The sequence below is a fragment of the Lepisosteus platostomus genome, chromosome 18 (genome assembly GCF_059453375.1).
Source record: "Lepisosteus platostomus isolate fLepPlt1 chromosome 18, fLepPlt1.hap1, whole genome shotgun sequence".
Classification (NCBI taxonomy): Eukaryota; Metazoa; Chordata; class Actinopteri; order Semionotiformes; family Lepisosteidae; genus Lepisosteus; species Lepisosteus platostomus.
This window is the reverse complement of record NC_142628.1, coordinates 19,213,078-19,357,256: the sequence shown is the minus strand read 5'-3', so window position 1 is coordinate 19,357,256 and position 144,179 is coordinate 19,213,078. Positions and strand designations below refer to the sequence as shown.

At 40.6% G+C, this 144,179-nt stretch overlaps 6 long non-coding RNA genes across 7 annotated transcripts; 2 read left to right on the top strand and 4 right to left on the bottom strand.

Moving 5' to 3' along the window:
* The first annotated feature begins 63,392 nt into the window (after positions 1-63,392).
* Positions 63,393-94,136, top strand: LOC148645856 (uncharacterized). The gene is made up of 2 exons (XR_015928177.1): positions 63,393-63,589; positions 93,739-94,136. It is a non-coding gene; the product is annotated as an uncharacterized LOC148645856 (long non-coding RNA).
* On the bottom strand, positions 78,717-80,330 carry LOC148645860 (uncharacterized). Its single transcript, XR_015928155.1, has 5 exons — positions 80,241-80,330; positions 80,041-80,102; positions 79,577-79,673; positions 79,204-79,365; positions 78,717-79,092 (listed from the first exon to the last, which is right to left on the bottom strand). It is a non-coding gene; the product is annotated as an uncharacterized LOC148645860 (long non-coding RNA).
* On the top strand, positions 79,272-90,944 carry LOC148645858 (uncharacterized). 2 transcript variants are annotated; one of them, XR_015928156.1, is made up of 5 exons: positions 79,272-79,340; positions 83,014-83,485; positions 84,998-85,108; positions 88,841-89,312; positions 90,833-90,944. It is a non-coding gene; the product is annotated as an uncharacterized LOC148645858 (long non-coding RNA). The 2 variants fall into 2 exon arrangements; XR_015928157.1 differs by lacking the exon at positions 90,833-90,944 and having other exon boundaries at positions 88,841-89,955.
* LOC148645859 (uncharacterized) lies at positions 84,327-87,678 on the bottom strand. The gene is made up of 6 exons (XR_015928154.1): positions 87,587-87,678; positions 87,229-87,290; positions 86,071-86,170; positions 85,871-85,932; positions 85,363-85,459; positions 84,327-85,133 (listed from the first exon to the last, which is right to left on the bottom strand). It is a non-coding gene; the product is annotated as an uncharacterized LOC148645859 (long non-coding RNA).
* LOC148645857 (uncharacterized) lies at positions 90,410-92,030 on the bottom strand. Its single transcript, XR_015928158.1, has 3 exons — positions 91,888-92,030; positions 90,807-91,749; positions 90,410-90,695 (listed from the first exon to the last, which is right to left on the bottom strand). It is a non-coding gene; the product is annotated as an uncharacterized LOC148645857 (long non-coding RNA).
* A 17,294-nt stretch (positions 94,137-111,430) lies between the features above and the next one.
* On the bottom strand, positions 111,431-136,670 carry LOC148645855 (uncharacterized). Its single transcript, XR_015928188.1, has 8 exons — positions 136,303-136,670; positions 114,305-114,352; positions 113,947-114,008; positions 112,789-112,888; positions 112,589-112,650; positions 112,131-112,221; positions 111,742-111,903; positions 111,431-111,630 (listed from the first exon to the last, which is right to left on the bottom strand). It is a non-coding gene; the product is annotated as an uncharacterized LOC148645855 (long non-coding RNA).
* Positions 136,671-144,179: the final 7,509 nt, after the last annotated feature.

Below are 144,179 nucleotides of genomic sequence, written 5' to 3'. Positions count from 1 at the left end.
TCTGCAGAGATAAAGGTAAGTATTTTTTTCTCTTTAGCTCGGTCACTCCAAGAAATATAATGAACATAAATATATTTGCCAATCTTTTCATAGTAATCCAAACAACTCTGCGTGTATCTGACATTTGTAATATTTATCTACCGCAGTATAACTCTTCTGGCAAGGCGATTGGTATTGTACCTTGAAAGAAAACTGATTGGAAATGTCATGTACTCTATGGTTTCTATTGATGTCAAGTGGCAAATGTTGACTGGTGATGTTATGTGAATCTTAGGAAATGGTCATTTTTCAATCGAGTCTATGTTTCTCAGAATTTGAGACAGAGAGGTCAATCTCTGCAATCCGAGCTGAGGGCATTTCTTGGAATGGAAAGGTAAGAGCAACGTGTTCTTTGTTATTCTCTTAAGACTCTTCGCCAGATTTTACGATGAAAAATGTAAATAATAATAACAAACATTATTTTATATAGTGCCTTGAAAGGTGGCTTCTTTACAGAATGACAAAACCAACTACAATAAATAACACACAAGATATGCATGATGACAATACACAGTTAAAGGAGACAGTAGATGGTCATGGTCAGTGTATTCTGAAGGTAGTTTTCCAATTTTTTGGAACGGGGTAAAAGAGGTCACCTCTACTAGAATCTTTGTCCTAACCAAAAATGTAACAAAGTATAATAATAATATTAAAAATAATAATAATAAACTTTATTTATAGAGCACCTTTCATACAAATAGTGCTTTGGTGCTTTAAAAACCAAGCGTAAAAGTAAAATATTAAAATTGAGAGATATACTTTCAGTTGTCAAGGAAAATACAGCAATACAGTAAAGCAACATACATGTCAACTAAATAAATAAAAATTAGGAAAGTCGTAATAAAATAAGAACAATTAAAGAGAACTAAAAAAAGAAACAGAAATAGAAAGAACAAAGAACCACTTTAACTAAAAGCAACATTTTCAAATGTTTTTTAAAACAATGTACCGAGCTTGACTGCCTAATAAAAAGTGGAAGTGAGTTTCATAATTTAGAAGCATAAAAACAAAAAGCAGCCTCTCCACTCTTTCTGCATTTCACATGTGGTATTTGCAGTAGGCCAGTATGTGCAGATCTCAGGTCACGTATAGGAACATAGGAAGACAGACATTCAGGAAGGTACAGACGTGCTACGTCGCTTAAAGCTTAAAAATCAAGTAAAATAACTTTCAAATTTATCCTAGATAATACAGGTGAAAAGTGAAGTTTTTTCAAAATAGGAATGATATTCTCTTTCTTGTATTGGTTAGGATCTGTGCTACTGCATTTCGAACAAGTAGTAAGGGATTTATTGTTTTCTTGGGAAGCCCACAAAACAGAGCATTATAATCATATCCACATCAATGTGAGCAATGGAGAAGTCAAATTAACGTGTCTAAATATCATCTAGTTCTATCCCAGGGAAGAGGGCTGTTGCCTACACAGACGACAAGACACAAAACACTCAACTGTGCAAAACACGCATAAGGACATCAGTCAGGAGGAACAAGGTAAAGTGTTTTTTCTTCTTCACCATGGTCATGTAGTTTCACTCCAAGCACTGTCATATGAAATAACTGTGGAAACGACCTCCCCAACATTTTGGGTTGTTGCATTTTGCTTCAATGAATTTTAACCTTTTCTTTTAGACATTAAGAGGAAGGACACATTCACCCTTGGTAGAGATTCAGTTGTTCTATGAGATGTCAAGGTGAGAATTAACCACTTCAGGGATAAGTCAATCCACATAACTGAAAAGGGGGCAATGAACAGGATATGGGGATTTTGCTAGTTATAAAGTACAATAATCATCATTACATGATCTAAGACTACTGAAGTATAAGCTGTGTCCCTGACTGATTAATTAGCAAATTCATCTTTGTAGAGTGCAGCTACTATCTATTCAGTGGCATTTCCTTAAAACAACTGTATTCCCACATTCGGAATATGGAGTGAGATCATGTAGAGAATGTTGGACTTGTAATAACTAATTGAAGGATAATAATAATCAACGAAAGTGCTTAAAAGTATCAACAAATGCCTTCAAAGTACTTGACACGTACTTTGCTTTCAAAAGTGAAACATAATTAATGCTTACGTAAGATTTCTCTTGACTTCTCAGGAGTATACTAACTCCAAGGACAAGTAACATCACAAACCATTATTTAAGTGCTGATGTTGGAGCTGCAATACTACTACCAAGACAAAAAATGATACAGGTAACACTGCTTTCAGATTTCTAAGAATTGCTAAAATAGTATGTTTACAGAGCATTCAGAGTTGAGAATATGACAAGTTCCTACCATCTCAAACACTGCCAATCTAGAACAAAAAGAAAGTACTTGAACGCCTGCAGTAATCGAACACAAACCAGAACATATCAGTGCATGACAAGGAAATGTAGTCACAAAATGATTCTACCCTTTCAAGTCCCAAAAAGGACCGAGGAACTTACCGGAGGCGATACCTGGATTTCAAACAGAGTACAATGTAGCCACTGTAGGGGAGAAGATCACAGAGAGCTCTTCTCAGATTGCTCAGAGTCAGCCCCAGCACCCTGTCCTGACTGAAGCAGACAAAGTGGTCAAACAGGTAGGTAGAAATGAGTAAGGAACAGAGAGTATGGTTATTCTTGCATTGTTTTGTTCGTCTGTCAAAGAAAAGAGTGCTTCTGACTTTTGTCAATGTTCATCTTTATTTTAGGAGAAGAACAAACGGTGGTATCACACTTTGCTCAAGTGTATGATACCATGTGTATACAGCAGACATCACCAAAGGAACAGGAGACACCTGAGTAGAGAACAAGAATATGAAAAGACTGATGAAAAAAAGCACCGGGAGAAATCCATTGAATATGCACAATCTCGTCCAGTATTTCAATGAAAAGTTTCAGTGTTGTTTTTAGTGTCGTCGTATTGCATACATTTAAAACAATGTGTCTTGTTAAATGAACAATTTCATTTACTTTAGTAAAAAGTGTTGTTTACTGTAGTCCTAGCATGGATGCAATTGTTAGAAAAAACTTGAATGAAAAACTGAATGTTTCATACAATATGGGTTTGTGTTAACCCACACACCTAAGTGAAATGTTTGATTACGTTTACAAGACATAACACATAGTTCAGTTGAGTGTGAAAGGGAACAACAGAGAAAGTCACAAACAAAACATTTGTGAAGGACTTGATGAATGTTTTTTCTTTAGAAATGACAAAAAATAAAGAATTTTTCAACAAGATGTCTTTCTATAGCGAGTTTCATTTGAGATAGTCTTTTCTTAGAAGTGCAAGAGTGGTATTCCCTACAACTTATTCCCCAATTTGATCATTCTCAGAAATTAGGAGACGGAAACCACACCTACTGTAATATTAGACCTTGTAACAAGGCAACTAGGTTTCAATGGCTTAAAAGGTGCAGAAAGAGGCTCATGTATAATGACCTCCAGTGTCCCACAGGTTTCCCAAATCATTTCTTAGAGTATGGAAAAAGAGGAAATAAAGTGTCTACAGAAAGCGTATACCCCCTTGAACTTTGTTCAGTTTGTTGCGCCAGTGCCAGAGTTTCATGCAATTAAATGAGGACCTCTTTCTCACACCACATATGTTATACTTTCAAAGGGAAAAAAGGAAATATTACAATTGTATACATTTTCACCCACATGTTAATATTTGGTAGAAGCCCTTTTCACAGCAATTTCAGCTGTGAGTCTGTTGGTAATGGGCTCCACCACCTCTGAACCAACAAGATTTGATAATATTTGAGAATTTCAGAAGTCTGTCTGGTTTAGCTGAAGAATCAGCTAAGGTAAGTTTCAGGAAGAGCATCTGATTTCTTTCAATAAAGCAGAACAGAGAAAAAACACACAATACAAAATCATGAGAATTTGTATCCATATGACACTTTGACTCGAATACTTTTATCAGACCTACACAGAGTATATACTGTACACACTTTTTCAGCCCAGGTTTATACATTTGATACATTTGGAACTGCCATTTGTAGGTGTTTTTGTGTCTTAGCTCAACACTGTGAAACCTGTAGTTACAAACATGGAGGATGAAGACATGAAGACATATATTGTACCTCTGACCGGCCTACCTTCCAAGAGGTGAAAGATGAAACTTTTCCTTTATCGTCAACTCAGTGAATGTCTTTAAACTTTCGAAAACTGTAACAAAGAATAAGTTAAAAAACTTATTTTCATTGGACCCACAGAAAAGTCAAAGTTGTCCATAGAAATGCCCGTCTAAATCAGAAATCTACAGCACAAAGGCAGTGGCCTTTCGGGACATAAAAATGAAATCAGACTTTACTCAGACGATTTGCCCTTGGTCACGGACATCTTGCTATCAGTCACTACAAAGATCTTTTCTCTAGTGCCATGGCTTGCCTGACTTGCTTCTTCTGCTGGATGGCTTCTGGTCGCTGGTCAGGATCGACAGCCAGCATGTCCTGGAGCAGTGTCCTTAGCTCCGTGCTTATGGCTCTATTTACTTTCAGGGGGATGTGGAACTGCAGCCAGGGGTTCTCATCCAGGGCCTCTCCAACAGGCCCTGACAGACATATGCTCCTGTATCGGAAACACACTTTAGTTCAATTCTAAAATATTTCTCATAGGACTGAAGGAACCTTTGCCTGTTAAGAGTTAACAATTAGGTCCTCAAGAACTGTTTTACAGTTTTCTCAACTCCTGGCTGGCCAAGGTCTCTTTAAGGTCTCTTAAGTGGAGGTGTAACTCATGTATCCTACATGTGATTTAGCAACATGAAAGGGAATAGCTTCTTATCGGATTATGGTCTTGGTTAACTGCCTAAGGCTGACCTAAGTGCCTAACTTTCTGACTTTCTTTATACCTTATATGTTAAGAAGCTTCTTCTGACCAATCAGAAATGTAGGCTTTATGTATGAACATTTTGCTCATCAAAGTGACTGAGAGACAAGGTTAACAGAAATTAGCCACGGCAGTAAATGACAGCATATTTTTGGGTTCTTAAATGGTCTCTACCTGGCACACCTGCAGTGCAAACTGACACACACTGTTTAGAGAAACAGCTACTCTATTACTAATATTAATGAAACATTTCTGATTCTATGGAACAAAAACAAACAGTAAAACTAAAACACAGATCTCTTAGCTTCCTATTTCATGAACCAGATGACTGAATGACCAAGCCTAACTAGTAGCCAGAACCCCAGTTAACCCTCCGTAACACAAACACAAAGTTTAACCACACGACAGGAACTCTTTCAAACTGAGTGAAAATCATAAATGGATCCATAACTTTACATCAATTTACTATGTTGTGCCAATACCTGCATTTACATTTAGAACAAATGATGTCATAGAACCAGCATCACACCAGTTCCAGGTGTCTCCAAGGAGACAACAGAACTTCAGTTGTGTTTGCTAAAATACACACTTTGAAACATACTGTAACACTTAGTTAACATGTCTGGTTTAGTTGAAGAATTGGCTAAGGTAAGTTTCAGGGTTAATGGTGGGATGGCACCTGTGCTTTTTTCCCCCAACCGCTAGAATATGATTCGCACCAAACCTAAAAGAAATACTGCACAGTTCAGGAACTTCATCAACCTAGCAACTGTAAAATAAGCTTACAAACAACTGAATTGAAATGCCAAAAAGTTCAGAGAAAGGCACAAACTATGTTTACTTGGGGTTTACAAAATTAAAGCTAACTAAAACTGTAATGATAAACAATCATGCTGCCAATGGACAGAGAAATATCATGCTTTTTGAATAATGTATTATTGGTTACATAGGAACCCAGTATAAGGGAATCCCTTGCGATCCTGTCTGCAGAGATAAAGGTAAGTATTGTTTTCTCTTTAGCTCTGTCACTCCAAGAAATATAATGAACATAAATATATTTGCCAATCTTTTCATAGTAATCCAAACAACTCTGCGTGTATCTGACATTTGTAATATTTATCTACCGCAGTATAACTCTTCTGGCAAGGCTATTGGTATTGTACCTTGAAAGAAAACTGATTGGAAATGTCATGTACTCTATGGTTTCTATTGATGTCAAGTGGCAAATGTTGACTGGTGATGTTATGTGAATCTTAGGAAATGGTCATTTTTCAATCGAGTCTATGTTTCTCAGAATTTGAGACAGAGAGGTCAATCTCTGCAATCCGAGCTGAGGGCATTTCTTGGAATGGAAAGGTAAGAGCAACTTGTTCTTTGATATTCTCTTAAGACTCTTCGCCAGATTTAACGATGAAAAATGTAAATAATAATAACAAACATTATTTTATATAGTGCCTTGAAAGGTGGCTTCTTTACAGAATGACAAAACCAACTACAATAAATAACACACAAGATATGCATGATGACAATACACAGTTAAAGGAGACAGTAGATGGTCATTGTCAGTGTATTCTGAAGGTAGTTTTCCAATTTTTTGGAACGGGGTAAAAGAGGCCACCTCTACTAGAATCTTTGTCCTAACCAAAAATGTAATAAAGTATAATAATAATATTAAAAATAATAATAATAAACTTTATCTATAGAGCACCTTTCATACAAATAGTGCTTTGGTGCTTTAAAAACCAAGCGTAAAAATAAAATATTAAAATTGAGAGATATACTTTCAGTTGTAAAGGAAAATACAGCAATCCAGTAAAGCAACATACATGTCAATTAAATAAATAAAAATTAGGAAAGTCGTAATAAAATAAGAACAATTAAAGAGAATTAAAAAAAGAAACAGAAATAGAAAGAACAAAGAACCACTTTAACTAAAAGCAACATTTTCAAATGTTTTTTAAAACAATGTACCGAGCTTGACTGCCTAATAAAAAGTGGAAGTGAGTTTCATAATTTAGAAGCATAAAAACAAAAAGCAGCCTCTCCACTCTTTCTGCATTTCACATGTGGTATTTGCAGTAGGCCAGTATGTGCAGATCTCAGGTCACGTATAGGAACATAGGAAGACAGACATTCAGGAAGGTACAGACATGCTAGGTCGCTTAAAGCTTAAAAATCAAGTAAAATAACTTTCAAATTTATCCTAGATAATACAGGTGAAAAGTGAAGTTTTTTCAAAATAGGAATGATATTCTCTTTCTTGTATTGGTTAGGATCTGTGCTACTGCATTTCGAACAAGTAGTAAGGGATTTATTGTTTTCTTGGGAAGCCCACAAAACAGAGCATTATAATCATATCCACATCAATGTGAGCAATGGAGAAGTCAAATTAACGTGTCTAAATATCATCTAGTTCTATCCCAGGGAAGAGGGCTGTTGCCTACACAGACGACAAGACACAAAACACTCAACTGTGCAAAACACGCATAAGGACATCAGTCAGGAGGAACAAGGTAAAGTGTTTTTTCTTCTTCACCATGGTCATGTAGTTTCACTCCAAGCACTGTCATATGAAATAACTGTGGAAACGACCTCCCCAACATTTTGGGTTGTTGCATTTTGCTTCAATGAATTTTAACCTTTTCTTTTAGACATTAAGAGGAAGGACACATTCACCCTTGGTAGAGATTCAGTTGTTCTATGAGATGTCAAGGTGAGAATTAACCACTTCAGGGATAAGTCAATCCACATAACTGAAAAGGGGGCAATGAACAGGATATGGGGATTTTGCTAGTTATAAAGTACAATAATCATCATTACATGATCTAAGACTACTGAAGTATAAGCTGTGACCCTGACTGATTAATTAGCAAATTCATCTTTGTAGAGTGCAGCTACTATCTATTCAGTGGCATTTCCTTAAAACAACTGTATTCCCACATTCGGAATATGGAGTGAGATCATGTAGAGAATGTTGGACTTGTAATAACTAATTGAAGGATAATAATAATCAACGAAAGTGCTTAAAAGTATCAACAAATGCCTTCAAAGTACTTGACACGTACTTTGCTTTCAAAAGTGAAACATAATTAATGCTTACGTAAGATTTCTCTTGACTTCTCAGGAGTATACTAACTCCAAGGACAAGTAACATCACAAACCATTATTTAAGTGCTGATGTTGGAGCTGCAATACTACTACCAAGACAAAAAATGATACAGGTAACACTGCTTTCAGATTTCTAAGAATTGCTAAAATAGTATGTTTACAGAGCATTCAGAGTTGAGAATATGACAAGTTCCTACCATCTCAAACACTGCCAATCTAGAACAAAAAGAAAGTACTTGAACGCCTGCAGTAATCGAACACAAACCAGAACATATCAGTGCATGACAAGGAAATGTAGTCACAAAATGATTCTGCCCTTTCAAGTCCCAAAAAGGACCGAGGAACTTACCGGAGGCGATACCTGGATTTCAAACAGAGTACAATGTAGCCACTGTAGGGGAGAAGATCACAGAGAGCTCTTCTCAGATTGCTCAGAGTCAGCCCCAGCACCCTGTCCTGACTGAAGCAGACAAAGTGGTCAAACAGGTAGGTAGAAATGAGTAAGGAACAGAGAGTATGGTTATTCTTGCATTGTTTTGTTCGTCTGTCAAAGAAAAGAGTGCTTCTGACTTTTGTCAATGTTCATCTTTATTTTAGGAGAAGAACAAACGGTGGTATCACACTTTGCTCAAGTGTATGATACCATGTGTATACAGCAGACATCACCAAAGGAACAGGAGACACCTGAGTAGAGAACAAGAATATGAAAAGACTGATGAAAAAAAGCACCGGGAGAAATCCATTGAATATGCACAATCTCGTCCAGTATTTCAATGAAAAGTTTCAGTGTTGTTTTTAGTGTCGTCGTATTGCATACATTTAAAACAATGTGTCTTGTTAAATGAACAATTTCATTTACTTTAGTTAAAAGTGTTGTTTACTGTAGTCCTAGCATGGATGCAATTGTTAGAAAAAACTTGAATGAAAAACTGAATGTTTCATACAATATGGGTTTGTGTTAACCCACACACCTAAGTGAAATGTTTGATTACGTTTACAAGACATAACACATAGTTCAGTTGAGTGTGAAAGGGAACAACAGAGAAAGTCACAAACAAAACATTTGTGAAGGACTTGATGAATGTTTTTTCTTTAGAAATGACAAAAAATAAAGAATTTTTCAACAAGATGTCTTTCTATAGCGAGTTTCATTTGAGATAGTCTTTTCTTAGAAGTGCAAGAGTGGTATTCCCTACAACTTATTCCCCAATTTGATCATTCTCAGAAATTAGGAGACGGAAACCACACCTACTGTAATATTAGACCTTGTAACAAGGCAACTAGGTTTCAATGGCTTAAAAGGTGCAGAAAGAGGCTCATGTATAATGACCTCCAGTGTCCCACAGGTTTCCCAAATCATTTCTTAGAGTATGGAAAAAGAGGAAATAAAGTGTCTACAGAAAGCGTATACCCCCTTGAACTTTGTTCAGTTTGTTGCGCCAGTGCCAGAGTTTCATGCAATTAAATGAGGACCTCTTTCTCACACCACATATGTTATACTTTCAAAGGGAAAAAAGGAAATATTACAATTGTATACATTTTCACCCACATGTTAATATTTGGTAGAAGCCCTTTTCACAGCAATTTCAGCTGTGAGTCTGTTGGTAATGGGCTCCACCACCTCTGAACCAACAAGATTTGATAATATTTGAGAATTTCAGAAGTCTGTCTGGTTTAGCTGAAGAATCAGCTAAGGTAAGTTTCAGGAAGAGCATCTGATTTCTTTCAATAAAGCAGAACAGAGAAAAAACACACAATACAAGATCATGAGAATTTGTATCCATATGACACTTTGACTCGAATACTTTTATCAGACCTACACAGAGTATATACTGTACACACTTTTTCAGCCCAGGTTTATACATTTGATACATTTGGAACTGCCATTTGTAGGTGTTTTTGTGTCTTAGCTCAACACTGTGAAACCTGTAGTTACAAACATGGAGGATGAAGACATATATTGTACCTCTGACCGGCCTACCTTCCAAGAGGTGAAAGATGAAACTTTTCCTTTATCGTCAACTCAGTGAATGTCTTTAAACTTTCGAAAACTGTAACAAAGAATAAGTTAAAAAACTTATTTTCATTGGACCCACAGAAAAGTCAAAGTTGTCCATAGAAATGCCCGTCTAAATCAGAAATCTACAGCACAAAGGCAGTGGCCTTTCGGGACATAAAAATGAAATCAGACTTTACTCAGACGATTTGCCCTTGGTCACGGACATCTTGCTATCAGTCACTACAAAGATGTTTTCTCTTGTGCCATGGCTCTATTTACTTTCAGGGGGATGTGGAACTGCAGCCAGGGGTTCTCATCCAGGGCCTCTCCAACAGGCCCTGACAGACATATGCTCCTGTATCGGAAACACACTTTAGTTCAATTCTAAAATATTTCTCATAGGACTGAAGGAACCTTTGCCTGTTAAGAGTTAACAATTAGGTCCTCAAGAACTGTTTTACGGTTTTCTACACTCCTGGCTGGCCAAGGTCTCTTTAAGGTCTCTTAAGTGGAGGTGTAACTCATGTATCCTACATGTGATTTAGCAACATGAAAGGGAATAGCTTCTTATCGGATTATGGGCTTGGTTAACTGCCTAAGGCTGACCTAAGTGCCTAACTTTCTGACTTTGTTTATACCTTATATGTTAAGAAGCTTCTTCTGACCAATCAGAAATGTATGCTTTATGTATGAACATTTTGCTCATCAAAGTGAGTGAGAGACAAGGTTAACAGAAATTAGCCACGGCAGTAAATGACAGCATATTTTTGGGTTCTTAAATGGTCTCTACCTGGCACACCTGCAGTGCAAACTGACACACACTGTTTAGAGAAACAGCTACTCTATTACTAATATTAATGAAACATTTCTTATTCTATGGAACAAAAACAAACAGTAAAACTAAAACACAGATCTCTTAGCTTCCTATTTCATGAACCAGATGACTGAATGACCAAGCCTAACTAGTAGCCAGAACCCCAGTTAACCCTCCGTAACACAAAGTTTAACTACACGACAGGAACTCTTTCAAACTGAGTGAAAATCATAAATGGATCCATAACTTTACACCAATTTACTATGTTGTGCCAATACCTGCATTTACATTTAGAACGAATGATGTCATAGAACCAGCATCACACCAGTTCCAGGTGTCTCCAAGGAGACAACAGAACTTCAGTTGTGTTTGCTAAAATACACACTTTGAAACATACTGTAACACTTAGTTAACATGTCTGGTTTAGTTGAAGAATCGGCTAAGGTAAGTTTCAGGGTTAAATGGTGGGATGGCACCTGTGCTTTTTTCCCCCAACCACTAGAATATGATTCGCACCAAACCCAAAAGAAATACTGCACAGTTCAGGAACTTCATCAACCTAGCAACTGTAAAATAAGCTTACAAACAACTGAATTGAAAAGCCAAAAAGTTCAGAGAAAGGCACAAACTATGTTTACTTGGGGTTTACAAAATTAAAGCTAACTAAAATTGTAATGATAAACAATCATGCTGCCAATGGACAGAGAAATATCATGTTTTTTGAATAATGTATTATTTGTTATATAGGAACCCAGTATAAGGGAATCCCTTGCGATCCTGTCTGCAGAGATAAAGGTAAGTATTTTTTTCTCTTTAGCTCGGTCACTCCAAGAAATATAATGAACATAAATATATTTGCCAATCTTTTCATAGTAATCCAAACAACTCTGCGTGTATCTGACATTTGTAATATTTATCTACCGCAGTATAACTCTTCTGGCAAGGCGATTGGTATTGTACCTTGAAAGAAAACTGATTGGAAATGTCATGTACTCTATGGTTTCTATTGATGTCAAGTGGCAAATGTTGACTGGTGATGTTATGTGAATCTTAGGAAATGGTCATTTTTCAATCGAGTCTATGTTTCTCAGAATTTGAGACAGAGAGGTCAATCTCTGCAATCCGAGCTGAGGGCATTTCTTGGAATGGAAAGGTAAGAGCAACGTGTTCTTTGTTATTCTCTTAAGACTCTTCGCCAGATTTTACGATGAAAAATGTAAATAATAATAACAAACATTATTTTATATAGTGCCTTGAAAGGTGGCTTCTTTACAGAATGACAAAACCAACTACAATAAATAATACACAAGATATGCATGATGACAATACACAGTTAAAGGAGACAGTAGATGGTCATGGTCAGTGTATTCTGAAGGTAGTTTTCCAATTTTTTGGAACGGGGTAAAAGAGGTCACCTCTACTAGAATCTTTGTCCTAACCAAAAATGTAACAAAGTATAATAATAATATTAAAAATAATAATAATAAACTTTATTTATAGAGCACCTTTCATACAAATAGTGCTTTGGTGCTTTAAAAACCAAGCGTAAAAGTAAAATATTAAAATTGAGAGATATACTTTCAGTTGTCAAGGAAAATACAGCAATACAGTAAAGCAACATACATGTCAACTAAATAAATAAAAATTAGGAAAGTCGTAATAAAATAAGAACAATTAAAGAGAACTAAAAAAAGAAACAGAAATAGAAAGAACAAAGAACCACTTTAACTAAAAGCAACATTTTCAAATGTTTTTTAAAACAATGTACCGAGCTTGACTGCCTAATAAAAAGTGGAAGTGAGTTTCATAATTTAGAAGCATAAAAACAAAAAGCAGCCTCTCCACTCTTTCTGCATTTCACATGTGGTATTTGCAGTAGGCCAGTATGTGCAGATCTCAGGTCACGTATAGGAACATAGGAAGACAGACATTCAGGAAGGTACAGACGTGCTACGTCGCTTAAAGCTTAAAAATCAAGTAAAATAACTTTCAAATTTATCCTAGATAATACAGGTGAAAAGTGAAGTTTTTTCAAAATAGGAATGATATTCTCTTTCTTGTATTGGTTAGGATCTGTGCTACTGCATTTCGAACAAGTAGTAAGGGATTTATTGTTTTCTTGGGAAGCCCACAAAACAGAGCATTATAATCATATCCACATCAATGTGAGCAATGGAGAAGTCAAATTAACGTGTCTAAATATCATCTAGTTCTATCCCAGGGAAGAGGGCTGTTGCCTACACAGACGACAAGACACAAAACACTCAACTGTGCAAAACACGCATAAGGACATCAATCAGGAGGAACAAGGTAAAGTGTTTTTTCTTCTTCACCATGGTCATGTAGTTTCACTCCAAGCACTGTCATATGAAATAACTGTGGAAACGACCTCCCCAACATTTTGGGTTGTTGCATTTTGCTTCAATGAATTTTAACCTTTTCTTTTAGACATTAAGAGGAAGGACACATTCACCCTTGGTAGAGATTCAGTTGTTCTATGAGATGTCAAGGTGAGAATTAACCACTTCAGGGATAAGTCAATCCACATAACTGAAAAGGGGGCAATGAACAGGATATGGGGATTTTGCTAGTTATAAAGTACAATAATCATCATTACATGATCTAAGACTACTGAAGTATAAGCTGTGTCCCTGACTGATTAATTAGCAAATTCATCTTTGTAGAGTGCAGCTACTATCTATTCAGTGGCATTTCCTTAAAACAACTGTATTCCCACATTCGGAATATGGAGTGAGATCATGTAGAGAATGTTGGACTTGTAATAACTAATTGAAGGATAATAATAATCAACGAAAGTGCTTAAAAGTATCAACAAATGCCTTCAAAGTACTTGACACGTACTTTGCTTTCAAAAGTGAAACATAATTAATGCTTACGTAAGATTTCTCTTGACTTCTCAGGAGTATACTAATTCCAAGGACAAGTAACATCACAAACCATTATTTAAGTGCTGATGTTGGAGCTGCAATACTACTACCAAGACAAAAAATGATACAGGTAACACTGCTTTCAGATTTCTAAGAATTGCTAAAATAGTATGTTTACAGAGCATTCAGAGTTGAGAATATGACAAGTTCCTACCATCTCAAACACTGCCAATCTAGAACAAAAAGAAAGTACTTGAACGCCTGCAGTAATCGAACACAAACCAGAACATATCAGTGCATGACAAGGAAATGTAGTCACAAAATGATTCTACCCTTTCAAGTCCCAAAAAGGACCGAGGAACTTACCGGAGGCGATACCTGGATTTCAAACAGAGTACAATGTAGCCACTGTAGGGGAGAAGATCACAGAGAGCTCTTCTCAGATTGCTCAGAGTCAGCCCCAGCACCCTGTCCTGACTGAAGCAGACAAAGTGGTCAAACAGGTAGGTAGAAATGAGTAAGGAACAGAGAGTATGGTTATTCTTGCATTGTTTTGTTCGTCTGTCAAAGAAAAGAGTGCTTCTGACTTTTGTCAATGTTCATCTTTATTTTAGGAGAAGAACAAACGGTGGTATCACACTTTGCTCAAGTGTATGATACCATGTGTATACAGCAGACATCACCAAAGGAACAGGAGACACCTGAGTAGAGAACAAGAATATGAAAAGACTGATGAAAAAAAGCACCGGGAGAAATCCATTGAATATGCACAATCTCGTCCAGTATTTCAATGAAAAGTTTCAGTGTTGTTTTTAGTGTCGTCGTATTGCATACATTTAAAACAATGTGTCTTGTTAAATGAACAATTTCATTTACTTTAGTAAAAAGTGTTGTTTACTGTAGTCCTAGCATGGATGCAATTGTTAGAAAAAACTTGAATGAAAAACTGAATGTTTCATACAATATGGGTTTGTGTTAACCCACACACCTAAGTGAAATGTTTGATTACGTTTACAAGACATAACACATAGTTCAGTTGAGTGTGAAAGGGAACAACAGAGAAAGTCACAAACAAAACATTTGTGAAGGACTTGATGAATGTTTTTTCTTTAGAAATGACAAAAAATAAAGAATTTTTCAACAAGATGTCTTTCTATAGCGAGTTTCATTTGAGATAGTCTTTTCTTAGAAGTGCAAGAGTGGTATTCCCTACAACTTATTCCCCAATTTGATCATTCTCAGAAATTAGGAGACGGAAACCACACCTACTGTAATATTAGACCTTGTAACAAGGCAACTAGGTTTCAATGGCTTAAAAGGTGCAGAAAGAGGCTCATGTATAATGACCTCCAGTGTCCCACAGGTTTCCCAAATCATTTCTTAGAGTATGGAAAAAGAGGAAATAAAGTGTCTACAGAAAGCGTATACCCCCTTGAACTTTGTTCAGTTTGTTGCGCCAGTGCCAGAGTTTCATGCAATTAAATGAGGACCTCTTTCTCACACCACATATGTTATACTTTCAAAGGGAAAAAAGGAAATATTACAATTGTATACATTTTCACCCACATGTTAATATTTGGTAGAAGCCCTTTTCACAGCAATTTCAGCTGTGAGTCTGTTGGTAATGGGCTCCACCACCTCTGAACCAACAAGATTTGATAATATTTGAGAATTTCAGAAGTCTGTCTGGTTTAGCTGAAGAATCAGCTAAGGTAAGTTTCAGGAAGAGCATCTGATTTCTTTCAATAAAGCAGAACAGAGAAAAAACACACAATACAAGATCATGAGAATTTGTATCCATATGACACTTTGACTCGAATACTTTTATCAGACCTACACAGAGTATATACTGTACACACTTTTTCAGCCCAGGTTTATACATTTGATACATTTGGAACTGCCATTTGTAGGTGTTTTTGTGTCTTAGCTCAACACTGTGAAACCTGTAGTTACAAACATGGAGGATGAAGACATATATTGTACCTCTGACCGGCCTACCTTCCAAGAGGTGAAAGATGAAACTTTTCCTTTATCGTCAACTCAGTGAATGTCTTTAAACTTTCGAAAACTGTAACAAAGAATAAGTTAAAAAACTTATTTTCATTGGACCCACAGAAAAGTCAAAGTTGTCCATAGAAATGCCCGTCTAAATCAGAAATCTACAGCACAAAGGCAGTGGCCTTTCGGGACATAAAAATGAAATCAGACTTTACTCAGACGATTTGCCCTTGGTCACGGACATCTTGCTATCAGTCACTACAAAGATGTTTTCTCTTGTGCCATGGCTCTATTTACTTTCAGGGGGATGTGGAACTGCAGCCAGGGGTTCTCATCCAGGGCCTCTCCAACAGGCCCTGACAGACATATGCTCCTGTATCGGAAACACACTTTAGTTCAATTCTAAAATATTTCTCATAGGACTGAAGGAACCTTTGCCTGTTAAGAGTTAACAATTAGGTCCTCAAGAACTGTTTTACGGTTTTCTACACTCCTGGCTGGCCAAGGTCTCTTTAAGGTCTCTTAAGTGGAGGTGTAACTCATGTATCCTACATGTGATTTAGCAACATGAAAGGGAATAGCTTCTTATCGGATTATGGGCTTGGTTAACTGCCTAAGGCTGACCTAAGTGCCTAACTTTCTGACTTTGTTTATACCTTATATGTTAAGAAGCTTCTTCTGACCAATCAGAAATGTATGCTTTATGTATGAACATTTTGCTCATCAAAGTGAGTGAGAGACAAGGTTAACAGAAATTAGCCACGGCAGTAAATGACAGCATATTTTTGGGTTCTTAAATGGTCTCTACCTGGCACACCTGCAGTGCAAACTGACACACACTGTTTAGAGAAACAGCTACTCTATTACTAATATTAATGAAACATTTCTTATTCTATGGAACAAAAACAAACAGTAAAACTAAAACACAGATCTCTTAGCTTCCTATTTCATGAACCAGATGACTGAATGACCAAGCCTAACTAGTAGCCAGAACCCCAGTTAACCCTCCGTAACACAAAGTTTAACTACACGACAGGAACTCTTTCAAACTGAGTGAAAATCATAAATGGATCCATAACTTTACACCAATTTACTATGTTGTGCCAATACCTGCATTTACATTTAGAACGAATGATGTCATAGAACCAGCATCACACCAGTTCCAGGTGTCTCCAAGGAGACAAAAGAACTTCAGTTGTGTTTGCTAAAATACACACTTTGAAACATACTGTAACACTTAGTTAACATGTCTGGTTTAGTTGAAGAATCGGCTAAGGTAAGTTTCAGGGTTAAATGGTGGGATGGCACCTGTGCTTTTTTCCCCCAACCACTAGAATATGATTCGCACCAAACCCAAAAGAAATACTGCACAGTTCAGGAACTTCATCAACCTAGCAACTGTAAAATAAGCTTACAAACAACTGAATTGAAAAGCCAAAAAGTTCAGAGAAAGGCACAAACTATGTTTACTTGGGGTTTACAAAATTAAAGCTAACTAAAATTGTAATGATAAACAATCATGCTGCCAATGGACAGAGAAATATCATGTTTTTTGAATAATGTATTATTTGTTATATAGGAACCCAGTATAAGGGAATCCCTTGCGATCCTGTCTGCAGAGATAAAGGTAAGTATTTTTTTCTCTTTAGCTCGGTCACTCCAAGAAATATAATGAACATAAATATATTTGCCAATCTTTTCATAGTAATCCAAACAACTCTGCGTGTATCTGACATTTGTAATATTTATCTACCGCAGTATAACTCTTCTGGCAAGGCGATTGGTATTGTACCTTGAAAGAAAACTGATTGGAAATGTCATGTACTCTATGGTTTCTATTGATGTCAAGTGGCAAATGTTGACTGGTGATGTTATGTGAATCTTAGGAAATGGTCATTTTTCAATCGAGTCTATGTTTCTCAGAATTTGAGACAGAGAGGTCAATCTCTGCAATCCGAGCTGAGGGCATTTCTTGGAATGGAAAGGTAAGAGCAACGTGTTCTTTGTTATTCTCTTAAGACTCTTCGCCAGATTTTACGATGAAAAATGTAAATAATAATAACAAACATTATTTTATATAGTGCCTTGAAAGGTGGCTTCTTTACAGAATGACAAAACCAACTACAATAAATAACACACAAGATATGCATGATGACAATACACAGTTAAAGGAGACAGTAGATGGTCATGGTCAGTGTATTCTGAAGGTAGTTTTCCAATTTTTTGGAACGGGGTAAAAGAGGTCACCTCTACTAGAATCTTTGTCCTAACCAAAAATGTAACAAAGTATAATAATAATATTAAAAATAATAATAATAAACTTTATTTATAGAGCACCTTTCATACAAATAGTGCTTTGGTGCTTTAAAAACCAAGCGTAAAAGTAAAATATTAAAATTGAGAGATATACTTTCAGTTGTCAAGGAAAATACAGCAATACAGTAAAGCAACATACATGTCAACTAAATAAATAAAAATTAGGAAAGTCGTAATAAAATAAGAACAATTAAAGAGAACTAAAAAAAGAAACAGAAATAGAAAGAACAAAGAACCACTTTAACTAAAAGCAACATTTTCAAATGTTTTTTAAAACAATGTACCGAGCTTGACTGCCTAATAAAAAGTGGAAGTGAGTTTCATAATTTAGAAGCATAAAAACAAAAAGCAGCCTCTCCACTCTTTCTGCATTTCACATGTGGTATTTGCAGTAGGCCAGTATGTGCAGATCTCAGGTCACGTATAGGAACATAGGAAGACAGACATTCAGGAAGGTACAGACGTGCTACGTCGCTTAAAGCTTAAAAATCAAGTAAAATAACTTTCAAATTTATCCTAGATAATACAGGTGAAAAGTGAAGTTTTTTCAAAATAGGAATGATATTCTCTTTCTTGTATTGGTTAGGATCTGTGCTACTGCATTTCGAACAAGTAGTAAGGGATTTATTGTTTTCTTGGGAAGCCCACAAAACAGAGCATTATAATCATATCCACATCAATGTGAGCAATGGAGAAGTCAAATTAACGTGTCTAAATATCATCTAGTTCTATCCCAGGGAAGAGGGCTGTTGCCTACACAGACGACAAGACACAAAACACTCAACTGTGCAAAACACGCATAAGGACATCAGTCAGGAGGAACAAGGTAAAGTGTTTTTTCTTCTTCACCATGGTCATGTAGTTTCACTCCAAGCACTGTCATATGAAATAACTGTGGAAACGACCTCCCCAACATTTTGGGTTGTTGCATTTTGCTTCAATGAATTTTAACCTTTTCTTTTAGACATTAAGAGGAAGGACACATTCACCCTTGGTAGAGATTCAGTTGTTCTATGAGATGTCAAGGTGAGAATTAACCACTTCAGGGATAAGTCAATCCACATAACTGAAAAGGGGGCAATGAACAGGATATGGGGATTTTGCTAGTTATAAAGTACAATAATCATCATTACATGATCTAAGACTACTGAAGTATAAGCTGTGTCCCTGACTGATTAATTAGCAAATTCATCTTTGTAGAGTGCAGCTACTATCTATTCAGTGGCATTTCCTTAAAACAACTGTATTCCCACATTCGGAATATGGAGTGAGATCATGTAGAGAATGTTGGACTTGTAATAACTAATTGAAGGATAATAATAATCAACGAAAGTGCTTAAAAGTATCAACAAATGCCTTCAAAGTACTTGACACGTACTTTGCTTTCAAAAGTGAAACATAATTAATGCTTACGTAAGATTTCTCTTGACTTCTCAGGAGTATACTAACTCCAAGGACAAGTAACATCACAAACCATTATTTAAGTGCTGATGTTGGAGCTGCAATACTACTACCAAGACAAAAAATGATACAGGTAACACTGCTTTCAGATTTCTAAGAATTGCTAAAATAGTATGTTTACAGAGCATTCAGAGTTGAGAATATGACAAGTTCCTACCATCTCAAACACTGCCAATCTAGAACAAAAAGAAAGTACTTGAACGCCTGCAGTAATCGAACACAAACCAGAACATATCAGTGCATGACAAGGAAATGTAGTCACAAAATGATTCTACCCTTTCAAGTCCCAAAAAGGACCGAGGAACTTACCGGAGGCGATACCTGGATTTCAAACAGAGTACAATGTAGCCACTGTAGGGGAGAAGATCACAGAGAGCTCTTCTCAGATTGCTCAGAGTCAGCCCCAGCACCCTGTCCTGACTGAAGCAGACAAAGTGGTCAAACAGGTAGGTAGAAATGAGTAAGGAACAGAGAGTATGGTTATTCTTGCATTGTTTTGTTCGTCTGTCAAAGAAAAGAGTGCTTCTGACTTTTGTCAATGTTCATCTTTATTTTAGGAGAAGAACAAACGGTGGTATCACACTTTGCTCAAGTGTATGATACCATGTGTATACAGCAGACATCACCAAAGGAACAGGAGACACCTGAGTAGAGAACAAGAATATGAAAAGACTGATGAAAAAAAGCACCGGGAGAAATCCATTGAATATGCACAATCTCGTCCAGTATTTCAATGAAAAGTTTCAGTGTTGTTTTTAGTGTCGTCGTATTGCATACATTTAAAACAATGTGTCTTGTTAAATGAACAATTTCATTTACTTTAGTAAAAAGTGTTGTTTACTGTAGTCCTAGCATGGATGCAATTGTTAGAAAAAACTTGAATGAAAAACTGAATGTTTCATACAATATGGGTTTGTGTTAACCCACACACCTAAGTGAAATGTTTGATTACGTTTACAAGACATAACACATAGTTCAGTTGAGTGTGAAAGGGAACAACAGAGAAAGTCACAAACAAAACATTTGTGAAGGACTTGATGAATGTTTTTTCTTTAGAAATGACAAAAAATAAAGAATTTTTCAACAAGATGTCTTTCTATAGCGAGTTTCATTTGAGATAGTCTTTTCTTAGAAGTGCAAGAGTGGTATTCCCTACAACTTATTCCCCAATTTGATCATTCTCAGAAATTAGGAGACGGAAACCACACCTACTGTAATATTAGACCTTGTAACAAGGCAACTAGGTTTCAATGGCTTAAAAGGTGCAGAAAGAGGCTCATGTATAATGACCTCCAGTGTCCCACAGGTTTCCCAAATCATTTCTTAGAGTATGGAAAAAGAGGAAATAAAGTGTCTACAGAAAGCGTATACCCCCTTGAACTTTGTTCAGTTTGTTGCGCCAGTGCCAGAGTTTCATGCAATTAAATGAGGACCTCTTTCTCACACCACATATGTTATACTTTCAAAGGGAAAAAAGGAAATATTACAATTGTATACATTTTCACCCACATGTTAATATTTGGTAGAAGCCCTTTTCACAGCAATTTCAGCTGTGAGTCTGTTGGTAATGGGCTCCACCACCTCTGAACCAACAAGATTTGATAATATTTGAGAATTTCAGAAGTCTGTCTGGTTTAGCTGAAGAATCAGCTAAGGTAAGTTTCAGGAAGAGCATCTGATTTCTTTCAATAAAGCAGAACAGAGAAAAAACACACAATACAAGATCATGAGAATTTGTATCCATATGACACTTTGACTCGAATACTTTTATCAGACCTACACAGAGTATATACTGTACACACTTTTTCAGCCCAGGTTTATACATTTGATACATTTGGAACTGCCATTTGTAGGTGTTTTTGTGTCTTAGCTCAACACTGTGAAACCTGTAGTTACAAACATGGAGGATGAAGACATATATTGTACCTCTGACCGGCCTACCTTCCAAGAGGTGAAAGATGAAACTTTTCCTTTATCGTCAACTCAGTGAATGTCTTTAAACTTTCGAAAACTGTAACAAAGAATAAGTTAAAAAACTTATTTTCATTGGACCCACAGAAAAGTCAAAGTTGTCCATAGAAATGCCCGTCTAAATCAGAAATCTACAGCACAAAGGCAGTGGCCTTTCGGGACATAAAAATGAAATCAGACTTTACTCAGACGATTTGCCCTTGGTCACGGACATCTTGCTATCAGTCACTACAAAGATGTTTTCTCTTGTGCCATGGCTCTATTTACTTTCAGGGGGATGTGGAACTGCAGCCAGGGGTTCTCATCCAGGGCCTCTCCAACAGGCCCTGACAGACATATGCTCCTGTATCGGAAACACACTTTAGTTCAATTCTAAAATATTTCTCATAGGACTGAAGGAACCTTTGCCTGTTAAGAGTTAACAATTAGGTCCTCAAGAACTGTTTTACGGTTTTCTACACTCCTGGCTGGCCAAGGTCTCTTTAAGGTCTCTTAAGTGGAGGTGTAACTCATGTATCCTACATGTGATTTAGCAACATGAAAGGGAATAGCTTCTTATCGGATTATGGGCTTGGTTAACTGCCTAAGGCTGACCTAAGTGCCTAACTTTCTGACTTTGTTTATACCTTATATGTTAAGAAGCTTCTTCTGACCAATCAGAAATGTATGCTTTATGTATGAACATTTTGCTCATCAAAGTGAGTGAGAGACAAGGTTAACAGAAATTAGCCACGGCAGTAAATGACAGCATATTTTTGGGTTCTTAAATGGTCTCTACCTGGCACACCTGCAGTGCAAACTGACACACACTGTTTAGAGAAACAGCTACTCTATTACTAATATTAATGAAACATTTCTTATTCTATGGAACAAAAACAAACAGTAAAACTAAAACACAGATCTCTTAGCTTCCTATTTCATGAACCAGATGACTGAATGACCAAGCCTAACTAGTAGCCAGAACCCCAGTTAACCCTCCGTAACACAAAGTTTAACTACACGACAGGAACTCTTTCAAACTGAGTGAAAATCATAAATGGATCCATAACTTTACACCAATTTACTATGTTGTGCCAATACCTGCATTTACATTTAGAACGAATGATGTCATAGAACCAGCATCACACCAGTTCCAGGTGTCTCCAAGGAGACAAAAGAACTTCAGTTGTGTTTGCTAAAATACACACTTTGAAACATACTGTAACACTTAGTTAACATGTCTGGTTTAGTTGAAGAATCGGCTAAGGTAAGTTTCAGGGTTAAATGGTGGGATGGCACCTGTGCTTTTTTCCCCCAACCACTAGAATATGATTCGCACCAAACCCAAAAGAAATACTGCACAGTTCAGGAACTTCATCAACCTAGCAACTGTAAAATAAGCTTACAAACAACTGAATTGAAAAGCCAAAAAGTTCAGAGAAAGGCACAAACTATGTTTACTTGGGGTTTACAAAATTAAAGCTAACTAAAATTGTAATGATAAACAATCATGCTGCCAATGGACAGAGAAATATCATGTTTTTTGAATAATGTATTATTTGTTATATAGGAACCCAGTATAAGGGAATCCCTTGCGATCCTGTCTGCAGAGATAAAGGTAAGTATTTTTTTCTCTTTAGCTCGGTCACTCCAAGAAATATAATGAACATAAATATATTTGCCAATCTTTTCATAGTAATCCAAACAACTCTGCGTGTATCTGACATTTGTAATATTTATCTACCGCAGTATAACTCTTCTGGCAAGGCGATTGGTATTGTACCTTGAAAGAAAACTGATTGGAAATGTCATGTACTCTATGGTTTCTATTGATGTCAAGTGGCAAATGTTGACTGGTGATGTTATGTGAATCTTAGGAAATGGTCATTTTTCAATCGAGTCTATGTTTCTCAGAATTTGAGACAGAGAGGTCAATCTCTGCAATCCGAGCTGAGGGCATTTCTTGGAATGGAAAGGTAAGAGCAACGTGTTCTTTGTTATTCTCTTAAGACTCTTCGCCAGATTTTACGATGAAAAATGTAAATAATAATAACAAACATTATTTTATATAGTGCCTTGAAAGGTGGCTTCTTTACAGAATGACAAAACCAACTACAATAAATAACACACAAGATATGCATGATGACAATACACAGTTAAAGGAGACAGTAGATGGTCATGGTCAGTGTATTCTGAAGGTAGTTTTCCAATTTTTTGGAACGGGGTAAAAGAGGTCACCTCTACTAGAATCTTTGTCCTAACCAAAAATGTAACAAAGTATAATAATAATATTAAAAATAATAATAATAAACTTTATTTATAGAGCACCTTTCATACAAATAGTGCTTTGGTGCTTTAAAAACCAAGCGTAAAAGTAAAATATTAAAATTGAGAGATATACTTTCAGTTGTCAAGGAAAATACAGCAATACAGTAAAGCAACATACATGTCAACTAAATAAATAAAAATTAGGAAAGTCGTAATAAAATAAGAACAATTAAAGAGAACTAAAAAAAGAAACAGAAATAGAAAGAACAAAGAACCACTTTAACTAAAAGCAACATTTTCAAATGTTTTTTAAAACAATGTACCGAGCTTGACTGCCTAATAAAAAGTGGAAGTGAGTTTCATAATTTAGAAGCATAAAAACAAAAAGCAGCCTCTCCACTCTTTCTGCATTTCACATGTGGTATTTGCAGTAGGCCAGTATGTGCAGATCTCAGGTCACGTATAGGAACATAGGAAGACAGACATTCAGGAAGGTACAGACGTGCTACGTCGCTTAAAGCTTAAAAATCAAGTAAAATAACTTTCAAATTTATCCTAGATAATACAGGTGAAAAGTGAAGTTTTTTCAAAATAGGAATGATATTCTCTTTCTTGTATTGGTTAGGATCTGTGCTACTGCATTTCGAACAAGTAGTAAGGGATTTATTGTTTTCTTGGGAAGCCCACAAAACAGAGCATTATAATCATATCCACATCAATGTGAGCAATGGAGAAGTCAAATTAACGTGTCTAAATATCATCTAGTTCTATCCCAGGGAAGAGGGCTGTTGCCTACACAGACGACAAGACACAAAACACTCAACTGTGCAAAACACGCATAAGGACATCAGTCAGGAGGAACAAGGTAAAGTGTTTTTTCTTCTTCACCATGGTCATGTAGTTTCACTCCAAGCACTGTCATATGAAATAACTGTGGAAACGACCTCCCCAACATTTTGGGTTGTTGCATTTTGCTTCAATGAATTTTAACCTTTTCTTTTAGACATTAAGAGGAAGGACACATTCACCCTTGGTAGAGATTCAGTTGTTCTATGAGATGTCAAGGTGAGAATTAACCACTTCAGGGATAAGTCAATCCACATAACTGAAAAGGGGGCAATGAACAGGATATGGGGATTTTGCTAGTTATAAAGTACAATAATCATCATTACATGATCTAAGACTACTGAAGTATAAGCTGTGTCCCTGACTGATTAATTAGCAAATTCATCTTTGTAGAGTGCAGCTACTATCTATTCAGTGGCATTTCCTTAAAACAACTGTATTCCCACATTCGGAATATGGAGTGAGATCATGTAGAGAATGTTGGACTTGTAATAACTAATTGAAGGATAATAATAATCAACGAAAGTGCTTAAAAGTATCAACAAATGCCTTCAAAGTACTTGACACGTACTTTGCTTTCAAAAGTGAAACATAATTAATGCTTACGTAAGATTTCTCTTGACTTCTCAGGAGTATACTAACTCCAAGGACAAGTAACATCACAAACCATTATTTAAGTGCTGATGTTGGAGCTGCAATACTACTACCAAGACAAAAAATGATACAGGTAACACTGCTTTCAGATTTCTAAGAATTGCTAAAATAGTATGTTTACAGAGCATTCAGAGTTGAGAATATGACAAGTTCCTACCATCTCAAACACTGCCAATCTAGAACAAAAAGAAAGTACTTGAACGCCTGCAGTAATCGAACACAAACCAGAACATATCAGTGCATGACAAGGAAATGTAGTCACAAAATGATTCTACCCTTTCAAGTCCCAAAAAGGACCGAGGAACTTACCGGAGGCGATACCTGGATTTCAAACAGAGTACAATGTAGCCACTGTAGGGGAGAAGATCACAGAGAGCTCTTCTCAGATTGCTCAGAGTCAGCCCCAGCACCCTGTCCTGACTGAAGCAGACAAAGTGGTCAAACAGGTAGGTAGAAATGAGTAAGGAACAGAGAGTATGGTTATTCTTGCATTGTTTTGTTCGTCTGTCAAAGAAAAGAGTGCTTCTGACTTTTGTCAATGTTCATCTTTATTTTAGGAGAAGAACAAACGGTGGTATCACACTTTGCTCAAGTGTATGATACCATGTGTATACAGCAGACATCACCAAAGGAACAGGAGACACCTGAGTAGAGAACAAGAATATGAAAAGACTGATGAAAAAAAGCACCGGGAGAAATCCATTGAATATGCACAATCTCGTCCAGTATTTCAATGAAAAGTTTCAGTGTTGTTTTTAGTGTCGTCGTATTGCATACATTTAAAACAATGTGTCTTGTTAAATGAACAATTTCATTTACTTTAGTAAAAAGTGTTGTTTACTGTAGTCCTAGCATGGATGCAATTGTTAGAAAAAACTTGAATGAAAAACTGAATGTTTCATACAATATGGGTTTGTGTTAACCCACACACCTAAGTGAAATGTTTGATTACGTTTACAAGACATAACACATAGTTCAGTTGAGTGTGAAAGGGAACAACAGAGAAAGTCACAAACAAAACATTTGTGAAGGACTTGATGAATGTTTTTTCTTTAGAAATGACAAAAAATAAAGAATTTTTCAACAAGATGTCTTTCTATAGCGAGTTTCATTTGAGATAGTCTTTTCTTAGAAGTGCAAGAGTGGTATTCCCTACAACTTATTCCCCAATTTGATCATTCTCAGAAATTAGGAGACGGAAACCACACCTACTGTAATATTAGACCTTGTAACAAGGCAACTAGGTTTCAATGGCTTAAAAGGTGCAGAAAGAGGCTCATGTATAATGACCTCCAGTGTCCCACAGGTTTCCCAAATCATTTCTTAGAGTATGGAAAAAGAGGAAATAAAGTGTCTACAGAAAGCGTATACCCCCTTGAACTTTGTTCAGTTTGTTGCGCCAGTGCCAGAGTTTCATGCAATTAAATGAGGACCTCTTTCTCACACCACATATGTTATACTTTCAAAGGGAAAAAAGGAAATATTACAATTGTATACATTTTCACCCACATGTTAATATTTGGTAGAAGCCCTTTTCACAGCAATTTCAGCTGTGAGTCTGTTGGTAATGGGCTCCACCACCTCTGAACCAACAAGATTTGATAATATTTGAGAATTTCAGAAGTCTGTCTGGTTTAGCTGAAGAATCAGCTAAGGTAAGTTTCAGGAAGAGCATCTGATTTCTTTCAATAAAGCAGAACAGAGAAAAAACACACAATACAAGATCATGAGAATTTGTATCCATATGACACTTTGACTCGAATACTTTTATCAGACCTACACAGAGTATATACTGTACACACTTTTTCAGCCCAGGTTTATACATTTGATACATTTGGAACTGCCATTTGTAGGTGTTTTTGTGTCTTAGCTCAACACTGTGAAACCTGTAGTTACAAACATGGAGGATGAAGACATATATTGTACCTCTGACCGGCCTACCTTCCAAGAGGTGAAAGATGAAACTTTTCCTTTATCGTCAACTCAGTGAATGTCTTTAAACTTTCGAAAACTGTAACAAAGAATAAGTTAAAAAACTTATTTTCATTGGACCCACAGAAAAGTCAAAGTTGTCCATAGAAATGCCCGTCTAAATCAGAAATCTACAGCACAAAGGCAGTGGCCTTTCGGGACATAAAAATGAAATCAGACTTTACTCAGACGATTTGCCCTTGGTCACGGACATCTTGCTATCAGTCACTACAAAGATGTTTTCTCTTGTGCCATGGCTCTATTTACTTTCAGGGGGATGTGGAACTGCAGCCAGGGGTTCTCATCCAGGGCCTCTCCAACAGGCCCTGACAGACATATGCTCCTGTATCGGAAACACACTTTAGTTCAATTCTAAAATATTTCTCATAGGACTGAAGGAACCTTTGCCTGTTAAGAGTTAACAATTAGGTCCTCAAGAACTGTTTTACGGTTTTCTACACTCCTGGCTGGCCAAGGTCTCTTTAAGGTCTCTTAAGTGGAGGTGTAACTCATGTATCCTACATGTGATTTAGCAACATGAAAGGGAATAGCTTCTTATCGGATTATGGGCTTGGTTAACTGCCTAAGGCTGACCTAAGTGCCTAACTTTCTGACTTTGTTTATACCTTATATGTTAAGAAGCTTCTTCTGACCAATCAGAAATGTATGCTTTATGTATGAACATTTTGCTCATCAAAGTGAGTGAGAGACAAGGTTAACAGAAATTAGCCACGGCAGTAAATGACAGCATATTTTTGGGTTCTTAAATGGTCTCTACCTGGCACACCTGCAGTGCAAACTGACACACACTGTTTAGAGAAACAGCTACTCTATTACTAATATTAATGAAACATTTCTTATTCTATGGAACAAAAACAAACAGTAAAACTAAAACACAGATCTCTTAGCTTCCTATTTCATGAACCAGATGACTGAATGACCAAGCCTAACTAGTAGCCAGAACCCCAGTTAACCCTCCGTAACACAAAGTTTAACTACACGACAGGAACTCTTTCAAACTGAGTGAAAATCATAAATGGATCCATAACTTTACACCAATTTACTATGTTGTGCCAATACCTGCATTTACATTTAGAACGAATGATGTCATAGAACCAGCATCACACCAGTTCCAGGTGTCTCCAAGGAGACAAAAGAACTTCAGTTGTGTTTGCTAAAATACACACTTTGAAACATACTGTAACACTTAGTTAACATGTCTGGTTTAGTTGAAGAATCAGCTAAGGTAAGTTTCAGGGTTTAATGGTGGGATGGCACCTGTGCTTTTTTCCCCCAACCACTAGAATATGATTCGCACCAAACCCAAAAGAAATACTGCACAGTTCAGGAACTTCATCAACCTAGCAACTGTAAAATAAGCTTACAAACAACTGAATTGAAAAGCCAAAAAGTTCAGAGAAAGGCACAAACTATGTTTACTTGGGGTTTACAAAATTAAAGCTAACTAAAACTGTAATGATAAACAATCATGCTGCCAATGGACAGAGAAATATCATGTTTTTTGAATAATGTATTATTTGTTATATAGGAACCCAGTATAAGGGAATCCCTTGCGATCCTGTCTGCAGAGATAAAGGTAAGTATTTTTTTCTCTTTAGCTCGGTCACTCCAAGAAATATAATGAACATAAATATATTTGCCAATCTTTTCATAGTAATCCAAACAACTCTGCGTGTATCTGACATTTGTAATATTTATCTACCGCAGTATAACTCTTCTGGCAAGGCGATTGGTATTGTACCTTGAAAGAAAACTGATTGGAAATGTCATGTACTCTATGGTTTCTATTGATGTCAAGTGGCAAATGTTGACTGGTGATGTTATGTGAATCTTAGGAAATGGTCATTTTTCAATCGAGTCTATGTTTCTCAGAATTTGAGACAGAGAGGTCAATCTCTGCAATCCGAGCTGAGGGCATTTCTTGGAATGGAAAGGTAAGAGCATCGTGTTCTTTGTTATTCTCTTAAGACTCTTCGCCAGATTTTACGATGAAAAATGTAAATAATAATAACAAACATTATTTTATATAGTGCCTTGAAAGGTGGCTTCTTTACAGAATGACAAAACCAACTACAATAAATAATACACAAGATATGCATGATGACAATACACAGTTAAAGGAGACAGTAGATGGTCATGGTCAGTGTATTCTGAAGGTAGTTTTCCAATTTTTTGGAACGGGGTAAAAGAGGTCACCTCTACTAGAATCTTTGTCCTAACCAAAAATGTAACAAAGTGTAATAATAATATTAAAAATAATAATAATAAACTTTATCTATAGAGCACCTTTCATACAAATAGTGCTTTGGTGCTTTAAAAACCAAGCGTAAAAGTAAAATATTAAAATTGAGAGATATACTTTCAGTTGTCAAGGAAAATACAGCAATACAGTAAAGCAACATACATGTCAACTAAATAAATAAAAATTAGGAAAGTCGTAATAAAATAAGAACAATTAAAGAGAACTAAAAAAAGAAACAGAAATAGAAAGAACAAAGAACCACTTTAACTAAAAGCAACATTTTCAAATGTTTTTTAAAACAATGTACCGAGCTTGACTGCCTAATAAAAAGTGGAAGTGAGTTTCATAATTTAGAAGCATAAAAACAAAAAGCAGCCTCTCCACTCTTTCTGCATTTCACATGTGGTATTTGCAGTAGGCCAGTATGTGCAGATCTCAGGTCACGTATAGGAACATAGGAAGACAGACATTCAGGAAGGTACAGACGTGCTACGTCGCTTAAAGCTTAAAAATCAAGTAAAATAACTTTCAAATTTATCCTAGATAATACAGGTGAAAAGTGAAGTTTTTTCAAAATAGGAATGATATTCTCTTTCTTGTATTGGTTAGGATCTGTGCTACTGCATTTCGAACAAGTAGTAAGGGATTTATTGTTTTCTTGGGAAGCCCACAAAACAGAGCATTATAATCATATCCACATCAATGTGAGCAATGGAGAAGTCAAATTAACGTGTCTAAATATCATCTAGTTCTATCCCAGGGAAGAGGGCTGTTGCCTACACAGACGACAAGACACAAAACACTCAACTGTGCAAAACACGCATAAGGACATCAGTCAGGAGGAACAAGGTAAAGTGTTTTTTCTTCTTCACCATGGTCATGTAGTTTCACTCCAAGCACTGTCATATGAAATAACTGTGGAAACGACCTCCCCAACATTTTGGGTTGTTGCATTTTGCTTCAATGAATTTTAACCTTTTCTTTTAGACATTAAGAGGAAGGACACATTCACCCTTGGTAGAGATTCAGTTGTTCTATGAGATGTCAAGGTGAGAATTAACCACTTCAGGCATAAGTCAATCCACATAACTGAAAAGGGGGCAATGAACAGGATATGGGGATTTTGCTAGTTATAAAGTACAATAATCATCATTACATGATCTAAGACTACTGAAGTATAAGCTGTGTCCCTGACTGATTAATTAGCAAATTCATCTTTGTAGAGTGCAGCTACTATCTATTCAGTGGCATTTCCTTAAAACAACTGTATTCCCACATTCGGAATATGGAGTGAGATCATGTAGAGAATGTTGGACTTGTAATAACTAATTGAAGGATAATAATAATCAACGAAAGTGCTTAAAAGTATCAACAAATGCCTTCAAAGTACTTGACACGTACTTTGCTTTCAAAAGTGAAACATAATTAATGCTTACGTAAGATTTCTCTTGACTTCTCAGGAGTATACTAACTCCAAGGACAAGTAACATCACAAACCATTATTTAAGTGCTGATGTTGGAGCTGCAATACTACTACCAAGACAAAAAATGATACAGGTAACACTGCTTTCAGATTTCTAAGAATTGCTAAAATAGTATGTTTACAGAGCATTCAGAGTTGAGAATATGACAAGTTCCTACCATCTCAAACACTGCCAATCTAGAACAAAAAGAAAGTACTTGAACGCCTGCAGTAATCGAACACAAACCAGAACATATCAGTGCATGACAAGGAAATGTAGTCACAAAATGATTCTGCCCTTTCAAGTCCCAAAAAGGACCGAGGAACTTACCGGAGGCGATACCTGGATTTCAAACAGAGTACAATGTAGCCACTGTAGGGGAGAAGATCACAGAGAGCTCTTCTCAGATTGCTCAGAGTCAGCCCCAGCACCCTGTCCTGACTGAAGCAGACAAAGTGGTCAAACAGGTAGGTAGAAATGAGTAAGGAACAGAGAGTATGGTTATTCTTGCATTGTTTTGTTCGTCTGTCAAAGAAAAGAGTGCTTCTGACTTTTGTCAATGTTCATCTTTATTTTAGGAGAAGAACAAACGGTGGTATCACACTTTGCTCAAGTGTATGATACCATGTGTGTACAGCAGACTTCACCAAAGGAACAGGAGACACCTGAGTAGAGAACAAGAACATGAAAAGACTGATGAAAAAAAGCACCAGGAGAAATCCATTGAATATGCACAATCTCGTCCAGTATTTCAATGAAAAGTTTCAGTGTTGTTTTTAGTGTCGTCGTATTGCATACATTTAAAACAATGTGTCTTGTTTAATGAACAATTTCATTTACTTTAGTAAAAAGTGTTGTTTACTGTAGTCCTAGCATGGATGCAATTGTTAGAACAAACTTGAATGAAAAACTGAATGTTTCATACAATATGGGTTTGTGTTAACCCACACACCTAAGTGAAATGTTTGATTATGTTTACAAGACATAACACATAGTTCAGTTGAGTGTGAAAGGGAACAACAGAGAAAGTCACAAACAAAACATTTGTGAAGGACTTGATGAATGTTTTTTCTATAGAAATGACAAAAAATAAAGAATTTTTCAACAAGATGTCTTTCTATAGCGAGTTTCATTTGAGATAGTCTTTTCTTAGAAGTGCAAGAGTGGTATTCCCTACAACTTATTCCCCAATTTGATCATTCTCAGAAATTAGGAGACGGAAACCACACCTACTGTAATATTAGACCTTGTAACAAGGCAACTAGGTTTCAATGGCTTAAAAGGTGCAGAAAGAGGCTCATGTATAATGACCTCCAGTGTCCCACAGGTTTCCCAAATCATTTCTTAGAGTATGGAAAAAGAGGAAATAAAGTGTCTACAGAAAGCGTATACCCCCTTGAACTTTGTTCAGTTTGTTGCGCCAGTGCCAGAGTTTCATGCAATTAAATGAGGACCTCTTTCTCACACCACATATGTTATACTTTCAATGGGAAAAAAGGAAATATTACAATTGTATACATTTTCACCCACATGTTAATATTTGGTAGAAGCCCTTTTCACAGCAATTTCAGCTGTGAGTCTGTTGGTAATGGGCTCCACCACCTCTGCACCAACAAGATTTGATAATATTTGAGAATTTCAGAAGTCTGTCTGGTTTAGCTGAAGAATCAGCTAAGGTAAGTTTCAGGAAGAGCATCTGATTTCTTTCAATAAAGCAGAACAGAGAAAAAACACACAATACAAAATCATGAGAATTTGTATCCATATGACACTTTGACTCAAATACTTTTATCAGACCTACACAGAGTATATACTGTACACACTTTTTCAGCCCAGGTTTATACATTTGATACATTTGGAACTGCCATTTGTAGGTGTTTTTGTGTCTTAGCTCAACACTGTGAAACCTGTAGTTACAAACATGGAGGATGAAGACATGAAGACATATATTGTACCTCTGACCGGCCTACCTTCCAAGAGGTGAAAGATGAAACTTTTCCTTTATCGTCAACTCAGTGAATGTCTTTAAACTTTCGAAAACTGTAACAAAGAATAAGTTAAAAAACTTATTTTCATTGGACCCACAGAAAAGTCAAAGTTGTCCATAGAAATGCCCGTCTAAATCAGAAATCTACAGCACAAAGGCAGTGGCCTTTCGGGACATAAAAATGAAATCAGACTTTACTCAGACGAATTGCCCTTGGTCACGGACATCTTGCTATCAGTCACTACAAATATGTTTTCTCTCGTGCCATGGCTTGCCTGACCTGCTTCTTCTGCTGGATGGCTTCTGGTCGCTGGTCAGGATCGACAGCCAGCATGTCCTGGAGCAGTGTCCTTAGCTCAGTGCTTATGGCTCTATTTACTTTCAGGGGGATGTGGAACTGCAGCCAGGGGTTCTCATGCAGGGCCTCTCCAACAGGCCCTGACAGACATATGCTCCTGTATCGGAAACACACTTTAGTTCAATTCTAAAATATTTCTCATAGGACTGAAGGAACCTTTGCCTGTTAAGAGTTAACAATTAGGTCCTCAAGAACTGTTTTACGGTTTTCTACACTCCTGGCTGGCCAAGGTCTCTTTAAGGTCTCTTAAGTGGAGGTGTAACTCATGTATCCTACATGTGATTTAGCAACATGAAAGGGAATAGCTTCTTATCGGATTATGGTCTTGGTTAACTGCCTAAGGCTGACCTAAGTGCCTAACTTTCTGACTTTCTTTATACCTTATATGTTAAGAAGCTTCTTCTGACCAATCAGAAATGTATGCTTTATGTATGAACATTTTGCTCATCAAAGTGAGTGAGAGACAAGGTTAACAGAAAGTAGCCAGAACCCCAGTTAACCCTCCGTAACACAAAGTTTAACCACACGACAGGAACTCTTTCAAACTGAGTGAAAATCATAAATGGATCCATAACTTTACATCAATTTACTATGTTGTGCCAATACCTGCATTTACATTTAGAATGAATGATGTCATAGAACCAGCATCACACCAGTTCCAGGTGTCTCCAAGGAGACAACAGAACTTCAGTTGTGTTTGCTAAAATACACACTTTGAAACATACTGTAACACTTAGTTAACATGTCTGGTTTAGTTGAAGAATCGGCTAAGGTAAGTTTCAGGGTTAAATGGTGGGATGGCACCTGTGCTTTTTTCCCCCAACCACTAGAATATGATTCGCACCAAACCCAAAAGAAATACTGCACAGTTCAGGAACTTCATCAACCTAGCAACTGTAAAATAAGCTTACAAACAACTGAATTGAAAAGCCAAAAAGTTCAGAGAAAGGCACAAACTATGTTTACTTGGGGTTTACAAAATTAAAGCTAACTAAAATTGTAATGATAAACAATCATGCTGCCAATGGACAGAGAAATATCATGTTTTTTGAATAATGTATTATTTGTTATATAGGAACCCAGTATAAGGGAATCCCTTGCGATCCTGTCTGCAGAGATAAAGGTAAGTATTTTTTTCTCTTTAGCTCGGTCACTCCAAGAAATATAATGAACATAAATATATTTGCCAATCTTTTCATAGTAATCCAAACAACTCTGCGTGCATCTGACATTTGTAATATTTATCTACCGCAGTATAACTCTTCTGGCAAGGCGATTGGTATTGTACCTTGAAAGAAAACTGATTGGAAATGTCATGTACTCTATGGTTTCTATTGATGTCAAGTGGCAAATGTTGACTGGTGATGTTATGTGAATCTTAGGAAATGGTCATTTTTCAATCGAGTCAATGTTTCTCAGAATTTGAGACAGAGAGGTCAATCTCTGCAATCCGAGCTGAGGGTATTTCTTGGAATGGAAAGGTAAGAGCAACGTGTTCTTTGATATTCTCTTAAGACTCTTCGCCAGATTTTACGATGAAAAATGTAAATAATAATAACAAACATTATTTTATATAGTGCCTTGAAAGGTGGCTTCTTTACAGAATGACAAAACCAACTACAATAAATAATACACAAGATATGCATGATGACAATACACAGTTAGAGGAGACAGTAGATGGTCATTGTCAGTGTATCCTGAAGGTAGTTTTCCAATTTTTTGGAACAGGGTAAAAGAGGCCACCTCTACTAGAATCTTTGTCCTAACCAAAAATGTAACAAAGTATAATAATAATATTAAAAATAATAATAATAATAAACTTTATTTATAGAGCACCTTTCATACAAATAGTGCTTTGGTGCTTTAAAAAGCAAGCGTAAAAATAAAATATTAAAATTGAGAGATATACTTTCAGTTGTCAAGGAAAATACAGCAATACAGTAAAGCAACATACATGTCAATTAAATAAATAAAAATTAGGAAAGTCGTAATAAAATAAGAACAATTAAAGAGAACTAAAAAAAGAAACAGAAATAGAAAGAACAAAGAACCACTTTAACTAAAAGCAACATTTTCAAATGCTTTTTAAAACAATGTACCGAGCTTGACTGCCTAATAAAAAGTGGAAGTGAGTTTCATAATTTAGAAGCATAAAAACAAAAAGCAGCCTCTCCACTCTTTCTGCATTTCACATGTGGTATTTGCAGTAGGCCAGTATGTGCAGATCTCAGGTCACGTATAGGAACATATGAAGACAGACATTCAGTAAGGTACAGACGTGCTAGGTCGCTTAAAGCTTTAAAAACAAGTAAAAGAACTTTCAAATTTATCCTAGATAATACAGGTGACCAGTGAAGTTTTTTCAAAACAGGAATGATATTCTCTTTCTTGTATTTGTTAGGATCTGTGCTACTGCATTTCGAACAAGTAGTAAGGGATTTATTGTTTTCTTGGGAAGCCCACAAAACAGAGCATTATAATCATATCCACATCAATGTGAGCAATGGAGAAGTCAAATTAACGTGTCTAAATATCATCTAGTTCTATCCCAGGGAAGAGGGCTGTTGCCTACACAGACGACAAGACACAAAACGCTCAACTGTGCAAAACATGCATAAGGACATCAGTCAGGAGGAACAAGGTAAAGTGTTTTTACTTCTTCACCATGGTCATGTAGTTTCACTCCAAGCACTGTCTTATGAAATAACTGTGGAAACGACCTCCCCAACATTTTGGGTTGTTGCATTTTGCTTCAATGAATTTTAACCTTTTCTTTTAGACATTAAGAGGAAGGACACATTCACCCTTGGTAGAGATTCAGTTGTTCTACGAGATGTCAAGGTGAGAATTAACCACTTCAGGCATAAGTCAATCCACATGACCGGAAATGGGGCAATGAACAGGATATGGGGATTTTGCTAGTTATAAAGTACAATAATCATCATTAAATGATCTAAGACTACTGAAGTATAAGCTGTGTCCCTGACTGATTAATTAGCAAATTCATCTTTGTAGAATGCAGCTACTATCTATTCAGTGGCATTTCCTTAAAACAACTGTATTCCCACATTCTGAATATGGAGTGAGAACATGTAGAGAATGATGGACTTGGAATAACTAATTGAAGGCTAATAATAATCAACGAAAGTGCTTAAAAGTATCAACAAATGCCTTATAAGTACTTGACACGTACTTTGCTTTCAAAAGTGAAACATAATTAATGCTTACGTAAGATTTCTCTTGACTTCTCAGGAGTATACTAACTCCAAGGACCAGTAACATCACAAACCATTATTTAAGTGCTGATGTTGGAGCTGCAATACTACTACCAAGACAAAAAATGATACAGGTAACACTGCTTTCAGATTTCTAAGAATTGCTAAAATAGTATGTTTACAGAGCATTCAGAGTCTCATAGAGAAAATAAGTTGAGAATATGACAAGTTCCTACCATCTCAAACACTGCCAGTCTAGAACAAAAAGAAAGTACTTGAACGCCTGCAGTCACAAAATGATTCTACCCTTTCAAGTCCCAAAAAGGACCGAGGAACTTACCGGAGGCGATACCTGGATTTCAAACAGAGTACAATGTAGCCACTGTAGGGGAGAAGATCACAGAGAGCTCTTCTCAGATTGCTCAGAGTCAGCCCCAGCACCCTGTCCTGACTGAAGCAGACAAAGTGGTCAAACAGGTAGGTAGAAATGAGTAAGGAACAGAGAGTATGGTTATTCTTGCATTGTTTTGTTCGTCTGTCAAAGAAAAGAGTGCTTCTGACTTTTGTCAATGTTCATCTTTATTTTAGGAGAAGAACAAACGGTGGTATCACACTTTGCTCAAGTGTATGATACCATGTGTGTACAGCAGACATCACCAAAGGAACAGGAGACACCTGAGTAGAGAACAAGAATATGAAAAGACTGATGAAAAAAGGCACCAGGAGAAATCCATTGAATATGCACAATCTCGTCCAGTATTTCAATGAAAAGTTTCAGTGTTGTTTTTAGTGTCGTCGTATTGCATACATTTTAAACAATGTGTCTTGTTTAATGAACAATTTCATTTACTTTAGTAAAAAGTGTTGTTTACTGTAGTCCTAGCATGGATGCAATTGTTAGAAAAAACGTGAATGAAAAACTGAATGTTTCATATAATATGGGTTTGTGTTAACCCACACACCTAAGTGAAATGTTTGATTACGTTTACAAGACATAACACATAGTTCAGTTGAGTGTGAAAGGGAAGAACAGAGAAAGTCACAAACAAAACATTTGTGAAGGACTTGATGAATGTTTTTTCTTTAGAAATGACAAAAAATAAAGAATTTTTCAACAAGATGTCTTTCTATAGAGAGTTTCATTTGAGATAGTCTTTTCTTAGAAGTGCAAGAGTGGTATTCCCTACAACTTATTCCCCAATTTGATCATTCTCAGAAATTAGGAGACGGAAACCACACCTACTGTAATATTAGACCTTGTAACAAGGCAACTAGGTTTCAATGGCTTAAAAGGTGCAGAAAGAGGCTCATGTATAATGACCTCCAGTGTCCCACAGGTTTCCCAAATCATTTCTTAGAGTATGGAAAAAGAGGAAATAAAGTGTCTACAGAAAGCGTATACCCCCTTGAACTTTGTTCAGTTTGTTGCGCCAGTGCCAGAGTTTCATGCAATTAAATGAGGACCTCTTTCTCACACCACATATGTTATACTTTCAATGGGAAAAAAGAACAATTGTATTTACAATTGTATACATTTTAAAGCCATGTGTTCATATTTGGTAGAAGCCCTAAAAACACCTAAAAAACACCTAACAACGGGTGCAGGACCGAATTAGGGCAATACCCACTATTGATAAACATATAGAAAACAATATTAAAGTACTGGCTTTAATATTAGCCAGACACAGCTGGATGAGCTCTACCAGCCAGGACAGGAGGCTCTACTGTACACAGAGAGGGGAGGGAGGGGGGAACAAGCTGCCCAGCCGTGTGGAATGCTACAGAACCCTAAACAGACAAAACATACTACCCGAATATTTGACCAAGATATCCAGACACAGCTGGATGAGCTCCACCAGTCAGGACAGGCTAATAAGATACACTCCACAGACATTCACAACAGTGACATATCATAAACACTTGAATTACTTATCTAGTCTCTCGAAACAAAATTTCGAGAAAAAACACATTGCCCAACGTTAGAAAGCACCTTGCATTACATTGCTTGAAAAACAATTTTATTTCGAAGGAATTATGGATCGGGAATTCTTCGAGGAAGTCGTGGTCACACAGCATGCCGCCCCATATATCAGGGAGCACAATGGATCAAGGCACAGTCTCTTTCAAGACAACGATCCGAAACACACAGCAGCAAGGGCGAGGCTTATAGCAGAACGAGTGAACTGGGTGAAAACTCCAGCCGAATCTCCAGATTTAAATCCAATAAGGATGGTATGGCATTAGCTGAAAGACTATGTTTGGAAAACTCCTAAACCAAGCACAAAGCAAGAACTGATACTGATACAATGTCTGTTGATACTGATACTGTATGAGTAGGGCTGTTTCACCACTCCTTTTTTTTTGTTGCATTCAGCAGTACTTCTTATGGTAGTACTTAAGTACAGTACAGTAGGTTCTTACATTAGTACTTCTCACGTTAAAAAAGCTAGGTGTTAGCATAAACTATTAGTAAATAAAAAATATTAAACTTAGCACTGTAATAAATTATGCTAATATTAAATTCGATTCTGCTCTGAGAATGTAGGGGGAAGGAAAAATGCCAGTGGTCTTTTCACTGATGAACTTGTGCCTGATGAACACCACTGCGTCACACCACACAGCTGCGAGTGCACCTCACTGTGCCCGGCCACCACTGCATCATACAACTGCCAGCGCACCTCACCGTACCAGGCCACCACTGCGTCACACAGCTGCAAGCACACCTCACCGTGCCAGGCCACCACGGCATCACAACACACAGCTGCCAGCGCACCTCACCGTACCCTGCCACAGCTGCGTCATACAGCTGCCAGCGCACCTCACCGTGCCAGGCCACCACTGCGTCACACAGCTGCCAGCGCAGCTCACCATGCCAGGCCACCACGGCGCCACACCACACAGCCGCCAGCGCACCTCATGTGCCAGGCCACCACTGCGTCACACAGCTGAAAGCGCACCTCACCGTGCCAAGCCACCACTGCGTCACACAGCTGCCAGCACACCTCACAGTACCAGGCCACAACTGCGTCACACAGCTGCCAGCACACCTCACCGAGCACGGCCACAGCTGCGTCACACAGCTGCCAGCGCACCTCACCGTGCCAGGCCACCACTACAGATGCAGCCATTCAAAATGGGTGAGGTATTTCGCGGCATACCCCGGTGGGCGTGTCACAGTATCACGCAGTATCACGCGGTATCACGTGTGTCACGTGTGTCACGTGACTAACTATCCGGCGTCGCCTTGTAAAACCGCCAGGGGGAGCTTAACCTCTCATGTACAGCATTTGAGCCTTTAATTTGGAACTGTGTATTACAGCATGTTAATCATCAGTCATTAAAATGTTGGTATATATTATGAAAGCAAGATTGCTCAGTTGGACAGAAGTACACAACCTACCTTTATCAGAAATATTTATGCATCAAAGCCTTTACTGAAGATATTACTAATAGTTTTAATAATGGATGACTTTGGACAAGCTGTATACTCAAAGTATAATTTCTTTAGCACATTTGTACAAGCACTTGGAATCTGTCCAAGCCATACTTTGTCAGGCATTTTGTTTTACTTCAACGGGGCATAAAAACTTCCTTGCTTTTAACAGGGCGTTTCATAATTTCTAGCTACGAAAATGATTTAAAATGCGACACCTATCATTCAACTAGAGCTTAAAATATCACAAGGAAAAATACACACCGGTATTCCATTTCTCCCTAAACATTGTAAGCTTCGAAGTCTTTAACTAACGTGAAACCGGAGTCAACAAGCATACTTTTAGAATTTGATTAAAAGGGAATATAATATGGAATCGCATATCTCAATAATTTAATAACGGTATGATTATATCCGTGTACTGCGGCAGAGCTATGTAGGGCTGTTTCGCCTGCCTGATCATGTGAGCTCTCTTGTAGCCTACTGGTCTAGGTGCGTGACCACCAGCTGGTAGGTTGGGTGTTCGAATCCAGCTGGTACTGGACTTTTCATTTTTATTTATTTATTTTTTAATCGCGTAACATAAACATATTACCGTATGCAAACTGTACTGTATACAGTATGTATATGTATATTTAATGTCTTAACTGTGCCCGTTTAATTGAATTTAAAAAAAATATTTAACACGAACATTAAGCTGCTTACATCTTCCGCCTGAGAACAGTCACCCGTTGCTACCCAACGCAGAATGGTGATTGGCTGACACCATCTGACACCCCTCTGATTGGAGAAAAAAGACGTGCTGGTGTGCTATACCAGGAAGAGGATTTCTTTCCATTCAAAACGTGTATTTTAAAAGTTTAAGAAGTAAAAACCTTACAGCGTACACAGATTTCTAAACTGATCAGGATCGTTATCTTTGTCTTATGCATAATAATGTTCACCGCTCTGTCCAGCAAATTAATAATAAACTTTATTTTATATAGCGTTTTAAACGAATAAGAAATTAGATTGCTCATAAACCTAATCACTTGCTTTTTCTTTTTATTTAGGCTCAGATTTCAACTATAGATCGTATTATTAATAACCATAATAACAACCAACCAACAAAAACAACCATATAAACATAATGGTGGTGCTGGACCTTCCAGTTTTATTTATTTATTTTTTAATCGCGTAACATAAACATATTACCGTATGCAAACTGTACTGTATACAATATGTATATGTATATTTAATGTCTTAACTGTGCCCGTTTAAGTATTGAATATTCATATCTAATTTTACCACTGAAGGGAAATCTTAACATAAACATACAGTATATGGCTGGTCTCGGTACTTTAAAGAAAAAAATACGCACCAGTATTCCATTTCTCCCTAAACATTGTAAGCTTCGAATGAAACCACTAAATAAAGACATAAATATAGAAATCTTAAGATTTGTTTTATTTAATGTTGGTAGCAGGATGAACTGTCAGAGTGTATATTTTGTCGCAAAGTTGCTACAAGATGTTAACAGTGAAAAAGGTATTTAGAAATGAGTTATTTCAAGATGAAAAAGAAAACATACACGAAACATGGTTTCATTACGACCAGAATCGTTCTTGAGATATTTTTAACTTGATTTACAGTATTTGAGAGGTATGTCTTAACACCGATACTACAGTGCTTAAGTACTGCTCACGTATATGTTTCTAGGTTTATATTATGCATTTCATACGGTCAAATTACTTTTGAGCAACTAATAAGAAGCGCGAAACGGTATGCGTTTTACTTTCGTTTTGTGCTGGGACCCGTGGATTGATTAGAGATATCAAGTACATACAAGTCATTTTTTAAATGTTGTAGTTCGTCTTGAAAAAATGTTACGAGTACATCATCTATCAACAATTACACAGGTTCTGTTTCCATATTGCGGATTTTGGTTAGGTACAGTATTATCAAATCCACTGGCGCTGTGTGTTACTTTACTGAGTCCCAATCTGTGATTGAAACCTGTAAAACCGGTTTAATTCGTCACAGCCAGCACTCTTCAGGTGTGAGGGTCTTCTGCTCAGAATGAAACGCTAAAATGTTTGTGTATATTCTAATGGTAGTGGGGGCAGGGTGTGTGGGAACAGGTTTGTTCTTCACACCTGAAACATTTTCTCTGAAAGGATTTTCTTCGAAGTTTAACCGATCTTGTTACAGCATGTTACAGTTTACTATTATTAACCATATTAATTTTAAGTGCTTAATGTAAAATCTTGTAAAAATATATTTTCATTGTTCAAATATACATTAATATACATTAAGTCTGACTATCATATAATAAGTTAAATACAAAACTAAAGAAAAAATAGGGTTAAATATAATTCAAAATATTTTGCTAACAATGTTAACTGTTTATGAATAATAAAATGTATTAACTAAGGAGTAGGATGGCACAGTTGTTAGTATGTTTTTTGTTTTGTTTCTTTTTCATAAATACAACAGTAGTACCTGATGTCTCAGTGGCTTTCAAAATTAAATTATGCATGCAAACCTGTGAACTAGAAAGATAACTAAGATTTTAATACTAATTAAATGACCGCGGGCACTTCCCACCCCCCCCCCCTACATTCTCAGAGTAGAACAGACTAACCTTCTAATGAAAGACGGTCCACCCCCCACGGACAGGAAAAGTGCCCACAGGCACTTAAACTTAATATGGTCAGTAACGGTAAACAGTAACATGGTAAGAAGGAGCACGTACAAACGTTTTTGAAATAACCACATGTAAGACTCTGATCCTAAAAATGTTTAGGGAGAAAGTGGAATACTGGTGTGCTTCCAGAAGAATCAGTATGGCTCAGAGATTAAATAAAACTTCACAGACATTAACGAAGAGCATAACGCGTGTACTGTATACACTGCAAGTACAACCCAACTCTCTGCAGGAGTGCTGGCTGTGACGAATTGAACCGGTTTCACGGGTATTTTCAAAGTAGGAGGCGAGATTTCCAGCGAAAGACACCCCCCCCCCCCCCCCCTCAAAAACCCAGTAAATACAGTACTTACTAGTTAAAGGCTAGGCTCTCGACTACGGCGAAAGGAACCCTTCTTTCATTAGAAGACAATGAACATATTTTAGCCCTGAATGAATTAATAGCAAACATGGTTTACATAAAAGACATTTTTCCAAGAAAGTTTAGCCTTTGTCACTAATGAAACCACTAAATAAAGACATAAATAGAAAAATCTTAAGATTTTTAAAATACATGACTTTGCTAAAATTTATTTGAAAATAAAAACAATTACAACCGCCAGGGGAGAGAGAGAACAGGGGAGGGATGTTGGTTTTGCATAAGGGGCGGGGCTATGGAAAGTAGGTATGTTTGGGAATGTGTAGTTACATGTTCTGGCTGTTTGTGAATTATCGTTGTTGAGTATGGAGTGTTGAGGTATTGATTTTGTGTAATGCTTTATGTTGAAAATTGAGGTGGATTTTGTTTATGATAAACAGGATAAACTGGGATGGGAGGAAGGTTTGGTTTTGCATAAGGGGCGGGATTATGATAATTGGATGACTTTGCGAGTGTAAAATGGTTTGATTATTTGATTTTGTATTGTGGTTGTTATCTATGTTTTTGGTTGGTATTATGTTTATATGGTTGTTTTTGTTGGTTGGTTGTTATTATGGTTATTAATAATACGATCTATAGTTGAAATCTGAGCCTAAATAAAAAGAAAAAGCAAGTGATTAGGTTTATGAGCAATCTAATTACTTATTCGTTTAAAAAGCTATATAAAATAAAGTTTATTATTAATTTGCTGGACAGAGCGGTGAACATTATTATGCATGAGACAAAGATAACGATCCTGATCAGTTTAGAAATCTGTGTACGCTGTAAGGTTTTTACTTCTTAAACTTTTAAAATACACGTTTTGAATGGAAAGAATCCTCTTCCTGGTATAGCACACCAGCACGTCTTTTTTCTCCAATCAGAGGGGTGTCAGATGGTGTCAGCCAATCACCATTCTGCGTTGGGTAGCAACGGGTGACTGTTCTCAGGCGGAAGATGTAAGCAGCTTAATGTTCGTGTTAAATATGTTTTTTAAATTCAATTAAACGGGCACAGTTAAGACATTAAATATACATATACATACTGTATACAGTACAGTTTGCATACGGTAATATGTTTATGTTACGCGATTAAAAAATAAATAAATAAAAATGAAAAGTCCAGTACCAGCTGGATTCGAACACCCAACCTACCAGCTGGTGGTCACGCACCTAGACCAGTAGGCTACAAGGGAGCTCACATGATCAGGCAGGCGAAACAGCCCTACATAGCTCTGCCGCAGTACATGGATATAATCATACCGTTATTAAATTATTGAGATACGCGATTCCATATTATATTCCCTTTTAATCAAATTCTAAAAGTATGCTTGTTGACTCCGGTATCACGTTAGTTAAAGACTTCGAAGCTTACAATGTTTAGGGAGAAATGGAATACTGGTGCGTATTTTTTTCTTTAAAGTACCAAGACCAGCCATATACTGTATGTTTACGTTCCAAAATTAATATCGTTTATGGCCTTCACACGCGTTACAGTATGCTCCTATTCTTTTTATGCTCAGCTACTAAGATTTCCCTTCAGTGGTAAAATTCAATATCTACAACGGGCACAGTAAAGACGTTTACAGTACAGTAAGTCTTTCTACGACAGACCAACGGACCACGAGTGCCCCTGTCGGTCAACCAATCACGCACCGCGGTATCGCGTGTCATCTTACCTGCGGTATCTGTACTGCGGTGTCTTTACCGCGCACTTTGAATGGCTGCATCTGTACGTCACACATCTGCCAACGCACCTCACCGTACCCAGCCACCACTGCGTCACACAGCTGCCAGCGCACCTCACCATACCAGGCCACCACTGCGTCACACAGCTGCCAGCACACCTCACCGTGCCCGGCCACCACTTCATCATACAACTGCCAGCACACCTGACCGTGCACGGCCACCACTGCGTCACACAGCTGCCAACACACCTCACCGAGCACAGCCACAGCTGCATCACGCAGCTACCAGCGCACCTCACCGTATTCTGCCACAGCTGCGTCACACAGCTGCCAGCGCACCTCACCGTGCCAGACCACCACTACGTCACACATCTGCCAACGCACCTCACCGTACCCAGCCACCACTGCGTCACAGAGCTGCCAGCGCACCTCACCGTGCCCAGCCACCACTGTGTCACACAGCTGCCAACGCACCTCACTGTGCCAGGCCACCACTGCGTCACACAGCTGCCAGCACACCTCACAGTGCCAGGCCACCACTGCGTCAAACCACACAGGTGCCAGTGCACCTCACTGTGCCTAGCAGCCACTGCATCACACAGCTGAAAGCACAACTCACCGTGCCAGGACACCACTGTGTCACACCACACAGCTGCCAGCACACCTCACCATGCCAGGCACCCACAGAGTCACACCACACATCTGCCAGCACACCTCACCGTGCCGGGCCACCACTGCGTCACACCACACAGCTGCCAGTGCACCTCAGCGTGCCAGGCCGCCACTGAGTCACACCACACAGCCACCAGTGCACCTCAGCGTGCCAGGCCACCACTGCGTCACACCACACTGCCACCAGCGCACGTCACCATGCCAGGCCACCACTGAGTCACGCCACACAGCCACCAGCACACCTCACCGTGCCAGGCCAGCACTGAGTCACGCCACACAGCCACCAGTCCACCTCACCGTGCCAGGCCACCACTGCGTCACACATTTGCCAACGCACCTCACCGTGCCAGGCCACCACTACGTCAAACCACACAGCCGCCAGTGCACCTCAAAGTGCCCAGCCACCACTGCGTCACACAGCTGCCAGCGCACCTCACCATAACAGGCCACCACTACGCCAAACCACACAGCCGCCAGTGCACCTCACCGTGCCAGGCCACCACTGAGTCACACCAAACAGCCGCCAGGTCACCTCACTGTGCCAGGCCACCACTGCGTCACACAGCTGAAAGCGCACCTCACCGTGCCAAGCCACCACTGCATCACACAGCTGCCAGCACACCTCACCGTACCAGGCCACAACTGTGTCACACAGATGCCAGCACACCTCACCGAGCCCGGCCACAGCTGCATCACACAGCTGCCAGCGCACCTCACCGTACCCTGCCACAGCTGCGTCATACAGCTGCCAGCGCACCTCACCGTGCCAGGCCACCACTGCGTCACACCACACAGCTGCCAGCGCACCTCACCGTGCCAGGCCACCACTGCGTCACATAGCTGCCAGCGCACCTCACCGTGCCAGGCCACCACTGCGTCACACCACACAGCTGCCAGCGCACCTCACCGTGCCAGGCCACCACTGCGTCACATAGCTGCCAGCGCACCTCACTGTGCCAGGCCACCACTGCGTCACATAGCTGCCAGCGCACCTCACCGTGCCAGGCCACCACTGCGTCACACAACACTGCCACCAGCGCACGTCACCGTGCCAGGCCACCACTGAGTCACGCCACACAGCCACCAGCACACCTCACCGTGCCAGGCCAGCACTGAGTCACGCCACACAGCCACCAGTGCACCTCACCGTGCCAGGCCACCACTGCGTCACACATTTGCCAACGCACCTCACCATGCCAGGCCACCACTACGTCAAACCACACAGCCACCAGTGCAGCTCACCGTGCCCAGCCACCACTGGGTCACACAGCTGCCAGCGCACCTCACCATAACAGGCCACCACTACGTCAAACCACACAGCCGCCAGTGCACCTCACCGTGCCCAGCCACCACTGCGTCACACAGCTGCCAGCGCACCTCACCATAACAGGCCACCACTACGTCAAACCACACAGCCGCCAGTGCACCTCACCGTGCCAGGCCAGCACTGAGTCACGCCACACAGCCACCAGCGCACCTCACCGTGCCAGACCACCACTGCGTCACACATCTGCCAACGCACTTCACCGTGCCAGGCCACCACTACGTCAAACCACACAGCCGCCAGTGCACCTCAAAGTGCCCAGCCACCACTGCGTCACACAGCTGCCAGCGCACCTCACCATAACAGGCCACCACTACATCAAACCACACAGCCGCCAGTGCACCTCACCGTACCAGGCCACCACTGAGTCACACCAAACAGCCGCCAGCGCACCTCACTGTGCCAGGCCACCACTGCGTCACACAGCTGAAAGCGCACCTCACCATGCCAAGCCACCACTGCATCACACAGCTGCCAGCACACCTCACCGTACCAGGCCACAACTGTGTCACACAGATGCCAGCACACCTCACCGAGCCCGGCCACAGCTGCATCACACAGCTGCCAGCGCACCTCACCGTACCCTGCCACAGCTGCGTCATACAGCTGCCAGCGCACCTCACCGTGCCAGGCCACCACTGCGTCACACCACACAGCTGCCAGCGCACCTCACCGTTCCAGGCCACCACTGCGTCACATAGCTGCCAGCGCACCTCACTGTGCCAGGTCACCACTGCGTCACACAGCTGAAATCGCACCTCACTGTGCCAAGCCACAACTGCGTCACACAGCTGCCAGTAGACCTCACCGTGCCCGGCCACCACTGCATCACACAGCTCCCAGCGCACCTCACCATACCAGGCCACCACTACGTCAAACCACACAGGTGCCAGTGCACCTCACTGTGCCCAGCAGCCACTGCATCACACAGCTGAAAGCACAACTCACCGTGACAGGACACCACTGTGTCACACCACACAGCTGCCAGTGCACCTCACCGTGCCAGGCCACCACTGCATCACACCACACAGCTACCAGTGCACCTCAGCGTGTCAGGCCGCCAATGCGTTACACCACACAGCTGCCAGCGTACCTCACCATGCCAGGCCAGCACTGAGTCACACCACACAGCTGCCAGCGCACCTCACCATGCCAGGCCACCACTGTGTCACACCACACAGCTGCCAGTGCACCTCACCGTGCAAGGCCACCACTGCATCACACACCTGCCAGAACACCTGAGCGTGCAAGGCCACCACTGCGTCACACAGCTGCCAGCGCACCTCACCGTGCCAGGCCACCACTGCATCACACCACACAGCTGCCAGCGCACCTCACCGTGCCAGGCCACCACTGCGTCAGACCACACACAGCTGAAAGCGCACCTCATCGTGCCAAGCCACCACGGCGTCACAACACACAGCTGCCAGCGCACCTCACCGTGCCAGGCCACCACTGCGTCACACAGCTGCCAGCGCACCTCACCATGCCAGGCCACCACTGCGTCACACCACACAGCTCCCAGCGCACCTCAAAGTACCCGGCCACCAGTGCGTCACACCACACAGCTGCCAGCGTAGCTCACCATGCCAGGCCAGCACTGAGTCACACCATAGAGCTGCCAGCGCACCTCACCGTGCCAGGCCACCACTGCGTCACACCACACAGCCGCCAGCGCACCTCACTGTGCCAGGCCACCACTGCGTCACACAGCTGAAAGCGCACCTCACCGTGCCAAGCCACCACTGCGTCACACAGCTGCCAGCACACCTCACCGTACCAGGCCACAACTCCGTCACACAGCTGCCAGCGCACCTAACTGAACCCTGCCACAGCTGCGTCAAACATCTACCAGCGCACCTCACCATGCCCAGCCACCACTGCATCACACAGCTGCAAGCGCACCTCAAAGTTCCCGGCCACTACTGAATCACACCACACAGGTGGCAGCGCACCGTATCAGACCACCACTGCGTCACACAGGTGCCAGCACACCTCACCGTGCCAGGCCACCACTACGTCACACATCTGCCAACGCACCTCACCGTGCCCAGCCACCACTGCGTCACACAGATGCCAGCACACCTCACCGTGCCCGGCCACCACTTCATCATACAACTGCCAGTACACCTGACCGTGCAAGGCCACCACTGCGTCACACAGCTGCCAGCGCACCTCACCGTGACAGGCCACCACTGCGTCACACAGCTGCCAGCGCACCTCACCGTGCCAGGCCACCACTGCGTCACACAGCTGCCAGCACACCTCACCGTGCCAGGCCACCACTGCGTCACACAAGCTGCCAGCACACCTCACCGTGCCAGGCCACCACTGCGTCACACAAGCTGCCAGCACACCTCACCGTGTCAGGCCACCACTGCGTCACACCACACAGCCACCAGCGCACCTCACCGTGCCAGGCCACCACTGTCTCACACCACACAGATGCCAGTGCACCTCACCGTGCCAGGCCACCACTTCATCATAGAATTGCCAGCGCACCTCAAAGTACCCGGCCACCAATGCGTCACACCACACAGCTGCCAGCGTACCTCACCATGCCAGGCCAGCACTGAGTCACACCACACAGCTGCCAGCGCACCTCACCATGCCAGGCCACCACTGTGTCACACCACACAGCTGCCAGTGCACCTCACCGTGCAAGGCCACCACTGCATCACACACCTGCCAGAACACCTGACCGTGCAAGGCCACCACTGCGTCACACAGCTGAAAGCACAACTCACCGTGCCAGGACACCACTGTGTCACACCACACAGCTGCCAGTGCACCTCAGCGTGACAGGCCGACACTGCGTCACACCACACAGCCACTAGCGAACCTCGCCGTGCCAGGCCACCACTGTGTCACACCACACAGATGCCAGTGCACCTCACCGTGCCAGGCCACCACTTCATCATAGAATTGCCAGCGCACCTCAAAGTACCTGGCCACCAATGCGTCACATCATACAGCTGCCAGCGTACCTCACCATGCCAGGCCAGCACTGAGTCACACCACACAGCTGCCAGCGCACCTCACCATGCCAGGCCACCACTGTGTCACACCACACAGCTGCCAGTGCACCTCACCGTGCAAGGCCACCACTGCATCACACACCTGCCAGAACACCTGACCGTGCAAGGCCACCACTGCGTCACACAGCTGCCAGCGCACCTCACCGTGCCAGGCCACCACTGCGTCAGACCACACACAGCTGAAAGCGCACCTCACCGTGCCAAGCCACCACTGCGTCAAACAACTGCCAGCACACCTCACCGTGCCAGGCCAGCACTGAGTCACACCACACAGCTGCCAGCGCACCTCACCATGCCAGGCCACCACTGTGTCACACCACAGAGCTGCCAGTGCACCTCACCGTGCAAGGCCACCACTGCGTCACACCACACAGCTGCCAGCGCACCTCACCGTGCCAGGCCACCACTGCGTCAGACCACACACAGCTGAAAGCGCACCTCACCGTGCCAAGCCACCACTGCGTCAAACAGCTGCCAGCGCACCTCACTGTGCCAGGTCACCACTGCGTCACACAGCTGAAATCGCACCTCACTGTGCCAAGCCACAACTGCGTCACACAGCTGCCAGTAGACCTCACCGTGCCCGGCCACCACTGCATCACACAGCTGCCAGCGCACCTCACCATGCCAGGCCACCACTGTGTCACACCACACAGCTGCCAGTGCACCTCACCGTGCAAGGCCACCACTGCGTCACACCACACAGCTGCCAGCGCACCTCACCGTGCCAGGCCACCACTGCGTCAGACCACACACAGCTGAGAGCCCACCTCAGCGTGCCAAGCCACCACTGCGTCAAACAGCTGCCAGCACACCTCACCGTGCCAGGCCACCACTGCATCACACAGCTGCCAGCATACCTCACCGTACCAGGCCACCACTGCGTCACACAGCTGCCAGCGCACCTCACCATGCCAGCCACCACTGCGTCACACCACACAGCCGCCAGCGCACCTCAACGTGCCAGGCCACCACTGCCTCCCAGAGCTGCCAGCACACCTCATGCCTTGTTATGTGAAACTTTAATTCTCTTTTTAGGATTTTTTGAACATGGTCTTTTTTTCCCCCAATCAGAGGCTCACCACAATTCACGCTCAACCACATCACAGATCTACTACACACACCTCAGGATGGTGACGTCACTGCCTTTCAAATGGAAACATTTTGACACCACGCTCAACAATCTTAGGAAGATCACAAAACAAGCCTGCTAGCCTGGATTTTACCTAAAAAAAACGCCCGAGAAAGTGAAGTACTGTAGCATTAACTAGCAAAGGTGTATTGCAGACATAGGCATAGTACGTAATACAGGCTTTATGAACTCTAATAATATTATTTCGGCTGTGAATCCGTCTTCAGCTGTGAGGGTCTTCAGCTCATAATGAAACACTTGGAGTTTGCAATGTACGGCGCTCTGAACGAGTTCAACTTTAATGCAGAAAAAATGGATTTCCCAGAAGTTATACTGATTCTTATGGAAGCCCGTTTCCGTCAGGGAGTAGAAAAAATGCGCCCTGGTATTCTCTGGGATGCAGTGCAGTTAAAACTGTTCACTGTTACTGACCATACTGCCTGCCTGCGGGCACTTTTCCTTTCCGTGGGGGAGGGTGGACTGTCTTTCATTAGAAGGTTAGCCTATTCTACTCGGAGAATGTAGAGGGGGTGGAAAGTGCCCGCGGTCATTTAATTAGTATTACAATTCGCACTGATTCCCCTGCGAAGATATGGACATAAGAATATTCGTGCGTGGTCAAAAAATGCCATAAAAACGACAAAATGAAGGCTGTGAAAACATTCACAATGTGCTGTATACACAAAGCACGTGGTCTCACAACTCGAGGAGGTTTCGTGAAAACTTTATATCGTCACACAAAATAAAGTTTTTTTGTTTACAAAGACGATTACAAAGAATGTGGACCAGGGTAATACTTTGAGTTTACAGCTTGTCCAAGGTCATTCATTATTAATACTATTAGGGATATCTTCGGTAAAGACTGACAGCAGGAACATTCCTGTTCTTTACTCAGCAGCTTATTAAAAACAGGGTGTTCAAAACGTTTTTTTTACCCAGAAGAGTGACACAGCTTCGCATTGTGAATCTGTTATTCCGTATTTACAAAGAAAGTGGAATACAGTAATACTACCTGCTATATAGATACATATTTTTAGATATTCAGATCCTTAAATTAATATCATTATTCATTTCTTTAGATACGTGATTCCATACTATATTCCCTATTACAATACCAATAATTCCAGTCCTGAAATCTGATTGGCTGACACACATTCGAAGAACATACTGTAACACTTAGTTAACATGTCTGGTTTAGTTGAAGAATCGGCTAAGGTAAGTTTCAGGGTTTAATGGTGGGATGGCACCTGTGCTTTTTTCCCCCAACCGCTAGAATATGATTCGCACAAAACCCAAAAGAAATACTGCACAGTTCAAGAACCTAGCAACTGTAAAATAAGCTTAAAAACAACTGAACTGAAATGCAAAAAAGTTCAGAGAAAGGCACAAAATATGTTTACTTGGGGTTTAAAAAATTAAAACTAACTAAAACATTCCAAACAGAAGCCGGCCTGCCTTCTTTTCTTTGTACCTGATAAAGATGAGGATGGCTTTAAAGATACAGCTAAACTTTTGCAGAACCATTCAAGCGCATTGTTACTGTTTGCTGTAGAAGCCAAAAATATGAGAATCTCAAAATCTAAAAATCTCATGGCGTCAGAATGTACAACTTTAAAAAAATAAATAATAATAATAATAAACATTAATTTATATAGCGCCTTGAAAGGTGGCGTCTTAATAGAATGACAAAACCAACAACAATAAATAATACACAAGATATGCATGATGACAATACACAGTTAGAGGAGACAGTAGATGGCGGTAATAAACACAGTGAGAGCAGAAGGATAAAGAACAGGGGTGAGTTTCCCAAAAACAACTAATCTTAGAGACTTTCAAGCAACTTTACGATGTACGTATGTACGTATGTACGTATGTAAACAATCGATTGACAATTCTTTCATTATATGGTGTCGGTTTTGGTCCTTCAGTGGGATGAAATAAAGTTGTGAAAAGGAATATGAAGTAAACTTGACATCATAGTTTAAGCAAAAGCATATAGATAGGCACAAAAAGGGACCTTATTGTTTCTAAGAGCAAAGAAAAGAAATGACTGACATGCCGTAAAAGAAAACCAAGATTAACTGCGTGGACAGTGTATGCGTCCCGCACGACGTCCTTGATTTAAAGCAATATTTTTTGGCACGCTGCCATAGTTAAGAATCAATATTTCATGAGAAAAAACTGTTATTTATAGTTATTGGGTGTACTGGAACTCAATGGAAACATTAACTACTAAGCTTGGCATGTGTCACTCAACAAATACAGGACCTATAATCAAATTTAAAAACAAGTAGATCTAAGCTTTACCGTCAACAATCACGACAGAACATCAAACGGTGTTGAACTACGCGGTATCGACCGCGGGTTTGGGTACGGAATGGAGCAGGCGTGGGACTCAGGACTGGGGCTGAACAACACATTTATTAACTCGAATCGGGAAAGGTACACACACAGGGACAGGGGTTACAGCGCTGCACCTTCACTAACACACACACACACCTGAAGGGAAGAGACTGTATCCCAGCCTCCGTCCCGCTATACAGTCCGGTAGAACCCAGGTGCTGTTCTCAGCCCGCCTTGGCTGCGCATGACTAAAGCGCCCTGCGTGGCGCTACATTATAAATACATGTTAGGCCCAATGATTTCACTAAAATAATGCATTGCTGCACTTCATACTGAAAATAATATCATCTAGTCAAGTCTAAAAATGAATATGAAATATACCCAGGATGACTCATAAATTCATCACTGTATAAATAAATGTTCTTTTTTCGAATTTCCTCTGACACAGTACAACACAATATCAAAGTCCTTCATATAAACTCTTAGTGTCCTGTATTCCCAGAGGATGCCCCTGCCGTGAAGTGACTGTGCTCTGTCTGGCGATCTCTGGCGCTCAGGGTGGGCAGGAGGAGGCCAGTTTAAGAAGCACTTAGTGATGAACGAGCGGGTCGGGGAGCACGTAGATGACGAAGGATTTAACGTGCTACTTCAGTTACGATGGGTTTTGGGAAACACTCGTCAATTAACGATCGAGCTTAAGAGCGAGTTTACGATGTTCTTAGCGCTACGATGCTTTCGGGAAACAGAATCATAATATCTAGAAGGATTACCATATATAAAAATAGAAAGAATGATATATGATATATACAAGTAATTATATCATATCATATATTATTAACACCATACCCACCATCTATGTACATTCACATGACCACACATATCAGATCAATATCAAATCAATCACAATGATTAGAATGCGCGCAGAAATCGCCCCTTTCTCTTCCCATCTTTCAGCACATTATACGTCCTCTCCACGATACAAGCCGATACCCGTTATCTTACTCTACAATGCACCTTTTCCCGTGTTGTACGTTAACATTTGGTTCATAAAATCGACACACCTGAAATACTAAATAAGAAAGAAAACAATTATAACACAACGGATGACAGAGCCTCTAGAACAGAAAACCCGTTGGCGTCACACACGCTGAATGTCTCTCTCTCTCCTGCTCAGCAAAACACAACATGTGGGTCAACACCGTGTGAGGCATTAAACATCACCTTCGTGCATTACCGCGATTCATCTGGCACACAACTGTACCACTACAGAAATAATATATATATATAATGTCGCCACACGAATCTGTAATGAAAATAAAATTAAAAATGCCGCTGGCGTCTCACCCGACTGGCGGCCACAGCGCGTCTGAGGGCTCCCCAGAGAAACGAGCCGCCTGTGACCCCAGGGGCACCTTCACAAACCCCAAGGGCTGTCGCAAAGCCAACTCCATACAGAAAAACGGAACTCATCTGGGGGAAGTTCACAAAATAAAATAATAAAATAAAGGATGACATCATATAACCACGGCTCAACGCAGCTGGCTACACGTGTGAGAAGGTGCAGTACTTGAAGTGCGCTGGGCAAACTTCCGAGGTCAAATTCTTCAGCACGGTTGTACCTTTAAAGCGGAGACGGCACCGAAATTTTTTGGCGCGCCTTCTCTTTAAAGCCCTGGCCAAATATGAAGACAGTACGTACAGTTATAATTCAAACGGAATTAAAAACTACACATCCCAGTTACCATGGTGGTGCTTGTGATCATTGCGTTTAACCAACGAAACAGGGCGAAAAATCAGTCACATGACTTTGGGGCAGAGTTTCGAAAGCTTAACCTATCAGCAACAAAGCGAAATTTACACGATAGGCTACCTCAAACTGTCAGTTACACGACTGTGTATGTCGCTTAAGCCACTCCTATTTGGCATTTTAGTTATGGAGGCGAGAAGACGCCCCCCCCCCCTCTCTGGGTGCCTGATTTGCCGCCATCTTTAACCGCTTCGTGTCCAAATCGCAGTAGCTACGCGTACGAAATAAAGTTCATCCCAGCTACAAAACATATATATTTTTGTAGTAAGAGGGAGCAAAACATCAGTATTTACTGCTATTAATTAGTGTACGATTTATAGTTGAAATCTGAGCCTAAATATAAAGTTAAAATCTCGACAAAGCAATGTAGGAAATACAGAGAAAATAAATCCTTTCTGACATCTAAAATCAGTTTCGATCAAGGTCTCTAAAACGAACAAGAAAAAGAGGATTTTCGGAGGGCAATTACGCTGTATTTATATAGAATAAGTGATTTATGAGCAATCTAATTTCTTGTTCGTTTAAAACAGTGAAATGTCAGCTGCAAAATATCACACCAGAAACAGCAATCTCTCTGCCTGTCATAGACGTTCAGGAAAGGCTGAATGAAGTCATGGTGATCAATAATAACAGTTGTAGGACAAGAAACAAAAGATAGTGAAAACTTAAGATTTTTAAGGCTAAAACTCAAATTCATTCTACAAATTAAGGCACATGAAAATTCACGACGTTAAAGTGCTAGAGGTGGAAAAAAATACAAAAATGCACATGAGCAAAAAGTTTTAGAAATGGAGCAAACAGAATAAAAGCCATGCCTATAGTGCAGAAGAGGGATGCAGGAACACTTGCTTAGATATGCAACAACATTATTTTATTAAACCTTTACAATTTCTTGCATTAGTAATTATCTTTTCGCATACCCCAGCTTGCTCTCCATGAGATACACAGACACACAGATGAAAGAGATAGGGAGAGAGCCTGTGGTCAGAGTACAGGGTCAGCCATTGTACAGCGCCCCTGGAGCAGTTGGGGTTAAGGGCCTTGCTCAGCAGCCCAACGGAGTAGGATTCTTCTGCTGGGTGCGGGATTTATTGTTAAATTATTACTTTAAATGAATACTTTGAGTTACTGAAACAGCCCGCTAATAAAATTGTCGCAATTTTGATCTCGTTTGGAAGAGAGAATCAAAAATGAGACATAATGATGGTTTCCGGCTTAGACCTTTAAAGGTACCCCCATCACGGAAGAATTTGACCTCGGAATGTTTACCCAGCGTAATATTGTATTTCATTTCACTTTGACCGATTGTCTTTAAATCAATTGTTGTCAGAATATCCCCACCTCCAAACAAGAACAAAATTGCAACGATTTTATTAACTGGCTGTTTCAGTAACTTAAAGTACATATTTAAAGTAATAATTTAACAAGACATGTAAATGTTTTAAGATATGTATATGTTGTGAATGTCTGTAGATTGTATTTTATGATTTAAATACTTTTATTTTTTCACAATCTGGCAATGCCAGACAGAATTCAAATGGCCTTGCAGATCAGAAAATCAAGGAACAAAACAATTATTGCGCCCAGCTCCTCAATGGGATAGCTTTAACTTGCTAATGCGTTGGTGTAACAGTCCGGGTGTGGCAAGCTTCTAATGTCTCCAGACTTCGCGAAAGGAACCCGTCTTTCATAGGCACTCTTTCCCCTAGTTTAACAGTCTGTCCAGAAACAAAACATTCCTGTTAAACAAGAGGAATGTAAAACAAATTGTACAAAAGTAAAAAACAATTACTTTTTGACAATGAAAACTGGTGTGTATCTTTCTCTTTGCTGGCGCGCGGGCGCGGTGGGGTGCTGTACCACCCGCACAGAACATTAAAGTGTCCCTTTCCATTCAATGGGTGTCTGAGTTGCTGTGTCCTATCTTCTGACAGTCGCTGTTGTGAATGTCTGCAGAGTGTATCTTATTTTTAGCATTGTAGCGCTTTCGCCCTGGGGGGCGGCTGAAGAACACCCGGCTGGGGTGCGCGGTGAGGGGCAGGACAGGAGTGGTCAGGGCGGGGTTTAGGTAGGCCGCTGACTATTGCAGCTGCCACACAGTGAAAGGGGCATACGGGCTGGGGAGATCGCCCGTTTTCCATGTAAATAGTTCCCTGGTTCCGCACCCCTCTCTCTCTCCCTCTCCAGATACAGCTGTATGAGCTCCACCAGTCAGGACAGGAGGCTCTGCTGTACACAGAGAGGGGCGGGAGGGGGGAACAAGCTACCCAGCCATGGGGTTGAAGCAGATACCCTGGATCCTCTCGAGACACAGCTGAATGAGCTCCACCAGTCATGAGAGAATGGTCTACTGTACACAGAGGGGGGCATACACACGTTATTTCACGTTAGTTAAAGACTTCGATGCTTAATATTGTTTAGGGAGAAATGGAATACTGGTGTGTATTTTTGTACCGAGACCAGCCATATACAGTTTACATACTTTAATACTGTATGTTTATGTTCCAAAATTAATATCGTTTATGGCCTTCACACGCATTATGCTCCTATTCTTTTTATGCTCAGCTACTAAGATTTCCCTTCAGTGGTAAAATTCCATATAAATATTTAATACTTAAACGGGCACAGTAAAGACATTAAATATACATATACATACTGTATACAGTACAGTTTGCATACAGTAATATGTTTATGTTCCTAAATCAATATCTCTTATGAGCATGCAAAAGGCATGGTGAATTGGAGATTCTCAAAAATGACTGTACTTTGCATGATTGGAAACAAATGCGTGATTGGATCAACGAAATGCTGTGGTGTTACTTTTACAAAGACGGTCAATGAAAAAAAGAATGTGGACCAGGGCAATACTTTGAGTTTACAGCTTGTCCAAGGTCATTCATTAGAACATGTGGTATTATGCGGTACTATGCGAGAATACACGGTATTAATATGGTAACTTGTGTTACACCGCGATAAGCACACCGCAAAATAATGCGGTATCGCCCGCTTGTTTTGAATGGCTGCATCTGTATATCCCTGCTAGTGATGATGACCATCGTCACCTCACCCTCGCAATACACCGGCTGAAAGAACTTAAGAACAGGGTAAATCAAGAACAGGGCATTGGCAATGAGTTCCCCTTCTTTTCATGGTTAAAATCATTTTTTGGGTCTTGGGGACTGTTTTTCTTAAAGCTATTCATGCCTGTTGTAGTGGTTTTGCTGTTGTGCTGTTGTCTGACTAGGGTGACCCCTATGAGGACTCTGTGGTATGAACACATTTAAGGATAAAAAGGAGGGAATGTAATGAAAAGTTACTGAGAAAAAGTGTTTTATTCTATGTTGTTTACGGACAGAGCTGTGCTGCAGAAGCAGCTGGATACTTAGAACAAAGTGTGATAGCACCCAACTTGTCAAGGGCACAGGATGTTTTAATACTGTTTATCTCGGCTGCTTGAAGAAGGGAGTGTGAGAAACCATTTGAATAACTGCTCTTCTTTGCTTAAAGCAAAAACCGATAAGGAATGGAAAATGACTGCTTTGCCTGTCCTTGAAGTGTTGCATCAGCTTAAAAAAAGATATAAAACAAGGGGTCTCCCTGCTTGCTTTTGAATCAGCTTTCACTTCTCTGCGCAGACAGGTGATGGCTTTTTCCCATATTGCAAAATGAATAAAGACCTTACTGAGTGAATGAGAATACCTCTCCTGGCTAAATCCCTTACAACTTGTCCGAAATGCAGTAGCAGAGATCCTAACAAATACAAGAAAGAGAATATCACTCCTGTTTTGAAAAACCTTCACTGGTCACCTTTATTAACGAGGATAAATTTGAAAGTTCTTTTACTTGTTTTTAAAGCTCTAAACGGCCTAGCGCCTATGTACCTTACTGAATGTCTGTCTTCATATGTTCCTATACGTGACCTGAGATCTGCACATACTGGCCTACTGCAAATACCACATGTGAAATACAGAAAGAGTGGAGAGGCTGCTTTTTGTTTTTATGCTTCTAAATTATGAAACTCACTACCACTTTTTACTAGGCAGTCAAGCTCGGTACATTGTTTTAAAAAACATTTTAAAACAATGAAAATATTTGAAAATATATATTTTTTAAATTTAGCTTTTAGTTAAAGTGGTTCTTTGTTCTTTCTATTTAGGTTTCTTTTTGTAGCCTCTTACTCCCAGTGACACATTTAGCCAATGTCCGCCTGGAATTTCCTCCTCTTAAACAATTTGTTATATCGCTCTAGCAGAACATAGCAGGAGCCTGATTCAGGTCTTAAATTGAAGCTAACCCCCGTGGCTTTGAGTGTGAACAGTCAAATGTCTTATATTTCTTAATGTGTCTACTCAGCAGACAAACATATGAACCCCCCCCACCCCCAAAAAAAGCAGGCGAAAATGTTTTTTGGTCTTCAGAGGTCAGATTTTTCAACAGATTTTGAAAACCTTGTTCTAGGTGACTACTAGCTTGGATAAAATCTGGGACAAATTGATCAATTAGAAAAAAATTATACATCATGTCTTGTGAAGACTGGACCTGGAATGAAATTTCACGCCTATAATAAAAAAACATAAAAATATTGAAAATAATAAGAATAAAAAAGCATTGCAATTGCTATAAAAACCTTTAGACACTGCTAAAGAGCCTTTATCTGTTGTTATGCAATGAAAAAAATCTCAGAGTTGCCTTCTGGTGCGAAAAAAAGGAGCACTGATAAGAAACTGATCAAAAAACTGATTGATTACCCCTTCTGAGTCAATGATTGACAGCTACTGTAAATATCCTAAGGCTTCTAGAGGAAGTCTTACCCCCTAAGGGCTCTGAATGGCTGAAAATACAATGAATGACGGTGCTTTTTACCAATCAGATCGCCTTGTTTCTGGCGGTTTTGATTCTGACATTTAGTACAAAGTCAATGACATTTAATAGCCTCCAGGTCTGGGTTACTGTGGATATATGCGATATATATTTTTTTCGCTGGTTTTGATTGCGTTATCAATGCATATTGGAAGTTTGGAAGTGCATCATCGGATAAAAAGTGACTTTGTGATCGATTGTCTTGGGTTTTTTTAAAGCTCCGGTTGTCCTTTTTCGATTGATAACATGGTTTTGTTGGTCAAAAACGATGTAAAATGCCGAAGGAATCAAAGGTGGATCTTGATTTCCACCGCAGCCGTGCGTGACCACGCTGAGGAGAGCACACGTGTGATGTGGACCTTCTCATGCAATTTCCAAAAGTGGTTTTGTGAAAAACAATTTTGACACTTTTTGATTAATAAAAGGTTTTCTGTAAAGGTTTTGTATTTTTGGTGATATAAAATAATGAAGTGAAATGGTACTTTTGCGGCAGGTTTTTCCAGAAAAGGGGACACCGGCAGCCTAAGAGGCTGATTAGTTCTCTTTTATTTTTCTTATTGTATTACGAGTTTCCTCATGTGTATTTATTTAATTGACATTTATGTTGCTTTACTGTATTGCTGTGTTTTCCTTTACAACTGAAAGTATATCTCTTAATTTTAATATTGTAGCGTTTTGCAGATTCTTTCTCAGAATTAAAGAACAGTGGAGACGCGATTAACCAAGCACTGGCTTTATTTTACAACCACACCAAAAAACCAAACACAGGATCTACACACACATGAGGAGACTGACGAACACGTACACACATTTAGGGTGGTAATTACCTAACAACACACTCTACTTTTACAGGACTACACAGGGCACTAGAATTACTAGGACATTATTTACACAGGTAGGGTCAGCCGCTGGTCATCGTGCTGACCCTCAGACTCTTCCCGGCTAACACTCCCAGCATGCCCAGCGGTACTACGAGCACCTAGGGGCGCTTCCTCCTCACCACCAGGCGAGGGCGTTACACTGCCCCCACCTGAAGCGTCTGGCGTCTCGCCGACGTCGAACACCCCCCTCAGGCTGTACTCGTATTCGGCCAACTGCTGCGGAACCCTGCGTGAGCGGCCGCTGCGCCGCGGTGACGGCTGGCGATCCACGGACGCCCCACTATCGGCCGGCTCCGGCTCCGGCCCCGGCTGCTCCTCTGGAGCCTCCCCACACGGCTCCTCCTCCCGGGCCCGGTAGGGGGCCAGGCGGTCTCGGTGCAGGACCACCACTCTCCCCCGTGTTCGCAACCGGACACGGTAGCAGACCTCGCCCACCACCCCGAGTACCTCAGCGGGCCCCTCCCACGACGGCGCCAGCTTAGGACTGAGGCCTTTGCGGCGCCGCGGGTTGTACACCCAAACCGAGTCCCCGGGCTGGAAGGCAGGCCCCCTGCAGCGCAGGTCGTAGTACCGCTTCTGCCGGACCCCCGCCTGTGTCAGGTGGGTCCGTGCAAAGCTGTGCACCCGCTGCATCCGCTGCCGCAGGTCCCACTCGTAGTCCGGTCCAGCCGGCGGTGCCGACCCGTCTCCGGGCGGCGGGCCGAAGACCAGGTCCACCGGTGTTCGCATTTCCCGGCCCAGCATGAGCGAGGCCGGGGTGCACCCGGTGGATTCCTGGACCGCGGTCCTGTACGCCCAGAGCGCAAGGGGGAGGTGGCGGTCCCAGTCCCGTTGGTGCCCGGACACCAGGGTGGCCAGCTGGGTGGCGAGCGTCCGATTAAACCGCTCTACCAACCCGTCGCTCTGGGGATGCAGCGGGGTGGTCCGCGTCTTAGTAATCCCCAGGCGCTGGCACACCCTGGCGAAGACCTGGGACTCGAAGTTACGCCCCTGGTCACTGTGTAACTCCTCCGGCACCCCCAGCCTGGCAAACATCCCCTCCAGCAGTGCATCGGCCACCGTGGGGGCACTCTGGTCCGGGAGGGCGTAGGCCTCCGGCCACTTCGTAAAGTAATCCATAGCCACCAAGACGTAGCGGTTCCCGGCCTCGGTGCGCGGAAACGGGCCCAAAACGTCCACTCCCACCCGCTCCATAGGAGCCCCCACCTGGTGTTGTTGGAGGGGGGCCCGAGAGCGCTCGGGGGGACCCTTCTGCGCCACGCACACCGCACACGTTCGGCAGTACCGATCCACGTCCCGGTGGCAAAGACCCCAATAAAAATGGCCTCGGAGACGCTGCAGGGTTTTTTTACCGCCGAAGTGCCCCACACCCGGTTGGCCGTGCACCGCTCGGAGCACCGCCCCGCGGAGCGACCGAGGCACCACTAGCTGCCACCGTACCTCGCCACTGGAGGGTACCCGCCACCCCCGGCGCAGCACCCCGTCCTTTACCTCCAAGGCCTCCCACAGGGCGCAGAGGGCCTTGACGGACTTCGGGTGCGGGGCGAGCTCCTCTCGTGTAGGCCGCACTCCTGCTGCCCTCCAGCGGAGCACCGGGCCCACGTCAGGATCAGCTGCCTGACGCTGCGCCAGGTCTGGCAGGCCCACCCCCAGCGGCCCCTCCCGGGCCGTGGCCGCGGCGCTCACCCCCGCCACGGTGCGGACAGCCTCCTCACGCTGCTCCCGCCGGGCGCAGTGATGGCAGTCCGCGGCCTCGCAGGGGCGCCGCGAGAGAGCGTCGGCATTGAGATGGCGAGACCCCGCACGGTGCACGACAGTGAAGTCGTACTCCTGCAGGATCTCTATCCATCGCGCCATCTGTCCCTCTGGCTCCTTAAAGTGGAGCAGCCAGGTGAGGGACGCATGGTCGGTCCTCAACCGGAACCGGGTCCCGAACAGGTACGGCCTGAAATGGTGGACCGCCGCCATCACCGCCAGCAGCTCGCGACGGGTCACGCAGTAGTTCCGCTCAGGCCTAGTCAGAGCCCGACTGTAGTAAGCCACTACGCGCTCCCCATCCGGCCCCTCCTGCGCCAACACCGCCCCCACCCCCGAGTCACTCGCGTCGGTGTCGAGAATATACGGCAACCGCGGGTCGGGGTAGGCCAGCACGGGGGCCCCCACCAGAGCTTCGCGCAACCGGCCAAAGGCAGTCTCACAGCCCGAGTCCCAGTCAAAACGGCGGCCCTTGTCGGTGAGGCGGTGCAGCGGGGCGGCGATGCTGGCAAAGTCCCGGACGAACCTCCGATAGTACGAGGCCAACCCCAGAAAGCTGCGGAGCTCCACGACGGTGCGTGGAGTCGGCCAGCCCCTCACTGCAGCGACCTTACCTGGGTCCGTAGCCACCCCTCGCGGTCCAACAACATGTCCCAGGAAGGTCACCTCCCGCCGCAGGAGCTCGCACTTGCGGGGGTTGAGCCTCAGGCCAGCACGGCGGATGCAGGCCAGCACCGCCTGGAGGTTCGTCAAGGCCTGGTCGAAACTCCGTGCATGAACCAGCAGATCGTCCAGATATAACACGCACTGGTTCCGCGGGACCGATGCCAGCACCCTCTCCATCAGCCTCTCGAACGTCGCCGGGGCATTGCACAGGCCAAAAGGCATGACAGTAAACTGCCAGAGGCCCTGGCCGATGGAAAAGGCCGTCTTCGGGCGAGCATCGGGAGCAAGCGGTACCTGCCGTGGTTATATGATGTCATCTTTTATTTTATTATTTTATTTTGTGAACTTCCCCCAGATGAGTTCCGTTTTTCTGTATGGAGTTGGCTTTGCGACAGCCCTTGGGGTTTGTTGGTGGCGGGGCGCCAGTGAAGGTGCCCCTGGGGTCACAGGCGGCTCGTTTCTCTGGGGAGCCCTCAGACGCGCTGTGGCCGCCAGTCGGGTGAGACGCCAGCGGCATTTTTTATAATTTATTTTTATTACAGATTCGAGTGGCGACATTATATATATTATTTCTGTAGTAGTACAGTTGTGTGCCAGATGAATCGCGGTAATGCACGAAGGTGATGTTTAATGCCTCACACGGTGTTGACCCACATGTTGTGTTTTGCTGAGCAGGAGAGAGAGAGACATTCAGCGTGTGTGACGCCAACGGGTTTTCTGTTCTAGAGGCTCTGTCATCCGTTGTGTTATAATTGTTTTCTTTCTTATTTAGTATTTCAGGTGTGTCGATTTTATGAACCAAATGTTAACATACAACACGGGAAAAGGTGCATTGTAGAGTAAGATAACGGATATCGGCTTGTATCGTGGAGAGGACGTATAATGTGCTGAAAGATGGGAAGAGAAAGGGGCGATTTCTGCGCGCATTCTAATCATTGTGATTGATTTGATATTGATCTGATATGTGTGGTCATGTGAATGTACATAGATGGTGGGTATGGTGTTAATAATATATGATATGATATAATTACTTGTATATATCATATATCATTCTTTCTATTTTTATATATGGTAATCCTTCTAGATATTATGATTCTGTTTCCCGAAAGCATCGTAGCGCTAAGAACATCGTAAACTCGCTCTTAAGCTCGATCGTTAATTGACGAGTGTTTCCCAAAACCCATCGTAACTGAAGTAGCACGTTAAATCCTTCGTCATCTACGTGCTCCCCGACCCGCTCGTTCATCACTAAGTGCTTCTTAAACTGGCCTCCTCCTGCCCACCCTGAGCGCCAGAGATCGCCAGACAGAGCACAGTCACTTCACGGCAGGGGCATCCTCTGGGAATACAGGACACTAAGAGTTTATATGAAGGACTTTGATATTGTGTTGTACTGTGTCAGAGGAAATTCGAAAAAAGAACATTTATTTATACAGTGATGAATTTATGAGTCATCTTGGGTATATTTCATATTCATTTTTATACTTGACTAGATGATATTATTTTCAGTATGAAATGCAGCAATGCATTATTTAAGTGAAATCATTGGGCCTAACATGTATTTATAATGTAGCGCCACGCAGGGCGCTTTAGTCATGCGCAGCCAAGGCGGGCTGAGAACAGCACCTGGGTTCTACCGGACTGTATAGCGGGACGGAGGCTGGGATACAGTCTCTTCCCTTCAGGTGTGTGTGTGTGTGTTAGTGAAGGTGCAGCGCTGTAACCCCTGTCCCTGTGTGTGTACCTTTCCCGATTCGAGTTAATAAATGTGTTGTTCAGCCCCAGTCCTGAGTCCCACGCCTGCTCCATTCCGTACCCAAACCCGCGGTCGATACCGCGTAGTTCAACACCGTTTGATGTTCTGTCGTGATTGTTGACGGTAAAGCTTAGATCTACTTGTTTTTAAATTTGATTATAGGTCCTGTATTTGTTGAGTGACACATGCCAAGCTTAGTAGTTAATGTTTCCATTGAGTTCCATTATACCCAATAACTATAAATAACAGTTTTTTCTCATGAAATATTGTGATTCTTAACTATGGCAGTGCGCCAAAAAATATTGCTTTAAATCAAGGACGTCGTGCGGGACGCATACACTGTCCACGCAGTTAATCTTGGTTTTCTTTTACGGCATGTCAGTCATTTCTTTTCTTTGCTCTTAGAAACAATAAGGTCCCTTTTTGTGCCTATCTATACGCTTTTGCTTAAATTATGATGTCAAGATTACTTCATATTCCTTTTCACAACTTTATTTCATCCCACTGAAGGACCAAAACCGACACCATATAATGAAAGAATTGTCAATCGATTGTTTACATACGTACATACAGTACGTACATCGTAAAGTTGCTTGAAAGTCTCTAAGATTAGTTGTTTTCGGGAAACTCACCCCTGTTCTTTATCCTTCTGCTCTCACTGTGTTTATTACCGCCATCTACTGTCTCCTCTAACTGTGTATTGTCATCATGCATATCTTGTGTATTATTTATTGTTGTTGGTTTTGTCATTCTATTAAGAAGCCACCTTTCAAGGCGCTATATAAATTAATGTTTATTATTATTATTATTTATTTTTTTAAAGTTGTACATTCTGATGCCATGAGATTTTTAGATTTTGAGATTCTCATATTTTTGGCTTCTACAACAAACAGTAACAATGCGCTTGAATGGTTCTGCAAAAGTTTAGCTGTATCTTTAAAGCCATCCTCATCTTTATCAGGTACAAAGAAAAGAAGGTAGGCCGGCTTCTGTTTGGAATGTTTTAGTTAGTTTTAATTTTTTAAACCCCAAGTAAACATATTTTGTGCCTTTCTCTGAACTTTTTTGCATTTCAGTTCAGTTGTTTTTAAGCTTATTTTACAGTTGCTAGGTTCCTGAACTGTGCAGTATTTCTTTTGGGTTTTGTGCAAATCATATTCTAACGGTTGGGGGGAAAAAGCACAGGTGCCATCCCACCATTAAACCCTGAAACTTACCTTAGCCGATTCTTCAACTAAACCAGACATGTTAACTAAGTGTTACAGTATGTTCTTCGAATGTGTGTCAGCCAATCAGATTTCAGGACTGGAATTATTGGTTTTGTAATAGGGAATATAGTATGGAATCACGTATCTAAAGAAATGAATATCTAAAAATATGTATCTATATAGCAGGTAGTATTACTGTATTCCACTTTCTTTGTAAATACGGAATAACAGATTCACAACGCGAAGCTGTGTCACTCTTCTGGGTAAAAAAAACGTTTTGAACACCCTGTTTTTAATAAGCTGCCGAGTAAAGAACAGGAATGTTCCTGCTGTCAGTCTTTACCGAAGATATCCCTAATAGTATTAATAATGAATGACCTTGGACAAGCTGTAAACTCAAAAGTGTTACCCTGGTCCACATTCTTTGTAATCGTCTTTGTAAACAAAAAAACTTTATTTTGTGTGACGATATAAAGTTTTCACGAAACCTCCTCGAGTTGTGAGAACACGTGCTTTGTGTATACAGCACATTGTGAATGTTTTCACAGCCTTCACTTTGTCGTTTTTATGTCATTTTTTGACCACGCACGAATATTCTTATGTCCATATCTTCGCAAGGGAATCAGTGCGAATTGTAATACTAATTAAATGACCGCGGGCACTTTCCACCCCCTCTACATTCTCCGAGTAGAATAGGCTAACCTTCTAATGAAAGACAGTCATCCCTCCACGGACAGGAAAAGTGCTCGCAGGCAGGCAGTATGGTCAGTAACAGTGAACAGTTTTAACTGCACTGCATCCTAGAGAATACCAGGGCGCATTTTTTCTACTCCCTGGCGGAAACGGGCTTCCATAAGAATCAGTATAGCTTCTGGGAAATCCATTTTTCCTGCATTAAAGTTGAAGTCGTTCAGAGCGCCGTACATTGCAAACTCCAAGCGTTTCATTATGAGCTGAAGACCCTCACAGCTGAAGAAGGATTCACAGCCGAAACGTGGCAGGCTGACGCGGCTGACACTCCTCCATACTCAAGTGAAAAATGAATAACGCCAATGTAAACGTTTTATTTACAATTTGTTGATAATAAAAATGTTAAGTTCTCTAAAGCTTTCTCAGTCGAGTAATGATAATTTACCTAGGGAGCTGTGTAAGCATGTGTAGGCAGCAAAAGATCAGCTAAACTGGGAAGAAAACACTTTCAGAAAAAATGTTTCAGGTTTGCAGAACACAGATCCCCAATGCAATTTCAACCAAACCTGTCCCCACACACCCTGTCCCCACTGCGATTAGAATATACACAAAGCACTGAAATCTTTTGAGTAGATGATCAGGTGTTTCGCAGACGTAGGCATAGTACGTACAGATGCAGCCATTCAAAATGGGTGGGGTATTTCGCGGCATACCCTGGTGGGCTTTGTCGTGGTGTCACGCGGTGTCATGCAGTGTCACGTGGTTAATCGCGCGTCATTTGACACTCTGCCGGAAACTATCCGGCGTCACCTTGTAAAACCGCCAGAGGGAGCTTAACCTCTCATGTACAGCATTTGAGCTTTTAGTTTTGAACTGTGTATTATAGCATGTTAATCATCTGTCATTAAAATGTTGGTATATTTTATGAAAGCAAGACTGCTCAGTTGGACAAAAGTACACAACCTACCTTTATCAGAAATATTTATGCATCAAAGCCTTTACCCAAGATATTACTAATAGTACTAATAATGGATGACTTTGGACAAGCTGTATACTGAAAGTATAATTTCTTGAGCACATTTGTACAAGCACTTGGAATCTGTCCAAGCCATACTTTGTCAGGCATTTTGTTTTACTTCAACGGGCATAAAAACTTCCTTGCTTTTAACAGGGCGTTTCATAATTTCTAACTACGAAAATGATTTAAAATGCGACACTTATCATTCAACTAGAGCTCAAAATATCACAAGGATCCTCAAGAGCACAGCAAAGACTTTATTAAAAGATACTTGTATGTATCAACGCTTTCTTTTCCGTATACCAGATTTTATGGAACCACTTCAGAAGGGTGTCAGCCAGTCAGATTCCAGGAATCGGTACTTTAAAGGAAAAATACACATCTCCCTAACGATTTTAAGCATCGAAGTATTTAACTAGCATGTGAAATAGCGTGTGAAAAAGTGGTAGTTTTAAGCTTTTCTGCTAATATAAGATGGAATCTAAAGAATTTAATAACAATATGGTTATATTCGTGTACTGCGACAGGGCTGTGTAGGGCTGTTTCGCTTGCCTCTTCATGTGACTTCCCCTGTAGCCTACTGGTCTACGTGCCTGACTAACAACATTAGTTGTTTTTCGATCTACTGTATTGCTTTGAGATGCATCTTTTAAAGGTGATATGTAAAATAAAGTTTTTTATTATTGTTATAGAGAAACATGATCAGATTTTCCCTGGTTCAGAAATAAAGATCTAAAGTGCTACACATAACTTTCTTAATTCGATGTATTTAAAGCAGTGAACTACTGTAGGTGTAACATAACATTCAGAAATACAATCGAGAATAGTTTTGTGGTGTTTGTTTCGATGAAACGTTCCTAAAACGTATAATGTAACAAAATTAAAGAAGATTAAAATCTGTAATCTTTCCACTCGTACTGTAGTCATCGGAAAGTTTCTGCTTTGTGTAAGGATGGTATCAAAAAGCAATCTTAAGTGGTGAGAAAGCTGTGCTCAATGTATTTAAGGGACTTAAAAGTAAAAGGAGATGCTTCATATTGCTTGACTAATTTTAAAAACTAAGTTATAAATGCAGACGCTCCCTCGGTGCCGCGCCGGGTGTAAATATCAAAATATACATACCCAACACTGATTGTACCCATCTGTCATGCAAATAAAACACCTTGAATTAAATTGAATTGAGGGAGAGAGGGAGGGGGGGGAGAGAGATAACCAGGACTCAAGGCAAATAAGGTACACTCCACAGGCATTCACAACAGCAACATATGAAACGTTTGCGCGTATAGTTAAGTTATTACTTGGTTTTCAAAGTGCAATGAAATACAATATTGTTGTTGTTGCTGTTCTTGTTGTTTTTATCCTGTAAAGCGTTTTGAGAAGCCACCTTTAAAGGCGATATATACTGTAAAAGCGCTGATTCTTATGGAATGTGTTCCGCCAGGGATTCAATTTATTTTTATTTATTTTTTAATCGCGTATCTAAGGAAATCTCAATATAACTTTGTTCATGAACAAACAGTGGCATGTTACATTATTATTAGTTTTTTTGTTAACAAGGCTCGCCAGCTAATGTGAATCGAAAACTGTCTTTCTAGCTTTTTAAGTTGTGCGATGTGTAAACCACAATTCAAATAGAGAAAAAAAGACTGACTGACAAGATTTAAGATGTGGCTGTCAATGTTGGAGTAAAAAAAAACACATTGCCCGACGTGTGTTGCATTGCTTGAAAAATAACTTTATTTCGAGAGACTGGATAAGTAATTCAAGTGTTTTTTTTAACTTCCTGAAAAACAACTAATAATTTAACCATATGTGCAAACGTTTTAGGATATGTCGCTGTTGTGAATGTCTGTGGACATGTGCTGGCTGGACAGGAGGCTCCACTGTACACAGAGAGGGGCGGGAGGAGGGGACAAGCCGATACATACTCTTAGAGTTTGATTAATAGGGAATATAATACAAAAATATAGTACTAAAAATAAGATACACTCTACAGACATTCACAACGGCGACTATCAGAAGATAGGACACAGCAGCTCAGGCACCTGCTGAATGGAAAAGGGGCACTTTAATGTTCTGTATGGCTCAATACTGGCTCAATACCCTCAATGGGCTTTGACGTGCTAATGCGTTGGTTTAACAGTCCGGGTGTGGCAAGCTTCCAGTGTCAACTCGACTCGATTGGAAGACAATGAACGTATTTTAGCCCTAAATGAATTAATAGCAAACATGGTTTACATAAAATACATTTTTCCAAGAAAGTTTATAATAATACGATCTATAGTTGAAATCTGAGCCTAAATATAAAGGAAAAGCATTTTCAGAGAGCAATCACGCTGTGTTTATGTAGAAAAAGCGATTAGGTTTATGAGCAATCTAATTACCTATTCACTTAAAACACTATATAAAATAAAGTTTATTTAGAGATGAATGATCAGTGTCGCAGTTTAAATAATTTTTGTAGGAGGGCTTGGACAGATTCCAAGTGCATTTTTGCAATTTACGTTGCATTGTCCAATGTTCTGCTGTAATACAGTTTAGAATACAGTTAGTCTAAGCTTTATCAGCTTATTTAAAATACATTTTTTGAATCCCCGGCGGAACACACTCCATAAGAATCAGCGCTTTTATACAGTATATCGCCTTTAAACACATATATTTAAACACGCGTTTACGATTTAAATCAAAACGCGATTCAAATCAATATAAATGTTTATTTTGTAACGCATAGGTGACTATTCATTGTTATTAAAAAGTCATAGTTCCATGGGATTCAATCACAGACCACGTGACATGGGAGTCAGGAAACAAACACACAGCGCCACCAGATTTGATAACACTATAAGAACGCTATAAAATAATGTGACTAGGCACAGAACAAGTTTACAGCACAGTACAATAATAAATGCTGACCATGACTTTAGAAGCATAAATTACCTTACACTCAATTTAAACGCAAGCTCTCTTTAGCCCTTTAAGCTGGTTCATACAGACATGTAGAAATGCATTAGCCTGATTATGATTAAAAAACACATAATTAAACACACGTTTGCGATTTAAATCAGAACACGATTTAAATCAATATAATTGTTTATATTGTAATGCATACTGTCCAGCCTCCATTTCTCTATAAAAATGTACTCTATTGCACACACACACACAATAGAAGCAGGAAGCAGAAGCAGGAACCGTTGTCAGAAGGGAAGAAGGTGACTATTCATTGTTATCAAAAATGACTTAGAATCGATCATGTTGTGATATTTTGAAATATAAAAGTCAATTGATTGTCCATAATATCGCTATTCTATTTTTTCGAAGAAATGTTTTTTAAAAGAAAAGTCCAGCACCAGCTGGATTCGAACACACAACCTGTGAGTTGTTAGTCAGGCACGTAGACCAGTAGGCTACAGGGGAAGTCACATGAAGAGGGAGGCGAAACAGCCCTACACAGCCCTGTCGCAGTACACGAATATAACCATATCGTTATTAAATTCTTTAGATACGCAATTCCATATTATATTACCTATTAATCAAATTCTAAAAGTATGCTTGTTGACTCCGGTATCTCTTTAGTTAAAGACTTCGATGCTTAAAATGTTTAGGGAGAAATGGAATACTGGTGTGTATTTTTTACTTTAAAGTACCAAGACCAGCCATATACAGTACTGTATGTTTATGTTCCAAAATTAATATCGTTTATGGCCTTCACACGCGTTATAGTATGCTCCTATTCTTTTTATGCTCAGCTACTAAGATTTCCCTTCAGTGGTAAAATTCAATATCTACAATGGGCACAGTAAAGACGTTTACTGTACTGTAAGTCTTTCTACGACAGACCAACGGACCACGAGTGCCCCTGTCGGTCAACCAATCACGTACCGCGGTACCCCGCGTCATCTTGCGTCATGATGCGCGACACCGCAGCCAATTACCTGCGGTACGTGTCTGTACAGCTCACTTTGAATGGCTGCATCTGTAAATCAGGCTTCATGAACTCACACCTGGGATTCGATTAATTAGGGTTATTTATTATTAGAGTTCATAAAGCCTGAATTACGTACTATGCCTACGTCTGCAAAACACCTTTGCTAGTTAATGCTACAGTACTTCACTTTCTCGGGCGTGTTTTTTTTAGTTAAAATCCAGGCTAGCAGGCTTGTTTTGTGATCTTCCTAAGATTGTTGAGCGTGGTGTCAAAATGTTTCCATATGAAAGGCAGTGACGTCACCATCCTGAGGTGCATGTAGTAGATCTGTGATGTGGTTGAGCGTGAATTGTGGTGAGCCTCTGATTGAGGGAAAAAAAGACCATGTTCAAAAAATCCTAAAAAGAGATTCAAAGTTTCACAAAACAAGGCATGACTGTGAAAGGTCAATAGGCCTGCCTAGCGTCCACAAGACGGTGCAGTGTGCTGGCAGCTGTGTGATGCAGGGTGAGGTGCGCTGGTAGCTGGGTGACGCAGTGATAGCCTGGCACAGTGAGGTGCACTGGCAACTGTGTGGTGTGATTCAGTAGTGGCCTGGTATGGTGAGGTGCGCTTTCAGCTGTGTGATGCAGTGGTGGCCTGGTACGGTGAGGTGCGCTTTCAGTTGTGTGACGCAGTGGTGGCTTGGCATGATGAGGTGTGCTGGCAGCTTTGTGACGCAGTGGTGGCCTGGCACAGTGAGGTCCACTGGCAGCTGTGTGGTTTGACGTAGTGGTGGCCTGGTAAGGTGAGGTGCGCTGGCAGCTGTGTGATGCAGTGGTGGCAGGGTACAGTGAGGTGCACTGGCAGCTGTGTGGTGTGATGCAGTGGTGGCCTGGCACAGTGAGGTGCACTGGCAGCTGTGTGGTGTGACGCAGTGGTGACCTGGCACGGTGAGGTGCGCTGGCAGGTGTGTGACGCAGTGGTGGCCTTGCACGGTCAGGTGCGCTGGCAGCTGTATGATGAAGTGGTGGCCTTGCATGGTGAGGTGCGCTGGCAGCTGTGTGACGCAGTGGTGGCCTTGTACGGTGAGGTGTGCTGGCAGGTGTGTGAGGCAGTGGTGGCCTGGCACAGTGAAGTGTGCTGCCAGCTGTGTGGTGTGGCGCAGTGGAAGCTTGGCACGGTGAGATGCGCTGGCAGCTGTGTGATGCAGTGGTGGCCGGGCACAGTGAGTTGCACTGGCAACTGTGTGGTGTGACGCAGTGGTGGCCTAGCACGGTGAGGTGCGCTGGGAATTGTGTGACGCAATGGTGGCCGGGCACGGTGAGGTGCGCTGGCAGCTGTGTGATGCAGTGGTGGCCTGGCACAGTGAGGTGCACTAGCAGCTGTGTGTTGTGACGTAGTGGTGGTCTGGCACGGTGAGGTGCGCTGGCAGCTGTATGAAGCAGTGGTGGCATGTGTAGCGGCAAGGCTTAATAATAAGGCAGAATTAAGTGTTCTGAGCTTTCCCAAATGAGGCCCCATTTCACTCTTCATCTCTGTGGTGCAGCCACGGAGAAACTATTCATGCAGGCTGATTTAAGGTTCCTTTGATAAGGTTTCGTAGGACAGCTCCCAAAGGGCGATGCACTTAGCTAAGCCTGTCTATCATGATCAATGATCATCCATTGGCGCCTATCTGTCTAGGGAGTGCCAGATGGACATCTGGACTGCATTCCTAAGTGTCAGGAGTAAGTGACTCATATCTCACCTTGATCAACCAATCAGGGACTGGTAGGGCCGAGTAACCCACGCGGGACGTGGGATGCCCATGGAACTTTCAGCCAATCAACGAGCTGAAGTTCCTCCAGGTAAAAACAGGCAACACAGAGAGCTTGTAAGATTCAGAAGAGATTCAGGAGAATTCTGTGGACAATTCTAAAGGGAATTCAAAGGAGAATTCCAGGGCAGGACGGCCCAGGAGCAGAAGGCTCCCAAGGGTAGGACATTCTCGCAGAGCACCTCCTGACCATCCTGAGACTCAGCCTGGACAACCACGGAACGGCCAGTGTGTCCGGGTGCCAGAACTTTCCTTTGTTCTAAGAGTCTAGAGAGGAGGTTGTCAGAGAGTAACCAGAGGATCCACCCGAGGTTAGCACCAGCAGCAGGCCTCGTGAACAGGTCAGAACTGTGGACAGCTGAATCACTATTCAGAACTAGCTCTTCATCAGGAACGAACCGGTCCTCTTCCTGACTTGCTGGGACCCACAGTCATCTTTTCTCCTGTGCACAAACTTTGCTAGTTAAAGCCAACACTAACTAGCCGGTCAGTGAGCATCAGCAGCGCACCGTCGCAAGCCGCACAGCACAGCCTGGCACCTAGCCAGACAGCTCGGATTGGAGAGCAACAAGCCTGCAACAAGCCTGCTTGTTTTTTTGAGCCCGCAGGAGTTCTGAATCCCCAGAGATTGGATGAGTATTCAACTTCACTGCATTACAGCTCTAGAATTCAATAGTTATCCCAACCAGTTGATATCAAATTAATTCCTAAGACTTATGTACTTGTTTTGAGTATCTAATGTAGAAGTTATAACCAAGTTCATTTACGAAACGGTCTAAATGAATGATATACTGACCGTATTTCCTCTTGATGTGTAACACTTTGTAACTGACTGAATATATACCTTTTGTATTCTGATAAACCTCTCGATAAGATCTGTTAGTTTATATGCATATTTTATGTATTAACAAATGTATCCTCGTGTATTAGTACCTGTGTGTGTGCGTTGTTTGAGTTATGTCACATGGTTGGATTCTAAAGCCATCAAAAGAATCAATTTTGTGATTTACTGTTACAATTAATAATTGTCCCAGTAAATGCCCAAACCCTACAGAACTGGTGCCTTCAGAGAGCCACTACATTTACATTTTGGCTATGGCAACATTACACGTGGTACGGTGAGGTGTGCTGGCAGCTATGTGACGCAGTGGTGGCCTGGAACCGTGAGGTGCGCTTGCAGCTGTGTGGTGTGATGGAGTGGTGGCCTGGCACAATGAGGTGCACTGGCAGCTGTGTGGTGTGACACAGTGGTGACCTGGCACGGTGAGGTGCGCTGGCAGCTGTGTGACGCAGTGGTGGCCTGGCACAGTGAGGTGCACTGGCAGCTGTGTGGTGTGACACAGTGGTGACCTGGCACGGTGAGGTGCGCTGGCAGCTGTGTGACGCAGCTGTTGCCGGGCACGGTGTGGTGCGCTGGCAGCTGATGGTATGACGCAGTGGTGGCCTGGCACGGTGAGGTGCGCTGGCAGGTGTGTGACGCAGTGGTGGCCTGGCACGGTGAAGTGTGCTGCCAGCTGTGTGGTGTGGCGCAGTGGTGGCTTGGCACGGTGAGGTGCGCTGGCAGCTGTGTGATGGAGTGGAGGCCTGGCATGGTGAGGTGCACTAGCAGCTGTGTGTTGTGACGTAGTGGTGGCCTGGCTCGATGAGGTGCGCTGGCAGCTGTGTGACGCAGTGGTGGCCTTGTACGGTGAGGTGTGCTGGGAGCTGTGTGATGCAGTGGTGGCCTGGCACAGTGAGGTGCGCTGGCAGGTGTGTGGTATGACGCAGTGGTGGCCTGGCTCAGTAAAGTGCGCTGGGAGTTGTGTGACGCACTGGTGGCCTGGCACGGTGAGGTGTGCTGGCAGCTGTATGATGCAGTGGTGGCCTGAAACGGTGAGGTGCGCTGGCAGCTGTGTGACGCAGTGGTGGCCCAGCACGGTGAGGTGCGCTGGGATCTGTGTGGTGTGACACAGTGGTGGCCTGGCACAGTGAGGTGCGCTGGCAGGTGTGTGGTATGACGCAGTGGTGGCCTGGCTCAGTAAAGTGGGCTGGGAGTTGTGTGACGCAGTGGTGGCCTAGCACGGTGAGGTGCGCTGGGATCTGTGTGGTGTGACGCAGTGGTGGCCGGGCACGGTGAGATGCGCTGGCAGCTGTGTGATGCAGTGGTGGCCGGGTACAGTGAGGTCCACTGGCAGCTGTGTGGTGTGATGCAGTGGTGGCCTGGCACGGTGAAGTGCGCTGTCTGATGTGTGATGCAGTGGTGGCCTGGCACAGTGAAGTGCACTGGCAGATGTGTGATATATGACGCAGTGGTGGCCTGGCACTGTGAGGTGCGCTTGAAGCTGTGTGACACAGTGGTCGCTTGGCACAGTGAGGTGCATTGGCAATTGTGTGGTATGACACAGTGGTGGCCTTGCACGGTGAGGTGCGCTGGCAGTTGTGTAATGTGACGCAGTGGTGGGCTGGCACGGTGAGGTGCGCTGGCAGCTGTGTGGTTTGACGCAGTGGTGGGCTGCCATGGTGAGATGCGCTTGCAGCTGTGTGGTGTGACGCAATGGTGGCCCGGTACGGTGAGATGCGCTGTCAGCTGTGTGACGTAGTGCTGGCCTGGCACGTTGAGGTACGCTGGCAGCTGTGTGACGCAGTGTTGGGCTGGCACGGTGAGGTGCGCTGGGAAGTGTATGACGCAGTCATGGCCGGGCAAAGTGAGGTGCGCTGGCAGGTGTGTGACGCAGTGGTGGCTTGGTACGGTGAGCTGCGCTGGCAGCTGTGTGACGCAGTGGTGGCCTGGTACAGTGAGGTGTGCTGGCCGCTGTGTGACACAGTGTTGGCCTGGCACAGTGAGGTGCACTTTGAGCTGTGTGACGCAGTGGTGGTCTGGGACGGTGAAGTGCGCTGGCAGCTGTGTGAAGTTGTGGTGGCCGGGCACAGTGAGTTGCACTGGCAACTGTGTGGTGTGACCCAATGGTGGCCTGGCACGGTGAGATGCGCTGGCAGCTGTGTGATGCAGTAGTGGCCTGGTTTGGTGAGGTGTGCTGGCAGCTGTGTGACGCACTGGTGGCCTGGCACAGTGAGGTGCGCTGGCAGGTGTGTGGTATAACGCAGTGCTGGCCTGGCACGGTGAGGTGCGCTGGCAGCTGTGGTATGACATAGTGGTGGCCTGGCATGCTGAGGTGCACTGGCAGCTGTGTGATGCAGTGTTGGTCTAGCACAGTGAGGTGCGCTGATAGCTGTGTGACGTAGTGGTGGCCTGGTACGGTGAGGTGTGCTGGCATCTGTGTGACGCAGTGGTGGCTTGGCACGGTGAGGTGCGCTTTCAGCTGTGTGACGCAGTGGTGGCCTGTCACAGTGAGGTGTGATGGCAGGTGTGTGGTATAACGCAGTGCTGGCCTGGCACTGTGAGGTTTGCTGGCAGCTGAGTGATGGAGTGAAGGCCTGGCACAGTGAGGTGCGCTGGCAGCTGTGTGACGCAGTGGTGGCCTAGCATGGTGAGGTGCACTGGGATCTGTGTGGTGTGACGCAGTGGTGGCCGGGCACGGTGAGGTGCGCTGGCAGGTTTGTGACGCATTGGTGGCCGGGCACGGTGAGGTGTGCTGTTAGCTGTGTGACGCTGTGGAGGCCTGGCACGGTGAAGTACGCTTGCAGCTGTGTGGTGTAACACAGTGGTTGTCTGGCACGGTGAGGTGTGCTGGCAGCTGTGTGACGCAGTGGTTTTCTGGTACGGTGAGGTGTGCTGGCAGCTGTGTGACGCAGTGGTGGCCGGGTAGGGTGAGGTTCGCTGGTAGCTGTGTGGTGTGATGTAGTTGTGGCCGGGCAGGGTGAGTTTTGCTGGTAGCTGGGTGACGCATTGGTGGCCTGGAACGGTGAGGTGCACTGGCAGCTGTGTGTTGTGACGCCGTGGTGGCCTGGCACGGTGAGGTGTGCTTGCAGCTGTGTGACGCAGTGGTGGCCTGGTATGGTGAGGTGCGCTGGCAGCTGTGTGATGCAGTGGTGGCCGGGCACAGTGAGGTGCACTCGCAGCTGTGTGATGTGACGCAGTGGTGTTCATCAAGCACAAGTTCATCAGTGAAAAGACCACTGGCATTTTTCCTTCCCCCTATATTCCCGGACAGAATCGAATTTAATATTAGCATAATTTATTACATTGCTAAGTTTAATATGATTTATTACTAATAGTTTATGCTAAAACCTAACTTTCTTAACGCGAGAAGTACTAATGTAAGTACCTACTGTACTGTACTTAAGTACTACCATAAGAAGTACTGCTGTATGCAACAAAAAAGGAGGAGTGGTGAAACAGCCCTACACATACAGTGTCAGTATCAACAGACATTGTATCAGTATCAGTTCTTGCTTTGTGCTGGGTTTAGGAGTTTTCCAAACATAGTCTTTCAGCTAATGCCATACCATCTCTATTGGATTTAAATCTGGAGATTCGGCTGGAGTTTTCACCCAGTTCACTCGTTCTGCTATAAGCCTCGCCCTTGCTGCTGTGTGTTTCGGATCGTTGTCTTGAAAGAGACTGTGCCTTGATCCAAGTATGTTTTGTATGTTATTTCCAATCAGTAGTATGTTTTGTCTGTTTAGGGTTCTGTAGCATTCCACACGGCTGGGCAGCTTGTTCCCCCCTCCCACCCCTCTCTGTGTACAGTAGAGCCTCCTGTCCTGGCTGGTAGAGCTCATCCAGCTGTGTCTGGCTAATATTAAAGCCAGTACCTTAATATTGTTTTCTGTATGTTTATCAATAGTAGGTACTGCCCTAATTCGGTCCTGCACCCGTTGTTAGGTGTTTTTTAGGTGTTGTTAGGGCTTCTACCAAATATGAACACATGGCTTTAAAATGTATACAATTGTAATATTTCCTTTTTTCCCATTGAAAGTATAACATATGTGGTGTGAGAAAGAGGTCCTCATTTAATTGCATGAAACTCTGGCACTGGCGCAACAAACTGAACAATGTTCAAGGGGGTAAACGCTTTCTGTAGACACTTTATTTCCTCTTTTTCCATACTCTAAGAAATGATTTGGGAAACCTGTGGGACACTGGAGGTCATTATACATGAGCCTCTTTCTGCACCTTTTAAGCCATTGAAACCTAGTTGCCTTGTTACAAGGTCTAATATTACAGTAGGTGTGGTTTCCGTCTCCTAATTTCTGAGAATGATCAAATTGGGGAATAAGTTGTAGGGAATACCACTCTTGCACTTCTAAGAAAAGACTATCTCAAATGAAACTCGCTATAGAAAGACATCTTGTTGAAAAATTCTTTATTTTTTGTCATTTCTAAAGAAAAAACATTTTCATTCACGTTTTTTGTAACAATTGCATCCATGCTAGGACTACAGTAAACAACACTTTTTACTAAAGTAAATCAAATTGTTCATTAAACAAGACACATTGTTTTAAATGTATACAATACGACGACACTAAAAACAACACTGAAACTTTTCATTGAAATATTGTACGAGATTGTGCATATTCAATGGATTTCTCCTGGTGCTTTTTTTCATCAGTCTTTTCATATTCTTGTTCTCTACTCAGGTGTCTCCTGTTCCTTTGGTGATGTCTGCTGTACACACATGGTATCATACACTTGAGCAAAGTGTGATACCACCGTTTGTTCTTCTCCTAAAATAAAGATGAACATTGACAAAGGTCAGAAGCACTCTTTTCTTTGACAGACGAACAAAACAATGCAAGAATAACCATACTCTCTGTTCCTTACTCATTTCTACCTACCTGTTTGACCACTTTGTCTGCTTCAGTCAGGACAGGGTTTTGGGGCTGACTCTGAACAATCTGAGAAGAGCTCTCTGTGATCTTCTCCCCTACAGTGGCTACATTGTACTCTGTTTGAAATCCAGGTATCGCCTCCGGTAAGCTCCTCGGTCCTTTTTGGGACTTGAAAGGGTAGAATCATTTTGTGACTACATTTCCTTGTCATGCACTGATATGTTCTGGTTTGTGTTCGATTACTGCAGGCGTTCAAGTACTTTCTTTTTGTTCTAGATTGGCAGTGTTTGAGATGGTAGGAACTTGTCATATTCTCAACTCTGAATGCTCTGTAAACATACTATTTTAGCAATTCTTAGAAATCTGAAAGCAGTGTTACCTGTATCATTTTTTGTCTTGGTAGTAGTATTGCAGCTCCAACAGCAGCACTTAAATAATGGTTTGTGATGTTACTTGTCCTTGGAGTTAGTATACTCCTGAGAAGTCAAGAGAAATCTTACGTAAGCATTAATTATGTTTCACTTTTGAAAGCAAAGTACGTATCAAGTACTTTGAAGGCATTTGTTGATACTTTTAAGCACTTTCGTTGATTATTATTATCCTTCAATTAGTTATTACAAGTCCAACATTCCCTACATGATCTCACTCCATATTCAGTGTAGCTCCACTCTACGAAGATGAATTTGCTAATTAATCAGTCAGGGACACAGCTTATACTTCAGTAGTCTTAGATCATTTAATGATGATTATTGTACTTTATAACTAGCAAAATCCCCATATCCTGTTCATTGCCCCATTTCCGGTCATGTGGATTGACTTATGCCTGAAGTGGTTAATTCTCACCTTGACATCTCGTAAAACAACTGAATCTCTACCAAGGGTGAATGTGTCCTTCCTCTTAATGTCTAAAAGAAAAGGTTAAAATTCATTGAAGCAAAATGCCACAACCCAAAATGTTGGGGAGGTCGTTTCCACAGTTATTTCATAAGACAGTGCTTGGAGTGAAACTACATGACCATGGTGAAGAAGTAAATACACTTTACCTTGTTCCTCCTGACTGATGTCCTTATGCGTGTTTTGCACAGTTGAGCGTTTTGTCTTGTCGTCTGTGTAGGCAACAGCCCTCTTCCCTGGGATAGAACTAGATGATATTTAGACACGTTAATTTGACTTCTCCATTGCTCACATTGATGTGGATATGATTATAATGCTCTGTTTTGTGGGCTTCCCAAGAAAACAATAAATCCCTTACTACTTGTTCGAAATGCAGTAGCACAGATCCTAACAAATACAAGAAAGAGAATATCATTCCTTTTTTGAAAAAACTTCACTGGTCACCTGTATTATCTAGGATAAATTTGAAAGTTCTTTTACTTGTTTTTAAAGCTTTAAGCGACCTAGCACGTCTGTACCTTACTGAATGTCTGTCTTCATATGTTCCTATACGTGACCTGAGATCTGCACATACTGGCCTACTGCAAATACCACATGTGAAATGCAGAAAGAGTGGAGAGGCTGCTTTTTGTTTTTATGCTTCTAAATTATGAAACTCACTTCCACTTTTTATTAGGCAGTCAAGCTCGGTACATTGTTTTAAAAAACATTTGAAAATGTTGCTTTTAGTTAAAGTGGTTCTTTGTTCTTTCTATTTCTGTTTCTTTTTTTAGTTCTCTTTAATTGTTCTTATTTTATTACGACTTTCCTAATTTTTATTTCTTTAATTGACATGTATGTTGCTTTACTGTATTGCTGTATTTTCCTTGACAACTGAAAGTATATCTCTCAATTTTAATATTTTATTTTTACGCTTGCTTTTTAAAGCACCAAAGCACTATTTGTATGAAAGGTGCTCTATAAATAAAGTTTATTATTATTATTTTTTTTAATATTATTATTATTATACTTTGTTACATTTTTGGTTAGGACAAAGATTCTAATAGAGGTGGCCTCTTCTACCCCGTTCCAAAAAATTGGAAAACTACCTTCAGAATACACTGACAATGACCATCTACTGTCTCCTCTAACGGTGTATTGTCATCATGCATATCTTGTGTATTATTTATTGTAGTTGGTTTTGTCATTCTGTAAAGAAGCCACCTTTCAAGGCACTATATAAAATAATGTTTGTTATTATTATTTACATTTTTCATCGTAAAATCTGGCGAAGAGTCTTAAGAGAATAACAAAGAACACGTTGCTCTTACCTTTCCATTCCAAGAAATGCCCTCAGCTCGGATTGCAGAGATTGACCTCTCTGTCTCAAATTCTGAGAAACATAGACTCGATTGAAAAATGACCATTTCCTAAGATTCACATAACTTCACCAGTCAACATTTGCCACTTGACATCAATAGAAACCATAGAGTACATGACATGTCCAATCAGTTTTCTTTCAAGGTACAATACCAATCGCCTTGCCAGAAGAGTTATACTGCGGTAGATAAATATTACAAATGTCAGATACACGCAGAGTTGTTTGGATTACTATGAAAAGATTGGCAAATATATTTATGTTCATTATATTTCTTGGAGTGACAGAGCTAAAGAGAAAACAATACTTACCTTTATCTCTGCAGACAGGATCGCAAGGGATTCCCTTATACTGGGTTCCTATGTAACAAATAATACATTATTCAAAAAACATGATATTTCTCTGTCCATTGGCAGCATGATTGTTTATCATTACAGTTTTAGTTAGCTTTAATTTTGGAAACCCCAAGTAAACATAGTTTGTGCCTTTCTCTGAACTTTTTGGCATTTCAATTCAGTTGTTTGTAAGCTTATTTTACAGTTGCTAGGTTGATGAAGTTCCTGAACTGTGCAGTATTTCTTTTGGGTTTGGTGCGAATCATATTCTAGCGGTTGGGGGAAAAAAGCACAGGTGCCATCCCACCATTAAACCCTGAAACTTACCTTAGCCGATTCTTCAACTAAACCAGACATGTTAACTAAGTGTTACAGTATGTTTCAAAGTGTGTATTTTAGCAAACACAACTGAAGTTCTGTTGTCTCCTTGGAGACACCTGGAACTGGTGTGATGCTGGTTCTATGACATCATTCGTTCTAAATGTAAATGCAGGTATTGGCACAACATAGTAAATTGATGTAAAGTGATGGATCCATTCATGATTTTCACTCAGTTTGAAAGAGTTCCTGTCGTGTGGTTAAAGTTTGTGTTACGGAGGGTTAACTGGGGTTCTGGCTACTAGTTAGGCTTGGTCATTCAGTCATCTGGTTCATGAAATAGGAAGCTAAGAGATCTGTGTTTTAGTTTTACTGTTTGTTTTTGTTCCATAGAATAAGAAATGTTTCATTAATATTAGTAATAGAGTAGCTGTTTCTCTAAACAGTGTGTGTCAGTTTGCACTGCAGGTGTGCCAGGTAGAGACCATTTAAGAACCCAAAAATATGCTGTCATTTACTGCCGTGGCTAATTTCTGTTAACCTTGTCTCTCACTCACTTTGATGAGCAAAATGTTCATACATAAAGCATACATTTCTGATTGGTCAGAAGAAGCTTCTTAACATATAAGGTATAAAGAAAGTCAGAAAGTTAGGCACTTAGGTCAGCCTTAGGCAGTTAACCAAGACCATAATCCGATAAGAAGCTATTCCCTTTCATGTTGCTAAATCACATGTAGGATACATGAGTTACACCTCCACTTAAGAGACCTTAAAGAGACCTTGGCCAGCCAGGAGTGTAGAAAACCGTAAAACAGTTCTTGAGGACCTAATTGTTAACTCTTAACAGGCAAAGGTTCCTTCAGTCCTATGAGAAATATTTTAGAATTGAACTAAAGTGTGTTTCCGATACAGGAGCATATGTCTGTCAGGGCCTGTTGGAGAGGCCCTGGATGAGAACCCCTGGCTGCAGTTCCACATCCCCCTGAAAGTAAATAGAGCCATAAGCACTGAGTTAAGGACACTGCTCCAGGACATGCTGGCTGTCGATCCTGACCAGCGACCAGAAGCCATCCAGCAGAAGAAGCAAGTCAGGCAAGCCATGGCATGAGAGAAAACATCTTTGTAGTGACTGATAGCAAGATGTCCGTGACCAAGGGCAATTCGTCTGAGTAAAGTCTGATTTCATTTTTATGTCCCGAAAGGCCACTGCCTTTGTGCTGTAGATTTCTGATTTAGACGGGCATTTCTATGGACAACTTTGACTTTTCTGTGGGTCCAATGAAAATAAGTTTTTTAACTTATTCTTTGTTACAGTTTTCGAAAGTTTAAAGACATTCACTGAGTTGACGATAAAGGAAAAGTTTCATCTTTCACCTCTTGGAAGGTAGGCCGGTCAGAGGTACAATATATGTCTTCATGTCTTCATCCTCCATGTTTGTAACTACAGGTTTCACAGTGTTGAGCTAAGACACAAAAACACCTACAAATGGCAGATCCAAATGTATAAACCTGGGCTGAAAAAGTGTGTACAGTATATACTCTGTGTAGGTCTGATAAAAGTATTCGAGTCAAAGTGTCATATGGATACAAATTCTTATGATTTTGTATTGTGTGTTTTTTCTCTGTTCTGCTTTATTGACAGAAATCAGATGCTCTTCCTGAAACTTACCTTAGCTGATTCTTCAGCTAAACCAGACAGACTTCTGAAATTCTCAAATATTATCAAATCTTGTTGGTGCAGAGGTGGTGGAGCCCATTACCAACAGACTCACAGCTGAAATTGCTGTGAAAAGGGCTTCTACCAAATATTAACATGTGGGTGAAAATGTAATATTTCCTTTTTTCCCTTTGAAAGTATAACATATGTGGTGTGAGAAAGAGGTCCTCATTTAATTGCATGAAACTCTGGCACTGGCGCAACAAACTGAACAAAGTTCAAGGGGGTATACGCTTTCTGTAGACACTTTATTTCCTCTTTTTCCATACTCTAAGAAATGATTTGGGAAACCTGTGGGACACTGGAGGTCATTATACATGAGCCTCTTTCTGCACCTTTTAAGCCATTGAAACATAGTTGCCTTGTTACAAGGTCTAATATTACAGTAGGTGTGGTTTCCGTCTCCTAATTTCTGAGAATGATCAAATTGGGGAATAAGTTGTAGGGAATACCACTCTTGCACTTCTAAGAAAAGACTATCTCAAATGAAACTCGCTATAGAAAGACATCTTGTTGAAAAATTCTTTATTTTTTTGTAATTTCTAAAGAAAAAACAATCATCAAGTCCTTCACAAATGTTTTGTTTGTGACTTTCTCTGTTGTTCCCTTTCACACTCAACTGAACTATGTGTAATGTCTTGTAAACGTAATCAAACATTTCACTTAGGTGTGTAGGTTAACACAAACCCATATTGTATGAAACATTCAGTTTTTCATTCACGTTTTTTTCTAACAATTGCATCCATGCTAGGACTACAGTAAAAAACACTTTTTACTAAAGTAAATGAAATTGTTCATTAAACAAGACACATTGTTTTAAATGTATGCAATACGACGACACTAAAAACAACACTGGAACTTTTCATTGAAATACTGTACGAGATTGTGCATATTCAATGGATTTCTCCTGGTGCTTTTTTTCATCAGTCTTTTCATATTCTTGTTCTCTACTCAGGTGTCTCCTGTTCCTTTGGTGATGTCTGCTGTACACACATGGTATCATACACTTGAGCAAAGTGTGATACCACCGTTTGTTCTTCTCCTAAAATAAAGATGAACATTGACAAAAGTCAGAAGCACTCTTTTCTTTGACAGACGAACAAAACAATGCAAGAATAACCATACTCTCTGTTCCTTACTCATTTCTACCTGCCTGTTTGACCACTTTGTCTGCTTCAGTCAGGACAGGGTGCTGGGGCTGACTCTGAGCAATCTGAGAAGAGCTCTCTGTGATCTTCTCCCCTACAGTGGCTACATTGTACTCTGTTTGAAATCCAGGTATCGCCTCCGGTAAGTTCCTCGGTCCTTTTTGGGACTTGAAAGGGTAGAATCATTTTGTGACTACATTTCATTGTCATGCACTGATATGTTCTGGTTTGTGTTCCATTACTGTAGGCGTTCAAGTACTTTCTTTTTGTTCTAGATTGGCAGTGTTTGAGATGGTAGGAACTTGTCATATTCTCAACTTATTTTCTCTATGAGACTCTGAATGCTCTGTAAACATACTATTTTAGCAATTCTTAGAAATCTGAAAGCAGTGTTACCTGTATCATTTTTTGTCTTGGTAGTAGTATTGCAGCTCCAACATCAGCACTTAAATAATGGTTTGTGATGTTACTTGTCCTTGGAGTTAGTATACTCCTGAGAAGTCAAGAGAAATCTTACGTAAGCATTAATTATGTTTCCCTTTTGAAAGCAAAGTACGTGTCAAGTACTTTGAAGGCATTTGTTGATACTTTTAAGCACTTTCGTTGATTATTATTATCCTTCAATTAGTTATTACAAGTCCAACATTCTCTACATGATCTCACTCCATATTCAGAATGTGGGAATACAATTGTTTTAAGGAAATGCCACTGAATAGATAGTAGCTGCACTCTACAAAGATGAATTTGCTAATTAATCAGTCAGGGACACAGCTTATACTTCAGTAGTCTTAGATCATGTAATGATGATTATTGTACTTTATAACTAGCAAAATCCCCATATCCTGTTCATTGCCCCTTTTTCAGTTATGTGGATTGACTTATCCCTGAAGTGGTTAATTCTCACCTTGACATCTCATAGAACAACTGAATCTCTACCAAGGGTGAATGTGTCCTTCCTCTTAATGTCTAAAAGAAAAGGTTAAAATTCATTGAAGCAAAATGCAACAACCCAAAATGTTGGGGAGGTCGTTTCCACAGTTATTTCATATGACAGTGCTTGGAGTGAAACTACATGACCATGGTGAAGAAGAAAAAACACTTTACCTTGTTCCTCCTGACTGATGTCCTTATGCGTGTTTTGCACAGTTGAGCGTTTTGTGTCTTGTCGTCTTTGTAGGCAACAGCCCTCTTCCCTGGGATAGAACTAGATGATATTTAGACTCGTTAATTTGACTTCTCCATTGCTCACATTGATGTGGATATGATTATAATGCTCTGTTTTGTGGGCTTCCCAAGAAAACAATAAATCCCTTACTACTTGTTCGAAATGCAGTAGCACAGATCCTAACAAATACAAGAAAGAGAATATCATTCCTGTTTTGAAAAAACTTTACTGGTCACCTGTATTATCGAGGATAAATTTGAAAGTTCTTTTACTTGTTTTTAAAGCTTTAAGCGACCTAGCACGTCTGTACCTTACTGAATGTCTGTCTTCATATGTTCCTATACGTGACCTGAGATCTGCACATACTGGCCTACTGCAAATACCACATGTGAAATGCAGAAAGAGTGGAGAGGCTGCTTTTTGTTTTTATGCTTCTAAATTATGAAACTCACTTCCACTTTTTATCAGGCAGTCAAGCTCGGTACATTGTTTTAAAAAACATTTGAAAATGTTGCTTTTAGTTAAAGTGGTTCTTTGTTCTTTCTATTTCTGTTTCTTTTTTTAGTTCTCTTTAATTGTTCTTATTTTATTACGACTTTCCTAATTTTTATTTATTTAATTGACATGTATGTTGCTTTACTGTATTGCTGTATTTTCCTTTATAACTGAAAGTATATCTCTCAATTTTAATATTTTATGTTTACGCTTGGTTTTTAAAGCACCAAAGCACTATTTGTATGAAAGGTGCTCTATAGATAAAGTTTATTATTATTATTTTTAATATTATTATTATACTTTGTTACATTTTTGGTTAGGACAAAGATTCTAGTAGAGGTGGCCTCTTTTACCCCGTTCCAAAAAATTGGAAAACTACCTTCAGAATACACTGACAAATGACCATCTACTGTCTCCTCTAACTGTGTATTGTCATCATGCATATCTTGTGTATTATTTATTGTAGTTGGTTTTGTCATTCTGTAAAGAAGCCACCTTTCAAGGCACTATATAAAATAATGTTTGTTATTATTATTTACATTTTTCATAGTTAAATCTGGCGAAGAGTCTTAAGAGAATATCAAAGAACACGTTGCTCTTACCTTTCCATTCCAAGAAATGCCCTCAGCTCGGATTGCAGAGATTGACCTCTCTGTCTCAAATTCTGAGAAACATAGACTCGATTGAAAAATGACCATTTCCTAAGATTCACATAACATCACCAGTCAACATTTGCCACTTGACATCAATAGAAACCATAGAGTACATGACATGTCCAATCAGTTTTCTTTCAAGGTACAATACCAATCGCCTTGCCAGAAGAGTTATACTGCGGTAGATAAATATTACAAATGTCAGATACACGCAGAGTTGTTTGGATTACTATGAAAAGATTGGCAAATATATTTATGTTCATTATATTTCTTGGAGTGACAGAGCTAAAGAGAAAACAATACTTACCTTTATCTCTGCAGACAGGATCGCAAGGGATTCCCTTATACTGGGTTCCTATGTAACAAATAATACATTATTCAAAAAACATGATATTTCTCTGTCCATTGGCAGCATGATTGTTTATCATTACAGTTTTAGTTAGCTTTAATTTTGGAAACCCCAAGTAAACATAGTTTGTGCCTTTCTCTGAACTTTTTGGCATTTCAATTCAGTTGTTTGTAAGCTTATTTTACAGTTGCTAGGTTGATGAAGTTCCTGAACTGTGCAGTATTTCTTTTGGGTTTGGTGCGAATCATATTCTAGCGGTTGGGGGAAAAAAGCACAGGTGCCATCCCACCATTTAACCCTGAAACTTACCTTAGCCGATTCTTCAACTAAACCAGACATGTTAACTAAGTGTTACAGTATGTTTCAAAGTGTGTATTTTAGCAAACACAACTGAAGTTCTGTTGTCTCCTTGGAGACACCTGGAACTGGTGTGATGCTGGTTCTATGACATCATTCGTTCTAAATGTAAATGCAGGTATTGGCACAACATAGTAAATTGATGTAAAGTGATGGATCCATTTATGATTTTCACTCAGCTTGAAAGAGTTCCTGTCGTGTGGTTAAAGTTTGTGTTACGGAGGGTTAACTGGGGTTCTGGCTACTAGTTAGGCTTGGTCATTCAGTCATCTGGTTCATGAAATAGGAAGCTAAGAGATCTGTGTTTTAGTTTTACTGTTTGTTTTTGTTCCATAGAATAAGAAATGTTTCATTAATATTAGTAATAGAGTAGCTGTTTCTCTAAACAGTGTGTGTCAGTTTGCACTGCAGGTGTGCCAGGTAGAGACCATTTAAGAACCCAAAAATATGCTGTCATTTACTGCCGTGGCTAATTTCTGTTAACCTTGTCTCTCACTCATTTTGATGAGCAAAATGTTCATACATAAAGCATACATTTCTGATTGGTCAGAAGAAGCTTCTTAACATATAAGGTATAAAGAAAGTCAGAAAGTTAGGCACTTAGGTCAGCCTCAGGCAGTTAACCAAGACCATAATCCGATAAGAAGCTATTCCCTTTCATGTTGCTAAATCACATGTAGGATACATGAGTTACACCTCCACTTAAGAGACCTTAAAGAGACCTTGGCCAGCCAGGAGTGTAGAAAACCGTAAAACAGTTCTTGAGGACCTAATTGTTAACTCTTAACAGGCAAAGGTTCCTTCAGTCCTATGAGAAATATTTTAGAATTGAACTAAAGTGTGTTTCCGATACAGGAGCATATGTCTGTCAGGGCCTGTTGGAGAGGCCCTGGATGAGAACCCCTGGCTGCAGTTCCACATCCCCCTGAAAGTAAATAGAGCCATAAGCACGGAGCTAAGGACACTGCTCCAGGACATGCTGGCTGTCGATCCTGACCAGCGACCAGAAGCCATCCAGCAGAAGAAGCAAGTCAGGCGAGCCATGGCACGAGAGAAAACATCTTTGTAGTGACTGATAGCAAGATGTCCGTGACCAAGGGCAATTCGTCTGAGTAAAGTCTGATTTCATTTTTATGTCCCGAAAGGCCACTGCCTTTGTGCTGTAGATTTCTGATTTAGACGGGCATTTCTATGGACAACTTTGACTTTTCTGTGGGTCCAATGAAAATAAGTTTTTTAACTTATTCTTTGTTACAGTTTTCGAAAGTTTAAAGACATTCACTGAGTTGACGATAAAGGAAAAGTTTCATCTTTCACCTCTTGGAAGGTAGGCCGGTCAGAGGTACAATATATGTCTTCATGTCTTCATCCTCCATGTTTGTAACTACAGGTTTCACAGTGTTGAGCTAAGACACAAAACCACCTACAAATGGCAGATCCAAATGTATCAAATGTATAAACCTGGGCTGAAAAAGTGTGTACAGTATATACTCTGTGTAGGTCTGATAAAAGTATTCGAGTCAAAGTGTCATATGGATACAAATTCTCATGATTTTGTATTGTGTGTTTTTTCTCTGTTCTGCTTTATTGAAAGAAATCAGATGCTCTTCCTGAAACTTACCTTAGCTGATTCTTCAGCTAAACCAGACAGACTTCTGAAATTCTCAAATATTATCAAATCTTGTTGGTTCAGAGGTGGTGGAGCCCATTACCAACAGACTCACAGCTGAAATTGCTGTGAAAAGGGCTTCTACCAAATATTAACATGTGGGTGAAAATGTAATATTTCCTTTTTTCCCTTTGAAAGTATAACATATGTGGTGTGAGAAAGAGGTCCTCATTTAATTGCATGAAACTCTGGCACTGGCGCAACAAACTGAACAAAGTTCAAGGGGGTATACGCTTTCTGTAGACACTTTATTTCCTCTTTTTCCATACTCTAAGAAATGATTTGGGAAACCTGTGGGACACTGGAGATCATTATACATGAGCCTCTTTCTGCACCTTTTAAGCCATTGAAACGTAATTGCCTTGTTACAAGGTCTAATATTACAGTAGGTGTGGTTTCCGTCTCCTAATTTCTGAGAATGATCAAATTGGGGAATAAGTTGTAGGGAATACCACTCTTGCACTTCTAAGAAAAGACTATCTCAAATGAAACTCGCTATAGAAAGACATCTTGTTGAAAAATTCTTTATTTTTTTGTAATTTCTAAAGAAAAAACAATCATCAAGTCCTTCACAAATGTTTTGTTTGTGACTTTCTCTGTTGTTCCCTTTCACACTCAACTGAACTATGTGTAATGTCTTGTAAACGTAATCAAACATTTCACTTAGGTGTGTGGGTTAACACAAACCCATATTGTATGAAACATTCAGTTTTTCATTCACGTTTTTTCTAACAATTGCATCCATGCTAGGACTACAGTAAACAACACTTTTGACTAAAGTAAATCAAATTGTTCATTAAACAAGACACATTGTTTTAAATGTATGCAATACGACGACACTAAAAACAACACTGAAACTTTTCATTGAAATACTGGACGAGATTGTGCATATTCAATGGATTTCTCCTGGTGCTTTTTTTCATCAGTCTTTTCATATTCTTGTTCTCTACTCAGGTGTCTCCTGTTCCTTTGGTGATGTCTGCTGTACACACATGGTATCATACACTTGAGCAAAGTGTGATACCACCGTTTGTTCTTCTCCTAAAATAAAGATGAACATTGACAAAAGTCAGAAGCACTCTTTTCTTTGACAGACGAACAAAACAATGCAAGAATAACCATACTCTCTGTTCCATACTCATTTCTACCTACCTGTTTGACCACTTTGTCTGCTTCAGTCAGGACAGGGTGCTGGGGCTGACTCTGAGCAATCTGAGAAGAGCTCTCTGTGATCTTCTGCCCTACAGTGGCTACATTGTACTCTGTTTGAAATCCAGGTATCGCCTCCGGTAAGTTCCTCGGTCCTTTTTGGGACTTGAAAGGGTAGAATCATTTTGTGACTACATTTCCTTGTCATGCACTGATATGTTCTGGTTTGTGTTCGATTACTGCAGGCGTTCAAGTGCTTTCTTTTTGTTCTAGATTGGCAGTGTTTGAGATGGTAGGAACTTGTCATATTCTCAACTCTGAATGCTCTGTAAACATACTATTTTAGCAATTCTTAGAAATCTGAAAGCAGTGTTACCTGTATCATTTTTTGTCTTGGTAGTAGTATTGCAGCTCCAACATCAGCACTTAAATAATGGTTTGTGATGTTACTTGTCCTTGGAGTTAGTATACTCCTGAGAAGTCAAGAGAAATCTTACGTAAGCATTAATTATGTTTCACTTTTGAAAGCAAAGTACGTGTCAAGTACTTTGAAGGCATTTGTTGATACTTTTAAGCACTTTTGTTGATTATTATTATCCTTCAATTAGTTATTACAAGTCCAACATTCTCTACATGATCTCACTCCATATTCAGAATGTGGGAATACAATTGTTTTAAGGAAATGCCACTGAATAGATAGTAGCTGCACTCTACAAGGATGAATTTGCTAATTAATCAGTCAGGGACACAGCTTATACTTCAGTAGTCTTAGATCATGTAATGATGATTATTGTACTTTATAACTAGCAAAATCCCCATATCCTGTTCATTGCCCCTTTTTCAGTTATGTGGATTGACTTATCCCTGAAGTGGTTAATTCTCACCTTGACATCTCATAGAACAACTGAATCTCTACCAAGGGTGAATGTGTCCTTCCTCTTAATGTCTAAAAGAAAAGGTTAAAATTCATTGAAGCAAAATGCAACAACCCAAAATGTTGGGGAGGTCGTTTCCACAGTTATTTCATATGACAGTGCTTGGAGTGAAACTACATGACCATGGTGAAGAAGAAAAAACACTTTACCTTGTTCCTCCTGACTGATGTCCTTATGCGTGTTTTGCACAGTTGAGCGTTTTGTGTCTTGTCGTCTGTGTAGGCAACAGCCCTCTTCCCTGGGATAGAACTAGATGATATTTAGACACGTTAATTTGACTTCTCCATTGCTCACATTGATGTGGATATGATTATAATGCTCTGTTTTGTGGGCTTCCCAAGAAAACAATAAATCCCTTACTACTTGTTCGAAATGCAGTAGCACAGATCCTAACAAATACAAGAAAGAGAATATCATTCCTGTTTTGAAAAAACTTCACTGGTCACCTGTATTATCTAGGATAAATTTGAAAGTTCTTTTACTTGTTTTTAAAGCTTTAAGCGACCTAGCACGTCTGTACCTTACTGAATGTCTGTCTTCCTATGTTCCTATACGTGACCTGAGATCTGCACATACTGGCCTACTGCAAATACCACATGTGAAATGCAGAAAGAGTGGAGAGGCTGCTTTTTGTTTTTATGCTTCCAAATTATGAAACTCACTTCCACTTTTTATTAGGCAGTCAAGCTCGGTACATTGTTTTAAAAAACATTTGAAAATGTTGCTTTTAGTTAAAGTGGTTCTTTGTTCTTTCTATTTCTGTTTCTTTTTTTAGTTCTCTTTAATTGTTCTTATTTTATTACGACTTTCCTAATTTTTATTTATTTAATTGACATGTATGTTGCTTTACTGTATTGCTGTATTTTCCTTTACAACTGAAAGTATATCTCTCAATTTTAATATTTTATTTTTACGCTTGGTTTTTAAAGCACCAAAGCACTATTTGTATGAAAGGTGCTCTATAGATAAAGTTTATTATTATTATTTTTAATATTATTATTATACTTTGTTACATTTTTGGTTAGGACAAAGATTCTAGTAGAGGTGGCCTCTTTTACCCCATTCCAAAAAATTGGAAAACTACCTTCAGAATACACTGACAATGACCATCTACTGTCTCCTCTAACTGTGTATTGTCATCATGCATATCTTGTGTATTATTTATTGTAGTTGGTTTTGTCATTCTGTAAAGAAGCCACCTTTCAAGGCACTATATAAAATAATGTTTGTTATTATTATTTACATTTTTCATCGTTAAATCTGGCGAAGAGTCTTAAGAGAATATCAAAGAACAAGTAGCTCTTACCTTTCCATTCCAAGAAATGCCCTCAGCTCGGATTGCAGAGATTGACCTCTCTGTCTCAAATTCTGAGAAACATAGACTCGATTGAAAAATGACCATTTCCTAAGATTCACATAACATCACCAGTCTTCTGAGAATTCAGAAGTCACAAAGATCCATTTATTCTGTCTGGCAAATGTGCCTTTGCGGCAGTTTTTCAGAAGAGTACTTCATAAAACACTTATTTATTGTTTACATTGATTTATAAGCTGAGTCTGACTCTAGGAGAAAACAAGGGAGGCTTGGAAAGAGTTTAAGGATAGCCCTTACCACGATTGGCGGTTTAACCTTCTTCTTATGGATGTATGTCTCCAGTTCTGTTCCCTTGGCCCTGTGCTTGAAAGAGTCAAAAACCTTCCTCTTTGAATTCTGAAGCTTCTTGCAGATCTTGCTGTGTTCCTCCAACCTCTCTACAGCAAACTTCCTGTGACACAGTTCACAGGGCACCAGCTGAGGGTTTCCACTCTGGCTATTCTCATATGGAAATTGCTCAGCGGTACTCCCTACCCAATGACATGAAAGGTAGGCCCAGAAAGCTAAGTTATTACTGTATTGATATTTTCTTGCCTTGTGAATGGTTTGCGACCAGACTGTGTACGCAGTGCTAGTCTGGACTTTTTCTGGAAGCTGTTTCATTGGTTTCATTTCCTGTTCCCAGCTGAGAAAGAACAACTGGAGGCAGAAGCACGAGGATTTCATTCGGAGCATCAAATAGGCCAGGGAGGTGCAGCAGGTGATCACGCAAGGAGGGAAGGTTGTGAACCTGCCCCAGCCCCCCGCGAATCCAAACCCCGACTACGTGCCCTGCCCTCACTGCGGCCGGCGCTTTGCCCCCAGGCCGGCACAGAGGCACATCCCCAAGTGTCAGCACATCAGGAGCCGCCCTCCTCCTCCTCCTCGCAGATGAAAACTGATGTGAAGAACAGCAAAAGAGTCATGATCTTGGCTCACGACTCACGTCCTGCTTTTTCTTTTTAGAAATACATTTAGCACAGTTCATCCGTATGATGATAAAAAAAAATGTTACCTTGTTTTAATAAAATGATTTTTTTTTGGTGGACTGGTGTTTGCGTAACTGTGGTTATTTCAGTTTTTTCCCTTGCGAAAATGTGTGTCGACCGTGAAAATAAATTTCAAGCTGTTCTTATCATTCATACACCTTGACCTCCTAAAAATAATTGTTCAACCTGGAACGTACAATTAGCAGGCAATAGAAAAGGTCACATTGGCCTTGGAACCATCAAAAAGTAGTATTCACACATTCTCTGCATCAATTTTCCTTTAAAACAACTGAAAAAGCAAGGTAAAGTGTGATTGATTTTTTTAATGAAAGTTATTTGATTTAATTTATTTAATTTTCATAATATTTGAAATATGTTGGGATTAATGTGACTCAATATTATCTGCAGCTCTTACACTCCAGGCACCTGATAAAGTGGAACGCAGTGTCTTTGCCTTACATGGCGCTCAGCTCTTCCTCAATCCCAGCAGAAGCAGCAGCCTCCGGGTCCTGCCTCATGCACAGCTTAAAATGCAACACCGAGTAATACAACAAACAACAGGGAAAACCATTCACGATCAGACACATCCGTTGATTGCTGGCTCTCAGTAAAGGGACATTGCTGTGGTCCACGCATGAATCTGTTTTCTAAGTGCCTTATCCAATACAGTGTTGAGGCCAGTTTTCCCAGAAGCCATCTAAAGGGGAACACACAATAACTTGTAAAACCTCCAATTTACATCACAAAATAGACTACATTTCAAGGTTAAAGAATTACCATGTTCTGCGATTCAGAACGAGGCAGCAAAACTTCCTGTAATCTAATGTGGCCCTGTGACATTGTAAAGGAGCAGGCTTGTGAATACATCTCGTTTAATCCAATGGAAATATTGCTCTCAACTTTTTAACGTTTTTGCCAATAAATAATATTACATTGTTAACTCTGCATAAAGAACCTTGGAATGGAACGTTTTTTGCAGTGAAATGTTTGCTGCATAACCTATACCTTTTCTCTCCTACATCACATTGCATTAGTCATTACAGTGATTAGTGAGCAGGAAGGGCTGCATCACATCGCAATTTGTGTGGAACTGGAATGCGAATTTGTTACAACATGGCGTAACTTACAGTACTTTCACAAAATTCATGATTTTGTGCTCAATTTTGAGTTTGTAAAGTTTTTCTATAATGTCAATGATTTTATTTTGTGACTGAAATTAAATACTTTTGTGTCTGCAAAATTGGGACTGTAGTTCCACCTTAACCTACTAGTACTGTATGTCTTTGGACTGTGGGAAGAAACTGGAGCACCTGGAAGAAATCCACACAAATGAAGGGAGAACATACAATTCCATCCAGACTGCACCCCAGGAATTGAACCCAGGACCCCAGCTCTGTGAACCACAGTGCCACCTCATTGCTATAGTCACTATAATTAATGTCAAAACACATTTGCAAATGAGCAGCCTGGGATCCAAAAGGATAAAGACAAGGATCCAAACAAAGCACTTTCCCAAAGCTTGGCTTTTTACAGTATATCATACAGGGCCTGATGCAGAAGGCAGATAATCTAAGTCCATGCAATAATTGCTAAGGGAAAGTGACTTTGTGTTTTTGGAGGGAAGTCACTCAACATGGAGCTGTGTTAGTGAAATGATTGTTCTGATGTACGGCTGATGTCCAAACACTGAAAACATGATTGTGTATGCAATCGCACTCCCGAGCTCCATTGGGTATGGTTAAAATAACTTTTTATAGTTCATCACATTCAAAGTGTGTGTACTTGATGAAAGTGTAACACGCATTTGGAGGAGTTATTCAGGATTTTCTTTCATTCAACTATTTCAAGACCTATTATTTTCAGATGTTGTAGTATACGTGAATAATGAAAGGCCTTCATATTACACAATGAAGGAATGACTTTGCAGGTGTGAAGAATAAAAGATTAATTCAGCTCACTTTGGGGAGTTTCACAATGGCCCTCCTTATAGAAATGTGGGTTTGATTAAAGGAGTGAAGAAAAAGCACTGAATAATATTTGCTTCTGTAAACGTAATCATCTCAAAATATGGTTGAAGAAATTGAAGAAGGTTAAACATAATCCAAAACGTATAAGGTCAATTTAAGTACAACCAGAATTCTCGTGTTTATGCAATGCATCTGTGGGTTGATATGAAATATGGCCGTACTGCATTTCGAACAAGTTGTAAGGGATTTAGCCAGGAGAGGTATTCTCATTCACTCAGTAAGGTCTTTATTCATGTTGCAATATGGGAAAAACCCATCACCTGTCTGCGCAGAGAAGTGAAAGCTGATTCAAAAGCAAGCAGAGAGACCCCTTGTTTTATATCTTTTTTAAGCTGATGCAACACTTCAAAGACAGGCAAAGCAGTCATTTTCCATTCCTTATAGGTTTTTGCTTTAAGCAAAGAAGAGCAGTTATTCAAATGGTTTCTCACACTCCCTTCTTCAAGCAGCCGAGATAAACAGTATTAAAACATCCTGTGCCCTTGACAAGTTGGGTGCTATCACACTTTGTTCTAAGTATCCAGCTGCTTCTGCAGCACAGCTCTGTCCGTAAACAACATAGAATAAAACACTTTTTCTCAGTAACTTTTCATTACATTCCCTCCTTTTTATCCTTAAATGTGTTCATACCACAGAGTCCTCATAGGGGTCACCCTAGTCAGACAACAGCACAACAGCAAAAACACTACAACAGGCATGAATAGCTTTAAGAAAAACAGTCCCCAAGACCCAAAAAATTATTTTAACCATGAAAAGAAGGGGAACTCATTGCCAATGCCCTGTTCTTGATTTACCCTGTTCTTAAGTTCTTTCAGCCGGTGTATTGCGAGGGTGAGGTGACCATGGTCATCATCACTAGCAGGGATATACAGATGCAGCCATTCAAAACAAGCGGGCGATACCGCATTATTTTGCGGTGTGCTTATCGCGGTGTAACACAAGTTACCATATTAATACCGTGTATTCTCGCATAGTACCGCATAATACCACATGTTCTAATGAATGACCTTGGACAAGCTGTAAACTCAAAGTATTGCCCTGGTCCACATTCTTTTTTTCATTGACCGTCTTTGTAAAAGTAACACCACAGCATTTCGTTGATCCAATCACACATTTGTTTCCAATCATGCAAAGTACAGTCATTTTTGAGAATCTCCAATTCACCATGCCTTTTGCATGCTCATAAGAGATATTGATTTAGGAACATAAACATATTACTGTATGCAAACTGTACTGTATACAGTATGTATATGTATATTTAATGTCTTTACTGTGCCCGTTTAAGTATTAAATATTTATATGGAATTTTACCACTGAAGGGAAATCTTAGTAGCTGAGCATAAAAAGAATAGGAGCATAACGCGCGTGAAAGCCATAAACGATATTAATTTTGGAACATAAATATACAGTATTACAGTATGTAAACTGTATATGGCTGGTCTCGGTACAAAAATACACACCAGTATTCCATTTCTCCCTAAACAATATTAAGCATCGAAGTCTTTAACTAACATGTGAAATAACGTGTGTATAAAAAGTGGTAGTTTTAAGCTTTTCTGCAAATACGCTCAATACAGGAGCAAACAAGCATACTTTTAGAATTTGATTAATAGGGAATATAATATGGAATCGCATATCTAAAGAAATTAATAATGATATAATTCTATTCATGTGCTGAACTTGTAAGCGAGAGGTTGGCTGTTCAAATCCAGCCTGTGCCATGACTTTTCTTTTAACAAGCATTTCTTTGAAGAAATAAAATAGCAATATTATGGACAATTAATTGACTTTTTATATTTCTAAATATCACAACATGTTCGAATCTAAGTCATTTTTTAATAACAATGAATAGTCACCACGCATGCTTACACAGCTCCCTGGGTAAAGTATCACAAAGTCTTAGAGAACTTAACATTTTTATTATCAACAAATTGTAAATACGCTGTTTACATTGGGGTTATTCATATTTCACTTGAGTGTATGGGGGATTGTCAGCAGACCCCCCCCCCCCTCTTAGACTGCGCAAACAATTTTTTTAATTCTTAGAAAGAAATGGCGGCTGTATGCTTTACAATATAAACATTTACTGTCAAACTTTAAATCAACAATTGATTTAAAGATGATCTGTCAAAGTGCAATGGAAAACAATATTGTTTTTGTTTTTGTTGTTTTTATCCCGTAAGGCGCTTTGAGAAGCCACCTTTAAAGGCGCTATATAAAGGCACCGATTCCTATGGAATGTGTATTCTTTCTTCTTTTTTTCAGCATGGAATAAACCTATTACGTGATTTTAAGGTTTGTGTGAGAAGCCAGGGTATCAGCTTGTTCTCCCCACCGCCTCTCTCTGTACAGTAGAGGCTCCTGTCCTGACTGGTGGAGCTCATACAGCTGTGTCTGGAGGGGATCCAGGGTATCAGCGTCAACCCCACGGCTGGGCAGCTTGTTCCCCCCTCCCGCACCTCTCTCTGTACAGTTGAGGCTCCTGTCCTGACTGGTGGAGCTCATACAACTGTGTCTGGAGAGGATCCATGGTATCAGGGTCAACCCCATGGCTATGCAGCTTGTTTCCCCCCCTGCACCTCTCTGTGTACAGTAGAGCCTCCTGTCTTGACTGGTGGAGCTCATTCAGCTGTATCTGGAGAGGATCAAGCGGGGTATCAGCTTCAAACCTACGGCTGGGTAGCTTGTTCCCCCCTCCTGCCCCCCTCTGTGTACAGTAGAGCATTATCTCATGACTGGTGGAGCTCATACAGCTGTGTCTCGAGAGGATCCAGGGTATCAGCTTCAACCCCACGGCTGGCAACTTGTTCCCCTCTACCACCCCTCTGTGCGTACAGTAGAGCCTCTTGTCCTGACTGGTGGAGCTCATACAGCTGTATCTGGAGAGGGAGGGAGAGAGGGGTGCGGAACCAGGGAACTATTTACATGGAAAACGGGCGATCTCCCCAGCCCGTATGCCCCTTTCACTGTGTGGCAGCTGCAATAGTCAGCGGCCTACCTAAACCCCGCCCTGACCACTCCTGTCCTGCCCCTCACCGCGCACCCCAGCCGGGTGTTCTTCAGCCGCCCCCCAGGGCGAAAGCGCTACAATGCTAAAAATAAGATACACTCTGCAGACATTCACAACAGCGACTGTCAGAAGATAGGACACAGCAACTCAGACACCCATTGAATGGAAAGGGACACTTTAATGTTCTGTGCGGGTGGTACAGCACCCCACCGCGCCCGCGCGCCAGCAAAGAGAGAGATACACACCAGTTTTCATTGTCAAAAAGTAATTGTTTTTTACTTTTGTACAATTTGTTTTACATTCCTCTTGTTTAACAGGAATGTTTTGTTTCTGGACAGACTGTTAAACTAGGGGAAAGAGTGCCTATGAAAGACGGGTTCCTTTCGCGAAGTCTGGAGACATTAGAAGCTTGCCACACCCGGACTGTTACACCAACGCATTAGCAAGTTAAAGCTATCCCATTGAGGAGCTGGGCGCAATAATTGTTTTGTTCCTTGATTTTCTGATCTGCAAGGCCATTTGAATTCTGTCTGGCATTGCCAGATTGTGAAAAAATAAAAGTATTTAAATCATAAGATACAATCTACAGACATTCACAACATATACATATCTTAAAACATTTACATATCTTGTTAAATTATTACTTTAAATATGTACTTTAAGTTACTGAAACAGCCAGTTAATAAAATCGTTGCAATTTTGTTCTTGTTTGGAGGTGGGGATATTCTTAACTGTGACAAGACTGAGGTCATGCTTATTGGTACCCCCCATCAACTTCGTAAAGCCAGTCCTGTAACCCTGTCTGTAGATGGCTCTGTACTAGAGCTTCAATCAAAATTGAAAAACCTTGGGGTTATATTCGATTCTGGCTTAACATTCGACCCACATGTACAGCATACTGTCAAAACATCTTTTTTTCACCTTAGAAATATCGCAAGACTACGCCCTATGCTATCATTAACTGTGGCTGAAAAGCTGATCAACATATTTGTATTCTCCCGAATTGACTACTGCAATGCTCTGCTCCCTGGTGTATCTAAATCTACTCTGAACAAGCTGCAGTATGTCCAAAATTCAGCAGCCAGAATCCTGACCAGGTCTAGTACAAGTGTTCACATTACTCCTATCCTCGAGTCCTTGCACTGGCTTCCGGTCAAATTCCGCGTAGACTTTAAAATCCTCATGCTCACCTACAAGGCTTTACATGGCTTGGCACCTCAATACCTGTCTGAACTTTTATCGCCCTACTCCCCACCTCGCAACCTCCGCTCTTCAAATTCTGCTCTCCTTACTGTCCCCCAAGCCCGTCTACATTGTATGGGCGACAGGGCCTTCTCCTGCTATGCCCCCAAGCTCTGGAACTCTTTGCCCAAGGATATTAGAGAGTCACCTTCTCTAAACTCCTTCAAATCCAGACTCAAAACCTTCTTCTTCAGAAAAGCCTTTACTTAACTGGTTCCATTCTTCACCCCTCTGCTCTTCTTAATACCATCTTCCACGGTCTCCTCTATCTTTATTGTTGTATTGTTGTAATTATAATTGTGTCCTGTCTTGTGAAATTTTCTTATTTATTGTTTAGTCTTCTTATTTATTGTTATTGTCATCCTGTAAAGCGCTTTGAGAAGCCACCTTTAAAGGCGCTATATAAAATAAAGTTTATTATTATTATTATTATTATTCTGACAACAATTGATTTAAAGACAATCGGTCAAAGTGAAATGAAATACAATATTACGCTGGGTAAACGTTCCGAGGTCAAATTCTTCCGTGATGGGGGTACCTTTAAAGGTCTAAGCCGGAAACCATCATTATGTCTCATTTTTGATTCTCTCTTCCAAACGAGAACAAAATTGCGACAATTTTATTAGCGGGCTGTTTCAGTAACTCAAAGTATTTATTTAAAGTAATAATTTAACAATAAATCCCGCACCCAGCAGAAGAACCCTACTCCGTTGGGCTGCTGAGCAAGGCCCTTAACCCCAACTGCTCCAGGGGCGCTGTACAATGGCTGACCCTGTACTCTGACCACAGGCTCTCTCCCTATCTCTTTCATCTGTGTGTCTGTGTATCTCATGGAGAGCAAGCTGGGGTATGCGAAAAGATAATTACTAATGCAAGAAATTGTAAAGGGTTAATAAAGTAATGTTGTTGTATATCTAAGCAAGTGTTCCTGCATCCCTCTTCCGCACTATAGGCATGGCTTTTATTCTGTTTGCTCCATTTCTAAAACTTTTTGCTCATGTGCATTTTTGTATTTTTTTACACCTCTAGCACTTTAACGTCCTGAATTTTCATTTGCCTTAATTTGTAGAATGAATTTGAGTTTTAGCCTTAAAAATCTTAAGTTTTCACTATCTTTTGTTTCTTGTCCTACAACTGTTATTATTGATCACCATGACTTCATTCAGCCTTTCCTGAACGTCTATGACAGGCAGAGAGATTGCTGTTTCTGGTGCGATCTTTTGCAGCTGACATTTCACTGTTTTAAACGAACAAGAAATTAGATTGCTCATAAATCACTTATTCTATATACAGTGCCTTGCGAAAGTATTCGGCCCCCTTGAACTTTTCAACCTTTTGCCACATTTCAGGCTTCAAACATAAAGATATAAATTTTTTATTTTATGTGAAGAATCACCAACAAGTGGGACACAATTGTGAAGTGGAATGAAATCTATTGGATTTTTGAAACTTTTTTAACTCATAAAAAAATGAAAAGTGGGGCGTGCAAAATTATTCGGCCCCTTTACTTTCAGTGCAGCAAACTCACTCCAGAAGTTCAGCGAGGATCTCTGAATGATCCAATGTTGTCCTAAATGACTGATGGTGATAAATAGAATCCACCTGTGTGTAATCAAGTCTCTGTATAAATGCACCTGCTCCGTGATAGTCTCAAGGTTCTGTTGAAAGCGCAGAGAGCATCATGAAGACCAAGGAACACACCAGGCAGGTCCGTAATACTGTTGTGGAGAAGTTTAAAGCCGGATTTGGATACAAAAAGATTTCCCAAGCTTCAAACATCCCAAGGAGCACTGTGCAAGCGATCATCTTGAAATGGAAGGAGTATCAGACCACTGCAAATCTACCAAGACCTGGCCGTCCCTCTAAACTTTCAGCTCAGACAAGGAGAAGACTGATCAGAGATGCAGCCAAGAGGCCCATGATCACTCTGGATGAACTGCAGAGAACTACAGCTGAGGTGGGAGAGTCTGTCCATAGGACAACAATCAGTCTTACACTGCACAAATCTGGCCTTTATGGAAGAGTGGCAAGAAGAAAGCCATTTCTCAAAGATATCCATTAAAAGTCTCGTCTAAAGTTTGCCACAAGCCACCTGGGAGACACCCCAAACATGTGGAAGAAGGTGCTCTGGTCAGATGAAACCAAAATCGAACTTTTTGGCCACAATGCAAAACGATATGTTTGGCGTAAAAGCAACACAGCTCATCACCCTCAACACACCATCCCCACTGTCAAACATGGTGGTGGCAGCATCATGGTTTGGGCCTGCTTTTCTTCAGCAGGGACAGGGAAGATGGTTAAAATTGAGGGGAAGATGGATGCAGCCAAATACAGGACCATTCTGGATGAAAACCTGTTGGAGTCTGCAAAAGACCTGAAACTGGGACGGAGATTTATCTTCCAACAAGACAATGATCCCAAACATACAGCAAAATCTACAAAGGAATGGTTCACAAATAAACGTATCCAAGTGTTTGAATGGCCAAGTCAAAGTCCAGACCTGAATCCAATCGAGAATCTGTGGAAAGAGCTGAAAACTGCTGTTCACAAACGCTCTCCATCCAACCTCACTGAGCTCGAGCTGTTTTGCAAGGAAGAATGGGCAAGAATTTCAGTCTCTCGATGTGCAAAACTGATAGAGACATACCCCAAGCGACTTGCAGCTGTAATCGCAGCAAAAGGTGGCTCTACAAAGTATTAACGCAAGGGGGCCGAATAATTTTGCACGCCCCACTTTTCATTTTTTTATTAGTTAAAAAAGTTTCAAAAATCCAATAGATTTCGTTCCACTTCACAATTGTGTCCCACTTGTTGGTGATTCTTCACATAAAATAAAAAATTTATATCTTTATGTTTGAAGCCTGAAATGTGGCAAAAGGTTGAAAAGTTCAAGGGGGCCGAATACTTTCGCAAGGCACTGTAAATACAGCGTAATTGCCCTCCGAAAATCCTCTTTTTCTTGTTCGTTTTAGAGACCTTGATCGAAACTGATTTTAGATGTCAGAAAGGATTTATTTTCTCTGTATTTCCTACATTGGTTTGTCGAGATTTTAACTTTATATTTAGGCTCAGATTTCAACTATAAATCGTACACTAATTAATAGCAGTAAATACTGATGTTTTGCTCCCTCTTACCACAAAAATATATATGTTTTGTAGCTGGGATGAACTTTATTTCGTACGCGTAGCTACTGCGATTTGGACACGAAGCGGTTAAAGATGGCGGCAAATCAGGCACCCGGGGGGGGGGGGGGCGTCTTCTCGCCTCCATAACTAAAATGCCAAATAGGAGTGGCTTAAGCGACATACACAGTCGTGTAACTGACAGTTTGAGGTAGCCTATCGTGTAAATTTCGCTTTGTTGCTGATAGGTTAAGCTTTCGAAACTCTGCCCCAAATCATGTGACTGATTTTTCGCCCTGTTTCGTTGGTTAAACGCAATGATCACAAGCACCACCATGGTAACTGGGATGTGTAGTTTTTAATTCCGTTTGAATTATAACTGTACGTACTGTCTTCATATTTGGCCAGGGCTTTAAAGAGAAGGCGCGCCAAAAAATTTCCAGATGAATCGCGGTAATGCACGAAGGTGATGTTTAATGCCTCACACGGTGTTGACCCACATGTTGTGTTTTGCTGAGCAGGAGAGAGAGAGACATTCAGCGTGTGTGACGCCAACGGGTTTTCTGTTCTAGAGGCTCTGTCATCCGTTGTGTTATAATTGTTTTCTTTCTTATTTAGTATTTCAGGTGTGTCGATTTTATGAACCAAATGTTAACGTACAACACGGGAAAAGGTGCATTGTAGAGTAAGATAACGGATATCGGCTTGTATCGTGGAGAGGACGTATAATGTGCTGAAAGATGGGAAGAGAAAGGGGCGATTTCTGCGCGCATTCTAATCATTGTGATTGATTTGATATTGATCTGATATGTGTGGTCATGTGAATGTACATAGATGGTGGGTATGGTGTTAATAATATATGATATGATATAATTACTTGTATATATCATATATCATTCTTTCTATTTTTATATATGGTAATCCTTCTAGATATTATGATTCTGTTTCCCGAAAGCATCGTAGCGCTAAGAACATCGTAAACTCGCTCTTAAGCTCGATCGTTAATTGACGAGTGTTTCCCCAAACCCATCGTAACTGAAGTAGCACGTTAAATTCTTCGTCATCTACGTGCTCCCCGACCCGCTCGTTCATCACTAAGTGCTTCTTAAACTGGCCTCCTCCTGCCCACCCTGAGCGCCAGAGATCGCCAGACAGAGCACAGTCACTTCACGGCAGGGGCATCCTCTGGGAATACAGGACACTAAGAGTTTATATGAAGGACTTTGATATTGTGTTGTACTGTGTCAGAGGAAATTCGAAAAAAGAACATGTATTTATACAGTGATGAATTTATGAGTCATCCTGGGTATATTTCATATTCATTTTTATACTTGACTAGATGATATTATTTTCAGTATGAAATGCAGCAATGCATTATTTAAGTGAAATAATTGGGCCTAACATGTATTTATAATGTAGCGCCACGCAGGGCGCTTTAGTCATGCGCACGCAAGGCGGGCTGAGAGCAGCACCTGGGTTCTACCGGACTGTATAGCGGGACGGAGGCTGGGATACAGTCTCTTCCCTTCAGGTGTGTGTGTGTGTTAGTGAAGGTGCAGAGCTGTAACCCCTGTCCCTGTGTGTGTACCTTTCCCGATTCGAGTTAATAAATGTGTTGTTCAGCCCCATTCCTGAGTCCCACGCCTGCTCCATTCCGTACCCAAACCCGCGGTCGATACCGCGTAGTTCCAACACCGTTTGATGTTCTGTCGTGATTGTTGACGGTAAAGCTTAGATCTACTTGTTTTTAAATTTGATTATAGGTCCTGTATTTGTTGAGTGACACATGCCAAGCTTAGTAGTTCATGTTTCCATTGAGTTCCAGTACACCCAATAACTCTAAATAACAGTTTTTTCTCATGAAATATTGATTCTTAACTATGGCAGCGCGCCAAAAAATATTGCTTTAAAGTTTAAATCAAGGACGTCGTGCGGGACGCATACACTGTCCACGCAGTTAATCTTGGTTTTCTTTTACGGCATGTCAGTCATTTCTTTTCTTTCTCATTTCACCTCTGACGGCCACGACCACTATAATCTCTCCGTCTGTGTTCTCAAAGACGTTTTTCCGAACTCATACATCAGAAAAACCACCGAAACTAAAATTATTCTGCAGTTAGGATCACACATTCTCCCTTCCCTTAATGACAGATTACTGTTCTTTTAAATTTTCTCCATTCATTGGAAGTTTAATTTCACACCTCTCTGCACCCATTCTGACTTCACACCTCTTGATTGGCCTCTCTTTCTGTCCCCTGCTCCCGCCTCTCACTCCTCCTCCCTCCCAACCTTTGTTCTCCCGCTACTTTACCTTTGCCTACTGCCCTGTCTCTCTCACACCTGAAGAAGGCTCCACGGCCGAAACGTTGTGTTCTCTTTCTTCTTTTTTTTCAGTATGGAATAAACCTATTACTTGTTCCTTTGCAGCCTACGCATGCTGACGCAGCTACCCACCTGAATTTCTTTTCTTTGCTCTTAGAAACAATAAGGTCCCTTTTTGTGCCTATCTATATGCTTTTGCTTAAATTATGATGTCAAGTTTACTTCATATTCCTTTTCACAACTTTATTTCATCCCACTGAAGGACCAAAACCGACACCATATAATGAAAGAATTGTCAATCAATTGTTTTTCAATCGACTTGTGATGCTTTTTGCTAAGCGACTTCAGGGGCGGGGTTAACAAAGAAGTACTTTATACTGGCTCGTGAAATGACCAATTAAGAGGGGTTTGGGAAACCCACGAAAAAGTAGCTCGTACGTTACATACGTACATCGTAAAGTTGCTCGATAGTCTCTAAGATTAGTTGTTTTCGGGAAACTCACCTCATCCTTCTGCTCTCATTGTGTTTAGTACCACCATCTACTGTCTCCTCTAACTGTGTATTGTCATCATGCATATCTTGTGTATTATTTATTGTTGTTGGTTTTGTCATTCTATTAAGAAGCCACTTTTCAAGGCGCTATATAAATTAATGTTTATTATTATTATTATTTATTTTTTTAAAGTTGTACATTCTGACGCCATGAGATTTTTAGATTTTGAGATTCTCATATTTTTGGCTTCTACAGCAAACAGTAACAATGCGCTTGAATGGTTCTGCAAAAGTTTAGCTGTATCTTTAAAGCCATCCTCATCTTTATCAGGTACAAAGAAAAGAAGGTAGGCCGGCTTCTGTTTGGAATGTTTTAGTTAGTTTTAATTTTTTAAACCCCAAGTAAACATATTTTGTGCCTTTCTCTGAACTTTTTTGCATTTCAGTTCAGTTGTTTTTAAGCTTATTTTACAGTTGCTAGGTTCCTGAACTGTGCAGTATTTCTTTTGGGTTTTGTGCAAATCATATTCTAACGGTTGGGGGGAAAAAGCACAGGTGCCATCCCACCATTAAACCCTGAAACTTACCTTAGCCGATTCTTCAACTAAACCAGACATGTTAACTAAGTGTTACAGTATGTTCTTCGAATGTGTGTCAGCCAATCAGATTTCAGGACTGGAATTATTGGTTTTGTAATAGGGAATATAGTATGGAATCACGTATCTAAAGAAATGAATAATGATATTAATTTAAGGATCTGAATATCTAAAAATATGTATCTATATAGCAGGTAGTATTACTGTATTCCACTTTCTTTGTAAATACGGAATAACAGATTCACAACGCGAAGCTGTGTCACTCTTCTGGGTAAAAAAAACGTTTTGAACACCCTGTTTTTAATAAGCTGCTGAGTAAAGAACAGGAATGTTCCTGCTGTCAGTCTTTACCGAAGATATCCCTAATAGTATTAATAATGAATGACCTTGGACAAGCTGTAAACTCAAAGTATTACCCTGGTCCACATTCTTTGTAATCGTCTTTGTAAACAAAAAAACTTTATTTTGTGTGATGATATAAAGTTTTCACGAAACCTTCTCGAGTTGTGAGAACAATGTTCTTTGTGTATACTGCACATTGTGAATGTTTTCACAGCCTTCATTTTGTCATTTTTATGGCATTTTTTGACCACGCACGAATATTCTTATGTCAATATCTTCGCAAGGGAATCAGTGCGAATTGTAATACTAATTAAATGACCGCGGGCACTTTCCACCCCCTCTACATTCTCCGAGTAGAATAGGCTAACCTTCTAATGAAAGACAGTCCACCCTCCCCCACGGACAGGAAAAGTGCCCGCAGGCAGGCAGTATGGTCAGTAACAGTGAACAGTTTTAACTGCACTGCATCCCAGAGAATACCAGGGCGCATTTTTTCTACTCCCTGGCGGAAACGGGCTTCCATAAGAATCAGTATAGCTTCTGGGAAATCCATTTTTCCTGCATTAAAGTTGAACTCGTTCAGAGCGCCGTACATTGCAAACTCCAAGCATTTCATTATGAGCTGAAGACCCTCACAGCTGAAGAAGGATTCACAGCCGAAACAATATTATTAGAGTTCATAAAGCCTGAATTACGTACTGTGCCTATGTCTGCAAAACACCTTTGCTAGTTAATGCTACAGTACTTCACTTTCTCGGGAGTGGTTTTTTTAGGTAAAATCCAGGCTAGCAGGCTTGTTTTGTGATCTTCCTAAGATTGTTGAGCGCGGTGTCAAAATGTTTCCATATGAAAGGCAGTGACGTCACCATCCTGAGGTGCGTGTAGTAGATCTGTGAAGTGGTTGAGCGTGAATTGTGGTGAGCCTCTGATTGGGGGAAAAAAAGACCATGTTCAAAAAATCCTAAAAAGAGAATTAAAGTTTCACATAACAAGGCATGAGGTGTGCTGGCAGCTCTGGGAGGCAGTGGTGGCCTGGCACGTTGAGGTGCGCTGGCGGCTGTGTGGTGTGACGCAGTGGTGGCTGGCATGGTGAGGTCCGCTGGCAGCTGTGTGACGCAGTGGTGGCCTGGTACGGTGAGGTATGCTGGCAGCTGTGTGATGCAGTGGTGGCCTGGCACGGTGAGGTGTGCTGGCAGCTGTTTGACGCAGTGGTGGCTTGGCACGGTGAGGTGCGCTTTCAGCTGTGTGTGGTCTGACGCAGTGGTGGCCTGGCATGGTGAGGTGCGCTAGCAGCTGTGTGGTGTGACGCAGTGGTGGCCTGGCACGGTGAGGTGCGCTGGCAGCTGTGTGACGCAGTGGTGACCTTGAACGGTCAGGTGTACTGGCAGTTGTATGATGAAGTGTAGGCCGGGCACGGTGAGGTGCACTGCAATCTGTGTGGTTTGACGTAGTGGTGGCCTGGTATGGTGAGGTGCGCTTGCAGCTGTGTGACGCAGTGGTGGCTGGGCACCGTGAGGTGCGTTGGCAGATGCGTGACGCAGTGGTGGCTTGGCACGGTGAGGTGCGCTTTCAGCTGTGTGACGCAGTGGTGGCCTGGCACAGTGAGGTGCACTGGCACCTGTGTGGTTTGACGTAGTGGTGGCCTGGCACGGTGAGATGCCTTGGCATCTGTGTAATGAAATGGTGGCCGGGCAGAGTGATGTGCACTGGCACCTGTGTGGTATGATGCAGTGGTGGCCTGGTATGGTGAGGTGCGCTGGCAGCTGTGTGATGCAGTGGTGGCTGGGCATGGTGAGGTGCGCTGGCAGCTGTGTGACGCAGCTGTGGCAGGGTTCAGTGAGGTGCGCTGGCAGCTGTGTGACGCAGTTGTGGTCTGGTACGGTGAGGTGTGCTGGCAGCTGTGTGACGCAGTGGTGGCTTGGCACGGTGAGGTGCACTGGCGGCTGTGTGGTCTGACGCAGTGGTGGCCTGGCACGGTGAGGTGCGGTGGCAGCTGTGTGGTGTGACGCATTGGTGGCCGGGTACTTTGAGGTGCGCTGGCAGCTGTGTGACGCAGTGGTGGCCTGGCACGGTGAAGTACGCTTGCAGCTGTGTTGTGTGACGCAGTGGTTGTCTGGCACGGTGAGGTGCGATGGCAGCTGTGTGACGCAGTGGTGGCCTAGCACTGTGAGGTGCGCTGGGATCTGTGTGGTGTGACGCAGTGGTGGCCGGGCACGGTGAGGTGCGCTGGCAAGTGTGTGACGCAGTGGTTTTCTGGTATGGTGAGGTGTGCTGGCATCTCTGTGACGCAGTGGTAGCCTTGCATGGTCAGGTGCGCTGGTAGCTGTATGATGAAGAGGTGGCCGGGCACAGTGAGGTGCACTCGCAGCTGTGTGGTGTGACGCAGAGTTGTTCATCAGGCACAAGTTCATCAGTGGAAAGACCACTGGCATTTTTCCTTCCCCCTACATTCTCAGAGCAGAATCGAATTTAATATTAGCATAATTTATTACAGTGCTAAGTTTAATATTATTTATTACTAATAGTTTATGCTAACACCTAACTTTTTTAACGTGAGAAGTACTAATGTAAGTACCTACTGTACTGTACTTAAGTACTACCATAAGAAGTACTGCTGTATGCAACAAAAAAAAAGGAGTGATGAAACAGCCCTACTCATACAGTATCAGTATCAACAGACATTGTATCAGTATCAGTTCTTGCTTTGTGCTGGGTTTAGCAGTTTTCCAAACATAGTCTTTCAGCGAATGCCATACCATCTCTATTGGATTTAAATCTGGAGATTCGGCTGGAGTTTTCACCCAGTTCACTCGTTCTGCTATAAGCCTCGCCCTTGCTGCTGTGTGTTTCGGATCGTTGTCTTGAAAGAGACTGTGCCTTGATCCAATGTGCTCCCTGATATATGGGGTGGCATGCTGTGTGACCACGACTTCCTCGAAGAATTCCCGATCCATAATTCCTTCGACATAAACTGTTTTTCAAGCAATGTAATGCAAGGTGGTTTCTAACGTTGGGCAATGTGTTTTTTCTCGAAATTTTGTTTCGAGAGACTAGATAAGTAATTCAAGTGTTTATGATATATCACTGTTGTGAATGTCTGTGGAGTGTATCTTATTAGGCTGTCCTGACTGGTGGAGCTCATCCAGCTGTGTCTGGATATCTTGGTCAAATATTCGGGTAGTATGTTTTGTCTGTTTAAGGTTCTGTAGCATTCCACACGGCTGGGCAGCTTGTTCCCCCCTCCCTCCCCTCTCTGTGTACAGTAGAGCCTCCTGTCCTGGCTGGTAGAGCTCATCCAGCTGTGTCTGGCTAATATAAAAGCCAGTACTTTAATATTGTTTTCTGTATGTTTATCAATAGTGGGTACTGCCCTAATTCGGTCCTGCACCCGTTGTTAGGTGTTTTTTAGGTGTTGTTAGGGCTTCTACCAAATATGAACACATGGCTTTAAAATGTATACAATTGTAATATTTCCTTTTTTCCCATTGAAAGTATAACATATGTGGTGTGAGAAAGAGGTCCTCATTTAATTGCATGAAACTCTGGCACTGGCGCAACAAACTGAACAAAGTTCAAGGGGGTATACGCTTTCTGTAGACACTTTATTTCCTCTTTTTCCATACTTTAAGAAATGATTTGGGAAACCTGTGGGACACTGGAGGTCATTATACATGAGCCTCTTTATGCACCTTTTGAGCCATTGAAACCTAGTTGCCTTGTTACAAGGTCTAATATTACAGTAGGTGTGGTTTCTGTCTCCTAATTTCTGAGAATGATCAAATTGGGGAATAAGTTGTAGGGAATACCACTCTTGCACTTCTAAGAAAAGACTATCTCAAATGAAACTCGCTATAGAAAGACATCTTGTTGAAAAATTCTTTATTTTTTGTAATTGCTAAAGAAAAAACATTCATCATGTCCTTCACCAATGTTTTCTTTGTGACTTTCTCTGTCATTCCCTTTCACACTCAACTGAACTATGTGTTATGTCTTGTAAATGTAATCAAACATTTCACTTAGGTTTGTGGGTTAACACAAACCCATATTGTATGAAACATTCACTTTTTCATTCACGTTTTTTCTAACAATTGCATCCGTGCTAGGACTACAGTAAACAACACTTTTTATTAAAGTAAATGAAATTGTTCATTAAACAAGACACATTGTTTTAAATGTATGCAATACGAGGACACTAAAAACAACACTGAAACTTTTCATTGAAATACTGGACGAGATTGTGCATATTCAATGGATTTCTCCTGGTGCTTTTTTACATCAGTCTTTTCATATTCTTGTTCTCTACTCAGGTGTCTCCTGTTCGTTTGGTGATGTCTGCTGTACACACATGGTATCATACACTTGAGCAAAGTGTGATACCACCGTTTGTTCTTCTCCTAAAATAAAGATGAACATTGACAAAAGTCAGAAGCACTCTTTTCTTTGACAGACGAACAAAACAATGCAAGAATAACCATACTCTCTGTTCCTTACTCATTTCTACCTACCTGTTTGACCACTTTGTCTGCTTCAGTCAGGACAGGGTCCTGGGGCTGACTCTGAGCAATCTGAGAAGAGCTCTCTGTGATCTTCTCCCCTACATTGGCTACATTGTGCTGTGTTTGAAATCCAGGGATCGCCTCTGGTAAGTTCCTCGGTCCTTTTTGGGACTTGAAAGGGTAGAATCATTTTGTGACTACATTTCATTGTCATGCACTGATATGTTCTGGTTTGTGTTTGATTACTGGAGGCGTTCAAGTATTTTCTTTTTGTTTTAGATTGGCAGTGTTTGAGATGGTAGGAACTTGTCATATTCTCAACTTATTTTCTCTATGAGACTGAATGCTCTGTAAACATACTATTTTAGCAATTCTTAGACATCTGAAAGCAGTGTTACCTGTATCATTTTTTGTCTTGGTATTGCAGCTCCAACATCAGCACTTAAATAATGGTTTGTGATGTTACTTGTCCTTGGAGTTAGTATACTCCTGAGAAGTCAAGAGAAATCTTAAGTAAGCATTAATTATGTTTCACTTTTGAAAGCAAAGTACGTGTCAAGTACTTTGAAGGCATTTGTTGATACTTTTAAGCACTTTCGTTGATTATTATTATCCTTCAATTAGTTATTACAAGTCCAACATTCCCTACATTATCTCACCCCATATTCAGTGTAGCTCCACTCTACGAAGATGAATTTGCTAATTAATCAGTCAGGGACACAGCTTATACTTCAGTAGTCTTAGATCATTTAATGATGATTATTGTACTTTATAACTAGCAAAATCCCCATATCCTGTTCATTGCCCCATTTCCGGTCATGTGGATTGACTTATGCCTGAAGTGGTTAATTCTCACCTTGACATCTCATAGAACAACTGAATCTCTACCAAGGGTGAATGTGTCCTTCCTCTTAATGTCTAAAAGAAAAGGTTAAAATTCATTGAAGCAAAATGCAAACACCCAAAATGTTGGGGAGGTCGTTTCCACAGTTATTTCATATGACAGTGCTTGGAGTGAAACTACATGACCATGGTGAAGAAGTAAAAACACTTTACCTTGTTCCTCCTGACTGATGTCCTTATGCGTGTTTTGCACAGTTGAGCGTTTTGTGTCTTGTCGTCTGTGTAGGCAACAGCCCTCTTCCCTGGGATAGAACTAGATTATATTTAGACACGTTAATTTGACTTCTCCATTGCTCACATTGATGTGGATATGATTATAATGCTCTGTTTTGTGGGCTTCCCAAGAAAACAATAAATCCCTTACTACTTGTTCGAAATGCAGTAGCACAGATCCTAACAAATACAAGAAAGAGAATATCATTCCTGTTTTGAAAAAAACTTCACTGGTCACCTGTATTATCTAGGATAAATTTGAAAGTTCTTTTACTTGTTTTTAAAGCTTTAAGCGACCTAGCACGTCTGTACCTTACTGAATGTCTGTCTTCATATGTTCCTATACGTGACCTTAGATCTGCACATACTGGCCTACTGCAAATACCACATGTGAAATGCAGAAAGAGTGGAGAGGCTGCTTTTTGTTTTTATGCTTCTAAATTATGAAACTCACTTCCACTTTTTATTAGGCAGTCAAGCTCGGTACATTGTTTTAAAAAACATTTGAAAATGTTGCTTTTAGTTAAAGTGGTTCTTTGTTCTTTCTATTTCTGTTTCTTTTTTTAGTTCTCTTTAATTGTTCTTATTTTATTACGACTTTCCTAATTTTTATTTATTTAATTGACATGTATGTTGCTTTACTGTATTGCTGTATTTTCCTTGACAACTGAAAGTATATCTCTCAATTTTAATATTTTATTTTTATGCTTGGTTTTTAAAGCACCAAAGCACTATTTGTATGAAAGGTGCTCTATAAATAAAGTTTATTATTATTATTTTTAATCTTATTATTATACTTTGTTACATTTTTGGTTAGGACAAAGATTCTAGTAGAGGTGGCCTCTTTTACCCCGTTCCAAAAAATTGGAAAACTACCTTCAGAATACACTGACAATGACCATCTACTGTCTCCTCTAACTGTGTATTGTCATCATGCATATCTTGTGTATTATTTATTGTAGTTGGTTTTGTCATTCTGTAAAGAAGCCTCCTTTCAAGGCACTATATAAAATAATGTTTGTTATTATTATTTACATTTTTCATCGTAAAATCTGGCGAAGAGTCTTAAGAGAATATCAAAGAACACGTTACTCTTACCTTTCCATTCCAAGAAATGCCCTCAGCTCGGATTGCAGAGATTGACCTCTCTGTCTCAAATTCTGAGAAACATAGACTCGATTGAAAAATGACCATTTCCTAAGATTCACATAACATCACCAGTCAACATTTGCCACTTGACATCAATAGAAACCATAGAGTACATGACATTTCCAATCAGTTTTCTTTCAAGGTACAATACCAATCGCCTTGCCAGAAGAGTTATACTGCGGTAGATAAATATTACAAATGTCAGATACACGCAGAGTTGTTTGGATTACTATGAAAAGATTGGCAAATATATTTATGTTCATTATATTTCTTGGAGTGACAGAGCTAAAGAGAAAAAAAGACTTACCTTTATCTCTGCAGACAGGATCGCAAGGGATTCCCTTATACTGGGTTCCTATATAACAAATAATACATTATTCAAAAAACATGATATTTCTCTGTCCATTGGCAGCATGATTGTTTATCATTACAGTTTTAGTTAGCTTTAATTTTGTAAACCCCAAGTAAACATAGTTTGTGCCTTTCTCTGAACTTTTTGGCATTTCAATTCAGTTGTTTGTAAGCTTATTTTACAGTTGCTAGGTTGATGAAGTTCCTGAACTGTGCAGTATTTCTTTTGGGTTTGGTGCGAATCATATTCTAGCGGTTGGGGGAAAAAAGCACAGGTGCCATCCCACCATTAAAACCTGAAACTTACCTTAGCCGATTCTTCAACTAAACCAGACATGTTAACTAAGTGTTACAGTATGTTTCAAAGTGTGTATTTTAGCAAACACAACTGAAGTTCTGTTGTCTCCTTGGAGACACCTGGAACTGGTGTGATGCTGGTTCTATGACATCATTCGTTCTAAATGTAAATGCAGGTATTGGCACAACATAGTAAATTGATGTAAAGTTATGGATCCATTTATGATTTTCACTCAGTTTGAAGGAGTTCCTGTCGTGTGGTTAAAGTTTGCGTTACGGAGGGTTAACTGGGTTCTGGCTACTAGTTAGGCTTGGTCATTCAGTCATCTGGTTCATGAAATAGGAAGCTAAGAGATCTGTGTTTTAGTTTTACTGTTTGTTTTTGTTCCATAGAATAAGAAATGTTTCATTAATATTAGTAATAGAGTAGCTGTTTCTCTAAACAGTGTGTGTCAGTTTGCACTGCAGGTGTGCCAGGTAGAGACCATTTAAGAACCAAAAAATATGCTGTCATTTACTGCCATGGCTAATTTCTGTTAACCTTGTCTCGCACTCACTTTGATGAGCAAAATGTTCATGTCACGATTATAGTCCCCCCTCCTTTAGGGTGCTCCAGCCCTTTCACTAAAGACTTCATTCTGTGCACCTGATCCCTTTTACCTAGCCCACCTTAAAAGTCAGGCGCTGATGCTCATTCGGGTTCTGCATCTGGTTTCCGCATCGTGCGAGTCCGGGACCTGGAAGCGCCTGGTCCCGTTAAGGTTTTAACCTCTGTTCCCATTCCTGTTCCCCGTCCGCCGGTTCCGACCCGGCCTTCGTGGTTTTTAATCCTTCTTCTGATGGATCTCATGGTTTTGGACTTATTCGTGTGTTTTGGATACTCTAAGGACTACTCTCGGATTGTTCGCCTCGGCCACACCTCCCCGTGCACCAGCGCACCTTGGACACGCCCCCCTGTCTTCAGCCCCGTTTTCCTGCATGACGTTTCCCTAGTGTTTCCCCCACTCCGTGGGACTGTGTCGTCCGCATAGGGTCCGGAAAGAACTGTTCGTTACAGTTCATATATAAAGCATACATTTCTGATTGGTCAGAAGAAGCTTCTTAACATGTAAGGTATAAAGAAAGTCAGAAAGTTAGGCATTTAGGTCAGCCTTAGGCAGTTAACCAAGACCATAATCTGATAAGAAGCTATTCCCTTTCATGTTGCTAAATCACATGTAGGATACATGAGTTACGCCTCCACTTAAGAGACCTTAAAGAGACCTTGGCCAGCCAGGAGTGTGGAAAACCGTAAAACAGTTATTGAGGACCTAATTGTTAACTCTTAACAGGCAAAGGTTCCTTCAGTCCTATGAGAAATATTTTAGAATTGAACTAAAGTGTGTTTCCGATACAGGAGCATATGTCTGTCAGGGCCTATTGGAGAGGCCCTGCATGAGAACCCCTGGATGCAGTTCCACATCCCCCTGAAAGTTAATAGAGCCACAAGCACGGAGCTAAGGACACTGCTCCAGGACATGCTGGCTGACGATCCTGACCAGCGGCCAGAAGCCATCCAGCTGAAGAAGCAAGTCAGGCAAGCCATGGCACGAGAGAAAACATCTTTGTAGTGACTGATAGCAAGATGTCCGTGACCAAGGGCAATTCGTCTGAGTAAAGTCTGATTTCATTTTTATGTCCCGAAACGACACTGCCTGTGTGCTGTAGATTTCTGATTTGGACGGGCATTTCTATGGACAACTTTGACTTTTCTGTGGGTCCAATGAAAATAAGTTTTTTAACTTATTCTTTGTTACAGTTTTACAAAGTTTAAAGACATTCACTGAGTTGACGATAAAAGGAAAAGTTTCATCTTTCACCTCTTGGAAGGTAACCAACGTTTACCTTGGAAGGTAACCAGCGTTTAACCAACGAAACAGGGCGAAAAATCAGTCACATGACTTTGGGGCAGAGTTTCGAAAGCTTAACCTATCAGCAACAAAGCGAAATTTACACGATAGGCTACCTCAAACTGTCAGTTACACGACTGTGTATGTCGCTTAAGCCACTCCTATTTGGCATTTTAGTTATGGAGGCGAGAAGACGCCCCCCCCCCCTCTCTGGGTGCCTGATTTGCCGCCATCTTTAACCGCTTCGTGTCCAAATCGCAGTAGCTACGCGTACAAAATAAAGTTCATCCCAGCTACAAAACATATATATTTTTGTGGTAAGAGGGAGCAAAACATCAGTATTTACTGCTATTAATTAGTGTACGATTTATAGTTGCAATCTGAGCCTAGATATAAAGTTAAAATCTCGACAAAGCAATGTAGGAAATACAGAGAAAAGAAATCCTTTCTGACATCTAAAATCAGTTTCGATCAAGGTCTCTAAAACGAACAAGAAAAAGAGGATTTGCGGAGGGCAATTACGCTGTATTTATATAGAATAAGTGATTTATGAGCAATCTAATTTCTTGTTCGTTTAAAACAGTGAAATGTCAGCTGCAAAAGATCGCACCAGAAACAGCACTCTCTCTGCCTGTCATAGACGTAGTCATGTCAAGTACAATAATTCGGTGATCAATAATAACAGTTGTAGGACAAGAAACAAAAGATAGTGAAAACTTAAGATTTTTAAGGCTAAAACTCAAATTCATTCTGCAAATTAAGGCAAATGAAAATTCAGGACGTTAAAGTGCTAGAGGTGTAAAAAAATACAAAAATGCACATGAGCAAAAAGTTTTAGAAATGGAGCAAACAGAAAAAAAGCCATGCCTATAGTGCAGAAGAGGGATGCAGGAACACTTGCTTAGATATACAAAAAAATCACAAAAGGGTGTATGTTACAAAAGAACATGCAAACATGTTCAATGTACATCAATTTCCCTTCGCGATTAATAAAGTCTTATCTATAAACATGAAACAGAGAGAGGAATCAGAAAATTAGCATGCATAAAAAACAGCAATTCTGTCAATGAGCCCTAAATGAATTAATAGCAACCATGGTTTCATGGAGGGCTTCTCAGATAGTTGGGCATTCAGGTAGATTGCCAGGTGAAAGGATTTGTAAACATACTTTGTTAAAGCAAGTCAGTTTTTTCCGCAACACATAAAATACATTTTTTCAAGAAAGTTTAGCCTTTGTCACTAATGAAACCACTAAATAAAGACATAAATATAGAAATCATAAGATTTTTTTTATTCAATGTTGGTAGCAGGATGAACTGTGCTCTTCTGGCAAGGCGATTGGTATTGTACCTTGAAAGAAAACTGATTGGAAATGTCATGTAAACAATTTGTAAACTCATAGTATTGCCCCGGTCTATGTTTCTCAGAATTTGAGACAGAGAGGTCAATCTCTGCAATCTGAGCTGAGGGCATTTCTTGGAATGGAAAGGTGAGAGCAACGTGTTCTTTGATATTCTCTTAAGACTCTTCGCCAGATTTTACGATGAAAAATGTACATAATAATAACAAACATTATTTTATATAGTGCCTTGAAAGGTGGCTTCTTTACAGAATGACAAAACCAACTACAATAAATAATACACAAGATATGCATGATGACAATACACAGTTAGAGGAGACAGTAGATGGTCATTGTCAGTGTATTCTGAAGGTAGTTTTCCAATTTTTTGGAACGGGCTAAAAGAGGCCACCTCTACTAGAATCTTTGTCCTAACCAAAAATCTAACAAAGTATAATAATAAGATTAAAAAGAATAATAATAAACTTTATTTATAGAGCACCTTTCATACAAATAGTGCTTTGGTGCTTTAAAAACCAAGCGTAAAAATAAAATATTAAAATTGAGAGATATACTTTCAGTTGTCAAGGAAAATACAGCAATACAGTAAAGCAACATACATGTCAATTAAATAAATAAAAATTAGGAAAGTCATAATAAAATAAGAACAATTAAAGATAACTAAAAAAAGAAACAGAAATAGAAAGAACAAAGAACCACTTTAACTTAAAGCAACATTTTCAAATGTTTTTTAAAACAATATACCGAGCTTGACTGCCTAATAAAAAGTGGAAGTGAGTTTCATAATTTAGAAGCATAAAAACAAAAAGCAGCCTTTCCACTCTTTCTGCATTTCACATGTGGTATTTGCAGTAGGCCAGTATGTGCAGATCTCAGGTCACGTATAGGAACATATGAAGACAGACATTCAGTAAGGTACAGGCGTGCTAGGTCGCTTAAAGCTTAAAAAACAAGTAAAAGAACTTTCAAATTTATCCTAGATAATACAGGTGACCAGTGAAGTTTTTTCAAAAAAGGAATGATATTCTCTTTCTTGTATTTGTTAGGATCTGTGCTACTGCATTTCGAACAAGTAGTAAGGGATTTATTGTTTTCTTGGGAAGCCCACAAAACAGAGCATTATAATCATATCCACATCAATGTGAGCAATGGAGAAGTCACATTAACGTGTCTAAATATTATCTAGTTTTATCCCAGGGAAGAGGGCTGTTGCCTACACAGACGACAAGACACAAAACGCTCAACTGTGCAAAACACGCATAAGGACATCCGTCAGGAGGAACAAGGTAAAGTGTTTTTACTTCTTCACCATGGTCATGTAGTTTCACTCCAAGCACTGTCATATGAAATAACTGTGGAAACGACCTCCCCAACATTTTGGGTGTTTGCATTTTGCTTCAATGAATTTTAACCTTTTCTTTTAGACATTAAGAGGAAGGACACATTCACCCTTGGTAGAGATTCAGTTGTTCTATGAGATGTCAAGGTGAGAATTAACCACTTCAGGCATAAGTCAATCCACATGACCGGAAATGGGGCAATGAACAGGATATGGGGATTTTGCTAGTTATAAAGTACAATAATCATCATTAAATGATCTAAGACTACTGAAGTACAAGCTGTGTCCCTGACTGATTAATTAGCAAATTCATCTTTGTAGAGTGCAGCTACTATCAATTCAGTGGCATTTCATAAAACAACTGTATTCCCACATTCTGAATATGGAGTGAGATCATGTAGAGAATGTTGGACTTGTAATAACTAATTGAAGGATAATAATAATCAACGAAAGTGCTTAAAAGTATCAACAAATGCCTTCAAAGTACTTGACACGTACTTTGCTTTCAAAAGTGAAACATAATTAATGCTTACGTAAGATTTCTCTTGACTTCTCAGGAGTATACTAACTCCAAGGACAAGTAACATCACAAACCATTATTTAAGTGCTGATGTTGGAGCTGCAATACTACTACCAAGACAAAAAATGATACAGGTAACACTGCTTTCAGATTTCTAAGAATTGCTAAAATAGTATGTTTACAGAGCATTCAGAGTCTCATAGAGAAAATAAGTTGAGAATATGACAAGTTCCTACCATCTCAAACACTGCCAATCTAGAACAAAAAGAAAGTACTTGAACGCCTGCAGTAATCGAACACAAACCAGAACATATCAGTGCATGACAATGAAATGTAGTCACAAAATGATTCTACCCTTTCAAGTCCCAAAAAGGACCGAGGAACTTACAGGAGGCGAAACCTGGATTTCAAACAGAGTACAATGTAGCCACTGTAGGGGAGAAGATCACAGAGAGCTCTTCTCAGATTGCTCAGAGACAGCCCCAGCACCCTGTCCTGACTGAAGCAGACAAAGTGGTCAAACAGGTAGGTAGAAATAAGTAAGGAACAGAGAGTATGGTTATTCTTGCATTGTTTTGTTCGTCTGTCAAAGAAAAGAGTGCTTCTGACTTTTGTCAATGTTCATCTTTATTTTAGGAGAAGAACAAACGGTGGTATCACACTTTGCTCAAGTGTATGATACCATGTGTGTACAGCAGACATCACCAAAGGAACAGGAGACACCTGAGTAGAGAACAAGAATATGAAAAGACTGATGAAAGAAAGCACCAGGAGAAATCCATTGAATATGCACAATCTCGTACAGTATTTCAATGAAAAGTTTCAGTGTTGTTTTTAGTGTCGTCGTATTGCATACATTTAAAACAATGTGTCTTGTTTAATGGACAATTTCATTAACTTTAGTAAAAAGTGTTGTTTACTGTAGTCCTAGCATGGATGCAATTGTTAGAAAAAACTTGAATGAAAAACTGAATGTTTCATACAATATGGGTTTGTGTTAACCCACACACCTAAGTGAAATGTTTGATTACGTTTACAAGACATAACACATAGTTCAGTTGAGTGTGAAAGGAAACAACAGAGAAAGTCACAAACAAAACATTTGTGAAGGACTTGATGAACGTTTTTTTTTGAGAAATTACAAAAAATAAAGAATTTTTCAACAAGATGTCTTTCTATAGCGAGTTTCATTTGAGATAGTCTTTTCTTAGAAGTGCAAGAGTGGTATTCCCTACAATTTATTCCCCAATTTGATCATTCTCAGAAATTAGGAGACGGAAACCACACCTACTGTAATATTAGACTTTGTAACAAGGCAGCTAGGTTTCAAAGGCTTAAAAGGTGCAGAAAGAGGCTCATGTATAATGACCGCCAGTGTCCCACAGGTTTCCCAAATCATTTCTTAGAGTATGGAAAAAGAGGAAATAAAGTGTCTACAGAAAGCGTATACCCCCTTGAACTTTGTTCAGTTTGTTGCGCCAGTGCCAGAGTTTCATGCAATTAAATGAGGACCTCTTTCTCACACCACATATGTTATACTTTCAATGGGAAAAAAGGAAATATTAGAATTGTATACATTTTCACCCACATGTTAATATTTGGTAGAAGCCCTTTTCACAGCAATTTCAGCTGTGAGTCTGTTGGTAATGGGCTCCACCACCTCTGCACCAACAAGATTTGATAATATTTAGAATATGAGAAGTCTGTCTGGTTTAGCTGAAGAATCAGCTAAGGTAAGTTTCAGGAAGAGCATCTGATTTCTTTCAATAAAGCAGAACAGAGAAAAAACACACAATACAAAATCATGAGAATTTGTATCCATATGACACTTTGACTCGAATACTTTTATCAGACCTACACAGAGTATATACTGTACACACTTTTTCAGCCCAGGTTTATACATTTGATACATTTGGAACTGCCATTTGTAGGTGTTTTTGTGTCTTAGCTCAACACTGTGAAACCTGTAGTTACAAACATGGAGGATGAAGACATGAAGACATATATTGTACCTCTGACCGGCCTACCTTCCAAGAGGTGAAAGATGAAACTTTTCCTTTATCGTCAACTCAGTGAATGTCTTTAAACTTTTGAAAACTGTAACAAAGAATAAGTTAAAAAACGTATATCATTGGACCCACAGAAAAGTCAAACTTGTCCATAGAAATGCCCGTCTAAATCAGAAATCTACAGCACAAAGGCAGTGGCCTTTCGGGACATAAAAATGAAATCAGACTTTACTCAGACGAATTGCCCTTGGTCACGGACATCTTGCTATCAGTCACTACAAAGATGTTTTCTCTCGTGCCATGGCTTGCCTGACTTGCTTCTTCAGCTGGATGGCTTCTGGTCGCTGGTCAGGATCGACAGCCAGCATGTCCTGGAGCAGTGTCCTTAGCTCCGTGCTTATGGCTCTATTTACTTTCAGGGGGATGTGGAACTGCAGCCAGGGTTTCTCATTCAGGGCCTCTCCAACAGGCCCTGACAGACATATGCTCCTGTATCGGAAACACACTTTAGTTCAATTCTAAAATATTTCTCATAGGACTGAAGGAACCTTTGCCTGTTAAGAGTTAACAATTAGGTCCTCAAGAACTGTTTTACGGTTTTCTACACTCCTGGCTGGCCAAGGTCTTTTTAAGGTCTCTTAAGTGGAGGTGTAACTCATGTATCCTACATGTGATTTAGCAACATGAAAGGGAATAGCTTCTTATCGGATTATGGTCTTGGTTAACTGCCTAAGGCTGACCTAAGTTCCTAACTTCCTGACTTGGTTTATACCTTATATGTTAAGAAGCTTCTTCTGACCAATCAGAAATGTATGCTTTATGTATGAACATTTTGCTCATCAAAGTGAGTGAGAGACAAGGTTAACAGAAATTAGCCACGGCAGTAAATGACAGCATATTTTTTGGTTCTTAAATGGTCTCTACCTGGCACACCTGCAGTGCAAACTGACACACACTGTTTATCGAAACATCTACTCTATTACTAATATTAATGAAACATTTCTTATTCTATAGAACAAAAACAAACAGTAAAACTAAAACACAGATCTCTTAGCTTCCTATTTCATGAAGCAGATGACTGAATGACCAAGCCTAACTAGTAGCCAGAACCCCAGTTAACCCTCCGTAACACAAAGTTTAACCACACGACAGGAACTCTTTCAAACTGAGTGAAAATCATAAATGGATCCATAACTTTACATCAATTTACTATGTTGTGCCAATACCTGCATTTACATTTAGAACGAATGATGTCATAGAACCAGCATCACACCAGTTCCAGGTGTCTCCAAGGAGACAACAGAACTTCAGTTGTGTTTGCTAAAATACACACTTTGAAACATACTGTAACACTTAGTTAACATGTCTGGTTTAGTTGAAGAATCGGCTAAGGTAAGCTTCAGGGTTTAATGGTGGGATGGCACCTGTGCTTTTTTCCCCCAACCGCTAGAATATGATTCGCACCAAACCCAAAAGAAATACTGCACAGTTCAGGAACTTCATCAACCTAGCAACTGTAAAATAAGCTTACAAACAACTGAATTGAAATGCCAAAAAAATCAGAGAAAGGCACAAACTATATTTACTTCGGGTTTACAAAATTAAAGCTAACTAAAACTGTAATGATAAACAATCATGCTGCCAATGGACAGAGAAATATCATGTTTTTTGAATAATGTATTATTTGTTATATAGGAACCCAGTATAAGGGAATCCCTTGGGATCCTGTCTGCAGAGATAAAGGTAAGTATTGTTTTCTCTTTAGCTCTGTCACTCCAAGAAATATAATGAACATAAATATATTTGCCAATCTTTTCATAGTAATCCAAACAACTCTGTGTGTATCTGACATTTGTAATATTTATCTACCGCAGTATAACTTTTCTGGCAAGGCGATTGGTATTGTACCTTGAAAGAAAACTGATTGGAAATGTCATGTACTCTATGGTTTCTATTGATGTCAAGTGGCAAATGTTGACTGGTGATGTTATGTGAATCTTAGGAAATGGTCATTTTTCAATCGAGTCTATGTTTCTCAGAATTTGAGACAGAGAGGTCAATCTCTGCAATCCGAGCTGAGGGCATTTCTTGGAATGGAAAGGTAAGAGCAACGTGTTCTTTGATATTCTCTTAAGACTCTTCGCCAGATTTTACGATGAAAAATGTAAATAATAATAACAAACATTATTTTATATAGTGCCTTGAAAGGTGGCTTCTTTACAGAATGACAAAACCAACTACAATAAATAATACACAAGATATGTATGATGACAATACACAGTTAGAGGAGACAGTAGATGGTCATTGTCAGTGTATTCTGAAGGTAGTTTTCCAATTTTTTGGAACGGGGTAAAAGAGGCCACCTCTACTAGAATCTTTGTCCTAACCAAAACTGTAACAAAGTATAATAATAAGATTAAAAATAATAATAATAAACTTTATTTATAGAGCACCTTTCATACAAATAGTGCTTTGGTGCTTTAAAAACCAAGTGTAAAAATAAAATATTAAAATTGAGAGATATACTTTCAGTTGTAAAGGAAAATACAGCAATACAGTAAAGCAACAATGTCAATTAAATAATTAAAAATTAGGAAAGTCGTAATAAAATAAGACCAATTAAAGAGAACTAAAACAAGAAACATAAATAGAAAGAACAAAGAACCACTTTAACTAAAAGCAACATTTTCAAATGTTTTTTAAAACAATGTACCGAGCTTGACTGCCTAATAAAAAGTGGAAGTGAGTTTCATAATTTAGAAGCATAAAAACAAAAAGCAGCCTCTCCACTCTTTCTGCATTTCACATGTGGTATTTGCAGTAGGCCAGTATGTGCAGATCTCAGGTCACGTACAGATGCAGCCATTCAAAATGTGCGGTAAAAACCCGCGGTATGGTAACCTACCCACAAGCCACCGCGGGGCACCGGAGGGTACCGCAGGGCAAGTGATTGGCTGGCCAAAATGACCGACAGGGGCACTCGTGGTGCATTGGTTGGTAGTGCAAAGATTTAATCATTTAATGTCTTTACTGTGCACATTTTAATCCGCTTAGTTTTGAATATTTATATGGATTTTACCACTTTTAGTAGCTGAGCATAAAAAGAAGAGGAGCATAACGCATCTGAAGGTCATAAACGATATTAATTTAAAACATTACTGTATGTATGTAAACTGTACTGTGTATGGCTGGTCTTGGTAGTTTAAAGAAAAAATACACACCAGTCTTCCATTTCTCCCTAAACATTTTAAGCATGAAAGTTTTATGAAACGGTACCCAAATATGCGATTGCTGTATAGAATGAATTTTAATTTAAAAAAAATATTTAACACGAACATTAAGCTGTTTACATGTTCCGCCTGAGAACAGTCACCCGTTGCTACCCAACGCAGAATGGTGATTGGCTGACACCATCTGACACCCCTCTGATTGGAGAAAAAACACGTGCTGGTGTGCTATACATACTGTACCAGGAAGAGGATTTCTTTCAATTCTAAACGTGTATTTTAAAAGTTTAAGAAGTAAAAACCTTACAGCGTACACAGATTTCTAAACTGATCAGGATCGTTATCTTTGTCTTATGCATAATAATGTTCACCGCTCTGTCCAGCAAATTAATAATAAACTTTATTTTATATAGCTTTTTAAACGAATAAGTAATTAGATTGCTCATAAACCTAATCACTTGCTTTTTCTTTTTATTTAGGCTCAGATTTCAACTATAGATCGTATTATTAATAACCATAATAACAACCAACCAACAAAAACAACCATATAAACATAATACCAACCAAAAACATAGATAACTACCACAATACAAAATCAAATAATAAAACCATTCTACACTCGCAAAGTCCTCCAATTATCATAATCTCGCCCCTTATGCAAAACCAAACCTTCCTCCCATCCCAGTTTATCCTGTTTATCATAAACAAAATCCACCTCAATTTTCAACATAAAGCATTACACAAAATCAATACCTCAACACTCCATACTCAACAACGATAATTCACAAACAGCCAGAACATGTAACTACACATTCCCAAACATACCTACTTTCCATAGCCCCGCCCCTTATGCAAAACCAACATCCCTCCCCTGTTCTCTCTCTCCCCTGGCGGTTGTAATTGTTTTTAATTTCAAATAAATTTTAGCAAAGTCATGTATTTTAAAAATCTTAAGATTTTTCTATTTATGTCTTTATTTAGTGGTTTCATTAGTGACAAAGGCTAAACTTTCTTGGAAAAATGTCTTTTATGTAAACCATGTTTGCTATTAATTCATTCAGGGCTAAAATATGTTCATTGTCTTCTAATGAAAGAAGGGTTCCTTTCGCCGTAGTCGGGAGCCTAGCCTTTAACTAGTAAGTACTGTATTTACTGGGTTTTTGAGGGGGGGGGTGTCTTTCGCTGGAAATCTCGCCTCCTACTTTGAAAATACCCGTGAAACCGGTTCAATTCGTCACAGCCAGCACTCCTGCAGAGAGTTGGGTTGTACTTGCAGTGCATACAGTACACGCGTTATGCTCTTCGTTAATGTCTGTGAAGTTTTATTTAATCTCTGAGCCATACTGATTCTTCTGGAAGCCAGTTTCCGCCAGGGAGTAAAAAAAAAAACACACTATGGTATTCTCTCCAATGCAGTGCAGTTAAAAACATACCTCTGATGCTGCTCCTAAATGAATATCGTTTATGACCATCAGAAGCTTTATGCTCCTTTTCCTTTTTGCAGTGGATTGAACAGGGAGAGGCATTTCATGATGTACTTTTCACTGATGAAACAACAGTGGCTCTGGAACAGTTTTCAACCAAGTCGTTTTATAAAAAGGGGAGATATGTACACGTTACTGAAGCTAAAAGTTTAGCCTTTGTCACTAATGTAAACACTAAATAAAGACATATAGAAATCCCATTTTTAGGATCAGAGTCTTACATGTGGTTATTTCGAAAACGTTTGTACGTGCTCCTTCTTACCATGTTACTGTTTACCGTTACTGACCATATTAAGTTTAAGTGCCTGTGGGCACTTTTCCTGTCCGTGGGGGGTGGACCGTCTTTCATTAGAAGGTTAGTCTGTTCTACTCTGAGAATGTAGAGGCGGTGGGAAGTGCCCGCGGTCATTTAATTAGTACTAAAATCTTAGTTATCTTTCTAGTTCACAGGTTTGCATGCATAATTTAATTTTGAAAGCCACTGAGACATCAGGTACTACTGTTGTATTTATGAAAAAGAAACAAAACAAAAAACATACTAACAACTGTGCCATCCTACTCCTTAGTTAATACATTTTATTCATAAACAGTTAACATTGTTAGCAAAATATTTTGAATTATATTTAACCCTATTTTTTCTTTAGTTTTGTATTTAACTTATTATATGATAGTCAGACTTAATGTATATTAATGTATATTTGAACAATGAAAATATATTTTTACAAGATTTTACATTAAGCACTTAAAATTAATATGGTTAATAATAGTAAACTGTAACATGCTGTTACAAGATCGGTTAACTGCGAAGAAAATCCTTTCAGAGAAAATGTTTCAGGTGTGAAGAACAAACCTGTTCCCACACACCCTGCCCCCACTACCATTAGAATATACACAAACATTTTAGCGTTTCATTCTGAGCAGAAGACCCTCACACCTGAAGAGTGCTGGCTGTGACGAATTAAACCGGTTTTACAGGTTTCAATCACAGATTGGGACTCAGTAAAGTAACACACAGCGCCACTGGATTTGATAATACTGTACCTAACCAAAATCCGCAATATGGAAACAGAACCTAATTGTTGATAGATGATGTACTCGTAACATTTTTTCAAGACGAACTACAACATTTAAAAAATGACTTGTATGTACTTGATATCTCTAATCAATCCACGGGTTCCAGCACAAAACGAAACTAAAACGCATACCGTTTAGCGCTTCTTATTAGTTGCTCAAAAGTAATTTGACCGTATGAAATGCATAATATAAACCTAGAAACATATACGTGAGCAGTACTTAAGCACTGTAGTATCGGTGTTAAGACATACCTCTCAAATACTGTAAATCAAGTTAAAAATATCTCAAGACCGATTCTGGTCGTAATGAAACCATGTTTCGTTTTCTTTTTCATCTTGAAATAACTCATTTCTAAATACCTTTTTCACTGTTAACATCTTGTAGCAACTTTGCGACAAAATATACACTCTAACAGTTCATCCTGCTACCAACATTAAATAAAACAAATCTTAAGATTTCTATATTTATGTCTTTATTTAGTGGTTTCATTCGAAGGGAGAAATGGAATACTGGTGTGTATTTTTTTCTTTAAAGTACCGAGACCAGCCATATACTGTATGTTTATGTTAAGATTTCCCTTCAGTGGTAAAATTAGATATGAATATTCAATACTTAAACGGGCACAGTTAAGACATTAAATATACATATACATATTGTACACAGTACAGTTTGCATACGGTAATATGTTTATGTTACGCGATTAAAAAATAAATAAATAAAACTGAAAGGTCCAGCACCAGCTGGATTCGAACACACAACCTGCCAGTTGGTAGTCACGCACCTACTGTAGACCAGTAGGCTACAAGACAGCTCGCATAAGCAGGCAGGCGAAACAGCCCTGCCGCAGTACACGGATATAATCATACCGTTATTAAATTCTTGAGATACGCGATTCCATATTATATTCCCTTTTAATCAAATTCTAAAAGTATGCTTGTTGACTCCGGTATCACGTTAATTAAAGACTTCAAAGCTTACAATGTTTAGGGAGAAATGGAATACTGGTGTGTATTTTTTTCTTTTCATGATAGGTGTCGCATTTTAAATCATTTTCATAGTTAGAAATTATGAAACGCCCTGTTAAAAGCAAGGAAGTTTTTATGCCCGTTGAATTAAAACAAAATGCCTGACAAAGTATGGCTTGGACAGATTCCAAGTGCTTGTACAAATGTGCTAAAGAAATTATACTTTGAGTATACACCTTGTCCAAAGTCATCCATTATTAATACTATTAGTAATATCTTCAGTAAAGGCTTTGATGCATAAATATTTCTGATAAAGGTAGGTTGTGTACTTTTGTCCAACGGAGCAATCTTGCTTTCATAAAATATACCAACATTTGAATGACTGATGATTAACATGCTGTAATACACAGTTCAAAATTAAAGGCTCGAATGCTGTACATGAGAGGTTAAGCTCCCCCTGGCGGTTTTACAAGGCGACGCCGGATAGCTAGTCACGTGACACACTTGATACCGCGTGATACCCCGGTGGGCGTGTCGCGGTATGCCGTGAAATACCTCACCCATTTTGAATGGCTGCATCTGTATAGGAACATATGAAGACAGACATTCAGTAAGGTACAGACGTGCTAGGTCACTTAAAGCTTTAAAAACAAGTAAAAGAACTTTCAAATTTATCCTAGATAATACAGGTGACCAGTGAAGTTTTTTTCAAAACAGGAATGATATTCTCTTTCTTGTATTTGTTAGGATCTGTGCTACTGCATTTCGAACAAGTAGTAAGGGATTTATTGTTTTCTTGGGAAGCCCACAAAACAGAGCATTATAATCATATCCACATCAATGTGAGCAATGGAGAAGTCAAATTAACGTGTCTAAATAGAATCTAGTTCTATCCCAGGGAAGAGGGCTGTTGCCTACACAGACGACAAGACACAAAACGCTCAACTGTGCAAAACACGCATAAGGACATCAGTCAGGAGGAACAAGGTAAAGTGTTTTTACTTCTTCACCATGGTCATGTAGTTTCACTCCAAGCACTGTCTTATGAAATAACTGTGGAAACGACCTCCCCAACATTTTGGGTTGTTGCATTTTGCTTCAATGAATTTTAACCTTTTCTTTTAGACATTAAGAGGAAGGACACATTCACCCTTGGTTGTTCTATGAGATGTCAAGGTGAGAATTAACCACTTCAGGCATAAGTCAATCCACATGACTGAAAAAGGGGCAATGAACAGGATATGGGGATTTTGCTAGTTATAAAGTACAATAATCATCATTACATGATCTAAGACTACTGAAGTATAAGCTGTGTCCCTGACTGATTAATTAGCAAATTCATCTTTGTAGAGTGCAGCTACTATCTATTCAGTGGCATTTCCTTAAAACAACTGTATTCCCACATTCTGAATATGGAGTGAGATCATGTAGAGAATGTTGGACTTGTAATAACTAATTGAAGGATAATAATAATCAACGAAAGTGCTTAAAAGTATCAACAAATGCCTTCAAAGTACTTGACACGTACTTTGCTTTCAAAAGTGAAACATAATTAATGCTTACGTAAGATTTCTCTTGACTTCTCAGGAGTATACTAACTCCAAGGACAAGTAACATCACAAACCATTATTTAAGTGCTGATGTTGGAGCTGCAATACTACTACCAAGACAAAAAATGATACAGGTAACACTGCTTTCAGATTTCTAAGAATTGCTAAAATATTATGTTTACAGAGCATTCAGAGTTGAGAATATGACAAGTTCCTACCATCTCAAACACTGCCAATCTAGAACAAAAAGAAAGTACTTGAACGCCTGCAGTAATCGAACACAAACCAGAACATATCAGTGCATGACAAGGAAATGTAGTCACAAAATGATTCTACCCTTTCAAGTCCCAAAAAGGACCGAGGAACTTACAGGAGGCAATACCTGGATTTCAAACAGAGTACAATGTAGCCAATGTAGGGGAGAAGATCACAGAGAGCTCTTCTCAGATTGCTCAGAGTCAGCCCCAGGACCCTGTCCTGACTGAAGCAGACAAAGTGGTCAAACAGGTAGGTAGAAATGAGTAAGGAACAGAGAGTATGGTTATTCTTGCATTGTTTTGTTCGTCTGTCAAAGAAAAGAGTGCTTCTGACTTTTGTCAATGTTCATCTTTATTTTAGGAGAAGAACAAACGGTGGTATCACACTTTGCTCAAGTGTATGATACCATGTGTGTACAGCAGACATCACCAAAGGAACAGGAGACACCTGAGTAGAGAACAAGAATATGAAAAGACTGATGAAAAAAAGCACCAGGAGAAACCATTGAATATGCACAATCTCGTACAGTATTTCAATGAAAAGTTTCAGTGCTGTTTTTAGTGTCGTCGTATTGCATACATTTAAAACAATGTGTCTTGTTTAATGAACAATTTCATTTACTTTAGTAAAAAGTGTTGTTTACTGTAGTCCTAGCATGGATGCAATTGTTAGAAAAAACGTGAATGAAAAACTGAATGTTTCATACAATATGGGTTTGTGTTAACCCACACACCTAAGTGAAATATTTGATTACGTTTACAAGACATAACACATAGTTCAGTTGAGTGTGAAAGGGAACGACAGAGAAAGTCACAAACAAAACATTTGTGAAGGACTTGATGAATGTTTTTTCTTTAGAAATTACAAAAAATAAAGAATTTTTCCAACAAGATGTCTTTTTATAGCGAGTTTCATTTGAGATAGTCTTTTCTTAGAAGTGCAAGAGTGGTATTCCCTACAACTTATTCCCCAATTTGGTCATTCTCAGAAATTAGGAGGCAGAAACCACACCTACTGTAATATTAGACCTTTTAACAAGGCAACTAGGTTTCAATGGCTTAAAAGGTGCAGAAAGAGGCTCATGTATAATGACCTCCAGTGTCCCACAGGTTTCCCAAATCATTTCTTTGAATATGGAAAAAGAGGAAATAAAGTGTCTACAGAAAGCGTATACCCCCTTGAACTTTGTTCAGTTTGTTGCGCCAGTGCCTGAGTTTCATGCACTTAAATGAGGACCTCATTCTCACACCACATATGTTATACCTTCAATGGGTAAAAAGGAAATATTAGAATTGTATACATTTTCAGCCATGTGTTCATATTTGGTTGAAGCCCTAACAACACCTAAAAAACACCTAACAACGGGTGCAGGACCGAATTAGGGCAATACCCACTATTGATAAACATACAGAAAACAATATTAAAGTACTGGCTTTAATATTAGCCAGACACAGCTGGATGAGCTCTACCAGCCAGGACAGGAGGCTCTACTGTACACAGAGAGGGGAGGGAGGGGGGAACAAGCTGCCCAGCCGTGTGGAATGCTACAGAACCCTAAACAGACAAAACATACTACCCGAATATTTGACCAAGATATCCAGACACAGCTGGATGAGCTCCACCAGTCAGGACAGGCTAATAAGATACACTCCACAGACACTCCACAGACATTCACAACAGTGACATATGATAAACACTTTACTTATCTAGTCTCTCGAAACAAAATTTCGAGAAAAAACACATTGCCCAACGTTAGAAAGCACCTTGCATTACATTGCTTGAAAAACAATCTTATTTTGAAGGAATTATGGATCGGGAATTCTTCGAGGAAGTCGGGGTCACACAGCATGCCGCCCCATATATCAGGGAGCACATTGGATCAAGGCACAGTCTCTTTCAAGACAACGATCCGAAACACACAGCAGCAAGGGCGAGGCTTATAGCAGAACGAGTGAACTGGGTGAAAACTCCAGCCGAATATCCAGATTTAAATCCAAAAGAGATGGTATGGCATTCGCTGAAAGACTATGTTTGGAAAACTGCTAAACCCAGCACAAAGCAAGAACTGATACTGATACAATGTCTGTTGATACTGATACTGTATGAGTAGGGCTGTTTCACAACTCCTTTTTTTTGTTGTTGCATACAGCAGTACTTCTTATGTTAGTACTTAAGTACAGTACAGTAGGTTCTTACATTAGTACTTCTCGCGTTAAGAAAGTTAGGTGTTAGCATAAACTATTAGTAATAAATAATATTAAACTTAGCACTGTAATAAATTATGCTAATATTAAATTCGATTCTGCTCTGAGAATGTAGGGGGAAGGAAAAATGCCAGTTGTCTTTTCACTGATGAACTAGTGCCTGATGAACACCACTGTGTCACACCACACAGCTGCCAGAGCACCTCACCATGACAGGCAACCACTGCGTCACACCACACAGCTGCCAGCACACCTCACCGTACCAGGCCACAACTGCATCACACAGCTGCCAGCACACCTCCCATGCCCAGCCACCACTGCATCACACTGCTGCCAGCGCACCTCACCATACCAGGCCACCACTACGTCAAACCACACAGGTGCCAGTGCACCTCACTGTGCCCAGAAGCCACTACATCTCACAGCTGCCAGTGCACCTCACCGTGCCAGGCCATCACTGCGTCACACCACACAGCTGCAAGCGCACCTCAAAGTACCCGGCCACCAATGCGTCACATCACACAGCGCCCAGTGCACCTCACCGTGCCAGGCCACCACTGCATCACACAGCTGCCAGCGCACCTCACCGTGCCAGGCCACCACTGTGTCACACCACACAGCTGCCAGAGCACCTCACTATGACAGGCAACCACAGAGTCACACCACACAGCTACAAGCACACCTCACCATGCCAGGCCACCACTGCGTCACACCACACAGCTGCCAGTGCACCTCACCGTGCCAGGCCACCACTGCGTCACACCACACAGCTGCCAGTGCACCTCACCGTGCCCGGCCACCACTTCGTCAGACCACACAGCTGCCAGCGCACATCACCATGCCAGGCCACCACTGCGTCACACCACACAGCTGCCAGCGCACCTCACTGTGCCAGGCCACCACTTCGTCAGACCACACAGCTGCCAGTGCACCTCACTGTGGCAGGCCACCACTCCATCACGCAGTTGCCAGCGCACCTCACCGTGAGAGGCCACCACTGCGTCAGACCACACACAGCTGAAAGCGCACCTCACCATACCAGGCCACCACTGCGTCACACCACACAGCTGCCAGCGCACCTCACCATGCCAGGCCACCACTGAGTCACACCACACAGCTGCCAGCGCACATCACCATGCCAGGCCACCACTGCGTCACACCACACAGCTGCCAGCGCACCTCACCGTGCCAGGCCACCACTGAGTCACACCACACAGCTGCCAGTGCACCTCACTGTGCCAGGCCACCACTGCGTCCCACAGCTGCCAGCACACCTCATGCCTTGTTATGTGAAACTTTAAATCTCTTTTTAGGATTTTTTGAACATGGTCTTTTTTTCCCTCAATCAGAGGCTCCCCACAATTCACGCTCAACCACATCACAGATCTACCACACGCACCTCAGGATGGTGACGTCACTGCCTTTCATATGGAAACATTTTGACACCGCGCTCAACAATCTTAGGAAGATCACAAAACAAGCCTGCTAGCCTGGATTTTACCTAAAAAAATCACGCCCGAGAAAGTGAAGTACTGTAGCATTAACTAGAAAAGGTGTTTTGCAGACATAGGCATAGTACGTAATTCAGGCTCCACGGACAGTTAGAGGAGACAGTAGATGGTGGTACTAAACACAGTGAGAGCAGAAGGATAAAGAACAGGGGTGAGTTTCCCGAAAACAACTAATCTTAGAGACTTTCAAGCCACTTTACGATGTACGTATGTACGTATGTAAACAATCAATTGACAATTCTTTCATTATATGGTGTCGGTTTTTGTCCTTCAGTGGGATAAAATAAAGTTGTGAAAAGGAATATGAAGTAAACTTGACATCATAATTTAAGCAAAAGCATCTAGATAGGCACAAAAAGGGACCTTATTGTTTCAAAGAGCAAAGAAAAGAAATGACTGACATGCCGTAAAAGAAAACCAAGATTAACTGCGTGGACAGTGTATGCGTCCCGCACGACGTCCTTGATTTAAAGCAATATTTTTTGGCGCGCTGCCATAGTTAAGAATCACAATATTTCATAAGAAAAAACTGTTATTTATAGTTATTGGGTGTACTGGAACTCAATGGAAACATTAACTACTAAGCTTGGCATGTGTCACTCAACAAATACAGGACCTATAATCAAATTTAAAAACAAGTAGATCTAAGCTTTACCGTCAACAATCACGACAGAACATCAAACGGTGTTGGAACTACGCGGTATCGACCGCGGGTTTGGGTACGGAATGGAGCAGGTGTGGGACTCAGGAATGGGGCTGAACAACACATTTATTAACTCGAATCGGGAAAGGTACGCACACAGGGACAGGGGTTACAGCGCTGCACCTTCACTAACACACACACACACACCTGAAGGGAAGAGACTGTATCCCAGCCTCCGTCCCGCTATACAGTCCGGTAGAACCCAGGTGCTGTTCTCAGCCCGCCTTGCGTGCGCATGACTAAAGCGCCCTGCGTGGCGCTACATTATAAATACATGTTAGGCCCAATGATTTCACTAAAATAATGCATTGCTGCATTTCATACTGAAAATAATATCATCTAGTCAAGTATAAAAATGAATATGAAATATACCCAAGGTGACTCATAAATTAATCACTGTATAAATAAATGTTCTTTTTTCGAATTTCCTCTGACACAGTACAACACAATATCAAACTCCTTCATATAAACTCTTAGTGTCCTGTATTCCCAGAGAATGCCCCTGCCGTGAAGTGACTGTGCTCTGTCTGGCGATCTCTGGCGCTCAGGGTGGGCAGGAGGAGGCCAGTTTAAGAAGCACTTAGTGATGAACGAGCGGGTCGGGGAGCACGTAGATGACGAAGAATTTAACGTGCTACTTCAGTTACGATGGGTTTTGGGAAACACTCGTCAATTAACGATGGAGCTTAAGAGCGAGTTTACGATGTTCTTAGCGCTACGATGCTTTCGGGAAACAGAATCATAATATCTAGAAGGATTACCATATATAAAAATAGAAAGAATTATATATGATATATACAAGTAATTATATCATATCATATATTATTAACACCATACCCACCATCTATGTACATTCACATGACCACACATATCAGATCAATATCAAATCAATCACAATGATTAGAATGCGCGCAGAAATCGCCCCTTTCTCTTCCCATCTTTCAGCACATTATACGTCCTCTCCACGATACAAGCCGATATCCGTTATCTTATTCTACAATGCACCTTTTCCCGTGTTGTACGTTAACATTTGGTTCATAAAATCGACACACCTGAAATACTAAATTAGAAAGAAAAAAATTATAACACAACGGATGACAGAGCCTCTAGAACAGAAAACCCGTTGGCGTCACACACGCTGAATGTCTCTCGCTCTCCTGCTCAGCAAAACACAACATGTGGGTCAACACCGTGTGAGGCATTAAACATCACCTTCGTGCATTACCGCGATTCATCTGGCACACAACTGTACTACTACAGAAATAATATATATATATAATGTCGCCACTCGAATCTGTAATAAAAATAAATTATAAAAAATGCCGCTGGCACGCTCACATGCAGGAGCACGTGTCGCCCCCCCACGCCACTCCACTCCGGCACGTGATCATCTCGCCACAGCCCCTCAGACCAGACACCCGACTCTCTCCTTCAGCAAGAAACCATCACGGGCAGCACAGCTCACCAGTATATCACACCACACTAGTCAGTTTCAAACAGAAAAGAAACGGATTCAAATCCAGTGGCAGGAGCTCGCTGAAGAGAGACAGTGATGGCGTCTCACCCGACTGGCGGCCACAGCGCGTCTGAGGGCTCCCCAGAGAAACGAGCCGCCTGTGACCCCAGGGGCACCTTCACTGGCGCCCCGCCACCAAAAAACCCCAAGGGCTGTCGCAAAGCCAACTCCATACAGAAAAACGGAACTCATCTGGGGGAAGTTCACAAAATAAAATAATAAAATAAAAGATGACATCATATAACCACGGCTCAACGCAGCTGGCTACACGTGTGAGAAGGTGCAGTACTTGAAGTGCGCTGGGCAAACTTCCGAGGTCAAATTCTTCAGCACGGTTGTACCTTTAAAGCGGAGACGACGGCACCGAAATGTTTTGGCGCGCCTTCTCTTTAAAGCCCTGGCCAAATATGAAGACAGTACGTACAGTTATAATTAAAACGGAATTAAAAACTACACATCCCAGTTACCATGGTGGTGCTTGTGTTCATTGCGTTTAACCAACGAAACAGGGCGAAAAATCAGTCACATGACTTTGGGGCAGAGTTTCGAAAGCTTAACCTATCAGCAACAAAGCGAAATTTACACGATAGGCTACCTCAAACTGTCAGTTACACGACTGTGTATGTCGCTTAAGCCACTCCTATTTGGCATTTTAGTTATGGAGGCGAGAAGACGCCCCCCCCCCCCCTCTGGGTGCCTGATTTGCCGCCATTTTTAACCGCTTCGTGTCCAAATCGCAGTAGCTACGCGTACGAAATAAAGTTCATCCCAGCTACAAAACATATATATTTTTGTGGTAAGAGGGAGCAAAACATCAGTATTTACTGCTATTAATTAGTGTACGATTTATAGTTGAAATCTGAGCCTAAATATAAAGTTAAAATCTCGACAAAGCAATGTAGGAAATACAGAGAAAATAAATCCTTTCTGACATCTAAAATCAGTTTCGATCAAGGTCTCTAAAACGAACAAGAAAAAGAGGATTTGCGGAGGGCAATTACGCTGTATTTATATAGAATATGTGATTTATGAGCAATCTAATTTCTTGTTCGTTTAAAACAGTGAAATGTCAGCTGCAAAAGATCGCACCAGAAACAGCACTCTCTCTGCCTGTCATAGACGTTCAGGAAAGGCTGAATGAAGTCATGGTGATCAATAATAACAGTTGTAGGACAAGAAACAAAAGATAGTGAAAACTTAAGATTTTTAAGGCTAAAACTCAAATTCATTCTACAAATTAAGGCAAATGAAAATTCAGGACGTTAAAGTGCTAGAGGTGTAAAAAAATACAAAAATGCACATGAGCAAAAAGTTTTAGAAATGGAGCAAACAGAATAAAAGCCATGCCTATAGTGCAGAAGAGGGATGCAGGAACACTTGCTTAGATATACAAAAAAATCACAAAAAGGTGTATGTTACAAAAGAACATGTAAACATGTACATCAATTTCCCTTCGCGATCAATAGTCTTATCTATAAACATGAAACAGAGTGAGGAATCAGAAATTAGCATGCATAAAAAACAGCAATTCTGTCAGTGAGCCCTAAATGAATTAATAGCAACTATGGTTTCATGGAGGGCTTCTCAGATAGTTGGGCATTTAGGTAAACTGCCAGGTGAAAGGACTTGTAAACATATTTTGTTAAAGCAAGTCAGTTTTTTCCGCAACACATAAAAGACATTTTTCCAAGAAAGTTTAGCCTTTGTCACTAATGAAACCACTAAATAAAGACATAAATATAGAAATCTTAAGATTTGTTTTACTTAATGTTGGTAGCAGGATGAACTGTCAGGTTGAGCTAAGTGTATATTTTGTCGCAGAGTTGCTATAAGATGTTAACAGTGAAAAGGGTATTTAGAAATGAGTTATTTCAAGACGAAAATTTTCAGAATAATTGCAAATCTAGCAGGATAGAGAAAGCACAGAAAACTGGCAGTTAGATTGATCAGATTAGTATGAAAAGGCATTTAGCAAAGGGAATGAGAAGAGTGACAAACTAGTATACTTTAGATCTTTTTTTCTGAACCAGGGAAAATCTGATCATGTTTCCCTATAACAATAATAAAAAACTTTATTTTATATATTACCATTAAAGGTGGCATCTCAAAGCAATACAGTAGATGTAAAAACAGATAAAAGGACCACAGATTACAAAGTAAATACATATAAGAAAGACAAGCAGTTAGAGGTGCTACCAAAATTAGAAAATGAAGCAGATACAGACACTAAGTCTTCTGAAAAGAAAGGTTCTGAGGTTAGATTTAAATGCACTCAGGGTACGTGACTGATATCACTGGGAATACAAATTGAGAGCTTAGGGGTGCAGCTAGAGAAGACCCTGTCACCCACAGAATGTAGATGTTCTTGAGGACAGTTAGAAGACCAGAGTCAGACGGACAAAGGAGGGGAGTAGACAGATAATAAGCCATATACTGTAGGTACAGAATGAGGATGAGGAATTTGAAGTTGACTCGAAACCTGATAGGTAACCAGTGCAAGGACTTGAAAACAGGTGTAATGCATCCCTGATAGGATTCTCGCTGTCATATTCTGAACATATTGAAGATTGCTCAGTGTGGATTTAATTTCCCCAGTGAAGAGGATGTGCATTTATTAATTCTAGGAAAAAAAAGCCTTTCTTAATTTCTCTAGTTCTTAGTTTCTCTAGTTCCTTTTAAAATAAACTATTATCCCACAATGCAGAGTATTAAATGGCCAGTATTTACACATGATATTTGTGATTTAAAGAAATTAACACAAGCAGCTTTTGGGGATTTAAGTGTTGGCTGAGTTATTGCAGGATAAAAGACTAGAGATGTTGGTGAGAAGAGGATAATTTTGGGAAAGCTAAGGAATACACTGATAACAAGAACACTTCCTAATTAGGCATACTTTTGATGAAGATGATGAAGTTAACAGACTGTATGTTTACATAGATACTGAAATGAGGATTGTATTTTAGATTTTGTAGGAATGCTAACCCAAACATCAAAGTTGAATTTTTTCCTCAAACTCCAAAAAATCAGTCTCAAACTATCAAAATGGTTTTTAAAACCTCTAGGAAATGTATCTTCTTTAATAATCTGTCTTGTTCAGGCAAATTTTCATGAAGCTGAAAAATGCTGTTAAATGGTAGTTAAATCGGCATGTTTTTAATGCCTGGCTAGGGTTAGGGTTACAAGAACCATAGAATTTTGCCCGCTGCTGCACTTTAAATGATAAAATGAAGAGAGTTTACCCATTAGAACAGGTATTCTTAACACTTTTCATCTGGCTCAGTTTTGGATAAAATCACTGGATAGGGCAATATACAAAAAGGTGACCAAAACTGTCCGAAAACTAAAAGTGCAGATAGGAGAAAATTATCACTCATCCTAAAGATAACTGGGGGCCCGGAATGCAGCACTGACAGTAAAAAACTTCTACCTGTTGTGGGAATGCTAACCCTAACCCTAGCTAGGGTTTCAAATGTACGTTCCGGCAGGGTGTCTCAGAAGCCCTCCAAACATCAAAGATTATTTTTTTCCTCAAACCAAGAAAAATCAGTCTCAAACTATCAAAACGGTTTTTAAAACCTCTAGGAAATGTATCTTCTTTAATATTCTGTCTTGTTCAGGCAAATTTTCATGAAGCTGAAAAATGCTGTTAAATGGTAGTTAAATCGGACTGCTTTTAATGCCTGGCTAGGGTTAGGGTTACAAGAAGCATAGAATTGTGCCCGCTGTTGCACTTTTAGCTGCACTTTAAATGATAAAATGAAGAGAGTTTACCCATTAGAACAGGTATTCTTCACACTTTTCATCTGGCTTAGTTTTGGATAAAATCAATGGATAGGGCAATATTCAAAAAAGTGACCAAAACTTTCCGAAAACTAAAAGTGCAGATAGGAACAAATTATCACTCATCCTAAAGATAACTGGGGGCCCGGAATGCAGCACTGACAGTAAAAAACTTCTACCTGTTGTGGGAATGCTAACCCTAACCCTAGCTAGGGTTTCAAATGTGCATTCCAGCAGGGTGTCTCAGAAGCCCTCCAAACATCAAAGTTGAATTTTTTCCTCAAACTCCAAAAACTCAGTCTCAAACTATCAAAACGGTTTTTAAAACTTTTAGGAGATGTATCTTCTTTAAAAATCTGTCTGGTTTAGGCAAATTTTCATGAAGCTGAAAAATGCTGTTAAATGGTAGTTAAATCGGCACGCTTTTAATGCCTGGCCAGTGTTAGGGTTACAAGAACCATAGAATTTTGCCCGCTGTTGCACTTTTAGCTGCACTTTAAATGACAAAATGAAGAGAGTTTACCCATTAGAACAGGTATTCTTTACACTTTTCATCTGGCTCAGTTTTGGATAAAATCACTGGATAGGGCAATATACAAAAAAGTGACCAAAACTGTCCGAAAACTAAAAGTGCAGATAGGAGCAAATTATCACTCATCCTTAAGATAACTGGGGGCCCGGAATGCAGCACTGACAGTAAAAAACTTCTACCTGTTGTGGGAATGCTAACCCTAACCCTAGCTAGGGTTTCAAATGTGCATTCCAGCAGGGTGTCTCAGAAGCCCTCCAAATATCAAAGTTGAATTTTTCCTCAAACTCCATAACATCAGTCTCAAACTATCAAAACGGTTTCTAAAACCTCTAGGAAAAGTATCTTCTTTAATAATCTGTCTGGTTTAGGCAAATTTTCATGAAGCTGAAAAATGCTGTTAAATGGTAGTTAAATCGGAATGCTTTTAATGCCTGGCTAGGGTTAGGGTTACAAGAACCATAGAATTTTGCCCGCTGTTGCACTTTTAGCTGCACTTTAAATGATAAAATGAAGAGAGTTTACCCATTAGAACAGGTATTCTTCACACTTTTCATCTGGCTTAGTTTTGGATAAAATCAATGGATAGGGCAATATTCAAAAAAGTGACCAAAACTTTCCGAAAACTAAAAGTGCAGATAGGAGCAAATTATCACTCATCCTAAAGATAACTGGGGGCCCGGAATGCAGCACTGACAGTAAAAAACTTCTACCTGTTGTGGGAATGCTAACCCTAACCCTAGCTAGGGTTTCAAATGTACGTTCCGGCAGGGTGTCTCAGAAGCCCTCCAAACATCAAAGATGATTTTTTTCCTCAAACCAAGAAAAATCAGTCTCAAACTATCAAAACGGTTTTTAAAACCTCTAGGAAATGTATCTTCTTTAATATTCTGTCTTGTTCAGGCAAATTTTCATGAAGCTGAAAAATGCTGTTAAATGGTAGTTAAATCGGACTGCTTTTAATGCCTGGCTAGGGTTAGGGTTACAAGAAGCATAGAATTGTGCCCGCTGTTGCACTTTTAGCTGCACTTTAAATGATAAAATGAAGAGAGTTTACCCATTAGAACAGGTATTCTTCACACTTTTCATCTGGCTTAGTTTTGGATAAAATCAATGGATAGGGCAATATTCAAAAAAGTGACCAAAACTTTCCGAAAACTAAAAGTGCAGATAGGAACAAATTATCACTCATCCTAAAGATAACTGGGGGCCCGGAATGCAGCACTGACAGTAAAAAACTTCTACCTGTTGTGGGAATGCTAACCCTAACCCTAGCTAGGGTTTCAAATGTGCATTCCAGCAGGGTGTCTCAGAAGCCCTCCAAACATCAAAGATGAATTTTTTCCTCAAACTCCAAAAACTCAGTCTCAAACTATCAAAACGGTTTTTAAAACCTTTAGGAGATGTATCTTCTATAAAAATCTGTCTGGTTTAGGCAAATTTTCATGAAGCTGAAAAGTGCTGTTAAATGGTAGTTAAATCGGCACGCTTTTAATGCCTGACCAGTGTTAGGGTTACAAGAACCGTAGAATTTTGCCCGCTGTTGCACTTTTAGCTGCACTTTAAATGACAAAATGAAGAGAGTTTACCCATTAGAACAGGTATTCTTTACACTTTTCATCTGGCTCAGTTTAGGGTAAAATCACTGGATAGGGCAATATACAAAAAAGTGACCAAAACTGTCCGAAAACTAAAAGTGCAGATAGGAGCAAATTATCACTCATCCTAAAGATAACTGGGGACCCGGAATGCAGCACTGACAGTAAAAAACTTCTACCTGTTGTGGGAATGCTAACCGTAACCCTAGCTAGGGTTTCAAATGTGCATTCCAGCAGGGTGTCTCAGAAGCCCTCCAAACATCAAAGATAATTTTTTTCCTCAAACTCCAAAAAATCAGTCTCAAACTATCAAAACGGTTTCTAAAACCTCTAGGAAATGTATCTTCTTTAATATTCTGTCTGGTTTAGGCAAATTTTCATGAAGCTGAAAAATGCTGTTAAATGGTAGTTAAATCGGCATGCTTTTAATGTCTGGCCAGGGTAAGGGTTTCAAGAACCATAGAATTTTGCCTGTTGTTGCACTTTTAGCTGCACTTTAAATGACAAAATAATGAGAGTTTTCCCATTAGAACAGGTATTCTTCACACTTTTCATCTGGCTCAGTTTTGGATAAAATCACTGGATAGGGCAATATACGAAAAGGTGACCAAAACTGTCCGAAAACTAAAAGTGCAGATAGGAGAAAATTATCACTCATCCTAAAGATAACTGGGGACCCGGAATGCAGCACTGACAGTAAAAAACTTCTACCTGTTGTGGGAATGCTAACCGTAACCCTAACTAAGGTTTCAAATGTGCATTCCAGCTGGGTGTCTCAGAAGCCCTCCAAACATCAAAGATGATTTTTTTCCTCAAACCAAGAAAAATCAGTCTCAAACTATCAAAACGGTTTTTAAAACCTCTAGGAAATGTATCTTCTTTAATATTCTGTCTTGTTCAGGCAAATTTTCATGAAGCTGAAAAATGTTGTTAAATGGTAGTTAAATCGGACTGCTTTTAATGCCTGGCTAGGGTTAGGGTTACAAGAAGCATAGAATTGTGCCCGCTGTTGCACTTTTAGCTGCACTTTAAATGATAAAATGAAGAGAGTTTACCCATTAGAACAGGTATTCTTCACACTTTTCATCTGGCTTAGTTTTGGATAAAATCAATGGATAGGGCAATATTCAAAAAAGTGACCAAAACTTTCCGAAAACTAAAAGTGCAGATAGGAACAAATTATCACTCATCCTAAAGATAACTGGGGGCCCGGAATGCAGCACTGACAGTAAAAAACTTCTACCTGTTGTGGGAATGCTAACCCTAACCCTAGCTAGGGTTTCAAATGTGCATTCCAGCAGGGTGTCTCAGAAGCCCTCCAAACATCAAAGTTGAATTTTTTCCTCAAACTCCAAAAACTCAGTCTCAAACTATCAAAACGGTTTTTAAAACTTTTAGGAGATGTATCTTCTTTAAAAATCTGTCTGGTTTAGGCAAATTTTCATGAAGCTGAAAAATGCTGTTAAATGGTAGTTAAATCGGCACACTTTTAATGCCTGGCCAGTGTTAGGGTTACAAGAACCATAGAATTTTGCCCGCTGTTGCACTTTTAGCTGCACTTTAAATGACAAAATGAAGAGAGTTTACCCATTAGAACAGGTATTCTTTACACTTTTCATCTGGCTCAGTTTTGGATAAAATCACTGGATAGGGCAATATACAAAAAAGTGACCAAAACTGTCCGAAAACTAAAAGTGCAGATAGGAGCAAATTATCACTCATCCTTAAGATAACTGGGGGCCCGGAATGCAGCACTGACAGTAAAAAACTTCTACCTGTTGTGGGAATGCTAACCCTAACCCTAGCTAGGGTTTCAAATGTGCATTCCAGCAGGGTGTCTCAGAAGCCCTCCAAATATCAAAGTTGAATTTTTCCTCAAACTCCATAACATCAGTCTCAAACTATCAAAACGGTTTCTAAAACCTCTAGGAAAAGTATCTTCTTTAATAATCTGTCTGGTTTAGGCAAATTTTCATGAAGCTGAAAAATGCTGTTAAATGGTAGTTAAATCGGAATGC